General features: G+C 34.0%; 15 protein-coding genes and 1 non-coding gene across 22 annotated transcripts in view; 6 read left to right on the plus strand and 10 right to left on the minus strand.

Annotated features, from left to right (window-relative positions):
• LOC129894100 (RNA-dependent RNA polymerase 2) overlaps positions 1-745 on the plus strand; it is a 6,247-nt gene extending 5,502 nt beyond the window's left edge. Inside the window, exon 4 of the mRNA XM_055969620.1 lies at positions 1-745. This exon is cut by the window's left edge and continues 346 nt beyond it. Within this exon, the coding sequence (XP_055825595.1) occupies positions 1-422 (422 nt within the window). The 3' untranslated portion in view covers positions 423-745.
• Positions 746-12,379: 11,634 nt separating this feature from the next.
• Positions 12,380-13,444, minus strand: LOC129895336 (uncharacterized). The gene has a single exon (XM_055971043.1). The coding sequence runs from the start codon at positions 13,098-13,100 to the stop codon at positions 12,654-12,656; it is 447 nt and encodes a 148-aa protein (XP_055827018.1). The 5' UTR covers positions 13,101-13,444; the 3' UTR covers positions 12,380-12,653.
• Positions 13,445-15,570: 2,126 nt separating this feature from the next.
• Positions 15,571-16,605, minus strand: LOC129894948 (protein NUCLEAR FUSION DEFECTIVE 2). Its single transcript, XM_055970544.1, has 3 exons — positions 16,429-16,605; positions 16,260-16,339; positions 15,571-16,154 (listed from the first exon to the last, which is right to left on the minus strand). The coding sequence occupies exons 1-3, from the start codon at positions 16,492-16,494 to the stop codon at positions 15,746-15,748; spliced, it is 555 nt and encodes a 184-aa protein (XP_055826519.1). The 5' UTR covers positions 16,495-16,605; the 3' UTR covers positions 15,571-15,745.
• A 5,683-nt stretch (positions 16,606-22,288) lies between these two features.
• LOC129896709 (probable cyclic nucleotide-gated ion channel 16) lies at positions 22,289-28,649 on the plus strand. Its single transcript, XM_055972662.1, has 6 exons — positions 22,289-22,883; positions 23,734-23,943; positions 24,842-25,146; positions 26,343-26,454; positions 26,974-27,210; positions 27,644-28,649. The coding sequence occupies exons 1-6, from the start codon at positions 22,362-22,364 to the stop codon at positions 28,388-28,390; spliced, it is 2,133 nt and encodes a 710-aa protein (XP_055828637.1). The 5' UTR covers positions 22,289-22,361; the 3' UTR covers positions 28,391-28,649.
• A 1,311-nt stretch (positions 28,650-29,960) lies between these two features.
• Positions 29,961-30,755, minus strand: LOC129895212 (uncharacterized). Its single transcript, XM_055970894.1, has one exon. It carries the CDS (start codon positions 30,590-30,592, stop codon positions 30,215-30,217), a length of 378 nt encoding a protein of 125 aa, XP_055826869.1. The 5' UTR covers positions 30,593-30,755; the 3' UTR covers positions 29,961-30,214.
• A 1,912-nt stretch (positions 30,756-32,667) lies between these two features.
• LOC129895605 (RING-H2 finger protein ATL46-like) lies at positions 32,668-34,036 on the minus strand. The gene has a single exon (XM_055971333.1). The coding sequence runs from the start codon at positions 33,764-33,766 to the stop codon at positions 32,822-32,824; it is 945 nt and encodes a 314-aa protein (XP_055827308.1). The 5' UTR covers positions 33,767-34,036; the 3' UTR covers positions 32,668-32,821.
• Positions 34,037-43,178: 9,142 nt separating this feature from the next.
• On the minus strand, positions 43,179-45,350 carry LOC129893995 (probable inactive receptor kinase At2g26730). Its single transcript, XM_055969472.1, has 2 exons — positions 44,075-45,350; positions 43,179-43,768 (listed from the first exon to the last, which is right to left on the minus strand). Exons 1-2 carry the CDS (start codon positions 45,348-45,350, stop codon positions 43,179-43,181), a joined length of 1,866 nt encoding a protein of 621 aa, XP_055825447.1.
• Positions 45,351-53,906: 8,556 nt separating this feature from the next.
• On the plus strand, positions 53,907-64,117 carry LOC129896703 (rac-like GTP-binding protein 3). 3 transcript variants are annotated; one of them, XM_055972654.1, is made up of 10 exons: positions 53,907-54,150; positions 54,258-54,389; positions 55,040-55,127; positions 55,284-55,393; positions 55,475-55,538; positions 58,182-58,277; positions 60,081-60,145; positions 60,230-60,295; positions 62,137-62,231; positions 63,848-64,117. In XM_055972654.1, exons 2-10 carry the CDS (start codon positions 54,285-54,287, stop codon positions 63,885-63,887), a joined length of 729 nt encoding a protein of 242 aa, XP_055828629.1. In that variant the 5' UTR covers positions 53,907-54,150; positions 54,258-54,284; the 3' UTR covers positions 63,888-64,117. The 3 variants fall into 3 exon arrangements, with proteins under 3 accessions (XP_055828629.1, XP_055828627.1, XP_055828630.1); XM_055972652.1 differs by having other exon boundaries at positions 53,907-54,139; XM_055972655.1 differs by lacking the exon at positions 58,182-58,277 and having other exon boundaries at positions 53,912-54,150.
• Positions 64,118-65,051: 934 nt separating this feature from the next.
• On the minus strand, positions 65,052-73,674 carry LOC129896702 (uncharacterized). Of its 3 annotated transcripts, XR_008768025.1 has the most exons (6): positions 73,568-73,674; positions 73,004-73,423; positions 71,050-71,421; positions 66,359-70,770; positions 66,204-66,246; positions 65,052-65,627 (listed from the first exon to the last, which is right to left on the minus strand). XR_008768025.1 is itself a non-coding variant. In XM_055972650.1 (5 exons), the coding sequence occupies exons 2-4, from the start codon at positions 73,142-73,144 to the stop codon at positions 66,394-66,396; spliced, it is 4,890 nt and encodes a 1,629-aa protein (XP_055828625.1). In that variant the 5' UTR covers positions 73,145-73,423; positions 73,568-73,674; the 3' UTR covers positions 65,052-65,627; positions 66,359-66,393. The 3 variants fall into 3 exon arrangements, 2 of the variants coding, with proteins under 2 accessions (XP_055828625.1, XP_055828626.1); XM_055972650.1 differs by lacking the exon at positions 66,204-66,246; XM_055972651.1 differs by lacking the exon at positions 65,052-65,627 and having other exon boundaries at positions 65,807-66,246.
• A 4,962-nt stretch (positions 73,675-78,636) lies between these two features.
• On the minus strand, positions 78,637-85,479 carry LOC129896419 (uncharacterized). 2 transcript variants are annotated; one of them, XM_055972315.1, is made up of 4 exons: positions 85,345-85,479; positions 84,976-85,155; positions 80,927-81,084; positions 78,637-79,015 (listed from the first exon to the last, which is right to left on the minus strand). In XM_055972315.1, the coding sequence occupies exons 2-4, from the start codon at positions 85,136-85,138 to the stop codon at positions 78,908-78,910; spliced, it is 429 nt and encodes a 142-aa protein (XP_055828290.1). In that variant the 5' UTR covers positions 85,139-85,155; positions 85,345-85,479; the 3' UTR covers positions 78,637-78,907. The 2 variants fall into 2 exon arrangements, with proteins under 2 accessions (XP_055828290.1, XP_055828291.1); XM_055972316.1 differs by having other exon boundaries at positions 84,976-85,140; positions 85,345-85,473.
• A 2,972-nt stretch (positions 85,480-88,451) lies between these two features.
• LOC129896931 (protein PUTATIVE RECOMBINATION INITIATION DEFECT 1) lies at positions 88,452-95,596 on the plus strand. The gene is made up of 9 exons (XM_055972925.1): positions 88,452-89,018; positions 90,396-90,502; positions 90,583-90,755; positions 91,367-91,675; positions 92,005-92,971; positions 93,064-93,766; positions 93,842-94,122; positions 94,203-94,869; positions 95,052-95,596. The coding sequence occupies exons 1-9, from the start codon at positions 88,572-88,574 to the stop codon at positions 95,280-95,282; spliced, it is 3,885 nt and encodes a 1,294-aa protein (XP_055828900.1). The 5' UTR covers positions 88,452-88,571; the 3' UTR covers positions 95,283-95,596.
• A 12,996-nt stretch (positions 95,597-108,592) lies between these two features.
• LOC129894230 (nucleobase-ascorbate transporter 6) lies at positions 108,593-116,009 on the plus strand. 2 transcript variants are annotated; one of them, XM_055969814.1, is made up of 15 exons: positions 108,593-108,811; positions 109,148-109,310; positions 110,246-110,343; positions 110,455-110,628; positions 111,000-111,100; positions 111,498-111,573; positions 111,670-111,729; positions 111,820-112,004; positions 113,269-113,365; positions 113,719-113,805; positions 114,733-114,791; positions 114,876-114,967; positions 115,086-115,163; positions 115,252-115,412; positions 115,521-116,009. In XM_055969814.1, the coding sequence occupies exons 2-15, from the start codon at positions 109,220-109,222 to the stop codon at positions 115,737-115,739; spliced, it is 1,578 nt and encodes a 525-aa protein (XP_055825789.1). In that variant the 5' UTR covers positions 108,593-108,811; positions 109,148-109,219; the 3' UTR covers positions 115,740-116,009. The 2 variants fall into 2 exon arrangements, with proteins under 2 accessions (XP_055825789.1, XP_055825787.1); XM_055969812.1 differs by lacking the exon at positions 108,593-108,811 and adding an exon at positions 108,897-109,068.
• A 13,516-nt stretch (positions 116,010-129,525) lies between these two features.
• On the plus strand, positions 129,526-130,778 carry LOC129894459 (uncharacterized). Its single transcript, XM_055970165.1, has 3 exons — positions 129,526-129,935; positions 130,039-130,184; positions 130,439-130,778. Exons 1-3 carry the CDS (start codon positions 129,608-129,610, stop codon positions 130,532-130,534), a joined length of 570 nt encoding a protein of 189 aa, XP_055826140.1. The 5' UTR covers positions 129,526-129,607; the 3' UTR covers positions 130,535-130,778.
• A 2,530-nt stretch (positions 130,779-133,308) lies between these two features.
• Positions 133,309-136,371, minus strand: LOC129896950 (pentatricopeptide repeat-containing protein At2g20540-like). The gene is made up of 2 exons (XM_055972951.1): positions 134,038-136,371; positions 133,309-133,950 (listed from the first exon to the last, which is right to left on the minus strand). Exon 1 carries the CDS (start codon positions 136,043-136,045, stop codon positions 134,348-134,350), a length of 1,698 nt encoding a protein of 565 aa, XP_055828926.1. The 5' UTR covers positions 136,046-136,371; the 3' UTR covers positions 133,309-133,950; positions 134,038-134,347.
• Positions 136,149-136,246, minus strand: LOC129898069 (U6 spliceosomal RNA). Its single transcript, XR_008768987.1, has one exon. It is a non-coding gene; the product is annotated as a U6 spliceosomal RNA (small nuclear RNA).
• Positions 136,372-142,835: 6,464 nt separating the features above from the next.
• LOC129896715 (LIM domain-containing protein WLIM1-like) overlaps positions 142,836-143,283 on the minus strand; it is a 2,801-nt gene continuing 2,353 nt past the window's right edge. Inside the window, exon 5 of the mRNA XM_055972668.1 lies at positions 142,836-143,283. This exon is cut by the window's right edge and continues 128 nt beyond it. Within this exon, the coding sequence (XP_055828643.1) occupies positions 143,205-143,283 (79 nt within the window). The 3' untranslated portion in view covers positions 142,836-143,204.

Raw genomic sequence — 143,283 nt, forward strand, 5'->3', positions numbered from 1 at the left:
ATGATCATGACCTTTTGTTCGAAGGTTATGAGGCCTTCATTGAAACTGCTAAAGGTCACAAAGAAATGTACTTGGATAAAATGAACAGCTTACTCTACTACTATGGAGCAGAGAAAGAGGTTGAGATACTGACAGGCAATTTGCGCCAAAAGTCTGTGTATCTGCAGCGGGACAACAGGAGGTACTTTGAACTAAAAGATCGAATCTTGGTTTCTGCCAAAAGCTTACACAAGGAGGTCAAAGGGTGGTTCACTGGTTGCTGCAATGAGGATGAGCATCAGAAATTGGCTTCAGCATGGTATCATGTTACGTATCATCCTAGTTACTGCCACGAAAGTGCTAATTGTCTGGGCTTTCCCTGGATAGTTGGTGACATTTTGCTGAATATAAAGTCGCATAATACCAGAAAAATCACCCCCTAGTGTTCAACCATGAAAGCAACCCATGTTGACTTCATAACCTGTGTGATACTCTGATTAAGAAAAATGTGTAATCCTGTTTTTAATGTAGAGTTGTAGACTCTTAACTCTCTTGTCTGGAGTGCAAAATTGGTCTTAATTTAATTGGATTAGGTCCGAATATGCTTCCGAGCTAGTGTGTGCCCTTTTTCTTCCTAATAACGATAATGTTCGGGCTAGCTTATGCACATTTTAAATAAATTAAGTCCCAGTCCTATGTCATAGCCAAGTGGTCACCACTTATCCAGGTTTTAAAATTATATCTTACCAGGAATTCATTATCTTTACAGGAAGGCAAAGGATTATCTCCACTTTGTGATCTTTGCTTTTGGATAAGGAGGTTTATCTCCACTTTCTAAAATTGACAATTCCAGACGGTGTTCTTTTTCTAATCCATTAATGTTAAAGAACAAATGGACTAATGGATTGTCCACTTGAAATATTTGTTTGGATTCTCCACTTGAAATATTTGTTTAATTTAAGTGGTATTTTACTTCATCTTTTTTTGGCTATAAATAAGCCATCATTTGCAATGTAAGAAATACACAAAAATAGAAGAAAATTTCTACTACTCTCTCTATATTATTACTTTTTCTATATTCTCTTGCTTTTCTTCCTTTATAAAATTGTCAAGTTAGTTAATTTATAACACGTTATCAGCACGAAGCTCTAATTTTTCAGAAAATTAACTTCTATATCAGGTACATCTACTAAATAAATTTAATTTTTAAGTTGTCTTTGTTACTTTCAAATTAATTTTCATCATGTTAAACTTGTCAAAATTGGAATTTGTGACACTTGATATTTCTGGCAAGAATTATTTGTCATGGGTACTTGATGCTGAAATCCACCTTACCGCTAAGGGTCTTGGTGATGCTATAATTGTAGAAAATACAGCATCAAGTCAGGATAAAGCAAAAGCTATGATTTTCCTTCGTCATCATCTAGATGAAAGCCTGAAAATGGAATACTTGACAGTGAAAGATCCACTTGAATTGTGGAAAGACTTAAAAGAGAGGTACGACCACCTCAGGGCAACAGTATTGCCAAGGGCTTGTTATGAGTGGATGCATTTACGGTTTCAAGATTTTAAAACTGTAATTGAGTATAATTTTGCTGTATTTAGAATAATTTCGCAATTAAAATTATGTGGGGAAACTATAAATGATGAGGACATGTTAGAAAAGACACTAACTACTTTTCATGCCTCTAATGTAATATTACAGCAGCAATACCGTGAAAAAGATTTTAAAAAATATTCTGAATTGATCTCATGCCTTCTGGTGGCTGAGCAACATAATTCCCTTTTAATAAAAAATCATGAAGCCCGTCCCACTGGAACTGCTCCGTTATCGGAGACAAATATGGTAAAAGCACATGGCCAGTCTGAAAGAAGACAAAATAAAAATCATGGCCACAATAATGTGCGTGGATGTGGCAATGACAGAAGACGATTTAATAATCGTCGTGGTGGTGGTCAACATAAAAGGGAGAACAATAACAGTTCTCAAAATGGCCCTTCAAGAAGTAACTGTCATCGTTGTGGCATGAAAGACCACTGGAAAAATGAATGTCGGATGCCTGAGCATTTTGTAAGACTTTATCAAAATTCTTTCAAAAAAAAGGCAAATAGAGGTGGTGCCTCTTCTTCTAATGCTCGGATAGAGTCACACTTAGCGTTCAAAAATAATATTGATGCAAGACCTTTGAATAATGATAATATTGAAGCAAATCTGGCTTTAAGGAATGATGATTTTAATGACCTCAATGATATTAGTCATTTGGAGGTTGAATATTTTTTTAAGGATCTTAATTGATGTTTAATTTCATGTTTTTCAATATGTTGTCATTTTTATGTACTTTGAATTATTGTGTTTTTACGTTTATGTATTTGAAAAAAAAAATCAGGGCCACATTTTTATGATAATTGTATATTATTTATTACATTATGCTATTTTACAATGTTGTAATTAATTACTATTAGTGTGTTATTATTTAATCTTAATATCATATTGTTACTTATTTAATGTCATTATACTAATTGTTTATTCTTGTTGATGTTTTAGTCATTAATATTATATAATGATTGTATTATTTTTGCAAATAAATAAATTATCTATACATGATGAACAATATTATATTAATATTTTATAATTTTATTTATTTTATATTTATTTTAATACTTATGTATAATATTTATTTAAGGTTAATAAGTATATCCTGCCATAAACTTTTTGAATTCTAAGTTTATTAAACTAATTCACTAGTAAATTATTAATTTATATAAAATTATGTTTATTATTAACGTGTTACACCTCAGTTTATTAATTCTTATAATTTGGTACGTTAGGTTCATATTATCAATCATTTTTTCTGTGTTACAAATTTATTACAATATAATTTCATAAACTAAATTATTGTAACATTCATCATAATTGAATCCTATAAATTTTTTTTAAAAATTCTAAATTACCATAATTTAACTTTAAAAAAAGGGGGACTTATGTTTTTCTAGCAAAATTGTTACTTATTTTATTTCTTACAATGCATTTTTATTTTATGAAGATAAATAAATTTCTCAGTCTTCAATTGGATTCAAGATGAATAATTGAGATATGTGCCTTTTGGATAGTGCCACAACTCATACGATATTAAAAGAAAAGAAATATTTCTGTCATTTGATTATGAAAAAGGCCTATGTCAATACAATATCCGGTAGTACAAAATTAATTGAAGGCTCTGAAAAAGAGACCTTATTACTACTTGGAGAAACGATATTAGTAATTGATAATGCATTATATTATAGTAAATCTCAAAAAAACTTGTTAAGTTTCAAGGTTATTCGCCAAAATAGCTATCATATTGAGACTGTGAATGAAGGAAAGGTTGAATACCTTTATATTACTACAATAAATATGGAGAAGAAAATTGTGCACGAAAAATTACCTACACTTTCTTCTGGGTTGTACCATACAAATATTGGTACTGTTGAATCACATGCCATTGTAAATAAAAGATTTACTGATTCTAATGATTTTATCATTTGGCATAACCGGTTGGGCCATCCCGATTATAATATAATGTGCAGAATTATTGAGAATTCACATGGACACACTTTGAAGAATTAAAAAATTCTTCAATCTAAGAAATTCTCTTGTGTTGCTTGTTCCCAAGGAAAACTGATTATCAAACCATCAGCAACTAAGGTTGGGATTGAATCCCCTGCATTTCTAGAACGTATACAGGGTGATATATGTGGGTCAATTCACCCTTCATGTGGACCATTTAAATATTATATGGTCTTGATAGATGCATCTACAAGATGGTCACATGTGTGCTTATTATCAACTCGCAACATGACTTTTGCGAGATTGTTAGCTCAAATTATAAGGTTAAGAGCACAATTTCCAGATTATGTAATAAAGACAATTCATCTTGATAATGCTGGTGAATTCACATCTTAATCATTTAATGACTATTGTATGTCGGTTGGAATAAAAGTTGAGCATCCGATCGCTTATGTCCATACTCAAAATAGTCTAGCAGAATCATTGATTAAACGCCTCCAATTGATAGCTAGACCATTGCTAATGAGGACAAAACTTTCTATTTCAGTATGGAGGCATGCTATTTTGCATGCAGCAACACTTGTGCGCATAAGGCCATCAAATTATCATGAATTTCCCTCATTACAGTTGGTATTTGGAAGAGAGCCAAATATATCCCATCTTAGAATATTTGGGTGTGTGGTATATGTACCAATTGCTCTACCGCACCGCACAAAGATGGGTCCCCAAAGAAGATTGGGAATATATGTTGGGTATGAATCTTCTTCTATTATAAAATATCTGGAACCTATGACTAGAGATTTATTTACGGCAAGATTCGCTGATTGTCATTTTGATGGATCAGTATACCCAACATTAGGGGGAGAACATAAGCAGTTGAAAAATGAGATAGATTGAAATTCATTATCACTATCTCATTTAGATCCTCGAACAAATCAATGTGAGCATTTACTAACCTTTCAAGGGTTACTAAATCGCATATTCCAGCTGCTAATGCTCAAGTTTGAGTTGATGTCCCAGTAGAATAACTTGTTCAGGCAAATGAGTCTAGGCCACGCTTAAAACGTGAAAGACCAATTGGTTCCAAAGACAAAAATCCTCAAAAAAGGAAAGAAATAAATGATCAAGATGATTATAATTTGGAGGAAAGTGCTCAAGAAGAGCCCAGAGATACAACAAATAGAGATACCACCAAAGAGGTCCAAGTACCTGAAAATAATAAGAATGAAGAAATCTCAATAAGTTATGTCTCGACAGGAAAATGGTGAAACCGAAATGATATTGTGGTCGATAATATTTTTGCTTATAATATTACCATTGAAATAATGCAACAAGATAAGGATCTTGAACCAAAATCTGTCGATGAATGCAGATAGAGAAATGATTGGCCAAGATGGAAGGATGCAATTCAAGCAGAGTTAACTTCACTTGAAAAACGTGAAGTTTTTGGATTAATAATCCAAACACCTGAAGGTGTCAAGCCAGTAGGGTAAAAATGGGTTTTTGTGCGTAAACGAAATGAAAAGTGTAAAGTCGTAAGATATAAAGCACGACTTGTAGCCCAATGTTTTTTGCAAAGACCTGGCATTGACTATATGAAAACATATTCCCCTGTGGTTGATGCAATTACCTTCAGGTATCTAATGAATTTGGCAGTTCATGAAAAGCTTGAAATGCACTTAATGGACGTGGTTACTGCTTATTTATATGGCTCATTGGACCACAACATTTTTATGAAAATTCCCGAAGGGTTCAAAGTGCCTGAAGCATACAAGGATTCTCGAGAAAATTGCTCAATAAAGCTTTAGAAATCCTTGTACGGGTTGAAACAATTAGGGCGAATGTGGTACAATCGTCTTAGCGAATATTTGCTAAAAAAAGGATATAAAAATAATCCAATTTGCCCTTGTATCTTTATGAAAAGGTCTGGATCTGAATTTATCATAATAGCAGTATATGTTGATAATTTGAATATTATTGGAACTCCGGAAGAACTTTCAAAGGCAGTAAAATGTCTTAAAAAGGAGTTTGAAATGAAAGACCTTGGAAAGACAAAATTTTGTCTTGGTCTACAAATTGAACATTTTACAAATGTGATATTTGTCCATCAGTCAACATATACTGAAAATATTTTAAAAAGATTTTATATGGATAAAGCACACCCATTAAGTACCCCAATGGTTGTGAGATCTCTTGATATTAATACAGATCCGTTTCGATCTTATGAAAATGATGAAGAACTTATTGGTGCTGAAATACCATACCTTATTGCAATTGGTGCATTAATGTATCTTGCCAACAATTCTAGACCAGATATAGCTTTCTCAGTAAACTTGTTAGCAAGATTTAGTTCTTCCCCAACACGAAGACACTGGAATGGAATTAAACATATATTCAGATACCTTCGAGGTACCATTGATATGGGATTGTTTTACTCAAATGATTCCACGTCACAATTGATCGGTTATGCAGATGCAGGATATTTATCTGATCCCCATAAAGATCGGTCGCAAATAGGCTATTTATTTATATGTGGTGATACAACTATATCATGGCGTTCAACAAATCAAACTATGGTTGCCACTTTCTCGAATCTTGCAGAGATAATAGCCATTCAAGAAGCAAGTCGAGAATGTGTTTGGTTAAGATCAATAACTCAACACATTCAAGAAATATGTGGCCTTTCTTGGACAAAAGACACTCCAACAATATTGTTTGAAGACAATGCTGTATGTATAGCTCAACTGAAGGGAGGATACACCAAAGGAGACAGAACAAAACATATTTCACCAAAATTCTTTTTCACTCATGATCTTTAAAAGAAGGGTGAAATAGATGTCCAACAAATTCGTTCAAGTGACAATTTGACAGATATGTTCACCAAAGCATTGCTAACTTCAACCTTTGAGAAAATGAGATACAAAATTGGAATGCATCATTTTCAAGATATTAAGTGATATTTTCATCAGGGGGAGCAAAATACGCATTGTACTCTTTTTCCCTTAGTTTAGATTTTGTCCCACTGGGTTTTTCTGATAAGATTTTTAATGAGGCATCACTCAAGGCGTATTACCAGATATGTGTACTCTTTTTCCTTCACTAGACTTTTTTCCATTCGATTTTTCCTAGTAAGGTTTTAACGAGGCACATTTCACGTGAACATCCAAGGGGGAGTGTTAAAGAATAAATGGACTAATGGATTGTCCACTTGAAATATTTGTGGATTGTCCACTTGAAATATTTGTGTGGATTCTTCACTTGAAATATTTGTTTAATTTAAGTGGTATTTTACTTTATCTTTTTTTGGCTATAAATAAGCCATCATTTACAATGTAAGAAATACACAAAAATAGAAGAAAATTTCTACTACTCTCTCTATATTACTACTTTCTCTATATTCTCTTGCTTTTCTTTCTTTATAAAATTGTCAAGTTAGTTAATTTATAACAATTAAACCTTTATCGAAAAGATACAAATTTGTCTCTGTCTATTCGCAATCACTTTATATTACTTGATTTCATTACACTTTTGTCCATTCATACAACATAAAATTGACAACTCCATGCAATGTACTCTGTTTTCATCCATTAAATCTTTAACTCCAAACAAAAAAGGAATCATAAAGCTAAAAGATCCAAATATGTCGTACTATACAATTTTACTTCGTTATATTTTTAGTCCATTCATTACCCTTAACGTCAACAAATCATCTTGTATTTATTCTTACCATAATGGAGCTTTTATTGAGAATCATGCATTGAGCTCACCACTCAATCGATGTTCATGCGTGGAGAAAAAGCTGAACTCAAGGTTTTATAGAAAGAATAATTTAGATTGAATAAATGAGATGAGAATACAACAACAAACCCAGTATAATCCCACTGTGTGGGGTTTAGGGAGGGTAGAGTGTACGCAAAACTAACCCCCACCTTAAAAGATAGGACAGTTGTTTTCGAAAGACCCTCGGCTCAAGAGAGGAAAACAAGATAGAAGATCAGATAGGGACAAGCATATCGAAAAGAAGATAAAAACAAGGAATAACAAAAGTGAGAAAGTCATGGTAGAAATAGTACGGAAGGAAAGAGGCATTAACTACTATAAATAAATCATATACTCAAAGTACAATGGTCCCACACCTATAAACAGCAATACAATGCAGAAATCCAATGGCAATAAACAATGAGCAGAACTACAACTACTATGGTGTAGGGATAAGTCACCTAGCCTTTTCTCCTAATCTGAGTCCTCCACAAAAGAAATTATAGTACGCTAATGCGCCTGGTACTAGGTAAGAATAACGAGACAATATACTAGCCTTCTACCCTAATGTGGGTTCTCCACACTCTCCTATCTAAGGTCATGTCCTCGGTAAGCTGTAACTGCGTCATGTCCTGTCTAATCACATCTCCCCAATCAATGAGATGAGAATGATCCCTTAATTCCAAAAAGAGTATTACAAGACTATTTATACAATTTGTCACTCTTAACTCACTAACCTCCTCTTTCTTATTAAATTGATAGAACTTCTAACTGACTAACTGCTTCTAACAACTAACTAATTATACATTAGATTTTAGTTACTATTTATCATGTCACAACCTCATTAATACTCCCTTTTAAGCTTGTAGGTGTAATCACATTCAGTACTTCAAGCTTGGATGTCAATTTCTATATGCTTAGTCTTTTTGTGATAAACTGGATTTGCTGATATTTGTAAAACAACTTGGAAAGTTGTGTATGATTTCTGCTTTGTCTCTTTCATCATTTGTGTATCATTGGCAGTGATAAGCATGACATCCACATAGACAAGAATTATCATTATGCTTGAACCTTATCTCTTTTTGAATAGAGAGTAATTAGGCGACTCTGCACAAACCCTTGATGTATGACGGCTTCGGTGAGCTTTAGATTCCATTGCCTGCTAACTTGTTTAAGCCTATAAAGGAACTTTACAAGTATACACATCATACCATGCTTACCCTAGCTTGTAAAGCCCTCAGGGAGATGCATATACACATTATGCAGATTTTTTTGGGAAAAGCATTGGAAACATCCAACTAATGAATGACCAACCAGATGATGCAGTCAGAGAAATATCCGCCATGATGATGATAATCTTCATCATAGGGGAAAAGTTTTCATAAATCTAAACCTTCTCTTTGGTTGTATCCCTTGGCAACTAACCTTGCCTTAAACCTCTTCGTAGAGCCATCAGTTAGATGTTTCACCGTGTATATCCATTTACTACCAATAAGAACCTACCCAGGTGGAAGGGAAACAAGCTCCCTTGTGCTATTGTCCTGGAGAGCTTAGATGTCATTTTATATAGACTCCTATCGGGAAAAAAACACCGACTAATTTTCATTCGTCTTCAAGCAGAAAATAATAATAGAGAAATTAAAGAAAATAAAAAACAACAGAAGATTTAATGTGGAAACCCAATGCGGAAAAAACCATGAACCACCCAAAACAATATTCACTATATAAAATATTATTACAACCATATAATACACAATATTTTTCTCACACACCCAAATAGCGAAAATACTATATCCAAGAAATCTCTAAGAAAACCTTCCCTAAATCTCTCAATGGTAAAAAAAATACTATACCATAAATTTTATATATTTTGGTATTTGGTGTATTCTAAACCAAGGAGCTAAGCTCCTTTTATAAGTACAAAAACAAAAAAATCTTTTTTTCCCCTCCTTTTTCAAACCTACCAACAAATCTCCACCTTTGAAAAAGAAGAAAAAAATATCAATCGTTGGCCCTTCACATTGTCTGCTACCGATAATCATAATTCTAATATCAAGAATTATCATACCCCCATCATAAAGAGTACATCCACTCAGATTGAAAAATCAATCCAAGAATTTCCTCTTGAAATCACTTTCTAATTTCAAGAATTTCAATTTCGGCTCATGTCGAAAAAACCCTGCTAATAACTTATGGTACAACCCTCTTGTTGATTTTCTAAGAGTTCATTAGCCATCGACATTCTTTCCAGCACACACCTTGGCACTACCTAGAATTATACCATCCTCTATCATGACAATCCTTGGAGAATTACAACATGTCATAAGGATTCTTATTCCAGCGTACTGTCGGAGCCCTTGCCGAACCGCTCCTTACAATCCTACCTTATTCGAGTTTTCTAGCTGTTGATCAAAATTTCCAGTCCACAAAAATTCTAAAATTTCACTAGTCAAATCCTTAATTTATTTTTACCATTTGACCAGATTTGAATCTTTGACCACCTCTTTTGATCCCTCCTTGCGTTAACAGAGAAACACAAAAGTCTCAAAGCTACTTCTCCACTACAATCATACATGTCATAAATCACAACCGCCATAGTTCGAGAACCACCATTGAAGCTTCTTCATCTCTTAACTACTGCATACCAGATTTTGACAATATCTGCAGATAATTTTTCATCAGCTTTGACTTTATTTTCTCACGCAATCAGCTTCAAAACTCATTGTCTAACCAAACTTCTCAAATCTTGTCCCCACATGCTTAACAATACTAATAAATGGATAATAGCAATGAAAAAATACCACTAAATTAGTTCCTAGGAAAGAGAGATGGATCACAACGGATACACTTAAATACTAAGTCTTTCCTTAATCAGAACCTCTTTAGATTGTACTTACTTCCACTATTACCAAATATACAAGTACCCCAAAACATCTCCACCAGAATAGCAAGCTCCACCGGAATTAGACTCCATTTGTTACTCCACCAGAACGAAACTTCTGCTTGAAAACAATAATTCTAATTCAACATTTTTTTTTGATGTGGAAGATACAAAGTTGCAATCACGGAGCATACTAGAATTTCAAAAGAATTATTCCACACCTAATGCTCAATAATTCTAATTCAGAAATTTTTCTAATGTGGAAGATCATACAAAGCTACAACCACGGAGCATATTAAAATTTCAAAGGAATTAATCCAAACCTGGCTCTGATACCACTTGTTGGAACAAAAAACCTCAACTAATTTTCATCCTTTTCGGACCGCCTTCAAGCAAAAAATAATAATAGAGAAATTAAAGAGAATAAAAAACAACACAAAATTTAATGTGGAAACTCAATGCGAAAAAAACCATGGACTACTCAAAAAAATATTCACTATATGAAAAATTGTTACAACCGTATAATACACAATATTTTTCTCACACATTCAAATACATAAAATACTATACTCACGAGATCTCCAAGAGAACCTTTTCTAAATCTCTTAATGGTAAAAAAATACTATACCATGTATTTTATACATGTTGGTATTTGATGTATTTCTGATGTATTCTAAACCAAGGAGCTAAGCTCATTTTATAAGTACAAAAAAAAAAAAAATCTTCATCCGATGTGGAAGAAGCCATTTTTGACTTTTCCCCCTATTTTTTCAAACCTACCAACGCCTCCATCCATTAAGAATTTTATAAAGCCTTAACAAATGATTTAGGCTCTAGAACAAGAGAAAAGACTTATAATGAGGGTTGGTATGATGAGGATAATCTGTCATAGCAGATTGAATAAGAGATGAGATTTAGATAAGGTTGGTCACTTTTGTTAGTTAATTCACCCACATAATCTGCCAGCCAACTAGGAGGTCTCCTTCCTTTACTGGATTTTCTCTTAGTTGGACAATATTGAGGAACTGGAGCAGGAACAACATGTGGGATATTTGAAATTTGAGCAGGTAAAGATTTAGGCTTGTCAATCTTAACATCAATAGTAATAAGAATACAATCTAGAGAAAGAAAATCTAGAATATGCAGAGTCTTCATAGCTTCTTTTAACAATTAGTTAGTGGTGTCTTGTTGACTACTAAAAGGGAAGACAATCTCCTTGAAGGACATATCCCTATTGACATAAAAGGAATGAGTAATTGAATCCTAAACCAGATAACATTTGGTGACCTTAGAGTAACCCATGAAGAAACATGAGTAGCCTTTGAATCAAATTTGTCATGAATGTTCATTTTCTTTCCAAAACATAAAAAACCTAATTGTCATTTGCATTTCAGAAAAAGAGGATGACTGTGACCTAATTTTATAGGTACTTTATTATCCACCGTATTTTGTAATTCTTTCGCAAATTCAAAATCTAGATTCCATAATCGAAGATAGAAAAATATAAGACCATATTAATGGTTTTCCAACTCTGCTACCATATTAGAATCATGCATTAAGCTCACCACACAATCGATGTTGCCCTAGTTCACGAGTGGAGAAGAAGCTGAACTCAAGATTTTAGAGAGAGAATAATTGAGAATAAGTCAATGAGATGAGAATGAATCCCTTAATTACAAAAAAGAGTTACAATACTATTTATACAAATCAATCATTCTTAACTCACTAAGCTGATTTACAATGCTAACCTCATTCCTTACTGTTTATACAAATCAGTCACTCTTAACTCGCTAAGCTGATCTACAATGCTAACCTCATTCCTTACTGTTTATACAAATCAGTCACTCTTAACTCACTAAGCTGATCTACAATGCTAACCTCCTTCCTTATTATAGATGTAATAAAACTTCTAACCGACTAATTGCTTCTCATAATTAACTAATTATTCATTAAATATTAGTTTATTACTATTTATTACTTCACAACCTCGTTAATAGCTTGAACGATAAAATGAGTGAACGTCACGTGTCAGGAAAAAAAAATGCAAACCTACCCCTCAATTTTTACTATAATTTAAATTATCTTCAAATTGAAGTTTCATCCGATGTTACGGATCAAGAATAAAAAATAAAGTTATTTCTTGACAACGATAATAATGTTAGACCAAAAGTTTAACCAGGAAGATAGTTTCTCAATCTAAAATAGCGCAGGGATAAATTTAACCATTTTTTCAACAATAAATAATGCCGCAATATAAAGTACTCCCCAAAACTTGCTTGTTCCTCTGATTAATCATCCTTTATCTTTATTTATGCACAAATTGACCAACTCATTAGCCAATTGAAACGTATAAAACTAATACTATTAAAATATACTGTACTAGCATATCAATTGATTATACTATTACGAATAATTGAAAATGACCAGTCATGATGAGCTGTGGGCCCATTCCCCACCACTGAATTCGTTGTCAGTTGACAGGGCCATTCAGACGAAGTTAGGCCCATCCCTGCCCAAATCCAGGGACCCTCTAGCCGACGCCGGAATTGAGGCGTAGCGCGTTGAGAAATCCCGGAGCCCGTACTCATCCTCCTCTCCATTATTACCTTCGTCGAAGTTTAACGCATAACTGAGAGGATCGTACTGGAATTTCCCTTGCGTCCCATTTTTGTTCCGATTGAAACGCCGGATGAAAGTTTTCCATCTCGGCCCCGCCACAATCTCCGACCACTCTCGTAGCTTCATTAAAGCGTTAATCCCTTTAGCCCAAACAGAACCTTGTTTCACCTCCTCAGTCTGTTCCTTACGCCACCATTTCAAGCCGACGCCTCCTGACGACGGAAAGCAAAAACAGCAACGCCTCTTCCGGAATAGCCTCTCCGACATCTCCTCGCTTTGCTCCGCATATGTGTTTGAAAATTCAGGTCCCTCCATAGCCAAATTGCTTCAAATGTAGGAATATTATACAGCGGCACAGAATTCAGGGTTTTATATATAGACAAATCCACGTCCTACAACTTGCGAGACTTGTCCTATCTGTCCTTTGTAAAGCTGTAACTGTTAAGGGGTGACTGACACCGGGAATAACCGGTTTAAAATAATATGGGATTACCGCGATATACCACCGGCTCTCTGGAACCTTTTTTTATTTTTAAAAGGGACTTCACTTGAGTACAGTGCTGGTATATATGTACAGCTACGCTAATTGGCTGTCACCACTTAGCCGTGGCTTGAAATTTCAATCTTTAGAAGTCTTTCATATTATTTAAGCTTCCTCTAGAAAAAAACTATAGATTATTAAAGTACTATAATAATTTTTCATATACATATATGTTCCGCATTAAAAACATCGAATTCGTTATTATGCCAAATGACAGCATCCACCCCTGGCTACGTGTAAGATCACGGTTTGCTTTACGTCTTTTTTGTTTTTTTTTCCTAAAAAGAAAAAGTTGATGGGATACTATTCCATTGTTAAAATATCAATCCTGGCATTTTGTACAAATATCCAGCCTTGTAATCGAAGATGAGTTGAGCGCCACATAATATTCTGCTACACATAATTAGGCAGTATGCACAAGGTATCAAGTGTATTTGTAGAAACTTTTTAGTGGATAATCGTCCTTTTCTAACTGACGGGACCTATATTCTTGCTCATCTTTTTATTTTCTTTTTGTGAATCTTCCTCGCTGAATTTTGATAGCCTTTTAGAATGTTAAAAAAAAAAAGAAGAAAAAAGATGATGACACCACTGACGACCTTATTTTTTGAAAAATATAATCAGGTTCCTGACCAAAATGAAGTCAAGCTTTGCTCAAGTTTGCGATGACAAACAGATAAGATGAAACAACAGAAAGGCCTAAGTTTAAAAGCATAAAGACATGTAGATGATTTTCTGAAATGGCTTTTCATCCTTAGCAAAGACGGAAAAACAAAACATGCAGGCAGAGAAATGTGAAATGGACATGCACCCAAGTATCAGGTGATGTCAAATTCCAATGGCATTAAAAAGCACGGACAAAGATATCAATCTTTTTACTTTACCAACTTGCAAATGAGATTGCAAGCGACGACACTCAAACGCTACTACATTTTCTAATATACCTAATTGCTATAAACAAATGACTTAGATGGCGCCCAATAGCCTATTCATAGTGAGAAAACAAGTCTAGTCACTGCTACCAGAGATAAAAAGGAACATAGAACTACATCTGAAATAAACGCAAGAATACTCCATAAGAATTACTAAAGATCCGACTTTTCTTTTTGTAAAGAAAGCGACCTAAATCTGAATTTTGATTAATCTTTCTCACACAGATAAACATGTTTAAGCTGTCGGTGATTAAGTCCTGAAACAAGACATATATATACTTACTTCCTCAGCTAGCAAAAGCTCCTATCAAGTCTCAGCACCTAGACATACGTTGCCCACCAAAGATGGTAAGTGCTATCAAACTCAAATAAACTAGTAGTAACATGTTACAAGCTGTTCCTATAGGATATTGCAATCAAAAAAATGATTGTCCATTGACTCACCATAAACTACACGATCTGCTTGAACAAAATGGTGCTTTAGCAGAACATCTTTGAGAATGAAATGTGTTTGACAATAATTGTGATTTTTTTCATGTTCTCCTAACCTCAATGGATTTTGTTAATTAGAAGGGAAGGCAACTCCTGTTGACATAGAGTATTAGAGTAGTGCTAGGACATATTGAAAAACATTTATCAAGCGTAAGTGACAACTCATGTATGTATATAGTAGTGCATGTCAACTCTTGCTTATCGCGTTATGCACACAGAGCACAGTCATGTTCAGTGATTTAAATAGTAATAAAAGCCTGATTTATGAAATGATCAAAATAATGAAACATAGGTACAACACACATATTGATTGACCAGATAAGTTGGAAAGAGGCAAAAGTAAATTTGATAAGTTGGAAAATTATTAAGAAATACGGTATTCATTTACTTAGACAAATCTTGTGATCACAGGGGAAAATCCATGTCAAACTACTACTGGTATAACCAAATATGGAATAATGGAATTTGCTTCCAATACATTCTAACTATTAACAAAGAGAAGAATGTATTTTTTTCACTTAAGCATACCTGCTTCAAAAGCTTAATCATAATACCTGCATGATCTCTGTGAGATAAATAACATTTTGTTTGAATAATAGGCTGCTAGACAGTGGGCATGCAATTATCCCAGATGACTCATGTCAATCTGTATACTAGTTTTGCTGCTCAAACGATGTTCCAATTGCAGTGGCCCTCAGAGATTTGGTCTAGTGGTAAGAGCGCAACAGAAAATGTGTTGTTAGGGGCACATCATGGGTATTTTGAACCATGAGCCACTGATCCTCTGCGAATTTCTCGGTTATAAAGAAAAGGATTCCACTTGCAGTGCACACAAATGATTTAGATTACACAACATAGTTTAAGTCTTACCAAGTCAACTAGTTACACAGCTCATACAAAGCTAAAAACAGAGTGGCTACTCTTCAACACATTCTAATAAACAAAGTTCCCTCTGAATAGAAATATATCAACAACCATCAACATCAGTTGAATACTTACATCGCCATAGCTCTCTCCATGCCTTTCCCGTGAATTGTCAAGAACACCTTTCCCGCACTGTCCAAGCTACTCTTGTCAATCGCAATTGCTCCAAACATTGCCCGGAAAGCACCACAAACCACTGCAGGAGCCGAAGAATTGGTCTTCCTTGAAACTCTGATTATCTTCTGCAAACCTAAGCGCCCTCCGTCAGCAGCGCATGATGTTACCACATTGGAAGACAGATCCATAATAACCCGATTGAGATCCTTGGGTGATATATCGATGTCCTTGCTAAGCAATTGCAGAGAAACCGAACCCTCAATTACCTTCTCCCCCAAAACGCTCAAAGCTCTGTTGTTCTCACCTGAGTATGATGCATGCGTCAGGGCACGTCGTAGTAACTCCACATCCTGAAATGTGTACCTAAATGCAAACGTATTATACACAGGAACTCAATTTTCAACCAGGATTTGGTTAATTGAACAGAACAACTAAAAAAATAAATTAAAATCAGCCGGAGAAATTTACTGGATTTGATTTTGAAGAGTTTCGAGAGCAATCGAGAAAGGGGAAGTGGGTCGGGTTGAGAAGGAGGGATCTGCCTGAGCCTGTAAAAGAATGGTATCAAATAAGTTAGGGTTTAACATTACTACAAGAAAAAGCAGACTGTATCGTTCAGCTTTTAAGATGGCTTTACCTGAAGAGAAGAGTAGAGGGTGAAAGCAAGTAAGACGGAGAAAATGACTTGCCGGAGATGGAACATGATTCAGGCGAACTGTACCTCGTCGATGGATTTCACTAGTGGGGTGACATGCGGGGTAAAGATGCAAGGGTAAATCCACTTTAGTAAGGATCCGTTTGGTTATGAAAATTGTGAAATTTGAAAAAATATTAATCCTTTCTTTTAATTTGTTTATCCTTCTTTCTTTTTAATTATACTTCAAAAAGTATGTTTTTTCCATTTTTAGATATATTTTAATTTTAATTTTCTAATGATATGTTTAAAATTAAAAACTTAAAAGATATTTTGATATATTTAATATATTTTAAATTAAAAATCATAAAATTCAAAATGTTCTTTTTAATTACTTTTTCAAAAAAATGTTTCTTTCCATCTTTAGCTATATTTTAATCTCAAATTTTCATCGACATGTTTAATATCACAAACTTAATTGATAGTTTGATATATTTGATATATTTTTAATTAAAGATTATAAAATTCAAAATGATTTTTTTACTTTCTTAAACTACATACAACAACCCAGTGAAATCCCACAACATGAGGTCTGAGGAGGGTAAAATATACGCAGACCTTACTCCTACCAAGGTAGGACGGCTGTTTCTGAAAGACCATCGGCTCAATAAAAGCATAAAAACATAGAAAGAGATTAAATAAGGCATATATGGGGAAACAAATAACGAGAGCGACAGAGATAAAATAGAATAATCAAAGTACAGAAAGTGATAGATAATAACAGAAATCCAAGCATAAGAAATTATAGTGCGCTAATGCGCTTACTAATAGGGAGGAATAACGAGACTATGTACTAGCCTTCTACCCTTATGTGGGTCCTCCACACCCTCCTATCTAAGGGCATGTCCTTGGTAAGTTGTAACTGCGCCATGTCATGTCTAATCATCTCTCCCCAATATTTCTTCGGCCTACTCCTACCTCTCTTGAAACCATCCATAGCCAACCTCTCACACCTCCGCACTGGTGCATCTGTGTCTCTCCTTTTTACATGCCCAAACCATCTCAGGCGCATTTCTCGCATCTTGTCTTCCACCGAGGTCACTCCTACCTTGTCCCGAATAGCCTCGTTTCTAATCCTGTCGCTCTTGGTATGCCCACACATCCATCTCAACATTTATATCAACTTTCATCTTTTGAACGTGAGAGACCTTAACTGGCCAATACTCCGCCCCATATAACATAGATGGTCTAACCACCACTTTGTAGAACTTGCCCTTAAGTTGTGGTGGCACCTTCTTGTCACATAGCACACTGAAAGCGAGCCTCCATTTCATCTACCCTGCCCTAATACGGTGTGTGACATCATCATCAATCTCCCCGCTGCCTTGCTTGATAGACCCAAAGTACTTGAAACTACTTTTCTTTTGGATGGCCTGGTCACCAAGCCTAACTTCCGCGCCAACCTTCTGAGGTGTCTCACTGAACTTGCACTCTAAGTACTCTGTCTTGGTCCTACTGATCTTAAACCCTTTAGACTCCATGGTATGTCTCAAATCCTCCAACTTAGCGTTAACTCCACTACGAGTCTCATCGATCAGGACTATGTTATCCGCGAAAAGCATACACCATGGCACCTCACCTTGAATTTATCGCGTCAATCCATCTATCACCAAGGCAAATAAAAATGGACTGAGAGTTGATCCTTGATGCAATCCCATCCTGATTGAGAAGTGTTCTGAGTCCCCTGCTACTGACCTTATCCTGGTTTTGGCACCCTCATACATGTCCTTGATCACCCTAATGTACGTCATAGGTATACCTTTAGCCTCCAGACATCTCCGTAGTATCTCTCGTGGAACTTTATCGTAAGCCTTTTTCTAGGTCGATGAATATCATATGCAAGTCCATCTTCCTCTCCCTATACTGCTCTACCAGTCTTCTCATAAGATAGATGGCTTCTGTAGTTGAGCGTCCCGGCATAAATCCAAACTGGTTCTCTAAAATAGACATACCTCTCTTGACCCTTATCTCCACCACTCTTTCCCACACTTTCATAGTATGACTGAGAAACTTGATACCTCTATAGTTGTTGCAGCTCTGGATATCCCCCGTGTTTTTGTATAGGGTATCATTACGCTCGACCTCCATTCTTAGGGAATTGTTGCCATCTTAAATATGACATTGAATAACCTAGTCAGCCACTCCAAACCTATCGAGCTCGCGCTCTTCCAAAATTCCCTAGAAATCTCATCAGGTTCGGTCGCTCTTCCCCAAAGCAACCTATGAACAACACCCTTAACCTCCTCGACCGTAATACTCCTGCAACACCCAAAATCATGACGCCTCCCTGTATGTTCCAAATCTCCCAACACAATCTCTCTATTCTTTATCGTAAGCCTTTTTCTAGGTTGATGAATACCATATGCAAGTCCATCTTCCTCTCCCTATACTGCTCTACCAGTCTCCTCATAAGATAGATGGCTTCTGTAGTTGAGCGTCCCGGCATAAATCCGAACTAGTTCTCTGAAATAGACACGCCTCTCCTGACCCTCATCTCCACCACTCTTTCCCACACTTTCATAGTATGACTGAGAAACTTGATACCTCTATAGTTGTTGCAACTTTGGATATCCCCTGTATTTTTGTATATGGGGATCATTACGCTCGACCTCCATTCTTCGGGAATTGTTGCTGTCTTAAATATGACATTGAATAATCTAGTCAGCCACTCCAAACCTACCGAGCTCGCGCTCTTCCAAAATTCCCTAGGAATCTCATCAGGTTCGGTCGCTCTTTCCTAGAGCAACCTATGAACAACACCCTTAACCTCCTCGACCGTAATACTCCTGCAACACCCAAAATCATGACGCCTCCCTGTATGTTCCAAATCTCCCAACACAATCTCTCTATCCCTTTCTTCATTCAAGAGTTTATGGAAGTATGACCACCATCTCTGTTTGATGAGGGTCTCCTCTACCAATACTTTTCCATGCTCGTCCTTAATGCACTTCACTTGACCCACATCACGTGCCCTTCTCTCCCGCGCCCTAGCTAGCTTGAACAATTTTCTATCCCCGCCTTTCTCTTCTAATTCAGCATAGAGGCGTTCAAAAGCTGTCGTTTTTGCCATTAAAACCGCCGACTTTGCCTCCCTCCTCGATATCTTATAAGTTCCCTATTCGTCCACTTCTCCACCTCATCCTTGCTTTCTATCAACTTGGCATACGCCATCTTCTTTGCTTCCAGCTTCTTTTGCACTTCTCCATTCCACCACCAGTTCCCTCGATGCCGACTATGACTACCTATCGAAACTCTCAACACTTCCCTTGCTACAACCCTAATACAACTAGCCGTCCTATCCCACATATTGTTCGCATCTCCACTACTATCCCAGGCCTCATATCCTTCAATTTCTCTCCCATCTTTAGGGCCCTAGCCGTGGTCAAATTCCCTCATCTGATCCTAGGTCGGTCATCCCCGACCTTCTTCTTCCTCGTCACCTTGATCCCTAAATCCATCACCAAGAGCTTATGTCGGATTGTAAGGTTGTCGATCGGAATGACCTTACAGTCTTTGCACAAACCTTTATCATCCTTCCTAAGGAGTAGAAAATCTATTTCCGTCTTAGCTACCGAACTACGGAAGGTTACTAAGTGGTCCTCCTTCTTTGAAAAACTCGAATTGGCTATCACCAACCCAAAAACTCTTGTGAAATCCAAAAGTGAAACTCCTCCTCTATTTCTGTCCCCGAAGTCAAAGCCTCCATGCACATCATCATACCCTTCCAAAATAGACCTGATATGCCCATTGAAATCCCCTCTCACGAAAAACTTCTCAGTAGGAGGTATGCCTCCCACTAACTTGTCCAAATCCTCCCAAAAGCGCCTCTTATCCTCCTCGCCTAAGCCCACTTGCGGTGCATCAGTACTAATAATATTCAACATGGTCCCTTCAACGACCACCTTAATCGACATCATTCTATATGTGACTCTCCTAACCTCCACCACCTGATCTCTTAAATCACTGTCTACTAAAATGCCTACCCCATTCCTATACTTCGATCTACCACAGAATTAAAGCTTATACCTGTCTACCTTCTTAGCTTTAAAACCTACCCATTTTGGGCACAAGATTTGGAGCCTGCCATTGTTTGTTCTTAAGCATTTCCAGTAGTTATCATTTTCGCAGCAGTAGTTGCTGCCGCCGGACACCCATTATTTGCTCTATCATTGGGCTTCTCCATAGAAACTTATGTTTCCACATGCTTATACGTAGCCACATCACTTATTTATTTATGCACTGAAACAACAAAGACCTTTGATTTTGAATGTACCCCATCTGTTCGATAATTGTCTAAGAGGAAAAGAAGCTTGTTGGTAAGCCGACGTGAACAGTATTTTTCGGCGACAACCAGGTTCATTTCAACTGGAGTTGGTACCTCCAGTTCCCATATATATTTTTTGTTCATACACTTGTAGTTACATTTTGCTAAATTTAGACCTTTGAATAATTTATTAGTTCATACGTATTTTCGTGGCTTTGGATAGTGATGGTAGACTAGGGTCATATTCTCGCCCAGGGACGAGGACGAGGGTAAGGAGGGACAAGTGGGTTAAAAGAGCGTCTAGACTGAGAGTAGGTTCGTGGAACATTGGGACGTTAACGGAAAAATCCATAGAGCTAGTTAAGATTCTAAAGAAGAGGAAGATTAATATAGCTTGTGTCCAAGAAACCAAATGGGTACATGTCAAGTCAAAATAGAACAAATAAATTATAACGAAGAAAAGAATATACTTGAAAAGACTCATACTTCCAATCGTCTAGAATATGGAAATATAAAATGAATACTCCTCTCACTCATTTATGCTAAGAGCATTATTTTTTAAAAAAATTGCGCTCCAAATTTGATATGCTATAGAAGAACCAAGTAACACTTGAGCCTCGTCTAATTTAGGCCCTAAGTTAAGAGTGTCAGATCTGCCACGTAGCTAAATTTCAGTGAAATAAAACATGTTACAAGCATAACTCGTCTAGTTTTTGCTCATATCACGAGTCAATTAGCCTAAATAATAGTTCATATGGTCTAATATAAATGAATTGTTTAAAATTCTAAAAATGTAATAATTATTTTGTTAAAGAATTGCTCTTCTTTTTAATGAAGTTTTCAAATATTTTTAAATTTCAAATACTTTTAAGAAACATTGAGAAAGAATTAAAAGACTAATATTGACGAATTATCCTTTAGTTAATATTTTTAAATATCAAATCCCTATTAAAAGACTAATATTGACAAAATATCCATTTCTAAGGCATAACTAAGGCCTAAGTGATAGGACGGATTAAATTGAAATTGGGGATGAGTTATTTTATTTCAAGTCTTTTACGTGTTAATTCGTGAATAAAAGGGTAAATTAATATTTCTTTTGTTCTATTTTAATTGTTATGTTGCGCTTTTTAAAAGTTAATTTGACTAATTTTTAAAGTTAAATTATATTATTTAACTCAATATTATAAAGAAAAGAATTAGATATTTAAAAACTATACGAAAAGTACTATAAGTTATAATTTTTTTCATATCAATATGATAAAATAATATATATTAAAATGTTAGTTAAAGTTCATATAATTTGATTCTCAAAAAAGAAACAATGACAACTAAATTAAAACGGAGAGAGTAACAAATTATAACGAGATGGATACATTTAGACCTAAAATATGACAAATAGTATAATTAAATAAAAAAGACTCAAATATACCATTAAACTTTAAAAAAAATTCATTTATATTCATTAAAAATTTAGCTCATTCATTATATTTTTCGATTTTTAATTGAGCTAATTCGAATAAGAAAAGTGGAGGAAAATAAGCAACGCTGTATATATACGCAGCAGCAGTTGTGATTTGAGCGCGCGAAACGAAGTTGCACATGAAGATGAATGATTCTCCGTTTCCTTCTCCAATCATCAACATACTCAAATCTCCATGGCCATCATTCTTCTGTCGTAGGGTTTCTGTGTTTGTTCCGGGGACCAAAGATGAACTCTCTCTATAACAATCTCCATCGCTACAAGAATTCGTTGATTTACGACCAGCAAAAGCCCTTTTGGAAGCAGATTCATGATCCAAATGGAGAATTCGTTTCCAGATGGAACCACATTTTCCTCTTCACTTCCTTTGTCGGTCTCTTTGTGGATCCTCTGTTTTTGTTGCTTCCTATTATTGTCGATACCTGCACCAGCACCGATAATGTATTGGGATACGCCATAATAATCTTTCGCCTAATGGTTGATTGCTTCGCCTTCTTTCAGATCTATTTGAAGTTCCGTACAGCTTATGTTTCCAAGGAAACAAGGGTTTTTGGCAAGGGTGATCTGGTGATGGATGAACGCTTGATTGCTATGCGTTACTTAAAAACCGACTTTATCATTGATCTTGCTGCTGCCCTCCCACTCCCACAAGTCAGTGCATTATTCATGTTTCTTTGTAATCATAATACATTTGTTTGTAATGTTATGCTTCTGGGTTTTATTTTGGTAAAATATGCTAGTCTATCCATGATTAGCATTTCATAGTTACAAGTTTCTGTTGGGCTAAGCCACCCCCAAAGATACTTTTAGCATAGCTTTTCTCCGAAAGCCCCATATCATGAAGATTATTGCTGCATCTTATATGTGGCTTTCTTTTCTTTAAAAAGTCGCACACCAACAATCTCCCCTTAGAACTAAGTTAATCACAAATCTCCCGAACCAACTTCCACATGTGCATCACCTCATGGACTTTATGTAGAGATTCATTGTGTGCCACCTATATCATCCAAGTATTTATAGCCATCAAAGTCCAGAGGCTAGTTTCTTCTTGTATGTGTGTGTCTCCAAGCTACCTTGGGCAGGTGAAGGTACTAAACCAAGTCTTACGCCATCACTTCACCATCTTCATACTCGTCCTGCTGAACCATTAGCCCTGATACTAGTTGTTGGGCTAAGTTCGGCCAATGGTATTCTTAACATGGTGCGACACTAGTTGCTTTGGGTTAAGCCCACATGGTTTTCTCCTCAAAGGCCTCACACCATTAAGATTATCGCTACACCTTCTAAATAGCTACATTTTCTTTTCAGCGACCAACATGAGACTTTTTGTTTGACACCCAACATTTTCTTTCCGTGAAATATTCTCATTGTGTTGGACCTGTTGGTCTTGAAGGCTCAACTCAATTTTGTTATGATGCCCTTTGTTTTTGTGAACTTCTTATGGGAAAAGAATGTTTATGGGGTATGATGAATAATAACTGTCTTATTTTTGGTTTTGCAGATTGTTATTTGGTTTATAATGCCATTGAATGGTTCATCACCCACTCATGCTAATCATTCCATCTCTTTGATCATCATGGTTCAGTATTTGCCGAGATTGTGTGTCATTTTCCCCTTAAATTCAAAGATTATTAGGAATACAGGTGTTGTGGCAAAGACAGCTTGGTCTGGTGCCGCATACAATCTTCTCTTATATTTGCTAGCAAGTCATGTAAGTTCTGCACCGTGCAAATGGCATCTCCCTTCTTAAACTCAAATCCTTGTTTGATCATCACTACCTCTGAGATGGCAATCCTAAAAGGAACTTTCTTTTTAGAAAGTACAGAATATGAGATGTCAACAAGAGATTAAGCTAAAGTCAGTCGATAAATCATATACTGCTTATCTCAACTGTAGCTAATTTAGGTACCCATAAACAAGACATAACTAATTTAGGACAGGTTAAAGGTGTCACTAGCACACAATAACATGCAGGGGGAGAATCAGCATATTTTAATGTATGAAAGTGAATGAGAGTTGATCGATTAGAAAAAGAGATAAGTTCAGATTGGAGAAAAAGAGGGACACATATTAAAGTGATTTAGTGACTGGCCCTCACCTTTCAGCCTCACCGCCAATGCTGTTGGAATATCTACATGAGTTACGCCTTAAAAAAGGCCGTGTTGCTAATTGAAGGATAATGGCACTAGGGTGTCCATTCATTTACTTTTTCAGTGAATCAGGAAGTCAGTATCTGGGATTGTTTGACGGCTTGAGGAGGTTAGAGTTGCATCTGGTGTAGTAAGTGGGTGTTTGGTGGTTACAGATGTTGCAATACTTTTCGTGGTAGTAGCTATAATTACATTTGCGTTTGCATGAAATTTGACTGTGATGTGGCCTGTTGTAGTTGCTGATTGTGCTTTAGCAAAGAGAGGAAAAAGTGAAGAAACTAATAAGCAGTGTAACTTTCCTATGTTTTGAAGACATCTTTTTCATTGTTATTGATATAATAAACACTGTGATATTGTTATGATCCATGACGTAACTATCACCTTATTGAGACTTGTTTTAGTTCATTGAAGATTAATCAGTTCACAGTGATTAATCTGTTTTTCCAATTGTCAGTGCAGGTTTTAGGAGCTATATGGTATCTGATGTCTATTGAGAGGCACTTTTCATGCTGGAAGGATGAATGTGCAAAGAAGCAGAAGGGTTCTCCAGATTGTTATAAAGATTACCTTGATTGCTCATCACTTAGTAAACCTGGGCGTCAGGAGTGGTCGGAAACCACTGAGGTATTCAAGAATTGCGATGCTACTGGTGATATAACATTTGAATTTGGAATGTTTAGTGATGCAAATACTGAACGAGTTACATCTGCTAGCTTCTTTGACCGATATTTTTACTGTCTATGGTGGGGTTTAAAGAGCCTAAGGTATTCTCTTCGTGGTCTTGCTCTTAATTGTTTCCTATAAGTTATGTAGAAGATAGTCTGCATATCAATTTAAAAACTCTCTATCTAATGGACTTTGTCTGTACCTCCACAAGTTCTTATCAAGCGGTAAAAAGACACTTAGCAAATGACGTGGGCGTAGATTGTAAGTCAGGGCGCAAAAAGTTGTTTGTGCTGCTGTTGATTAGTGAAATAGATAAGTCGCTCAGGAACTAGCCCTCGTGAGTAAGCTGACAACTCTCTCTCCTCAGAAAGATTTATTTCAACTGTTGTCAGTAAATTGTGAAGCAAATTTTTCATCTTCAAAAACTTATTTTAAAAGTTGGAGCAGGACCTAATATCAGAGTTGTGCATTCATTTAAATGAATTTTGCAGAAGAAGAATATTTTTCATACTGCGTACACAATCGTACAATTTTTAACCATTATATAGATAATACCCTGAAGAGAAGCTCGACTTAGACAGCAGATTTGGTCTTCCATATCCGTTCTGATACTGGAGTGTTAAATATTAGTTTTTTCTCTCAATTTTAAGCATCTGAGTTGCAACTTTTACTTTGCTCATGTCATCAGGTTGAAGTGCTGGACCAGAATTTTTACTCCTTATGAGAAAAAATAAAGTAGTCTTCAATGTGGCATGAAACATTTCATCTTTTATATTATACGAACTTGTAAAAGTAGGAAAGTGAAATTTAATTTTCGATATTGATGTTGCTTATGATGAATTTGTGTTCCCTATCAGTCATGTATCTGTCTGTAGAACTTTACAGAAAGGTTGTGAAGCATTTCCTGATTATATAGTGAATGAAAGATGGCGTGACAGAAAAAATGTGGGTGCATTGCACTAACTGTTTTGAGAACGAATAAAAATGAAAGGTTGACGTTATTGCGACACTAAAGCTGTGCAATTTTCTTCCGCGACACCTTTTTCTTTTACTTTCTTTGATAATATGACTTTTGGGAAGGAAAATATGGAGAAAAGTCCATGACCAACTAGTTTAAGCTTAAATGGTGCGTCTGGGGCTAATTAGGTAGTGATCAGGTTGGAAAATCATCGTCCTTTTTTTCCCCTTAAAAGATATATTGGTGACAAGAGCAAGATATTTATTATAAAAGTATTTCCTTTTGCATTTCATTTAGATTTATGCTAAATGGATACTTCAATCTCTTCATTTGCAGTTCATATGCACAAAGTATTACTACAAGCATTAACATTGTCGAGACGCTCCTTTCTAGTCTTATTTGTCTTCTGGGTTTGGTCTTCTTTGCACTGCTGATAGGCAACATGCAGGTAATAACTCATGCAAAAGACTAAATTGAAATGTGTATTTTTATAACCGTCGTGTCCGGGCACCTCTCACCAGCATAGGTACTGGTTAACTCTGTCCACCAAGGTTTTGGATAGATGGAAAGAAATTACATAGTTTTTGAGTTTTGGCTAGGTGGCAGGAACTGAAATGGTAGACAATTACATAGTTTAAATACACGTTTTTCTTCATTATCTTTCGAAACAACTTAATAAAGCTGAAGTTTTCTTGTGGATGACCAATGTAAAGCATTACACTAATCACTTATTTGAGTTGAGGTTGCAACTATGGCTACTGACTTGAATTGGTCAGTTTTAGGAATTCAATGCTAGTGACTTGTGTACTTGTTCATCAAATAAGGATCCAGGTTATGTCCACAGAAAGGCATTTTTTCTTTCTTTTGGTGAGGTGGGGGCTGGGGCAAAGGCAGCACTATTTCATTGGAAATGAATATTTTGTTTAATTTGTAAGTGACACTGCTTCTACTATTGTATTTTGTGAAGAGCTATCTACAATCCATGACAGCAAGACTTGAACAATGGAGAGTTAAAAGAAGGGACACTGAAGAGTGGATGAGGCACCGTCAGCTACCTGAAGATCTGCAGGAACGTGTTCGTCGATTTGTTCAATATAAATGGTTAGCTACAAGAGGTGTAGAGGAGGAAGAAATTTTGCTTTCCTTACCCTTGGATTTAAGGCGTCAGATTCAAAGGCACCTCTGCCTGGCACTTGTTCGTCGCGTAAGTTTTTTGTCTCGTTATTATATTGTACTTTATCAAAGGGGAACACATTGTGATCCATTCAGAGCCGTGCAGTTCGTTAAGGCGCTGTCTTGTTTTGTTGACTAAAATTACTTGTAGTGTAACTTTCTGTAGAGAGGTTCTATTTTTTGGGTAGGTCTCTTGTTCAGCATGAGTTGGCAATTGCTCTTACCAAGCAGTTTATGGATATACAGCTTTGCTCCCTTCATTGCACCCATTTTTGCACCAGGCAATAAAGTAGCACCAAGGTTAACGAAATCTACGTAGCTGGTTATAAGAGGTCAATTTGTGCAAGGGATAGCAAAAATCTTCCTTTCTACTGATTTCAGTTGGATCAACCTTCTGTTTTGAACTTTCAACATTTCCATATGGTTCTTCTATTTGGTAACATCATGCTCACTGAATTTTTCAGGTCCCTTTCTTCTCCCAGATGGATGATCAGCTCTTGGATGCAATATGCGAATGCCTTGTTTCATCATTGAACACAAAAGACACGTTTATTGTTCGGGAAGGAGATCCAGTAAATGAGATGCTTTTCATAATTAGAGGTCAACTTGAGAGTTCAACAACTAATGGAGGAAGGTCAGGGTTCTTCAACTCCATTATGCTAAATCCCGGTGATTTTTGTGGTGAAGAATTGCTAACATGGGCCTTAGTGCCCAACCCAAATCTTAATCTTCCATCTTCAACTCGAACAGTGAAGTGCCTTACAGAAGTTGAAGCATTTGCACTTAGAGCTGAGAAGCTCAAGTTTGTTGCAAACCAGTTCAGACGCCTCCATAGTAAGAAACTACAACATGCATTCCGGTACTACTCACACCAATGGAGGACATGGGGAGCTTGCTACATACAAGCTGCATGGAGACGCCATAGGAGGAAAATATTAGCGGAAGAATTGTCAAGAGAAGAGAGCTTGTACTACAGGGGAGGTATGGACCAAGATGATGATTATGGTGACGAATATCCAGAAGCTGGTGGCAATTCTCCGGATCAGGCAACAGAAAGCAGTGTTAATCATCTTGGAGCTACAATATTGGCATCAAGATTTGCTGCTAATACCAGAAGAGGCAAGGTGGCACGAGTGGACCCTAGTGAATCCAGCTTACGTATGCCTAAGCTTTTTAAGCCTGACGAGCCTGATTTTTCTGATGATCCTTAGCCGTTGAAGCATCAGTTGTTGTTTTTGGGTTGGAGTTGAGAGTTAGTACGTAGGTTGCTTGTTGCCCTGTTTCTTGCTATACAAAAGAAATCATTTATTACATACTAGTGCAGTGATTAACTACTTCACAAATGTAAATTGACTGCTAACTTTAATCACTTTTAGTGACACCCAAATGGTTTCATGTAAATCACTGTTACCAGTGAACAATTAGAATCTGAATATTATTTCGTTGATAAATCAATCCAAGTTGTTTCTAGATGGATTATGAAGCCTAAGCTAGCAGAGCACCAATGTGTATTCCCAGGCCCAGCCCTTCAAAATCTGTTGAAATCGTCACTTTAGTCTATTTTATTTAGTGCTACTTCCATTTTTGGTATGTGGTACCCTAATCCATATAACATTGAGTAATTAATTTGAATATAATCCAAAGAAATCACCTGAAAAATAAATCACCAAAGGAAGAATATAGAACAAATAATAGATTTTCTAAATATTTTCTATATCAACCATTTGTTTCATATTGTTGTAGTCTGATTTAATTTGATTATTCCATCGCCGATTTAACTTTATTACTCCATTGTCATTTTTATGTCCTTTTCTTATTTGTTATAAGTTTTCTCACTTGGAAAACGTTACTCCGTAGTTAAGGTTAAAAAAAAGTTCAAATGGAAAAAAAGAAAAGAAATCACAGTAGTTTTCCTTTTCTTGTTAGGAAAAATGTTAAATTAAAGAAGTAAAAAAAAAACCATACAGCAAATAAAACGAGAATAAAACAAAAAGGATTTGTGGCACCTTGATGATCAGTCATCACTTCAACTAATTATGAATGGGAACATTTAATCTTTAATTCTCTCTCTGTAAACATAAAAGACAGGGATGCAATATTGTAGTTATATGCATTTTAATTCTTGGGGATGATGATTGTTGTTTAGATTTCTTAAATCCCAAACAATGGGTACAGAAACTCTTCGCTATATTTTTTGTTATGTTTCAGCTGAATAGCTTTAGCTTAATGATAAAATACAAGTACTTAGATCAGTTTTCTTTTTTAATAGAATAAGTTGCAAGCTTGTTAAATCTTATATCATTTATTGAATAGATAACGCAACCACTCAACTTATATTTTAGAAATCTATATTCATCTATCTATTTATTACTCCCTTTATATTTTTTGGTATATTTTTATTTTCTAGAAAATAAATTACATTAACAAAATTATATTTATGATTTTACAAAAGATATTGAAAAATATGATTCAAATTATGTCGTTAAATATTTTTCTTAATATGTATATATTGTCGGTACTAATTAGATCAACATATTAGGAAATGTTATGTTTCCGGAAGCATATTACAGGCACCGCTTAATTCATCAAATGTTATGCAGCTTCAAGCACATTACGACTACTCTATAATTCAGCACTGAGTCCCAAAGTTGTGTAACGACAAGAGTCTATTTAGACAAAAAGTTAAAAAAAAAAGGGTATATTTAAATTATTTTTGTACGGCATATTTGACCCTTTTTCGAAAAAATAATTCAAAGGTTTGATCTACAGATCTCACAGAAATTTTTCTGGCAATAGTAATCTACATTCCATAGGCATCATAAGATAGGGATTACATCATACATTGGCTTCCATCATAAGATAATGGTACAAAGACAACAATCCACGCAAAATCCTCGAAATTATCGTCAGATCTTTATTTCAGAAAAAACTAGAAAGAAGAGAATTAAAAACACAATTTTCAAGTCGACAGATTGATTTGGCAGCAAAAAAAAAAGACCAACAAATCCGACCACCTAATTCGCCGGCGAACTTAGTCACCGATCGGAAACATCCGACGCAAGACGAGATGCGATTGCAGAATGGTACATGATATCATGAAAATTAGAGCTCTCCATCGTCTTTCTCCTTAGCTCTTTCGCTTTGTCTTCCGTGAAACATCCAGGCTGGAACTTGGATCTGCAACGACCCGTTTCTGGATCCGATTTTAGACCCGAAACCTCCCTGGGCTGCCCGGTTTTGATACTACTACTAGAACCGGAATCAACGATATAGTCCGGTTCAGAGGACCAGCCAAAGAGTGGGGTCCACCAGGATGACCCCGAAATTGGTTTTTGACGGGTCAAGTCGGGGTTTACCCGATTAACAGATGATTGAAGTGGAGCAGAACAAAAACAAGAAAATGAAGTCGCCATTGTTGATGCTATAGAGAGAGAAATAGAAATGCTTTTGATGATTAAAGTGGATGTGTTTGGTTTGAAGTATGTAAAGACATGTGAAAATAAGGATAAGATTGAATACGTGGCTACAACTTGCCTTTTTCACTTTTTACCCTTTTTGATGATAACGATGTTGCATCACAGATCTAGGAAACAACGACTTTGTAAGCTTTAGATATTAGGTATTCATGTTTGGGAGGTCTTTATTGTTCAAAGCTTAGATATTTTACTCTATTTAAAATGATTTTTAAAAATAATTATGTACGAACTTTCCTTAAAAACCTTTAGTTGTTTTTATAGATAAAGGCCTATGTGTATATATATGATCATTATATTGACGGTCTATTGGGCTTAATAGGAGGGCCTGTTTAATTCCGTCATTGTTTGGTGCAAAAGATACTTTATTATATTTAAGGCAACTTACATAAATCATATTAGTTTAGGAGCTAATTAATCAGACACACTCTAATTTGCAATTTATATATCTTACAAAATTTTGATGCGTCTAGGTACGTTCACATACGTCCAGATACATAGATCTCGGGATACATGAGGTCAAAATTAAGTGTAATTTGTTATAGATACATTGTATCCAAGTGGATTCGTATGTATCTGGATATACAACAAAGCTCACTCACCTCTCTTCCATCTCGCTCTCCACTCTCCTATGTATCTAGTATTCGAGCTACATGTGAATCACACCATATACATGTATCTAAAATACATGACGGATCTTGCTCGCTTCCCTGTCCATCTCACTCGCCTCTTTCCCTATTTAGTGTATCTAATAGCAAAAATGCATGTATCTAAGTGTACATTTTTCAATATATGGTAGGAAATTTTTAATTAGTAGTAAAATATGTAATATTTTGAAATTATAGGTAATAATAGTATATATGGTAGTGAATATGTCTAATTATGTAGTTTTTCCTTATATTTATTATTAGGTCAAACAACAGAAATCTCATTAGTTTAGGAGCAATTTACTTTCCTTTATGTGAGTTTCTAATATTACATATCTTACTAGTATTTGAAATTTGGATATATATATATATAGATATATATATATCTTGGATACGTGAGGTCAAAATTAGGTGCAATTTGTTCCAGATGCATTGTATCCAAGTGGATTCGCATGTAACTGACTCTCTCACTCGCCTCTCTCCCTATGTATCTATATTTCAGAATCTATCTGGTGTACTAGATTTATGTATTTAGTATGATTCACATGTATTTGTGATATATAGACTATCTCACTCGCTTCTCTCTCTATTTTAATGTATCTGATAGCAAAAATACATGTATCTAGGTGTATCTGACTTGAAATCTAGTATGAGATTATTAATTAGTGAGACAATATATAATTTTTTCAAATTATAAGGAGGGTAAATAAATATGATACGAATGTTCGTCTAATTATATAATTTTTCCTATTTATAACATAGTTGGGATACAAAGAGAGAGGCGCTGGAAAGCATTAGCGGGTCAATGTTATTTATAATTTATCCGTTAGTATACGACAATAAAAAGACATTAGTTGTTATATTTTATATTTATATAAGGCGCTGATTATAAATATCATATATATTATTGTGGCTCATTTATTTATTAGTATAGTGTAACAGTACTCTAACTATACATCTAGGCCTAGTGTTCTGAGAGCTTTCTTCTTCTAGTAGTGTGGTGATAAAAGCACGTGATTTTATTAGTATGATGGAGGTTAGTAAGTAAAATTTAGCACTGCTACTTTCCAGAGGTCAATTTCCTCTTTCCTATTTTATGATTTGCTTATGTCTCTCAGTTTGATTTATAGACCAAATGGTGGTAGAAGCATCACCGAATACACGAAAAAACAATTTTATACCATGTCATAGATAATACATTTTTTCAAATAGTATCAATAATAATTTGTGATGTTTTAAATACCCTTTTGAACTTCACATATTTTTTTATAAAAAATTCAAGCAAATCATGTCCAAATGACTCTCATCATATTCTGATATGGTTTTGAACAAACGTCCAACGGGGCATATAGCTTTCCACAAATACTGCGAAAATTAATGCATCGTAAACGTATTATATTGTCGGACAAATCGTAGCTACAATTACAGTTTAAAAGCCCAAAAAAAGAATAGAGAAGAGTATGTGGCCTGTGGGCATTGATATCTATCTCAGAACTATGGTTACAATTTTTGCAATACATGTTTACACAAATTGTGTTCTGTTGGTCATTGGTATATCAATATTAAGAGAAGGTCCACCAATATTTGTTTCTGAAGAAACTGAGAATTTGCCTTTTTTGGACCAAAGCCAAATCTTTGAAACAGAAAAGCTCTCTCCTTTAGTCCTAGCACTAATCTTTTTTCCTTCTGCATTAGCCTCAAAAATAGTGTTCTCACACTTAGCTTTAAGAATCTTTACATTAGGCAAAGCAATTTGCAACTCTGAATCACCAACCACATATTGAAATGAACCCATTGAGAAACATCTTCTTGCATCTAAATTACAGCTACTAATTTCTCCTTGAATACTTTTGTCTTCGTGATTTTCGCTCTCTTCATTTAGACTCTTGAATTTACCTAATCTAACCGAAAAAACTCTCATTTCTCCAACATTGTCCGGATTTTCATCGTTTGCGATTCCATCTTCCAAATGGAAACTCCATGGTTCTCTTGACTCAATAGAGTTAAACCCATATCCGGGATTTCCATGGGAAATCCCGGAAGTAATAATTCCTCTACATAGAGGACAAGTTGAGTTTGACAGAAGCCATGTGTCTATACAATGAATATGAAAAGCATGGCTACAAAAAGGGAGCAATCTGAGCTTGTCATGTTCTGAAAATTCACATAAACAAACAGCACAATCAAATGGCTCCTTTAAGCCTTTAATGTCCTTATAGAGAAACACAGGAAGAGTATCAATGATTGCTTGGTCTAAACCAGAATCATGCTGTCGAAATAGCTGTTGAAGTTGCCTTTGGATAACTTGGGAACCAGATGATTCAGGGAATCTATTAGATTGAGAAATTGAGGAAAAACAAGGCATCTTTAAACAACACCTAATCATAAGATGAAGAAGTCCAAACACAAAGAATACAATAGCACTAATTACAATTGCCCACAGGAGAATTGGACTGATTCTGCTCATGGATAACAACTTGATGGAAAAAAATTGATCTTCTTGAAAAATGGAGAGGAGGCAGAGAGCTTAAAAGGGTGTAAAAACCAATTTTTTTAAGCACTTTCAAAGAGACTTGTTTTATATGAACATTTAAAGAAAATGAAATGAAGACAAACCTTTTAGCTGATTTGAGGTAAAGAGAAGATGAAATAGACAAGAGATGTCCAAGAATTACCCAAAAAAGAAGACAGCATACAGAGAATAACATAACAGAAGGAATAAAAATCAAAAAGTTGCAGGTTACCTACCTCAGAACAGTAAATAGAATTGATTTTATGTATGTTGGATTTGATAAGTGGTGCAGTAGAAGATGTGGACCAAAAAAAGTGATTTGATAAGTCGCTTGCCAACAGTTACTGTGCTTAGATGTGGGCAAAACAGAACAAGAAAAAAAAAATGAAAGGCAAAGAAGACAATGCTTCCCAGATTATGAAGGCAGAGCAGTTTATGACATAAAGTGACTTTTTCAAACATTGCCACATGTGTCTTTGTCATTGCGCCCTTTTTGTGTATTTTGTGGATGCAATTATCTTATTCCCTGGACAACATTGTCCCTTGTGGATTAATTGGAACAGTAGATAATACTTCCTCCGCCCGATATAATTTGATTTAATGTGAAGTTTTAGAAATATATATATATTTTTAAATATATCATTTAAAATAAGTTATATAGATATTTGTGTAATTATAAATCAGAGTAAAATAAATATTTTAAAATTAAATTATTTATAAATATAAATATATATATTATTTTTTTGAAACTGATTAAAAAAAAAGTGAGTCAATAATTAAAAGAGAGGGAATACTTCATTTTGAAGTCAATTTATTTGGTTTGCTAGGAACTAATTAAAGTTTCTACTGCTTTCATTTTAGTATATTTGAAGGTGCATTCATCACGCAACATTGCAACAAAAACTAGCTTTCCGAAATTAATTAACAAATGGGGTAGTCAAAATGGTATTAAATCATTGCAATTAATTATTAAGAAATCTCCCATTCATATTGCTTTTTCCATCTTCAAGTTTGACAAATATAAGTCAAGCCCCACATAGAATACATGGCATGATTAAATTGGTCTACCACTTTCCGTATAGGTGTACACGTATTATTTTAGGACAAGTTATACATCTCGCAACTCGATCATTCACTAGTCAAGTAAAATGAAAAATATACATTATTTTGTTTCAAAAATGTATATTATACATTAATATTCAAAAAATGTGTTGCCTTTTGTTTTGGTAGCTGTCTATTTGTGTCAATTTGTCATTATTTTATGCACATCATTTTCTTCTGTATTGCCTCTTTGTCAAGCCAGTTTTCTACTCATCTTGGTAGGTTACTTACCATATTATTAAACTTTGTCCTTAATTATGCGTTGTTGTATCCCTTCTCAATGATGGTCCCGTAATTGAGGGATCAAAACAAAAAAAAAGGACAAAAAAGTTTCAGTTGATATTTAATAAGATTTCTTCATTTTAGACTCGATTTCTTTTCTTTCCAATAGATCACTGTAATTCTTTTTTAACCATTCGGAATTTAAACTTATTTGAATTCGCGTTTAGTGATTTTGTGTAATCATCCTTAACCTGAATTGACTCTTAGGAACTGTATATGATGACAAAGAAGCGCATGGTATATTTTGTTAAGTAACAGAATCATTGAAGATGTTGATTTTAACTAATCTATGTGGAGCAACTGGTACTTAATCTATGTGATGTCCATTAAAGCCCGACCGACAAATCAAAGTTGTTGGAAAACTTTGTCTGCTTTTCATGTTTGTTCTACTTGCCCAATAGAAAATATGGTGATGTTTCTTGCTCAAGATTGATGATAGTTCAAGAACCATTGTAAGGTATAGTTAGGTATAATTAAGTTGGAATAAAAAAAAAGTATAATTAAGTTGGCGCTTGGCCATAAGATTTGGGGTCACAATTTGAAGTTTTTATTTGAAATCAGTGTTTGTTTATAAAATTTGCACGAAATTTTAATTTCAATTTCAAATCCTACAAAAAAACAAATTTCAAATTTCTGAGTTGTAATTTCAACTTTTTTAAAAATATAAAAAGAAGTTTATATTTTTGATAAAAAGACTCATCATTTTAATTTTTTTAAAAAAAAATCAATGTTGGACGTGAAGAGATTGATCGTACCACATGGAAAAATTATATTAAAAAATAACTAATTATTACTATTATTGACTAGTGAATCTTCATAAAATTATGTATATTAGAAATTTTGTAATAACATATAATAAAAGAAATATTTAGATTGTGTTGGTGAAATTACAAGATTACAAATTACAATTGAAAATAAAATGAAGAAAATAAATTCTCTTCTTGACTGAGGCGCAGATATCTCGCTCTCTTTAAGGAGATTCAAGCTCACTGCAGCAAATTTTTTCACCAGTCCAACAGTAGTCCTCTTGACTTGTCCCCTCCAGGATACAACAGCCTTATCACAAAATGTAACTCAATAAGCTCTGGACAAGAGTTGAGTTTAAAGCTTCACAAAAAAGAACACCTCCGTTCAACTAATAAGAACTCTCTTTTTTTGACAAACTTAATCCACTCAATGTTTTCTTTCATTTCAAAACAAAAAAAGAGAATTTATTTTCAGTTAAATACACTCCTCTCATTTCATACACAAAAATGTGTCATTCACTCGCTATACGTGAATTTTTTTAACTAATGTGACATTTATATATATATAAAATTAAAAAAAGTGAGAAGTACTAAAAATACCCTCAAACTTGGTGTGAATTATTGATAGGCTTAAAAACACCCTCAACTTAACGAACTAAGCTTAAATACACCCCGCCCATTTCAAACACAAAATGTGTCATTCATGCGCTACACGTGGATTTTTTTAACTGATGTGGAAATATATATATATATATATATATATATATATAAAATTAAAAAATAAAAATAAAGGAATTTTGTTATTTTCAAATTAAAAAGATAAATTAACATAAAGAAATAAAAGAAAGGGTTTGTTATTCTAAAGTTCAGCAACGAGTCTTTCAGTTTCCACCTCTCTTACCAACCAAAGCTTTTCTCCAAAGTCACAACATAACCCTTAAATTTTCATGGAAATCAAAGGGTTTTAACTTAGAAAACGTTTGCTAAATTACGAATAAGTATATGCTTTTTTTTTACTGATTAAATTTCAATTTAAATTTTTTAGGGCTTTGTTTGCTTCCATATTTTACTCATCTTTTTAAGCATCGTCTTCGAGGTTAATATCTTCTTCGATATGGGTTTGAAACAAGCTCGAGCATTTAACTGTAAGAAATTGAATGACGGAACATTAGTGATCAAGTTTAATACATAAAATAAATCTGACAAAAAGAAACTAATTCATACGTTATAGTTTTTACAGTCCTAAAATCTTCTTCCGGGATTGTCATCTGATCAGGAAATTCTTAATGTTTTTGGAAGTTCACATCGACAAAAAAGGTCATGAACACAATAGGAGGAGAAAGAATATTATAGCTATGAAATTAAGCAATTAAAAAAATGATGAAAAAAAATTGGATCTTGTTTGGAGGTCTGTGCTAATCGAGGAGAAGTTAAATAAGTAGAAGAAAGGTAGTAGCCGTTGGTAATTAAAAATTAAAGGAAAAAATAAAAAAATAAAAAGGTTGATATGACTTTTTTTTACCCTTTCACGCGCTTAAATAAATTGTAGGCATTTGCTGCAAAAAAAGAAAGTCAAAAAAAGGAAGGAAGTGCAGAAAAAGAAAAATCGAAAAGAAAAAAAGTCAAAAATGGACAAAAGGTAGGTAGGCATAGCATCTTTTTTTATGCCAGCAACCTTCCTTCTTTACACGTTTTGAAAACGCGTATACGCATTTTCTTTCTCCTATAAATAGAGGGTCTCTTGCCCTCATTTAGATCATCCTAGAAAGAGAGAGTAAGAATACAAAAAGAGTTATACATTAAGATAAATATTTTAGTCTTGAGTGTCCTCTTTAGTAGTTGTTCCTTTACAAGAGAGAAGTGTTAATTGTTGTTTTCTCCTTGTATTTGAGAGCAGTGTACTCCATATTTTAATAATGAGATTCTTCTACCCCTTGGTTTTTTCTCTCTATCTGTTTGAGGGGTTTCCACGTAAAATTCTCGTCTTCAATTTATGTTCATTTCAAACTTTAGTTGTGGTGCTTTCTCCCCCCAACAATGGTATCAGAGCCCTCGATTATTCTGCCTATTTTATACGAAGGTACTATTTGTGAATAGTAACTTTTTGTAAATAGTAAAATTCGGTGAAAAGTACTATTCATGTGAATAGTAAATTTCGGTGACCGTATATTTTGTCACGATTGTTGACAAAAATATTCAAAAACGATCTAGAAAGATGTGAAGCAAATAACAATGTTGAGTACAACAAAGTTTGACGTTGAAAAATTCAATGAAACTAATTTCTCATTGTGGAAAATGAAAATAAAAGCGACATTAAGAAAGAACAATTACTTAGCTGCAATTGAAGGAAGACCCACAGACTTTACTGATGTCAGCAAGTGGAATGACATAGATAGCAACGTAGTTGCTGATCTACACTTGGCACTAGCTGATCAAGTATTGTCTGGTGTGGCTGAAAAGCGGATGACCAAGAAAATATGGGATACTCTTACGGGATTGTATGTGGCCAAGTCTTTGCATAATAAAATCTTCTTAAAAAAATTGTATACTCTTCGAATGGCAGAGTCCATGTCAGTAACTAAGCACATCAATACTTTGAATACTCTATTTTCGCAACTTACAATAATAGGTTACAAAATAGAGGGGACTGAACATGCGAAGCTTCTACTTCAAAATCTGTCTGACTCGTATAATTAACTCATCATCAACCTGACGAACAATACAGACAGTCTAGTTTTTGATGAAATTGCAGCCGCTGTCTTAGAAGAAGAAAATTAGTGCAAAAATAAGGAAGACAGACAAGCAAGTTCGCAGCAAGCTGAAGCTTTGATGATGGTGAGAGGAAGACCAACGGAACGTGGCCTCAGTGGGAGTCACAATAATGGTAGATCTCAATCAAGAAGTAAGAAGAATATCAAGTGCTACAACTGTGGCAAGAAATGACACTTCAAAAAAGATTGTCGGTTCAAAAAGAAGAGTGAACATACGAGCCATCAAATGCTTAAGGGAATATTGCATGTAACTCGGATGATGACGATATTTTATGTAGTGAAGTAATATCAAATAGTGAAGGCAGAAAATATTTCTTTGATGTCTGGATCATGGACACAGGAGCAACATGGCACATGACTTCTCGGAGAGACTGATTCCATCAATATAATCCTATCTCAGGAGGGTCTTTAGTCATGGGAGATGATCATACTTTGGATGGTATTGATATTAGGTCCATCAAAATAAAAATGTATGATGGCACGATACGCACCATCTAGGAGGTACGACATGTAAAAGAATTGAGGAAGAATCTATTGTCTTTGGGACAATTAGATGATAATGGATGTTCATATAAGACTCGTGGTAGAGTCATGAAAATATCCAAAGGAGCGCTTGTAGTGATGAAAGCAGGAAAACTTGCTGCAAATCTATATGTACTTAAAGATGAAACACAACAAGAAGGAGAAATATCAACCGCGTCAGCAAGTTTATTTGAAGAATCAACGATGATATGGCATCGTAAACTTGATCATATGTCGGAATGAGGTTTGAAGATTCTTACTGAGCAAAAACTTCTTCCAGGACTCAAAAAGGTTTCACTACCCTTTTGTGAGCATTGTGTTACCAGTAAGCAAAATAGACTGAAGTTTAGCAGTTTCTTTGCTAAAAGCAAGGAAATATTAGATCTGGTCTACTCTGATGTTTGACAAGCACCGGTGGAGTCCCTAGACGGAGTGAAATATTTTGTGTCATTTATTGACAATTACTCCAAGAGAAGTTGGGTGTATCCAATCAAGAGGAAGGCATATATTTTTTCAGCTTTCAAACAGTTCAAAGCGCGGGTGGAACTTGAATCTGAGAAAAAGATCAAGTGTTGGAGGATAGATAATGGAGGAGAATACATTGGTGATGAATTTAATAACGTTTGTAAATAAAAAGGTATTAAACGGCAGTTCACGATGGCATATACTCCATAATAAAATGGAGTAGTAGAGCGGATGAACAAAACCTTTTGGAACGAACAAGAGCTATGTTGACAACTGCAGGGTTGGAAAAATAATTCTGGGCAGAAGCAGTCAAAACCGCCTATTATGTGATCAATCGATCATCATCAACTGCAATTGATCTAAAAACGTCAATGGAGATGTGGACAGGAAACCCAGCTGATTATTCTCTGTTACATATATTCGTAAGTCTTGCTTATATTATGTACAACACCCAAGAAAAATCAAAGTTGGATCCGAAATCCAGAGAATGCATTTTCTTAGGGTATGCTAATGGAGTCAAGGGGTATTGCTTGTGGATTCCACAGCCCGTAAGGTGGTAATCAGCAGGGATGTTGTATTTATTGAAAACAAAATACAAGCAAAAGAAGGTAGCACTTCAAAATAAAACCAGAGACTAATATAGTTGAAGTTGAAGAAATAGAAGTTTCAGTTTCTTCTGAAGCAGCACCAGAGCACGAAGAACAAGAGCAAGTTGTGATCAAAACTCCAGAAGTTCGACGGTCAACTAGGGAGAGAATAGAACCAGCTTGGCACTCAGATTATTCTATGGAGAGTAATATTGCATATTGTCTACTAACAGAAGATGGAGAGCCTTCAACTTTTTACGAGGCTATGAAAGGCCAAGAATCATCTTTATGGGTGGCAGCAATGCAAGAAGAAATTAAAGTTCTTCATAAAAATAAAATATGGGATCTTGTTCAATTACCACAAGGAAGGAAGACCATTGGAAACAAATGGGTCTACAAGATCAAACGCAATGGTAATGATCAAGTGGAGAAGTATCGTGCAAGATTGGTGGTAAAAGGATTCGCTCAGAAAGAAGGTATAGACTTCAATGAGATATTTTCTCCGGTGGTTCGACTCACAACAATTCGAGTGATCCTGGCGATGTGTGCTACATTTGACTTGTACTTGGAGCAGTTAGACGTCAAAACTGCATTTCTTCATGGAGAGCTTGAAGAAGAAATTTACATGCTCCAACCAGAAGGTTTTGAAGAACAGGGAAAAGAGAACTTAGTTTGCAGGTTGAACAAATCTCTATATGGTCTCAAACAATTTGATTCCTTCATTATAAGCCTTGGATACAACAGACATAGTTCATATCCTTGTGTTTATTACAAGAGATTTGGTGATGACAATTTTGTTATTTTGTTGTTGTATGTTGATGACATGTTGGTAGCAGGCCCCAACAGAGATCGTCTCACAAATTTAAAGGCACGGTTGGCTAGGGAGTTTGAAATGAAGGACTTGGGACCAGCAAACAAGCTTCTAGGGATGCAAATTCACCGAGACAGAAATAATAGAAAGACTTGGCTTTCTTTAAAGAACTACTTGAAGAAAATCTTAAGACGCTTCAAGATGCAAGATTGTAAGTCCATTTCTACCCCACCTCTATTAATTTCAAGTTATCTTCAAGTATGAGTCCTAGCAATGAAGCAAAGAGGATGGAGATGTCTCGAGTACCATATGCATCAGCAATGGGAAGTTTAATATTCGTCATGGTATGTACAAGACCTGACATTGCACAAGCAGTGGGAGTGGTTAGTCGATACATGGCTAATCCTGATAGAGAGCATTGGAATACTGTTAAGAGGATCCTGAGATACATCAAGGGTACCTCAGATGTTACAATGTGTTATGGAGGATCAGACTTTACTGTTAAATGTTATGTTGATTTAGATTATGCAGGTGATCTTGATAAAAGCAAGTCCACCACAGGTTATGTGTTTACTCTTGTTGGAGGAGCTGTAAGCTGGGTTTCAAAATTGTAATCTACTGTGGCTACATCTACGACGGAAGTAGAATATGTCGCAGCTACACAAGCTAGCAAAGAGGCAATATGGATGCAGATGTTAATGGAGGAACTGGGCACAAACAAGAGAAGGTTGCTCTATTTTGTGACAGTCAGAGCGATTTGCATCCTGCAAAAAATCTGACATTTCATTCAAGGACAAAGCACATACGAATTCAGTATCACTTTGTTCGTAAGAAGGTTGAAGAAGGCAGTGTGGATATTCAGAAAATTCACACTAATGACAACTTAGCAGATATGTTTACGAAGGCGATCAACAGTAACAAGTTTATATGGTGTTGATCTTCTATTGGCCTAGCAGAAATATAACATTACAGTAGTTGGGTAGAAAGGATGATGTGAAGACTTAATTGATTCTCAATTAAATCTTCAAGTGGGAGAATGCAGAAAAAGAAAGTCAAAAAAGGGAGGAAGTGCAGAAAAAGAAAAATCGAAAAGAAAGAAAGTCAAAAATGGACAAAAGGTAGGTAGGCATAACATCTTTTTTTATGCCAGCAACCTTCCTTCTTTACACGTTTTGAAAACGCGTATACGCATTTTCTTTCTCCTATAAATAGAGGGTCTGTTGCCCTCATTTAGATCATCCCAGAAAGAGAGAGTAAGAATACAAAGAGAGTTATACACCAAGATAAATATTTTAGTCTTGAGTGTTCTCTTTAGTAGTTGTTACTTTTACAAGAGAGAAGTGTTAATTGTTGTTTTTTCCTTGTATTTGAGAGCAGTGTACTCCATATTTTAATAGTGAGATCCTTCTACCCCGTGGTTTTTTCCCTCTATCTGTTTAAGGGATTTCCACGTAAAATTTTCATGTTCAATTTATTTTCATATTTATTGTCATATTAAACTTTAGTTGTGGTGCTTCCTCCCCCAACATTTGCTATGCCATGTGGCATGGGAGGGGTATATTTAAGCTTAGTTCGTCAAGTTAAGGGGTGTTCTTAAGACTGTCAATAGTTTAGGGACGAAACCAATAATCCGCGCCAAGTTTGGAATTGTTTTTGATACTTCTCTCAATGTGTAATTGTAGTGGACACCTGTTAAACTTAATGTAAATAACTAGTGTTAAAATATATTACTGATGTGCTATTGGAAGCCAAAAATCTTTCAAGTTTTGAAAGGATGTAGACTCCATGAATTGAGCTTCTTCTACAACTTTGATAAAATCCTAATTGAAAAAGCATTTTATAACAAATGATGAGAGTTTTCAAAGCTAAGGATCTCTATATTGAACTCATTGACCTCATCATTTATCAGGTCAATCGAATCGTCTCATGTCATCCTGAATAAACACAAGAAAGCAAAAGAACCTTTCTTCTTAACAATTCACCAGAGTCCAAATCATATGATAGAGAATTTCTCCAAACAAGAAAAGTATAAATAAGGAATTTAGTATCCAGGCCTTTGGGTTGGAGCCTGTGTTTGATTTGTTAAACCTCACTGCTGAGTACGGACACGGATTTCTCTTCATCTTCCTTAATGGAATTGATGATGAAAGCAACTTCCTTTATGTTGGGCCTTGCATCTGGTGATGTATTTATGCATTTGAGGGCTACATGTAACAGACTGATCATTCTTTCTTCATTTGCACCATTTGTAATAAGGGACTTATCGAAAACTTCACCTGTCCATTCCTCTCTAACCACTGAATTTACCCACCTAGCCAAATCATATCCACTAGCCTGAACAGGCTTCCCTGTGAGCAATTCAAGAAGAATCACTCCAAAACTATAAACATCCATCTTGAAGGCGTTGCGTGCAGTAATTGCAACCGAATCATCTTCTCTGATGCTATGATCACTTTGAGCAACAAATGACTGGTCTTGATTGTTGGGCATTTGACCATACTCACTGATACAGGCCTCCATGTCTTCGTTCAGCAGAATATTGGTAGATTTCATGTTTCCATGAGGAATATCGTCATGATGAAGGCCTTCATGCATAAAAGCTAAGGCTTCTGCAACACTGACTGCAATAGCTAATCTGTTCGCCCACTCGATAACTTGGCTGCCCTGAGATGCTGAAATGAACAGTTATGCATTAACTTTACCTTTCCATATTCATCTTCAAGTATAATATACAAACTTGTTACTACTTGATTGTTTTTAAGAGTTCAAGTTCTATTTACTAACGGCGTAAAACGGTAAAAGATACTGATCCAATCAGATCACTTATATGGTAGTTAATTATAGGTAATTGACTTGCGCTAATAGGTTAAACTATAGTAATCAGATTACTCTTGTATCATTCTATGGCTTGGAATTCAAGTGAGAATTGATTTATTAGAAGGGAGGATAATTAAGTTTGCGCGAATAATAAAACTTACAATGGAGATGCTTGAATAGACTGCCATTCTGCTGGTACTTGTAAACTGTTAGCTTCTCTTGTTTGGAACTATAGAAGGCAACAAGGGGCAACACATGAGGATGCTTCATTCTATTTATTCTCTGCATCCTCTTCTTGAAATCGTCTTTCGAAATATTCCAACCACTGATCCGCTTTACTACCAATGTTACTCCATCAACATTGACCTTGTAAACACTTCCATGTTTTCCTTTCCCAATCAATTCAGCTGGAGCTCGAAGCAAATCCTCAAATCTCAATTTATTAGCCAGAGGACTTGAAAGGATTTCAAATGAAGCTGAAACCATGGAGTTTTCGGAAGATGTTATTGAATATTCTGACCTGTTTTTAGGAGTCTTTGATTCACCAGCAGAGCTAATAGCCTTGTTCTGATCCTTTGGAGTACTATTGCTCTTTTTCTTCCTTATGCACTTAAATAGCTTCCATACAAGTAGAAGTATGATAATCACCCCAAGAATAACATAGCCAAGATAGATAAAGAATGTGACTTTTTTCTTCTTAGCAACTGTATGAGGAGGTGGCGATGGCAAGGGTGGACATGTTCTTGACAATATCAGTCCACATAATCCGGGATTACCCGAAAAACTGCTGGAACTAAAGTGGCCCTTGACATCAGGAACTGGACCAGTTAAATTATTGTAGGAGACATTGAATTCTACAAGATTGGAAAACTCAAATTCAGGTATCTGCCCTGTTAGCTGATTTCTTTCAGCCAAAAAAGTTAACAACCCTGAGATTCTTGACATATCCGGTATCTGTCCCGAGAAGGCATTATCTGAAATAACAAACCTTTTCAAATTGCTCAACCGTGAAAGAGAGCTTGGTAAATTGCTTGATAATTTGTTGCCACGCAGATATAAATGTGTGAGACGCCTGCAGTTTGATATTTCTTGTGGTAAACTTCCAATAATTTCGTTCTCATTCAAGCTCAGTACAGAAAGGGAAGTAGCCTCACAGACAAAAGCAGCATCAAGAATTCCAGTGAGATTCTTCTGATCAAGAACGATTTTTTTCACGTGTTGCTTTCTTGAATCACAAGTTATGCCTTCCCATTTGTTGGTACATGGATCAGATGATAAATTCCATCCAAAGTTCACTTCTTTTGAGATGTTCCCAAGTGAAATCTTGTTTATAAACATGACTAATGCTTGCCTCACTTCCAGAGTCTCTGAACCTGCAAGTACTAGCAACATTTGAAAGATTATACTCAAGATTACCCATCTTGTAATCGGAATCATTGCTGGCGTGAAGAAGTTGAAATCTCTTTAACGGTCTGCTTCTTCACCGCATAAATTCATAAAGTTATTGATAATTGGCTATATGCAACAAGCAGAACAGATGCTAACAAAGTAGTGTGATTTATGAATAAAGTATAGCTAAAGCTAAAACGGCCAATCGGCTCATTATTGCTAAGGCAAGGTCAATGTAATGCAGAACAAAAAACACAGATGATTTAACAAAAAATGGTGACTGAAGGAGAAAAAGTGATTAAAATATTGAAGGACGGCAAAACTGTCAAACATTTGCATGATTTCTCCTTCTAAGTTAGTTTCTGATTGGATATACTGGTAGAGAGATATTAAGAATATTCCAAATGGTCCTTTTTTATACATCACTCTAAAATTCCAAAGCTACATTATCCTATGATTTTCAGAAGAACAATGTATATAAAATGCTATGTTGCCTACAACATTAAAAAAAAAAAAGGGAAAAGGGTTAAATATATCCCTGTATTATTGAAAATAGTTTAAATATACCCTTCATTATACTTTCGAGCTAAATATGCCCCTCCTGTTATATTTTCGATTCAAATATACCCTCTCATTATACTTTGGTATAAATTTGCCCTTAATTTTAACGGAAATAACACTTGAAAAGCTCAAAATTAAATAGTTCATTCCCAATTTCAAATATCTGAATTTTTTAGGAATAAATAAAATTTTCAAGTACTAATTTAAGTTTTTTTTCGTAGATATGACAATACAAAATGCATTGCATAATTTTAAGTACTAATACATGAAATTTCTAAATAACTAATACATGAAATTTCTAAATACTAATATGAGTCTTTTTTTCTTATAAAATGATAAGTCAGAAAATGCTACAAAATATCATTTTGTAAGAAAAAAGAACTCAAATTAGTACTTAGAAATTTCATGTATTAGTATTGTATTGTCATTTCTAAGAAAAAAACTCAAATTAATACATGAAAATTTTATTTATTCCTAAAAAAATTAAATATTTAAAATTAGGAATGAGTTATTTAATTTTGAGTTTTTCAAGTGTTCTTCCGTTAAAATTAAGGGCGGATTTGTACCAAAGTATAATGAGAGGGGTATATTTGAATCGAAGGTATAACAGGAAGGATATATTTAATCCGAAAGTATAACGAATAGTATATTTAAACTATTTTCAATAATAATTTGACCCTTTTTAAAAAAAAAATGGGATAAGCTACACTAATAAGATAGAAGACAAATATATACTAATACTAATGAAAAGCCAGTATTTTTGCCCTTTTTTTGGTTACAAGGAAAAATGTCATCCCCTCAGCTAAAGCAGCTCCAGGCTTTTACATCATCTATATCTACGGTTCAATAATCTAGATTCTACTGTTCAAAACTTCTTGTTGATTTAGACACTCATATGCGAGGGCGGTTTCAACGTTAAATATACAAATACAGTAGATGTTTGACTCTCGTACTCCAAATTAAGCCCAAACAAATTGAAAGGACGTAGCATTTTAAAGTATTCAATCACGGCTAATAGAACTACGAATCCATATTTTGGGTTGATTGATAATCCCAAATTGTGAAACAGGGTATACTACCGGTATATATAAGAAAAAACAGAGAATTTTTGAATCATAACATTCAAACATCCATTTACAGAGAAGTTTTTTTTTTTTTTTTTTTTGTAATCATAATATTCAAACATCCATTGTATATGAAGAAGAAGAAGAAGAAAATAACAAGTAGATCTTCAGTAAAGCTAGTTTTGAATTACAACATAAAAGTGATTAATGCATGTCCTAAGAGTACAAAAAAGAATGATCATAATTAATAAGAAAAGAAACTCCAACTAACCCTCAAAAGCAAAATTAATAGGCTATATTCTAAGATTTTCGGTTCAGCAATACTTTATCCCCTATGGAAGTTACATCTGCCTATCCCAAAAACCCAAAAAAGGGATAAAAGGTTCAATCAAGAGGAGAAATTAAATAATTTTAAAATTGGCTTTATGATGGTGTGTTGATGGAAAGAACAAGAGCTTGCAAGGCATGAATTTGCAGTCTTAAATGCATGATGTATTTTGCAGTTTGGAGGAGCAATTGATGAGAAGGCAATTGGCTAGCGCCTGGGACTAGCCTCTGCAGCTTCACCACTTTGTCTTGTTGGTGTTGAAGATCAATATTATTATCATTGAAAACATAGCCCATTCTTGATCTCCTCTTCTTCCCCCTTGTGGTTTGTGTTGTTTTCATGACTACCTTTTCTTGACCACCTAATCTTTTTTTGGAACCCATCTTGATGTGGAGCAATTGCTTTTAATTGGTTCATGCAAACTCAAAGAAACAGCTATATATAGACACAAAAAGTGCTTTAGTGAAGCAGAGAAGCTGGCACAACATGTCTAAATTCATGGTGCATGTAATAAACTCTTGCATGTGATGGCTTTGGTGTGACACTTAGGTCGACTCATGTCATATGTCTGGCCTATACTTTAACAGCAACATCTTTTCATTTGTTTTGTACTCTAAATAAATAAATCTTCTTTTATATCATCAAACAAGTTAAGTTAATCTATAACATAAAACTCTATTAAGAATGTGGTGTAGTGAATCAGATTGTTTTTCCTTAATCACAACTATTGGATTTGAGTTGTGTATGAAATTCTTTTTGATAGGGAGCCCTTCCCTCCAACTAGGGCCTACGCATCGCTAATCTGAATTAATCGAACTCCAATACAGATACTGCACCGAATAGAGAACCAAAAAAAATCTATGACAAATAACTCTTAATTACAACAAACATAAAAAAAATCTATGACAAATAACTCTTAATTACAACAAACATGATATCATGATAATATGATAATACCATTACCATTTAATTGAATTACAATTTTACGTTATCAGTATGGTAGTGTTTAAATAAAAGATGAGTGGTGGTTTGAACTTTATGGACAATTATTTGTGTACTCCTGTGTCCAACTAAGGCTTTTATCAATCTCTATCTTCAAGTTGAAGTAGTAGATAATGAATACCCCATATCTGTAGATAGGAGAATGTGTGATGTCATGTGAGGAACAGATAATGTGGGGAAGCAATTAAAGATTGGGGCTTGTGGAGATCAAGTGGCATTTCTGCGCTGCGGGATTTTGCTGGCGGTGACGCGTCACATGCCTTGACAGCTCTCTCAAGCTGAGCAACTCATGCCCACCACCACATTAATTTTGATTTATTCTCACCATCCATAAACTACAATTAACTGAAAGAAAAAAAATTATTCACTTTGACAGCTTAAGTTTCTAATAAACCGCGGTTTACACAACATTTGAAATTAAAATTTGAAAAGAAGTTGTGTGGAAGCTGAACTTATGTTACAATAGTTGTATGTTGTTTCTTTAGAACAAATGTGAAAAATGAGAATTGTTTTAGTTTGCCAAGAAAAAAAATGAATGAAATGAGATGTTATGATCCTAATGTCAAAAAGTCCCACATCGATTAAATAGAGTGCTAAATGGGAAGCTGATGTGGGCTTATATAATCATAGCTAGCTTTTAGGGTGTGGTTCTCCGTGAATTTTATCATGAGAATTTCTTAATTTGTTTAATATATATCTTGTTTGTTCTTGCAAGAATTTTATGGAGTACCAACCTACGTACGAGAAAAAATATTTCTTTTTATGACGACTAAAATTACTTATTTTGATTTTCCCCACTTTGAGTGTAGTTTGAACGATTGATTTTATAGCCGTAAGTCTTAACTGGTGATTGTTTTCCTCTGGATTATGAAGCTTGGTTCTAATAATAACTGTCAATCGAACAGGCCTAAACTTCAATTGGGCTGGGCTTTATTTTAATTTTGAATTGTTGTTGTTATTTCATGAAAAAAATACTTGATTGGGTGCTTTTTAAAAATTAATTATCAATTTTAGCGATATTTTTTATTTATTACTATTTATAGCAATATATAACAATACTATGATAAATCTACACTTGTATTAAAAGTGAATTATACATACAATATAAATGTATTATAAGTGTTTTAAAATATATATTATGTTTGTGTAGTAAGAAACTAACATAATATATTATAAATCTATTAAAATATGTGATAAATGTATTATCCATCTATAAAACTTGTATTATATATGTTTTATAAATAGTTCTCTGCAATATGTATTAAAATTGTATTATAAGTGTTTTAAAATATATATTATGTTTGTGTAGTAAGAAACTAACACAATATATTATAAATCTATTAAAATATGTGATAAATGTATTATCCATCTATAAAACTTGTATTATATATGTTTTATAAATAGTTCTCTGCAATATGTATTAAAATTGTATTATAAATATATTATAAGTGTTGACTGAAAAAAAATATTTATTGCTATAAATAATAAATATTTTCTTAATATTATATATTTTTGTAAGTTTCCTTTATTTCATCGGGTTGGTCTTGGAAAATGATCCTATCAGATTATTAGGCCGGAAAGATCCAATAAGTATGATTGCATGTCATCTTACAAAAAGTATGCAGGGGCTATGCCGTCTCTTCGGTATTCACTTTTCCATTCGACTAATTTGGATCGGATCGAATTATTTTATAAAAAAGTTATCTAAATACATAATTTATTTTATTATATTTTTTAAAAATTTTCTATTATTTGAAAAATTATAAAAAATTCTACTATTTCTTATTCTCTGATACATTACTGTACGCGATATATCGGACGATTACATTATTTACTTTATTTATCAGGATATCGAATATGTCACTTTACGCGATGTATCAGAATGTACGTAATGTATTCGGATTCCACCAAAAGAAGAGATTTCGATAATTTTTTAAAGAGTGAGTATAGAGTGTAATTGGAAAAAATCACTATGTGATTTAAGTAAAATTTACTATTTTTATTTTGAGTGTAAATAATTTCATGCCAAAAACGACTTTATTGACCCAAGGCTTGAATCCGAAGTTTCAAATTAAAAATTGAGGATTACTTATTAAATCCTTTAGTTTATGATTGTCAGATTCTTCATTTCCCCTAAACAATATTTGATAAAATAAAATATTAAACAATGTGATAAAGTTTAAATTTAAAAGTTGTCTAACGATTTAAGCTAATTCATGGAATGTTTATCTTTACAATATAGTCACAAATTGGTTAGTTGATTTACAAGCTAAGCATCTTGTCAAAATAATAATAATCTAGAAGCTAAGTATAATAACAGATCATTATTTGATTTACATGTTTCATTTACGGAATGTGGCCTAACTTATATTACATAAAGTTAACATCACTTTTAGTCTTTTAGCACCTTTTTTCATATTTGAGCATCATTAATGAAGCCTACTTTTATCATTTTGCTTAATCTTTACTTATGGCACCTCTCACCAACTTAAAAGCGCTCAATAATTTTCCTTTGCCAAGAGATTACCTTTTTCTTAACCAAAGTAGAGGACCAAGCAATAATAACTAGCGCAATACTAATTAGTTGGCGGGATTAAGGAAAATTAGCCCTCAAATCAATGTAAATAGACACTCGACCACTCTAAAACAACAATCATGTAGTTTGGTTAATTATTTGATAGCTTTAATTTGTTCTTTCGCCTTCACAAAAAAGAGAGATTTCACTTATTTTTAAAGATTGATTAATTGTATAAAACTTAAACATTGACAATATCAAACAAACTTTATTATAAGCTAGGCAAGAATTCATGTATTATCTTATACAGAAAATAAAATGTATCATATTTTTAGTAAGGAATAACAGTATTTAAAGATAAAATTTTTCTAGAAGAAAATAATTCTTAGGTAATATTTTGTGTATCAATATTCATCAGATAACAATTCATACATGACTTTTGACAGCATAACAATTTCTTAATTATTATTTATTGAATAAAATAATGACCCCTTAATTTTTAAAAAAGAACACCAATTTAAACAAACATTTCGCTAGCCTTCCACTCATCTTGTCCCAATACAAACTTACATTAGTAAACTTAATAATTAACGATTTTTTTATGCAAAATATTCTTACTTATTTTCAAATTAATCTTTCAAAGATATCTCAAGATTTTATGGGGGAAAGTGGTCCTAAATGGATGAGCCAATTTCTCCAAAACTGTAAATAGCAGTAATAGTTATAGTGGTCCCACCAGCAAACGCATTCACTAGAAACTTGTGACACTTCACCGCAATATGCATGTGCTCGTCTTTGTTTTTGTGCAAATATGTACTAAACCATTTTCTGTTTTTAGTACAATTAGTGCATCAAAATATAATTTATTCAAATTTGAATGGGTTATTAAGTTACTTATTTGGTAGCTTCGTGCATTTCCAGCCAGCCTATTAAAAGTTGAGTTGTTACATAGTCTAAATTAACTCATGAGAAATCTTGTTAAATATTTTTAATTTAAAATTATATAAAAACAAATAAAATGATTGAAACTCGGTACTTTTGGACGAATTAATAACCTGTTTATTTATTAACACAATCTATTTTGAGCTAACTAGATTTAGAGCAATCCCGCACATTAAAATTTAGGTTGGTATGTAGCCCAAATTAACTCATGAGAAATCTTGTCAAATACTTTTGATTTTTAATTTTTTTTAATGTATTATATATAAAAATAATAAATAAAATAATAATTTTTTAAATGGATCAATAACTCATTTGTTTATTAACTTAATTTATTTGACTACCTCAAATTCAATTTTTATTGGACACCTCTATATTTAGAGTACCTTCATTCACGTGTTCTTTGTTTCTTGCTTTCTCTTATGTCTCTTTCTAGCTTTTCATCTTTCTTTTTTCTTTTTGGGTCATGAATTGTTCCTTCAAACACAAGGATATAGTGGGATTGTACGTCTTATCACTAATTTCCACATTTGCCCTTAGAAGGGATTGAAAATGGAGAATATAATATCTTAGGGAGAAATTACGCGAAATGACAAATATTTAATGATTGATATGTACTTAGGTTATAATTTTGATTAATTATTAAATGCGGCAACAATTTAATCATTTTTGTTGTATAATTTGTATAATTCGATTCCTAATTATATAAATTCAGAATTTATATATGCTTTTCTTAACTATTTGTATACGATTTGTTGATACATTTGATTTGTATAAGTTATGAAAAAGTCATAATTGTATAAATTCAGAATTTATTTATAATTATCATGTTTGTATATGATTTGTTGATACATTTGATCTATATAAGTTTTGAAAAATTCTTAAATGTATAAATATAAAATTTGCATATACTTACATTGTCTATATATTGGCAAGCGAAATATACAAATGGAAGCCTGAAAAATTCCTAAATATATAAATACATAATTTGTATATATTTACTCTGTTTATATATTAACAAACGAAATATATAAACGAAAATACTCATAGCAAATGAAATTATAGTTATGGAGCGTATTAGTCAAACTATAGCTAAAAAATATAATTAAAACACTTGTAATAACTGGTGAAATTTCCTCAAATTGAAAACAATTACATAAATAGAAAATAGAATTGTCAGTCTCATTACTGCTATACATTTAATCTCAACTACTGGAATGATTGCCTATAAATTTAGGGCAATAAAAAAGCAAAGTGTGATGATCCGCTACTTGATCTTGAAGAAGAATTCGTGAGTAATTTGTCAAGTGCCACACGAAGGTCTTAATTAAAGTCTAAATTCGTAAAATAAGGGAGTCTAACTACCATAAACGCAATAAAACAAAGTCTAACAACCTAACTCGATGCTCTTTAAATCACCCATTGAACTCAAAAGCATTATTTTTTTATTTTTTTTAAAAAACTTTGGTTGTTGCATGGAAGCTACCACCATCTTAAGAGATATAGAAAGAAAAAACATAAAAGTTGAATGCGAGACATCGTGAATTCACTTTCTTAACCACTGGCTACATTCTTGGCTGCAATTTTAAAATATACTACAAATTATGCAATAAATCAATAAAGCTATGCATATAAGTAAATAATATTATTTAACTAATATACGTTGATGATATACTGCTTAAATAGTCTTTTTAAACTTGCATACACATTATTTTTTTCAAACTTATTTATAGAACTACACTGAATAATAAGTATATTAATGTTGTACTTTATTAATATAATTTTTTTTACCAGTTTCAACATGTCATTTGTCATTTTCTTAGGTTACCAACACATACTTGCTATAAAACCTATGTGTAATTGACATTTAAATGTAATAAATGATGGGATTGTCTCCACCTTTAATCATAAGTTTTGAGTTTGAATTCTGAATATGAAGAAAATTTTGTTAGGAGCGTGATTTGAGTTTAATCGTGACTTCAACGCGAGCTTCGAATACCAAATGTAAAATATAAAAAAATAATTTTGTCAATAATAATTTTTTAAGAATAAAAAAGAATAGGAAAATGATTCAATCCTAAAGCAGCAAATATGGTTTGTGAATGGCATATCAACAAAACTAAAGACCCACATCTCATCTGTCACAGGACCCATTTTTAACTAATCCACTTAGGAGGGGGGGGGGGGGTCTTTCCTCTTATTGTGGGAAAAACTATTAATTGCAAACTACTACTCCTCTCGAACAAGAAAATTAATAAATGTAACAAACGTACCGCTAAGACCCACAAAAATTCAATATCCGCAGATTTTTGGTATTCAATTTTAGTAATAATACCAAAAATCAAAGTTCCAGTTTTTATATTTTCCCACAAGATTGAAAAAAAAAAAGAGACAGCTTTGCTACAGACTTACAGAGCCAGTTAATTGAGTAGGAATCATGTGATTTTTGCTCTCTCCTTTCACTAGGCATTAGCCTTTCTTACTAGTCTTTTTTCTTGGAGTAATATTCTTTCTTGGTATTTTTTTGTTCCATTTGGGGTTTGCAGCTTTTTCTTGAGGTTTTTTCATGTTCGATGGCCTCAAGTGCTTCAAGATTCATCAAGTGTGTTACGGTTGGTGATGGCGCTGTTGGCAAGACTTGTATGCTTATTTGCTATACCAGTAACAAGTTTCCTACTGTAAGTAAGGGAGTACTTTTTATTTACTTTCTCTTTTCCCCAAAAGATCCATGTGGGTTTCTTGATATGTGTCCCATTGCTTGTGTTTGATGCCTAGATAAGCAGGATTTTGGTTTTTATATGTGGGTTTAGCAGCTTTTTCCTTTTTTTTTTTTTTTTTTTTCTGTTGTTGGTGTTTCTTCTGATTTCTACTTTAGAATATGTTCTCTTTTTGCCTCAGAGTGTTTTTTTGTTGCTTTATCTAACCTATTCTTGAATGGCCTTCTTGGGTTGTGTTCTCTTGGTATGCTCCATTCTTGCTGCCACCCAGGTCACAAAAGTAGGGTGGGGTTGGGGGGGTGGGGGGGGGGACGGAGGGGAAATCACCCTAAGAAAAATGTAAGGGTGACGTAATCGACTTTGGGGAAATATCACTAGCTCAGTTGGTTGAGTAATTGAACTTATCACATTGATGGTGAATTGTTGGTGAGGGTTCGGTTGCCCACAATGGGATCCCCTCTCCATTTCCCCTTCAAAAAAAACAGACCTAATCAACAAGAAAGAACAGAATGATAAGGCTAACTTGTGTGATTCAGGAGTATTTGTTGAGTTTATTTCAATTGAGCTTGAACTACTTAAGTTATCTGAGCGTTTGTATATGTTCAAACCAGGACTATGTTCCAACGGTATTTGACAACTTCAGTGCTAATGTGGTTGTTGAAGGGACCACGGTAAATTTAGGTCTTTGGGATACTGCAGGTAAAAAATATTCTCTAATTACAGCTGATTAGTTCCAAGATGATTTCTTATTTTGCCTCCTCAAAATCAAGCAATAACATCCTGTAATAATCATTTACTAATCCTTTTAGGAGGCAAAGGAATTCTGATTTCTCTGTCCTCTGATAATTTTTATAGGACAAGAAGATTACAACAGACTACGACCACTGAGCTACCGAGGAGCAGATGTTTTTGTCCTAGCGTTCTCCTTGGTTAGTCGTGCAAGCTATGAGAACATACTTAAAAAGGTAATTTCTGTTGAAAATTGTGAACTTTTGTGAGTTTGTGTCAAATGTCTTTAGGATTGCTGAAAGCCCATTTTTGTTCAGTGGATTCCTGAACTTCAGCATTATGCTCCTGGAATTCCGGTGGTATTAGCCGGCACCAAACTTGGTAAGTACTTTACATATTCCCTGAATTAGCAATTATAACACATGCTGATTCTTGAATGTAACTGCTTCACGGTTTAATGTCACTTTGTTCTATGATGTGCTTGCTAAAATGCTATTGTGTTTACTTATAAAAAATAGAAATAAAATGTTAATGTGTTGATTGTAGCTGCCCTTTGTAGTTATCAGAGTTTATAGTCTCTAATACTGTATTCAAAAGCATAAATAACTTAAGGGCATTGCAAGATGGAGGTGAAAAGATGTGAATGTTGTATACCTTAAGGGGATTGCATGATCAGAGTGAAGTCTAGAAATGGAACTGAGGGAGTATTGATATAGAAGCCATGCTCTGTGCATCAAAGTGGTCTCTATAACTTAGTACTACCAAAAAATGCAGCTTCATAACTTTTCTTCCTCAAATATTCTCAGGTACAACAGTAAAGTGGCAACTAGGAGGAAAGTTGCCTGATTAATAATTTTGACATTTTTGCATTTATATGATAAAACTTCTTCAAGGTGCACACACTACATATTTCGCAAGATTGTACTTGCTACTCCAGATGGGGCACCATATGCTCCGGTATATTCAATTTCAAATCCAAAAGCAAAATCCTATGACAAGGATAGAGTTTGTTTTAGTACGTAAGGAATAAGGAGGAGTAGATGGCTGCCCAAGCTTCTCAAAATTGAAGAATGTCCCAAGCTACCTAAAAGGGGAACTAGTGGAGGTCCCTAGGGATTTAGTAATAAGAGTTAGTGTGTAATGTGTGGGTTTAGACGCATGAGATTGGTTCGAATTCTAATGCGAACGAAAGCCTAGTAGTTAAGAGGAGAAGGGTGGACAGGCAATCCCATCATCCTCTGAGTCTCTAACTGTGCGCCATAAAATTAGCCTTTGGGGATTTCTTGCTTTTCAAGAATATCTATGCACCGGAGACTTTAGGTTCGCATTCATTTAATTTTTACAGTAAAGCTTAATAATTAAGATGTCTACTTCTTTTCAGGGGCCAAACATTTAAGCGCAAGTGCTAAGGTTGCCCTTAGCTTTTTGAAGGGGAGCCTTGGCATAACTGGTAAAGTTGTTGTCATGTGACCAGGAGGTCAGAGGTTCGAGCCGTCGAACCAGCCTCTTGGTAAGGCTGCGTATAATAGACCCTTGTGGTTCAGCCCTTCCCCGGACCCTGCACATAGCGGGAGCTTAGTGCACCGGGCTGCCTTTTATTTTATTTTATTAGATACTGTAATAGATAGCATTTTGGAATCCATGAGTACACCTTGATTTTCCTATGTTTATTCCTTGAAGCTTTTGGTTACTCTCTGTTTTTTTTTTAACTGCTCTTTACCCAACTTGATTGTCCTGCCTGAGCCATTAACCATCTCACCCCGCTAAGCTAGAGATGTATTTTGAAGCCACAGATGATTATTGTCTGTGTCATAATTAACTTGCCTTATAGAACATGTGTTTCAGATATCCGTATGAAATCTCTGGACTTGCAATGTGTGTAAAACTATTTCTCATTTAACGTGCATACTGCAGTTTGTGAAACTAAAATTTCTTCAGAAAGCTGTCTTTGGATTCTTCTTTTTTTTTTCCCCTTCCTTTTCCCCCATTCTGGTTCATAACAAAATCTTACCAAATCAAAACATATCGCTCCCAAGCTATACTTTCCTTTTCCTGTTGTTACTTGTACCCTTTATCTCTTAGTGCTGTTATTGGAGGTTTCGAACAAGTCTTAAAATGCCAGATTACATAGCCTTTGTGATTGTTGTCCTAAGACACATTTTGCTCTGAAAACCGAATTTACTCAGCAATTTCTCCTTCTCTTGCTTCCAAGTTCCTTGCAAATATTATATTTTCTACTATGTTGTAAGAGCCTTGAGTAGCACTCCTACAGGTACCATCAAGTACCTCTCCACTACATCACTATTTTCTTATAAAAAATAAATAGACAAACTATTACTCATTAAAGGACCAAGATTTAAGGTCCATAGGTAAAGGTCATGTGCATAGAGGGTTAGGATGAATGCAACTCCGTGATTGTGAAAATGTTGCTTTTGTACCTGGTGATGGATGCTGTTCAATCATAGCTTATAAAAATTGCAATATAAATGTTAATCTTACTTCTGTTAGACTAATGAGTGAAGTGTTAATATTTACTCCGTACTAATTTCAAATAAACAATAAAAGCAAAGGTAAAGGAGCAGCAGATTTAGATATCACACACGAGAAGGAATTTTATGACGGAGAACCATGGCTTAATAGTTAGAGTTGTCATCGTATGAGTAGGAGGTCACGAGTTTAATCCATGGAATCAGCCCCTTGCAGAAATGAAAGATAAAGTTGTCAACAATAAACCAAATGTAGTCCGACCCTTCCCTGAACCCCACCCATAACGAGACCTTATTATACCAGGCTGCCCCACAGGAGTAGGAATTTTATTGGCCAAAGAAAAGGTCATGGAGTCGTTTTTTCAGTATATTCTTGTAGTGGCAGGCTGATAATCTTAGTTCAATGAGGAATAATACAAATGTATCTCATGCCCAAGAATTTGTGGTGGTGAAATTTTAAATACATGCTTGGCTGGTAGGTTTAGCAGATTGCAGCTCCTGTGATAATCTCTAATATTTACTATATTTTTTATTTCAGTTGACAGACTTTATTTTGCTTCCTTTACACTTATTCAACGTGGAATCTCATTCTATGGAGAAAGAAAAGTGAATATTAGTGTATCTAAAAATCATGGTAATTTTAAAGTATTTTCCATGTTGTTTGATGGAATGAGTTGTTTCCTTGTATGATTTTTAGCAATCCTAAGCTCATGAGCTAACTTTTAGGGTAAAGTTAGCCCCAATTTCCATTTTATTCACATGGTATTAGAGTGGAACACATTCCTTTGGTTACTCAATATTGAACTCTCATATTATGTTGTCCACTCTCATAATGTCCTACCCTGAACGTGCATTGGGGGGTGGGGGTTTAAGCTCCCATATTAGTTGATGGAATGGTTATTGTCCTTTTATATGGTCTTGCATAATTCTCGACACTTGAGCTTTTGGGAGTTGAGTTAGAACTGATTTTCATTTCACAGATATCAATTTAAAGGAAAAGAGCCGAATTAGGAAAAAAATTTAGTGTGGTTGGAATGGACTATACCTTTTTTGTTTGAGATGGTAAGTTGTATTAAAATCAAAAAGGCTGCGAAACCATAATAAATACAAAGAGTGAGCAAAAACTAAACTAGGCAAAAGTTTCTATTGCTCTATGGAGACTCTAAAAGTTGCATTAGAGCCTCAATGTCTTCTATGTACTCCTGTTTACACCAAAAATGAAAAAGAAAAGTACAACTAAGCTTTATCTTCTGGATTGGGTTACTCTTTCTTTCAAAACATCTGAGATTCCTTTTCCTTCGGATAGTCCACCATAGGCAGCCTGGGATCATACAACATCTTCTTTTTTGATCTTAGTGTCTCCCCGTCTGTTCCACTTGGAAAACATGTCTAGTGTAGTCATTGACACTGACCAACTCAAACCTATCATAGCAAAGAAGATGTCCCAAGTTGTGTAGTCACTCTGCAGTGCAAAAAAGGTGACTACCTATTTTTGCATTCTTTCCACATAAGTGGCAAATAGCAAATTGTATTCCCCTTATCTGTAGCGTGTCCTGTGTCAAGCATGCTTGCTTGACTACCAACTAAACGAAACAAGCCACCTTGTATGGGATCTTAGTTCTAAATGTGCTTCCAAGGCCATATCAAGGTCAGATTGTTTTCATGGTTCAAACTGTTATAAGCTATTTTGACTGGAAAAGTGCCTGAGTTGTATCTTATCCACCCCAATCTGCTTGTGCGTGAGAGGTTCCAGTGAACTGATTAAGGGTGTTTAAGAATTCATCAAATTTGTCCATCTCCCAGTCATTCAAGGATCCCCTGTAAGTTAAATTCTAACCTTGAGTACCTGGAAGGGAATTTTAGGACTTGGTTGGAAAAGGCATTCTCTGTGAATAGTCATTCTCATTTTATTACTAAGCCCAGCAAAGGGAAGGTGAAATATAGTAAGAATGAGGTTCTTATTCAAAGCCATTCCACAAACCAAAATCTGGATGAAAAGCAGTCTACTATTGGGACAGGCTAGGGCCCTATATGTCAGTCCTAATCATATTCATATTTAGCTGAAACATCATCTTTATATTGAGGATGATCTTGAAGGTGGAGGCTATGAGTACTTAGTTGAAAGTATTTTTAGTGGTCAAGTCCCTGTAACGTTTGAGCTTGTGTCCCCTTGGTGGAGCAGAATTTAAGACTACATAGTAGAATGAATTTAGTTTCTTGTGTAGCTATTGTTGTTTGTTTTCATTGAGCATCTTTATGGAACTAATAATCCTGGACGAGCAGTTTGCTGTCAGTAAGTCATTAGATGACTTTGCTATAGTCACGAGTGTCTTATTTGCTGTCTACTTGTGAAATTGGCAAGCTCTCCTCATGATGTGTAGTGTTACTTGATTCTTAGTTATGCATTAAATATTTTTTCGTCTGGATAATGCTACAGATCTTCGCGAGGATAAGCACTTCTTGGCTGATCATCCTGGATTAGTTCCTGTCACCACTGCGCAGGTCTGGCTCCAATCTATCAGTTGTATCTTGCTCCTTTGCATAGTTTTGAATAAATGGAGGGGATACTGATCTTCACATGTTCAGGGAGAGGAGCTGCGGAAACAAATTGGTGCTGCCTATTATATCGAATGTAGCTCTAAGACACAGCAGGTGGGTCAAATTAGTATCTTTTCCTAAGAGATTGTTATGCAGTTAAATTGGTGCTTAAACGGTTCCATGAATTAAAGATTGTCGTTTGTTTTAAAAAGGTAAAAAAATTTGAAGAATATTTAATAAATTTCAAAAGAAAAAAAACATTTTTCAGAAACAAATGCCACCATGCTACAAATATTAATTGCTTCATTTCAAATGTCCAAGAATGGGAGGATCTTTTAGTTCTTTGGGTGAGCTGGGAGGGTGTGCTGGCCTTGTGTTAATTGTGTTTGCTGCTTCGTGGGTGTCAATTTTGTATCAATATGTCACTCAAATGCCTATTAGTCAACTACCTATTTTAACATAGGATGAGGATCGATTATCTCTGTCTTGTTCATCCTTACATCCATCAAGAATATGGGGTAGATAATCTTTAAAGGATAGTATTTCCTTCTAGTTTTTGTACTTAAAGGCCCTCAACTTTTAACTGTCAGAGAAGAAATTTTATCGATGCTGTATCAAATCTATCCTTTATTGGGATAGTTGGAAACATTTCTTTTTTGAACTATTGCAACAATCTTGTCATTTTCTTTAAGTATGTGACTGACTATTGTAGGTGTATGTACAATATATTGCAGAAGATATTTGTCCAACCTCTACTATTTTTGGTATCATTTTTAATCAACTGACTAGAAATGTTAGGATGTGCTTTCCCTATCAAAAGTTCTTTTGGCCACTTTCAGCCTATCTTACATGGGTTGGCAGATTATCATTTTGAGGTTGCAAATTTAAGTTTTTTTGATGTCTATCTGCTATGAACCTTTTGGAGTTTAAAATAGTGGTATAGCATTTTGCATCCAAGAGTGTAGCGTAGTGGTTAATGAGGTGGGTTGAGAACCATGAGGTCTTAGGTTCAAATGCCAGCAGAGGAAAAAATACTTGGTGATTCTTCCCATGTGTCCAAGCCTTAGTGGACAAAGTTGCGCAACAGCTGTGTTGGTGAGCGATAGTAAGTTCCCCATGGAATTAGTTGAGGTGCGCTCAAACTAGCCCGGACACCGCGGCTGTCAAAAAAAGGGGGGTGTCTACATTGCGAACCTCTGGATGCTGATTAAATGAAAAGTTACTTTTACCTAAAAAAAGTAGTTGTAGAGTAGACAATGCTGTAGTTAGTGGCAATCTGAAATAACCATTTACTTATGTACAAGCATTTTGCTATCCCTATTTATCAACTTATACAGTGAAACTTCATTCAGCTACTGTTTTTCATTTCCTGGAGGTATCTGGTTTATTCACTTGAGTCGGTTGTTCAAATATTATTCAGGTTTGTGTTATAACATCCTTCGATTGAATATCAACCTGATATTAAATTCAAGTGAAGAAAATAATGATTAGGCTGGATAATGAATCTTTAACCCGCAGAGCACAGGTCATACATTTTCTGACTTCCACTTACCTTTTTTCTTGCTCTGCTGGTTTTGCATGTGTGCAGGGTTGCTGTTTGAGAGTTTCTTGATACAGTAACTTCATCAATGAAGCTATTCATTGAAAAGACGGGGCACGTTGCCTTCCCTTATTTTGAAAACTAGGTCAAGACCTTTAAGTTTCCCATTCAAATTTATACCAATTAGGACCAATTTAAGTATTTGACGTCCCAGATACTTCCGACCTGTATTCTTAACTTGTCTATGTCTAAGTATATCCTTGCTTCCACCTGATTCGTACTTTTTTTCCTCTCACATTTTCTTTACTGAAGATACAAAGGCACTTCTGTTTGTTGCCTGATGGTTGGCTACTTTTACTTTTAATACTACTCTATTTGTAACTGACCACCTTACTTTTGCCTATTTGATCTAAAGAATGTGAAAGCTGTATTTGATGCTGCAATCAAGGTCGTCATCAAGCCACCACAAAAGCAAAAGGAGAAGAAAAAACAACGTCGAGGATGTCTTATGTAAGTAACTCTCTTAACCTTCTCTTAAAATCAGTTTCTTAGCTTTGGTACCACATAGGAAGGTGCTACATGCCATTTGTTGCACTGATGATCCACAGTTCTCCATTGACATTTTAAGTTGGCATACGGAAACAATAGTTGTGCTACTAAATATGGAAACAATACTTTGTTCAAACCTCTATGCTTTACCAATTTGTCTCCCAGTGACTAAATAGTTCCTTTTTGAACAAAAAAAGGGCATAATTGCTCTTATGTGTGCACAACTTTTTGTTCGACTAAGAAATTTAGAACATGTAAGTCCAATATACTGATATATATCTAGGGGTACTCTGACTTTAAGCCATATAGAATGTATGAAGACCTCATGAGAGACTCACCATTTGTTTTATTTATCCATATCATGCAAGAATATACATGTTCATCATCCTCTTGACATTGACAAACTGTGGCTATGGAATGGTTAGCAATATATGTCCCTGTTGCTATCATATAACATGAATTGAACCAGAAATTTGATAGTATGGGGGCAATGTTTCCTATTCTAGAGATAGTTGTAACTGCTGAATTGACAGACTGCTGTATATTATGGTATTAAAAATTAATGCTATTTTCACTTCAAAAAATAACACTATTTTCAATACTCTCTTATAAAAAGCTTGCGACGATGAAAATAACAGTTGCCTTTTCACGTGAACATTACTTTATTCAAAGAAGGTATTACTAGAAGATCTGGGTTTTTTTTTCCTTTTGTTCTCTCTCCACTTTTTAGAAGGAATTACTAGAGGAATTTAGCAGATAAATTCAATAAGTGGTTATTTGCTCACTATGTGCTAGGGGCCTAAATGTTGTGTAGTGAAATGATCTGTGGGGATTCATAGAGAATTAATGTGAACTCATGCATTTGGAGCGTACTTTTTCGGGTAAGGGAGTTGCGTGGATTGAATTTTTTTTTAGGTAAGATAGCATGCTTCCTTGTCACAGATTGATCAATTCAATTTTATCATTACAGTTATTGCTGTTGAAGTGTCGGCAGTAGCAACAATCTTCGGTTTATATTGTGATTCTGTTAACTATTTAGGCCGAGCTACAAAAGCTTTATGTTGCCCTAACTTAAAAAGCATGGATCCAGTCTCACAAAAAAGGTTAAAATTTCTGCTTCTGGTGGAGTAACAGACACAATGAACTAGAGAGAACACCAGGCCCCATCTAAAGTTTCTGGGTATCCAATCTAAGCCCCTTATATGACAAAAGATTCATTGGACTGTGAGGGCATGTCTGTTTGACTGTTAGCAGATTATAACTCTGACAAACTTCTAGAGTTGAGAGTTCTGGCCTGGTTTTGAGGGATGATGGCCAGTTTAGGCTACTTGGCTCTGCTAAATGGTGATATATCTGGCTGGTTACAACAAAATACAAAAGAGAGAACATTTTGCTTCCCATTTGTGGTTTCAATTTGTGATGCTTATAACGTGTTAATGTAATTTGAACTCATTGTGCGACATTGCCATTTCCTTTTCAATTTTGTGTTAGTTTTGACAGTGCTTTTGAGACCCTCTCGAGTTTTTGCAGCATTGTGCGCTGTCTGTAATGCTAACTTCTCTCACCTGGTACTGCAGGAATGTGATGTGTGGAAGGAAGCTCATCTGTTTGAAGTGACAACTCAATGTATATACTTCCATCAATTCGGTCTCTAGCATGATCATATCAGTGGCTTGAGCGCACTGCTTACAAAACTTAGATTTCAATGAGAACTTTTACGATGAGACTAATGTATTTGTTTATCTGCAGTCCAACTTGTTGCTGGACGGACTAGATTTGTCTTTGTAAAAAATTACATGAGTACTAGGTTTATTGCAAGGAGATGCGATTAATTCTGTTATACCTAAGCAGCTGTTTGCCAAAAACTACACCACATACAGCATCCAAGTAGACTAGAGCGTGAATGAACAGTATTGTTTTTCATATTGCAATAGTACTGTAGTTGCACAAAATTAACTACGTCGACATTACTGTGGACTACATTTTTGGGTAGTGGTAAGGTTTCATGCCACTTACCATTATACATTTAAAGGACAGCACTAAAGCAACCTACAATATTGCGATTTGCTGCGCAGGCTTGCAGTAATTGGTCATATTCTAAATTTTGGCACCTTTGTGAACTCAGCAGAGTGGGTTTTGGCTTGCCCCTTTCTATCTCCTTTTCCATTCATTAGCGAATTGTCAAAGAAGCATGCTTAACACAGTCTTTTCCATTCATTAGCGAATTGTCAAAGAAGCATGCTTAACACAGCCTATAGCATAAAGGCATTCGAACTGCGTCTAACTAAATGTTGGGCAAGGGCCGTACTCGAATAGATTCGACGGTATGCCACAAGGACACCTACGCCCGCATCTATGGAACGCATATGCTCATCACGGCAATCATAAATCTTGGTACTTGAAACAAAGCAAATGAAAGTGACTCTCCTGGGCATATGATCAAGGAAACAGATAAAAAGGAATGCGATTTCTGTGATTAATTATACCTGCATAAAAGCACATATCAACTCTACACCAAACCAAACTGCAATATGTACATTAAATTACTCAGCCATTCACTTGATAATTTACAAAGCATCGCTTATGAGAGGGCCATCACAAGAAGCTAATACAACTGATCATCTATTATAGGAACAACAATCATCAAAATGTGAAAAAGATTATCCTTAAACCTCTGCCCAAAGCTCCACCAGTTTAATTTCAAGTGGGGGAAAATTGTCTTTTACTTGTTTTCAAGAACAGTTGGTTCGGAATAATAGCTTGAAAGTAAACAAGAACATCTCACCACCACCAATGAAAATATCATCTTTAACAAGAGTTCTATCATCTGTGAATGAGACTACAGCTAAAGTTAGAATGATTCAATTTATGGTACAATGGCAGCCACAACAACTAAAACTTGCCTGATGAAAGCATTAGTACCAAAATTTGGTGCCAACCCCTGTATACATATGTAATGGGCAAAAGGAGGACACAGAAATGCCAAGAACACGGGGATCAAAGAAAGATAATTAACAGCAAAGCACAAAGAAAGCTTTCCATTTGATTCAGTCTGGAACTCGACCTCCAATGTCAATAATTTGGACAAGGATAACATTGATTTATCCCCCCCGTCCCTGGGCATCAAAGATTTCAAGCTTTCCAACAGTTAAATATCTACAGAGGGAAAACTCATCTGCATCCACCCACAGAATATAGCTGACCAAAGTGCTTGCAAACCATGGGAATCCCTACTACACTGATACACTGAAGAGGTGGAGGTCGGAGACTCTGAACACATCACTTACCACCCACCCCTGCATGGGCATACCAGAAGCTGAGAGTCTGAGGAGTTGGCCAAAGTCCATCCACCACTAGCTGTGTAGAAAGGAAAATAAATAATGAAATGGGGTGTTAAAATGCAGCCACACCAAAATACACGCAAACATCTCCAAACTCAAAAAATAAACTGAAACTTTTTGATCCCCAAGAAAAGGAATGTAAGGGGCAACCAGTTTCCAAGGACAGGAAATAGCTCGGAGATGCAGGGAAAAAAGTTTTGAGCTATTAAAGGAGCTGCTTTCTTTTTCTCAGAGCAATTTCCTTTCACACTGGAAGGAGAGGAATTCAACGACCTACTGGAAATCAATTTTCAGGAGGGAGAGGAAATTAACAGTAATATGTCTTGATAATTAGAACAGAAGAACCAAACATTTCTAACTTCTAAGATATCTTTGTTCTTTCAAAATTAAATCAAACTAGAAAAAGGGATGCATGCTCCAGCAGAAAACCTTTAAAATGACCGTGCACAAAGGTGGAAGCAAGGAGTGACTTTTATTTTTATTTTATTTTTTCTGGGGTGGATGGGAGGTGACATATCCTTTTCATCGGGTTGTGTATCATAGTTTCTGCACAGGAATAGCAGCTCAAATGTATAAAAATCCACAAGCTTACAGTTTGAGGTACGCAATTTAATGCATGATGTCCTGGCGCTTCCCTACATAGAAATTGCACTCAAATGCTTAAACAATGTAGGAGGCACAGGTCACACACTCAAACCGTAAAGAGCTAAAAAGAATCTGCTGATTTAAAAATAAAAGATGTCTCACCTTTCAAAATCACCAGATTGCAGCTTTTCCTGATCTTAATGCCACGACTGCTTGAACCTGAAGCTCTCACTGTCCCATCCTCCCTCGGGCTCCTTCCTCTTCAGAACACCACCAGGTACAGCATACATCCTACCATGCTCCTCTGCTAATGCTTGAGAACCGGCAACAGAGAGTTGCCTTGACGTCAAAGAAACCGATTCTTCTCTCCCTTTCATGTCAACCACTCCAGGACCTGCATTAAGATCCAGGCCCTGCCTGCCCCATTTTCTATTGTGGTCCATGGTACCATTGCTGTTACTGTCGGAAAGGCCGACGACATATGGCCTTGGATATTGGGATGACACAGTGCCAACAGGACCCAGTAACTGTGAATTTACAGATGGCGTATAAATCCTTCCACCAGAGGAAGAATCAACGAAAGAGGTTGATCCAACTGAGAATGATGCAGAAGGAAGTGCAAAATTTGTTTCAAAAGGAAATACAGGATACTGGAAAGGGGAGGATTGGAAGGGCACAGCAGGAGATGATGACAATACCGAGCTCCGGTAAACATCTTGGGTGAAAGGAGAACCAGCAGGAGGACCCAAGATTCGCTGTGCACCAGTTGTGACCATTGGGAATGGCGGCTGCTCCACACGATCAGGTAAAATTGATGGAAGTGTCACAGTTGAATAAGTACTCCCAGGGGTAAACCAAGAAGAAAGGTTCCCCATTTCTGGATTGTTCAGTCTGAAGTTAGAAGCAGGTAGTTGGGAACGCATGTTTCCCTGGTGATTATCATGGAATAGAGACTGTTCTGCATTGGACTCATCAACACCAGGCCCATTATTTAAATCAAAGTCCCTTCTCACATCCCCAGTTGGCAAACCAATCGTTGATGCTTTGTAAGGAAAAGCAGCACTGTCCAATCTACAACTGCTACTCACAGAGCACTGTCCTGCATCACCAGGTTCATCAAGTCTATTTAAATCAAGATCAAGTCCTCCAGAACAACGAACAGCAGGAGAATCTATCACTTCGTTCTTCAATGAAGCACGATTAGTAATATGGTCCAAAGGAGATATCAACTCTAGAGCAGAATCTTGAAGATTTATGTCGTCGAAGGTTCTTTCATCTGGTACATTCAGGTCAATATCTAATTGAGGGCGACTGTGCTTGCTGGTAGAAGCTTCAGTATGAGATATGGTTGCAGAACTTAATGGCATATCAAGTGATTTTCTGGGCTCAGCTGGGCGAAATGCACTTGTGGCGGCAGAGCCTTTCCATCCGAACTCACCTTTGACCCTCAATAGCTCCTCAGGTGGAACAAACGGACCTTTGGCGGCGGCAACTACAGTAATGGAGGCAGGCAAACTACAGGAAACTGAGGATACAGCAAAAGGCAATGGGTTCATAATATGGACATTTGATAAACATCCAGGGCCTGTAAGGTTGATTGGATCCCCGTATTTCCCCTCATCAGAAATAAAACCTTCATTTAAGTCAAACTTCACCTTTGAAGTTGACTCTGGAGCAGCAGTAGAGACAAAAGAAGTCTCTACATTGGCAGATCCACAGTCCTTTGTTTTATCTGCTTCAACAGCAGAGAAGTTCAATTCTCTACATTCCCCATGCTTCTGTACTTCTGCATTTGAAAATCCAAGTCTATCTTTCTGATTAAGTAACAAGCCAGAGTTCTGCATAGCAACATCCTTCCTTTCAACACTATCTTCACCCTTCTGATTTCTTGTAGTTAAGTCGGTTTGAACACGGGCTTTATCCTCAACTGAAGCTTCAACATTTCCTTGATCGGATTTTGCCTTTGCAGACGGATTAGCAAGATCTACACTAGCTTCATCAGACCGTCCACCTCTGACTGTGGTGGGATCTCCACTTGAACCAGTCGGTAGGCGCTCTTCCTTGTCACTTCCCTCCATCTTTTCAGAATTTACCACAACAGAAGATGGTTTCATCTCAGTACTAGCAATGTTCAACACCCTGTTCACACCATTTTTATTCTCACTTTCAAATTCTGCTGGTTTCTGGTCTTCCAAGCTTGCAACTTTATTAGTGACCTTGTCTCCTAATACTGAAGTACCATCTCCACCTAATTTAGCATCTAGAGCACCAACTTTGACCTCACGGGACACCACCATTTCCTCATGGATTTGTTGGCTTAATTCACCATCAATTGCCTTCTCAGATACACTATGAGGTGAAGAAGCATACTTTTCCACCTTACCTGACTTCTCAGTGCTCTCCAACGTTTCTCCAGCTGTCTGTGAATCAGAGCAGGGAGAGTTGAACTGTTTATTGCATCCACCTGTCATTGTCTCTTGAGAGGGTGAAATGGAGACCTTTCTATCTCCAGGTAACTCCATTGCAGCACCCGTGGATGAAAGCAGTTTATCCTCGGACCATGAAGCACGAGCAGTAACGAGTTCCTCTCTATTACCATCATCATCATTTTTACGGTCACCAGCAGAGATATCACCAGCAGGTGACTTCGACTTAACATCATCAGCTGTGCAATCCTCTTCAGCAGCGGGGGTATTTCTTTGTGGAGAAACAAAAGGTGAAACCATGTTAGACTTGGACATTTCTTCAGCAGCCACACTGGCAAGGAGATTCATTCCAATAGCATCGCCCAGCAACATAGGCACGTTTGATTCTGAATATTTTACACAGCTCTCAATCAAAGCATTCATGGGGCTAAAAGAAGCTTCATGCAGCTTTCCAGACTTCGGTTCAATCCCTGATGTACAAGCAGCTCTAACTTCCGCTGATTTCCTGCTGTCATCAACAATCTTGCTTCGCTCCTCCTCTGGAACAGCAGCTGGTGATCCATTGCCATCGTCAGAACCGGTTAGTATATCTTTGAAATCATTGCTCTGCCATGATTCAGCATTTGCATCAAAATTTGATTGATATGCATCAGTCTTTTCCTTTAATGTTCGGTCAAATTGATCACTCTTTTCAGAAAGCGCAGGAGAAGAAGCACGGCTGCTCATGTTCGTAGGGTCCTCATATGATCCTCCACTGGCACTCTGTGCAGGACTGCGTCCCCTGTTAGATATCTTAACTATCAGTTTGTGACCAGTCCCCTCGAGAACTGGCACATCAATAGCTTTCTCACCACCCAATGCAGACTGCGGCAACTTTTCTGAAGTAGAATTCCTATGCGAACTTCTGCCTGCAGGACTCTCCTTTTGGCTTCCAGATACTGATGATCCAGGATACCCATTAACTGACTTCCGGTGACGAGAACCAGCAGTAGAGATCTTGATGCTGTTCATTGACACTGCAGTTGAACTCCTTCCATCCTCTTTCCCCGAGATCGTCTGACTGTGGTTGTGAGACTGGCTAGAACTGCTGCTCTTGTCTTCCCTAGCTAAAGGAACATCACAAGACCCACCGACCGAGACTCTGGGCTGACCCTCTTTTCCAAATGCGAGTGATGTTGCTGGTTTTGTTGAGCCTGGGGACAAGGACGCAGACTTTATAGTAGTCTCCCCTTGTGAAGTCTTTATCGAGGCCATTCTAGATGCAGAAAGCTGTGCAACTGCACTCTTTGTCACATCATTTGAACCACCAGGATTTTTGGCAATATTATGAGAAGCCTCAGGCAACCTTGATTTAGAAGGCCACGTGACAGCCTGATTTGAACCGGACTTGGCATCAATGATGTTCATCTCAGCTTCAACTCGTTTCTTCCACGTGTCAACTAGACTCCGTGCTTTCCTCTGTATTTCTGTGTTTTTATGCTGCCGCAAGTGATTGACAGACCTGCCAATATGGCACATCTGCAGTGCTTGAAGGTTCACGGGAAGCTTATCAAGAGCACGAAGCAAAACAAATAGAAATTCTTCAACCGATTTGTCACCATCTTTTGTATTACTAGATTCACCAATCCGCCCCTTATGAACATCTTGAAGCCACTCATCTAACACTGGTAGACCCCTTAACTGTACAAACCTAGTAAGACAGTCAAAATTTTCAGTTGCAGCTACAACACTTGCAAGCATTGAACGACTGATCAAATCCATTTTCTTCTCATTTCTATCTGGCTGCATGAGGTGAACTAGCTTCTCAACCCCTTCAGAGTTTATAAGCCCTCCTTTCTCCGTAATCTTAGAAATTTCAGATTTTAATATGCTTTCGGCTTTGATTTGACCAGAATCTATATCATCTGTTTTGATTGAACGTTCACGTTTAATTGACTCGGGCCCCTGATCTCCCCGCTCCCTTTTCTTTCCCTTAACGTGTGAAGGAAAAGAAGATACACTGCTTTGTACATTATCTGAACCTGGTTTCAATTGTGATGCTGACATGGAACCATTCATTGGTTTAGGAGAACGACCACCAGGTTGCACTGTTGTATGCATCTCTACTCGCGTCTTGTTTAATAGTTGACCTAGTTCTTCTTGTAGCTCCTGCAGAGGAGAAGTAGTGTTGTATGAGTGAAACGTGACCAAGACAATCAAGAAAATAAAAGCATGAAAAGTGTGCAATTTCTCCTTTCTCCTAGCATCTTAGACATCACCCAAAAGCCTTCTATGTTTGTTTATGAAAACAGATCCACTAATGATATAAAAAAAAGGATATCTCTTTCTGTTCAACCTTCAACCCCTAACTCTCTTCTTTGCTTGAGATAAATAATCTTCAACAGTTTAGCATAGGGAAACCAGAACTATCAAGCAATAATAACCTACTTTGATGTAATCTTGATCAGTTAACCACCATAAACACTCGTTTGAAATATCATAAACACGCCGGCAGATAAATGAGGATATCCCTGTTGGAAGTTCAGCACCTTTAGAAAGGAATGCAACTTTACACGGATGCAGTAGTGATGCAGCAGGTGTCTCATCCCTATGAAAGGAATAAAAGATCTCGTTGGGTGCGGCTTCCGGAAGGATGCCCTTGCCAAGCTTAAGCTCAGCAGGTCGATAAAGCCAATTAACACCTAACTGCAGGTTATTGTCTTCACTCAACTTTAACCTTCGGATTATTCCAATGAAAGGAGGGGAATCGTGAGGTGGTTTGAACAAAGCACAATCACCCACACTAACTTTGCGACCATCCTGCAAAGAAGGAACAAAATTTTCATTTTCACCAAGTAAAGATGATTAAATTAATAATGAAACAAAGCAATAAATTCACATAAGTAGAAGCAGCTAATAAATGAACTCGTACGCAATAGAGAAAGACAATAGCGAGAGCTCCCAGCAAATCAGGGGGACTAGAGAGGAATGGGGAAAGTTGTCATCCACATCTTCCCCATTTTATATGACAACTTGCAGTTACGTACCGACGTAAGTTATTTTTGGCAATTTTATTTTATTTTTTAAAACTTGTAATACTGTATTTTGGCAATTTCTTTTTGATATGGTAACAATATTTTGGCAATTTTATTTCAAAATACTTCATTAAGTACAACCGATAGTATCAACAATCGGTGCAAAATATGGTAAATAGACGAGTTTGAAGTGACTTTACAATTTACTGCTTGCCTCATTTAAACATCCAAAAACACTCAGATAAAGTGAATCCAAGAACGACATACAATCATGTAGCTAATCTAAAATGATAAAAAAATTGTCCCCTACTTAGTAATCCGCTATCTGTGTTGCTTCCCAATGAGCTATCTCTAACAACAAAAATTTCTCCACACAATATACACATGCTTTGACACGGTAACTTTGGTTGCTTCAAATTTTTTATCTGGTGAGCTCCTCGTCTCAATCACTTTCTTTCCTTGTGAAAACAACGGAAATGGCAGACTATTTATTGCCAAATCTTCACTTGGATACAATCTACTCTGTGACCGCACCCATCGCTGTTGCAAGACGTGATGTGAGAGAGAGTATATTGGACATCTTTTATCATTTCCAATAATTTGCATCAACAAGAATAGCAATAAGTAGGAGACTTCATGTTGGGCCCCAAAGTCCTCAGGCGCATTGATAAAAATCTTTGGAAGAGCTATTTGCTAGAAAAAGGAAAGAAGAATTTCTGAAACTCTCCTGTGGACCCGAACGCAGAACTTGAACAAGCAACAAAAACTTTACCTTGCTGTAAATGTCAAATTTAAATAAATGCAGAAGATACAACATTATCATTCAACATGAGAAAGTAAGAAGCAAATCAAGTCCCACATAATCATGTCCTATTTCCACATACGAAGTACCACATTATGGACCTCACCAAAACCAGAACAAGCTACTCATGAATTTCGAATGCAAATGATGGATTATATGATAATATCCAACCATGCAACGCCAGAACAATCTTAGCTGGTAGAATAATGAGATCTAAACAATTTCCAGCCCAAGATACAAAGACAACCAATTCCCAGAAAACTTGAGATGGAAAAATATACAAGAAAACTCCCGGCAAAGGAGAGCCAAGGACATATACTTGATCAGTACTGCTGGAGATCAGCCTGCAACCTGAACCGGGCTTGGACAATACTATAGATAAAGGTAACAAAAGCAAAGTGCCAATATAAAGAGAAGAAATGGAAGTAATTATCTTTGTGAGAGAAGGAGAAACATAAGAAATTAATAAGAATACACAGTGCAGGCGCAATCAAAACAAACGGAAAAGAAATCAGGCAGTAGGAGAAATTAAAGAAAAAATCGGAAAAACCCACCAAGGCAATACCTTGCAGAACGAATCAGCGGTAATAGTGGAAACAACAGAAGAATCACCGACGGCTACAGTCGTCGTGGTCGTAACCGGCATGTGCTGACCACAAGTCGAGCGTCGACAAAGTTCACCTTCCCTTTGTCCCTTCCCATGCATAATACAAATCGACTGGCATCTTCCCCAATTATTTCAGCACCTTTTCTAGCCAGTCCAGCCTCAAACATCAATTATTCAATCCAATTCAATCCCCAGACAATTGACAACAATATCAATCTATTCCACCAAAACCCTAGAAAAATCCCCAATTTTTCTCCAAGCCCCAAACAACCCTAGAAATCCCAAATTCACAAAACGCAAAGTCCTCGATCGCGCTAATATCGTCAGATACCTAACCTCCTTAACTCAATTCCAAGGGCACCGGGTCAATTCTCCGATCTGCAAGCCATCAAATTAAAGCTCAAAAATTCTAGATCCAATTAATTCAATACATACACGCAGAAATACAAATGAATATATACACATAAACATAGAGAAAGAACAACATACACATATCGCGAGAGAGAGAAAACAAGAACAAACCTTCGTAAATTTTACGACCTAGACGAGTGAGAGAAATGTGGTTTTTTTAGAGAGAGAAAAAACTGTGGCCGAAGAGGAAAAGATTATAATGTATAAATATAATTTATTTAGTGTAAATAAATAAAGCAATGTGTGTGTTTTTCTACGTGCGTGTGTATGAGAGAGAGAAAGAAAAAAGAAAATTAAACAAACAACAAAATTAATAAAAGTAAAGAAAATCAAAAAAGAGAAAATGATGTCCCAGACGGCAAAGGGAAAGTTGTACTTTGTTGGGGATTATAGAGAGAGAAAGAAAAGAACGGGCAGAACGGGCAGGACATTGATAACATCACCCACATAACATTTTAGGTACAAATTTTAGTGAAAACAAAAAATATTAGGCAATTTTTTTTATTTATTTTGATTTTAATAAATAAAGTTATTTAATATATGTTATTATTGAAAGATGATAAATTAATTAAGATATGTTAAAGTTGACTCATTCATCACGATCATAATTTTTTTTTAAAAAAAGGTGAGATGTTGAATGTGACTGTGACTAAACTAAGGTTTTAAGGGTCGGATTTTGACCGATTTAAGGATGTAAGTAACGTAAATCATTTGACTTTGTTTTTCCTATAAATCATTTTTCTCTCTCTCTGTGTCTCTTTTTCTGTGGGAATTTTTAATGGTATTGGGTTCATAACATACCCACTTATTTGTTCTGTTCTCATACGCATGTGGTTGGTTGATTCACTGGGTCAGTTTCCCCCATGGTTCAGTAGGGGCCAATGTGAGAGTTTATTGTTTGATTGAGGGTTGATTTGGAGTTTTCAAGAAACTAAAGGGTCCTTTTTGTTTTAAAGTGATATGCAAGTAAAGGGTAAAAGGGCATATATAGCATTAAGGTTGTCTTCTGATGTACCAACACTTCATATGAAGTATGTTTTCTGAGCCATTCCTAGTATTTCCTTCCCACTCTGCTGCCCAAAATTTGGCGCAGAAAATTTTGCAAGAAAATTAATAAATGTAGTTGTTACATTCAATGAGGCTGGACTTTGTTGTTACTATGGAATTACATTAATGGTGTAAAAAAATTATATAGTCGTTATATAATTTAAACTGCGATATCTTATTTATAATTATTTTTAAAATAATTTAATTATGTTGGCGATCTTTAATCGATGAGTACATGTTTCATCATTTGTGATATTTATAATCCTTAGAAATGAAGTTCAATAGCAATGGGGATGTGTAGTTCATCACGTGCAATCATCAATGTTTCAAACTTGGTGTCCAATCAATCATTTTAGATATATGTTCTTCAATAATGTTAGAACTTGCAAGCTATAAGGATTGTGAAAAGAATTAAGAGAAATTTCATGTTTTTTCCTCTAGTCAAATTTTAATACGCTTCTCTTTTGGGGGTATTTTATTTTTTACACTATCGATATATAGTAATTATAAAGTATAATTGTACTAATTCTTCACAATTTCATTTCTTTTATCTTTTCCCCTTGTTTTCTGGTCTTCTTGTGCCTTCATATTGTAGTATCTATTCTATAGCGGCACTTCACAAATTTATAGTTTTGATAAATTCAATATTTTGATAGTTTCTCCTATATATGTCATGAATATTTTTTAGACAGACATTTTAAGAATTATTATATTTAATAGACATCAAAGGATTGTTTACTAATGAATGCATAATATACTATTTCAAAGTAACAGATATCATCATAGACGCTATCCAAGTACAGTAAATTTCATTTTGTTTATATATATTATGTTATCCATTGCACCCAAAAAATCCATTATTAAGGCATTGTGTAATCATCCATTGACTCATCCACCCAACAATATAGTCCCACAACGTTAAATTGCCATATTTTGTTGTACATTTGATAAATTTCCATTATGCTTCCTCCCTTTTAATTTTTTTTTTGTCACACATCCCATCATCAAATTTTTTATGTTGCTATCATGTCACGTGTGTGGGTATTATCATTGACATTAGGTGAAAAGGAAAAAAGAATTAATTGTTTTAAATGAGATTAATCTTCGATTGTACTTGTTTGCAACAGATTTTAAAGTGATAGAAAATTAATCAATCATATATAAAATTTAAAGAAACATAATTTAATTATTAAAGGTGCGGGTACAAATCTGTTTATTCCTTGATTCTTTTATTCATGATTCGAGGGTCGTTAGTGGCGTATTTCATTTCTCGAACTACGTGAATACCAAAGAAATTATGGGATATTCGAGATGTGTTTTCAAGGGAATATAATACCCTTTATATAGACATGAATTAGGATTTAGGGTAGAGTAGCCTTCAAGAAGCCCTGAAATAGAACTCGTCTGGTAGAGCCTTACAAAATTTCAATTTCCACAATATTTTCTAAATGTATTATATATTTATAAAATATGAAATCCACAGACATACAATTTCATCCCATGAGTGTAATGACATTTGCCACTTCTTTTAATTATAATTACTTTACTGTTAGTTAGAGAACAAGTGTTTTACCCCCCCCCCCCCCACCCCCACCCCCCTAATATGACGATGTTATAACAAAATAAGATATAAATCAAACGTAAGATTATGTTCGGATAGTTATTACACTTTCTATTTTTTCTAGAGATTTAATTAAAATGAAGATGAACATAACATGACAAACATGTAATACACACTCACAATTATTAGTATTAGAAACTACAACGTATACGAACTAAAATCATATGAGACGTGTCTACCATAAAATAATTCTTTTAAAGTTAGAGAGCAAATTAATAATTGTGCTTTCAAGGTTCAAATTTAAGCATTGGATCCATATTCTCCCTCAAAAAATACTACTATTAATGCAAATTCTCGAGGCATATGTTAAAAAAGAATGGTAGTGTGAAGTTTCACTACTATTTATCCAGCATTTCAAATATTAACTAATCTAAAGTTCGGTTAATTAAAATAAAGTTTAGCACTATATATTGCATGAATCTCATAAACCCACGATATTACTATAATCAAGAGAACCTTTAAGTTTACGTTCTTGTTAAGTATGTCTTAGGCTAATTAATGAACTTGTAACAGGCACAGTATACACTTTTTCCTCATTCTTAAAATGTGTTCAAATTATGGACATTTGGACAAACATAAAGAAAGTCACCCACTATTCTCTTTCAGATTTAAGATAACATAAATATTCATAAATTTTGCTTTAGTAAAAAAAAAAAAAAGTGAAATGGTAAATGGTGAATATTAATATGAGGAAGGACTAAGTTCATTGCAAAAGACTCACACAAAGTTGGCAGCTTTACCTATCCTTCAACATACTCCTTAAATTCACCGTCTCATGCATTAATCATTAATAAGTGCTATAGCTGGTAGATTGAATTACTCAGCTAATCTCAGTATATAAATATAGATGGTGGTGCATGAGATAGACCCAAGCTAGGATAGATTAAGAGGTCCCAAGATCCTAATGTACTACTATAGTATAGAACTTAGGTGATTAAGCACTATAATGACACCTTAAAAGACTTGCCAAATTTGAACTCTGAGGTTGACATGTTTATATTATCTAAAAACAGTGAAAATTTAGATTTAAATTAAGGAAAAGGGCTAGTAGTAGTATACCCCTCAACTTTACTATTTTGAGTTAATATACCCGCGTTATAAAAGTGGCTCATATATATCCCTACTATTACACAAATGACTCACATATACCCTTAGCTCATAACGGAAGTGTTTTAAATTAATTTTTTTAAAAGAATAATCCATATGGGGGCATATCTGATCCTTTTCACCCATATTGTTTTTTGACTTTTTTTGTGAACGATTAATTTGAATTTATTATTTTGATTGTCAAATTTATTTATGTTTCACTAAATTTTTAAATTTTTTTATTATATGTGCCCCATTTTTTTTATAGATATAAAAACTAAATTAAAATACTGCTGTAAAAAATAGTTTAAATTTACAATATAGTCGCAAAAAATAGTTTAAAATTACAATATGCCTGCAAGAAAATTAGTTTTAGATTTTTTTTCTTACTTTTTCTCTTTTGGATTCACATTTCTTTCTTTTTATTACTCTTATTTTTTTAAAAGAATGAAAGAAAAATAAGAATAAGAAACTCAAATAATGATAATCAAAGAAGTCAAAAAATAATTTGTGTAAAAAAAATTAAATATACCCCAAAACTTTTCTAGTAGAATCATGTATACCTCTGCATGGATTTCTCTTTTTTTTTCACTTTCGTTATATGTGAGCTACTTTTGTAACGCTGGGGGTATATGTGATCCACTTTTATAATAGTAAAGGTATATATGAATCATTTTTATAACGAGTGGTATATCAACTCTAAAACAAATTTGAGAAGTATATCAAATCCTTTTCCTTAAAATTAAGAGTAATTCTAGCACGAAACAAGTTTTCGGCACTACCAACCAAATCCTAATTAATATTTTTTTGTCAAAGAGTGCATTTGACAATACAACATGTTTCAAAATTCAAATCAGGCATATCAAATTAGTACGCTAATCAGCTGACTAATATATGTTGATTTGCTTATTTTATTCATAATAATTTCATGCGTATACGTCGATATCTATTCAAAATCAGCAGATTACGGAACATGAAGGCAACTTATCATTGGTAAATATAGAACGAATATAAAGGCCCAAAATAGAAGGTAGAGAAATCACTTTCTTTTGTTTTTCTTCATCCTTTTCCCTTCACACATTACATTTGTAGGTGCTTACAATGAAAGCGACGGTAGAGGAGGATGCCAGGAGTTGGAGGGACTGTACTGCATATATTTCATACAGATTATTGGCAATAAATGAATACACCAAAGAGAGCTGTGGAGCTGCTGAATGAGTAAATGCAAAAAATTCACTGCAAGCAACATAGGATGTAGTATTGAATGAAGTAAATCTCAGCCAGAGTGGCTCCACAAGCGTGTGTTGCACTGCACATCCTTTAATTACAGCAATAACTTTTTCACTAGTAACTACCAAATTAAATAAGGTGCCGCTGTTTACTAGAGCGGCAGCATTTCACAAGCATGTATCAATTGACCAACACATGAGCACAAACACACAGAGTTTGGTTTTTATTTTCAGCATGAGCAAATCTTTTAAACAGAATTGCCGTCTCCATTACATCCTAGTAAACTAGTTAATAGAGTTTGCCATCATGGATGTCAGGAAAGTTGTGTAGATAGATAAAATTTGTCAATTCATGACCACAACACAAAATAAAAAGAAAGTTTCCTACATGTGGAGCTAAAAGGAGGAGGTGGTAAATCCAAATACTCATTATAAGGGCATATAAACACGTCTACTGATGAGTGGAAATTATAGAGCATTTATCATCCTCTTCATCTCAGTTGACCTCCTTGGATCTGCTTCATCAATAGCTCTCTCAGTAAGAACATGCTTGATTCGGCACATCGACTTCCTTACCTAAATATCGATCATTTGTCAGGAAGATGCTAATGCAAGAGAATCCATGCATCAGCAGAATTTAATGGCTTAGTGCCTCAAGGGTACACATATCACATGCAGAGATTTCAATAGTCTCGTGATGAAATATACATCAACACAACAAAACTTAGACCAAATTTTGTTTACTAGCACTAAACAACATATACATATAACTAGTAAATAGGAGAGAAAATCGAATTTAATTCTTCGCTTTTACAAAAACTTTACAAAAAAAGGCGTAGCACGTTCTTTTTTGGGACACATAGAAGTCTGATTTGAAAATCTCTCTACCTTCACAAAACTTCTCGCGCGGTCTTTCCGTCCAGAGCAGAGTCCAACAATGATGGTTGGCGACCGAACGGCCGCCCCCTAATTACAGTCTAAATAAAAAATGGGTTGACTGCCTCTACGACGATGCCTCAAATGATTTTGATTGCTTATCAAATATCGTGAGAAAATATACTGCTTTGATAAATGAATATGACTAGCTGTACTTAGTAGACTTCCCTTTTTTCTACTTTTGAGTAATTCTAAGATGGGGATGTGTTTAACTATTCTATTAATTCATGCATCTTTACCATTTTTTTCTTCATAAACTAAAGAGTGATAATAGTTGTTGCTACATAGTGTTTCTTTTGGTTGAATCAGGAGATCCAGAATGCAAGGGTTCGAGGCTCAAGTATTGTGAAGATGACCGTAGCTTCATCTGCAACTGTCTTTTGTTAACAACATTACTCTTTTTGCTAAAGTTTGAAGTTGAACGTGTAAATAGGTCCCCCAGTCCCAAGGCTTCAAGTTGCTAAATTTCTATATTCTAATTCAAGCCTCGCCTAAATTTATTGCATGGTCTGGTTGGATTTTTCATGGTTAATACAACTGAAGTCTGAAATGTAAAATATCTAATGTTACGGAAATTCCAAACTGTTAAAAGATCTAGACAATGCTTCAGTACTTCATTAAAAGGTAAATTTGTTTTATCTTGAACAACCATATTTTTCTGTAGTTTCTCTGCGGAGATAGAGGTTTGTTGTTTCCTACTCCCTTCGGTCCATTTTATTTGTCATTTTGAAAAATCAATTATCTGTTTCTACTTTCACCCTTATATTCTATTAAATATGGAGAGCGATTAACGTATTGAAAGTAATAGTAGTATTAAATTGAGATCAAAGAATAAAATAAGGATAATACAGTCAAATTATCCTTTGAGTTAATGTTTTCTGAAAAGTGATTCTCTGATATGTTTAGGGTGGTCGTAGGTCTAGGCGTGCCTGTATAGTTGTGTTGTTATTGCCTTTGATTATCACATTGCTTTGCTATCGTTATTGTTCTTGTCTTGTCAAATTTGCATCGCTTTTCCTTTTTTTGTCATTATGCTATATATATTGTTCTTCTCTATTACTTGGGACTGTGACTTTTGAGGCAAGTATCTTTCGGAAACAGCCTCTCTATCTCCATGAGGTAGTGGTAACGTCTGCGTACATCTTACCCTCCCCAGACCCCACTTGTGGGATTTCACTGGGTATGTTGTTGTTTACACTGGATACTTTCTGTAGCTAGAGGAATACATATGTTTATCGAGGATAGTGGATTAAAGAAATGTGCTACCTAGAATTGCCCCCAAAAGTGCAGAAGACAAACAACTGTGGGCACTAGGCACATGTTATGTTTTGGAAATCAAGAAAAACCTTCAATATATGCTGCATAACACATTCTACTTCTACTTGGCAATTAGAGTATAATCTTAACAAGCAATCCAATTTACGATAAACTAATATTTTTAGGTTGGCTTGGAGATTTACTTCAGATCCAGGAGGAGAATCTAATTGAAACATGTCCAAATAGTGGTAAATAAATGCTTGATTAGGAGCTTACTAAAGAAACTGACTTTACCTTGGAAATACGCTCTGGATTAGGAAAACGCAGGTTCTGAGCATTAAGCATCTGTCGTTGAGTCATCAACATGTTCTTCTCCTTCAGAAGAACATACCATAACTTCTGAAGATCATCCCAAGACTTCAGACGCAGTTCAGAAGCCTTCCAACCTCGACCTGGTTATGTTTTTAAAACATCAGAGTTCATCCCATTAGAGAGATATAGATCGATGGTACGACATACTAAATAACCAGCCTGCCACTCAGGATAGAGAACTTCAATCTCTAGCATGTGTTTAACTAGAAGGCCTTTTAAGTATTTGAGCCACGGAGGGCACCGAAACCATAAAGAAGTCAGAGCTTCAACCTCTCATCTACAGTGAGGCTATCTATTTGGCTAATAGACCTGTTTTTTAATCAGAGCAATTTGACTAATAAGTTCCTAACATAGAGCACAAACTATATAATAAGCAGCACACAAATTTATAACAACCAACTACTCTGATGATGAACAGCCTTCCGCAGTAAATTTTAATAATACAAATGGCAGAAATGATTAACGCAATGAAACATCCCCAATCTGGACAGAGAATTGAGCTATTAAAGGTCCATGTACAATTTTTCCCAAAAAAACCCAAATGAGAAACAAGAGGTAGGAGGAAAGAAAAGAAAAAGGAACTAGTCATACGATCAGAAAAAAATGTGTCAGGATTCCCAATATTGTTTGTTTACACGGTATTCATTGGATACTTCCATGTATACTTTAACCAAATAATTCACCTTCATTCGATCGTAACATCCTCAATTTCTCACTATTTACACTTTTAAAGTAGAAGAATCAGTTTCATACTAATGTAGTAGTACAGTAGTTTATAAACTACTCTGATTCCTGAGAAGTTACAAATTAGAACTCGAGAAATTTTATTGAATCCCTGTAGAAATTACAAAAGAGAAGAAAATTGAATAATTATATAGAGAAAAAAGCAAATATTGTGTACAGAATGAGTATCCATCAGTAGATTCAAATTAATAATCAGTATGAGTCCCAATAAAAGTTTCCTAGCTGAAGTCTCCCTTTGAAGGAATGGGAGGGGCGGGGCTCCTACCACTTCGATTGTTGCAAACGTGGTTTGGGAGGGTTTCAAAAGACATTCTTAAAAAAATAAAAGATCCCCAATTAGACTAAGAGCCCGTTTGGATGGGCTTAAAAAAAGTAACTTTTATGTATGAAGTGCTTTTAGAACTTTGAAGTGCTGAAAGTTATTTTTATAAATAAGCAGTTGGGTGTTTGGATAAAAGTGCTTAAATGAGAAAAATGATGTAAATTTTAGGGTTAAAAGAATAAAAAGGATAATTTGGGAATTTAGTTAAAATATAAGGAATATAAAAGTAATTTTCATGGTAAAAAAAAATGACTTTAAGCACTTAGAAAAAAAAAGTTAGGAATCCTAACTTTTTATTTTTGACTGACTGTAAGAACTTTATGGCTTAAAGTTAGCATTAGGCAAACACGTCCAAAAGATAAAAAGGGGCTTTAAGTTGGTTTTGACCAAGTTAAAGCCCATCCAAACGAGCTCTAAACCAATGCTCAAGGGCAACTAGAAGTCTGTAATGCCATGAGAAGGGAGCTTCCCTATGTGGTCCAAAGCAAATCCAATTATATCCATCTTTGAGGAAAAGATCAAATTAATATTTGACAGTTCGACTCTGCATAATAATGGTGCATGCAAACACCAATGCACCAAGATGCTCTCATGAGCTTGCCCAGTTTGAAAATTTTCCAATTTCAAAAATTTGACAGCGGTAATTTATTTTTTAAATTTCATTTGTAACAAAGGGGAAGGTAGTTGTCATCAAGAACTCCAAAAAAAAGAAAAAGGAATTTGAAATTCTAATGGTATTTTAATCATGGTCTACATAAAAAAAAAGTACTCTCTGAACCGTGCAATAAGGTCACTCATAACACAGCTCTCCCACTTGAGTTATCGTAGCCCCAAGCGATGCTATTCAGTAATATTGGAAAAATGGCAGAGTAAGGTAACAACTGGTATGAAAAGCTTATTACCTTTGGAAGCCTTTGTAGTTAACCAAAGTGCATCATTCCCACAACCAATTTGGTACATAAAAAATTATGCAATACAACACTCCCTGTGTTCTATTTTACATGAAGGTGTTTCGACAAGTACGAAGTTTAAGAAATTAAAGCAGATTTTTAACATGTAACCCAAATAGATACAAAGTACCAAAATTGTCCTTTTAATGGTGAGAGGCCCACATGTTTTTGTTTTTATCTTCTATCTCCCACTAAAGGAATGAACTTTTACATCAAGTAGGTCCAACAACTCATGTCATTAAAGTTAAATGGGAATGCTAGATTAAGAAATTCAAAAAGAGAGAAGAGTCTTTCTTTTGGGACAAACTAAAAAAGAAAGTGTTACATAACATGAGAAAGGGGGAGTAGTGTTTTCCTGCTCCCAAATCATTTTTATATCCTAGTTTTTGGTCCTTGTATTGCTTAAAATAGCACATTTGACCTTCAACTAACTCAAATACGTAATAGCTTCTGAGCTGCCAGAAGCTCAACAGGCTTGAACTTCACCTAAGGGGTATTTTCCCTGATAAAAATTGGCGTCCATACCAACTTGTACGCACCTTGAATCCGTGGATACTTGTATCGTTCCACCAGGAAGAAGGTGACCCAGCCCAAATCAAACCTTGGTCTAACATAGCCTTGATTCTAACTTCATTGACCACTAGGGGATACCTATGGGTAACACAATAGTAATTTTAGTGTTTTACTATCCAACATGAACCAAATACACCAAAGAATTTATAGAACCGAAGAGGCAATACCAGAAAGCCAACTGATACACTTGAAATAGAAGCCCTAACTAGAAGTTGAGAATGAGGAAGAAATTATTGAGGCAATAGTAGAGGAATTTGAGGAGCTTGCTACAAAAAATGTAAAGCCATGCGACAATATAATGGAAACTTTTTCAAGGCCCTTTGAAGGTAGAGTGTTTTACATGTTTGGTGGTCCAAGGAGCATGCTTAACCCAAGAAAACTTTCAGAAGGAGTAGTAAATATTTGCAGTAGCTATTCACTGTCTGAGAGGCAAAATGAGGATGTGACTACCTCTTTATACATTGCACTTTCAACAAAAAGATCTCAGACTTTATTTTGATTATAATGGGGATTAACTGGACGATGCCAAGGATAACTAAAGAATTAATGCAATGTTGGTACATGAACGGGCTACGGGAGGTAAAGATGAAGACATGGAACTCACTTCCTACAGCCGCCTGGTGGATCCTTTTAGAAGGGAAAAAATGCAAACTTTTTTTAAAATGTAAAACAGAATCTGTAACTAACATCAAATAGAAATGTATTTTTTACTGTTTTTTGGCGTAACATGGAATTGAAATGATACAGCAGTCATGAAAGAGAGCTCATTACACAACTTACATCACCGAGCGAGAACCTTTTATTTAGAGTTGAAACGAAACTTCCAATAGGCTATGATCTTAAATATTTGCACCCAGGTTTTCAATTTCTGGTCTGGATTGCACAATTGAACATCTAAAAGTGGTCTTCATTATACTTGGTTTCGATTCACATAAAATAGTCAATCTGAAGATGTCATTTTCGTGGATTTTAACCAAGAAGTTTGTATTTTGGATATTATCTATCAGTGATAGAGAACCAAACATAGCAGAGAATCTTCCAGTACATTGCATCAGTTTTAGCTTTTAGAACTTGTTGAACAATTACTATATTCATTATTTATTTTTGCAGCTGCTTTCCCTTGTCAAAGAACTACCTGAACACATGTCACTGATACATGATAATGGAGATAAAAATAAGACAGAACTAGCTAGGCCGGACAGGCGGGTAGCCAGTAATTTGCTAAGCTAATCTTATCTCACTCCTCGTGGTTGCATACCAAGAAATGTACTTTGGTCATACATGTTACAGAAACACAAGTAATAGAGATCATTTTAAAAGAAGTATATTCAATTATGCCAACAACAAAACAGTTTCAGCTGAGAAAATAGAAGGGATTTTACCATAGACAACAGGTTTATCGTCCTCTGGAGTTCTATCTACTTCAAAGAACTGCTCAAGTGGATTAAGGGTTTTAGCAGCAGCAGAGGAAGAAGCAGCAGCGGCTGAACTCTCTGATTTTGCAGCCGCCAAAAATGTCCTCCCGAAAAGTCTAGCAGCCAGCATGACTGAGAATAGATTTGCTAAAAAGATATGTGCATCATTGTCATTATATATATAAATATAAATCTTTTAAAAAAAAAGTGAAGCGATCTCCTCCATAACAAAGATGATGCAGTTTCGTTATAAAGGAAAAAAACGATGGAGATCGTGATGGATGTATACAATTGCCGACTGTTTAACCGTGGAGCATAAGAACAGGAAAGACTTACATGCTGAGAAAATCAGGGAGGTCGATAAACTTGGTGAACAAAGCAGATTTCAGTTCAGTACTAAAATGTGAAGCGAGCAACTCCTATTTTGCCTCTCTTTTTCTTCTCCTTCTCTAACCCTACTTTTAACTATTTTGTTTATTAAAAACTTTTTACTTTTTCTCATTGCTTTTATTTACGGAAAAGGCATAAATTCATTTTCAATTTGTATCGAAAAATCAGTTACATGCTTAAATTATTATAGCGATTTATTATATATCTAATTTTTTAAAAAGTAATATTAATACCACCGTAAAACCACGTGAAAATAAAATTGAATATAAAAAAAATAAGCGTGTTTGAGTCAAAAATAAAATCAAAATATATTTTAAACTCCCCCCACCACCTCCACCCCCTATATTTCTTCTTCTTCTTCTTATTATTATTATTATTATTATTATTATTATTATTATTATTATTATCCTCTTATTGTCCTTCACACTTCTTCTCCCTCATTTTTTTCTTATCACAATTCTACAATCTCTTACTCAATTTCATCATAACCTGAGAATTTTTTCACTGATTTTGCAGAATTTACATGTTGTTTCAATGGCTTCAATTGGGTTAACAAAGAAGATTAAATTGGTATAAAGTTATTGATTGACTTTGCTAATTTATATATCAATAATGGTGGAAGTTGTGGGTGTTTTTCTTGAAAACAAAAATGAAGTTATTAAGGTGAAGAAGATGGGAGAAAATAAAGGAAAAAATGGAGTTCTTCATGTGAGGAAGAAGAGAGAAGATGGAGGCAACAATGGTTGAGAAAAAAAGTGAAAATAAAATAAAATAACACGTGTAGGCTTGTACAGATGTGGCAAGCGCGTGCATACCACGCTATATTGTGTGATTGGTTTTCTTCGTTTGAAGGGGGTATTATATCACTTTGAAAAATATTATGTATGTAGTAGGTCACTACGATAGTTTAAGCGTGTAACTGATTTTTCGGTATAAATTTAGAGAGAAATTTATGCCTTTTCTTTTTTATTTATTTAGGCAAGGATGACTGTTATGAAGAAAGACATCCTTGATGGGGTGTGGTATCTTCAAATAGGGCATATTTGGCGTGAATTTAGATTAATCAAACTTTAATGTGGATATCAAATATCGAGTGGAAAATAAAAAAAAACGAGTCTCACACTGAATGAATGTATTAATCGTAATCATTTGGATCTCAATAATTAAATTTGTTTATGTTAAGGTTTGAATCTTAATCATTAAATGCATTTTTTTCTAATTTACAACTACTTAATGTGTTTGAATAGGTTTGAATGATTAAGATCTATAACAAGGACGCAATATCATTAAGATGTTAATTTTTACAAAGACGAAAGTTCACCACTGTGCTGTTTACTTTTACCCACCACTCATAACCACCATTTCAATCACAACTACGACCACCTTCAATCACTACCATCTACCATCCACGATCACCATTCTCAACCCAACCACAACCACCAGCATCGTCAATCACCAAAATCAATCGTCATCACCATTAGTCATCATTTGTAATTATCACCTGTAATCACTATTACATCCATTAATTACTATTGATAATTATCACCATTAGTCAATATTATGTGTCACTAATCGCTATCATCATTCACCACCACAATTAGTTATCAGTATCATTCCATACTAATTATCAACAACAATAACTGTTAATTACCAGTATCAACCACTATACCATAAAGACATTACCCACAACCATCATCATCAGGCAATATCATCCCAAATCGACACACATAATTAATATTGTTAGTCATCACCACAATTTGCCATATATTTTTTTTTGGATATAATATTAGATCAATTTAGCATTTTGTTTGAATTTTATATTTATTTATTTTTAAATAAAGACAAATGTTATACGCTTCAGATGTTGAGAAAACAAACAGTTTTAACTATTTAGGATTCAAATTTTAATGCAACATTTTCATATTCAAATTCAAATTTTAATGCAATATCTTAATATTCAAATTCAAAACTCTAAATCTTAATGCACATATTAATATTCAGATGTGCATTAAAATTCATACATCTCAATCTTAATGAAAACAAATGAGGGTTACTCATACCTAACACCACAATGCAAGTATATTTATTATTATATTTTTAACATTTTAATTTAGAGTTGAGATAATTTAATAAATATATATTTTAACGTCGCAACACATGATTTTGCTCAAAAAATTTCACACAATTAAAAATATTTAATACCTTATAAATAGTTTTTTCTTTCTTTTATATTTTTCACGTGAGACTTTTTTCTCATCCCGCTCAATAAATGTCGATGTATTTCAACTTTGTACCTTTTTACAGTGAAATCAACTGATTTGCTGTTAAGATATTGATTTTGGGAGGAGTATATCTATTAAGATAGTAAGTGAGAAGATCATTTTTATCATACCAAACCACTGAATTTTAACCTTTATAACAATATCGTGACAAAACATATTTCATAAAAGTAACTTTTATTGTTACAGCGAGTAAGTTTGGTAATTTTACCCATATGACAGGTAAATAGATAAAATTCTCCCTCCATTTATTTTTACTTGTCCAATATATTATTTTAGAATGTCCAACAATATTTGTACTGTTTGGAAAATCAAGAGAATTTTTCATTTTATGTCTATTTACCCTTGCCATTAAATACTATTCATTTTTCAATATTTAAATAACTTATAATTAATAGAGGTGATATAGTAAAATTATTTTTCTATTTATTATAGGTGTGACAAGTCAAATATGTACAAGTAAAGATGGACAAAAAGAGTACCGGTCATTTAGTGTGACAAAAAATATCAGTTATTTTAGTTTAACAAAAAAATACTAATAATTATGTGAGTAAAGCTTAGTTATTTTTTATATGGCAGACTGGCAGTAAATAGTTTTGGTCTCTTTTGCAAATTAGTGAATGAATTGAGGCTTCTTCTAGGCAATTACTACGTATTATTTTTATCTCTTTTCTTCTTTTTGCATAAATTACATGAAGTATGACCGATAAGATTAAAGTCAAGGGACCTCTTGGTTCTCAATCGTGTGTGTATATATATATATATATCGAATTCGAAAGCGAAAAGGCACACCAAAAGAATTTGGTTTTCTCCCGCCCTGCAGTTCAAAATCTTAACCTTCTCCCATCGCATTCGCCAGTCTCTTCACTCACGCACACAGTACATCAACAAAATATGTATTTCGTCACCTCTCACCGCCACCACTTACCACCGTCGCCACCACCGGAACCACAGTTAACATGCGCCAAAGGCCATAGTTCGACTTTGATTATTCAAACCGAGGAAGGCGGATCAATTTGTCTGCTCTGCTTGTCCAATCTCATTTCCAATCCGAGATCACCGACCGTTCACGTTTCCTACGCTCTCTCCCAGTTATCTGTCGCGCTTTTCCAACCGAGTTTTTGCCAAACCTTCTTCACATTCCACTCTCATTTCCTAATTTCGCCTCTCGTCGGTGTTCTATCTTCCTTCGATGATGAGCCCATCGCCAAGCAAACTATGGATTTGATTATGCAGTTGTGTGAAGCTCCAGACTGCGATGTGCATGCAGAGTTTGTGGCTCGGCTCGCAGATCGTCTTTCCAGTGGCTCTTTGGCTTGGAGTCAGAGGCAACTCCACACGGTAAACTTTCCCCCTGTCCTAATTTTAAAATTTCGATTTAAGGAAGTGTAATTGAGAATGGAGCTGTAGAAAGGTGTAGCTACAGAGATGCAGCCATACATGATGCTGTTAGGATCGAAATAATCAAGTATCATACGGAATCTAGCAAAACAAATCTCGAAATACCATAAGTAAGAACACAAATGAGAAACATAACAAAAGAGACCCAAACACTTAATGTGGTTTGGTCAATCAACCTACATCTATAAGAGGAAATGATCAATCCACTGTATAATAGAGAGTACACACTATCGAGAGAAATAAAATCACAATTCACTCAGAATAAAAAAAGAGATGTTCACACAAGTGATAATGTATTACTTGTGTCTCACAAATTCTTTCCCCTAAACAAAACTCTCAAAAGCTCATAGTACTATGTTGTGAATGCTACCAAGTTAGAAAGAATGCGCCTCTATTTATAGAATCATAAATCTTTTCCTACAAGTGAAAGCACTAGCCATATATGGAGACTTTGTGATTTCCTTTTAGAAAAAGGAAAAATAAAGTGGAGTTGAGTAAGTACTGGTTTTCCTAATTTCCTCAGTGCGCTTCAGCATTGTGCTACTTTGTGTGGTGTGCGGACAACCGACTGTGATCACTAAAGCTTTCGGTAATGAAAATAGTTTTGAAGATCCTGTTAAGATTTCTACTAACACCAGGTTTTGGAAGTATAGCTTTTATACAATTAGCTCACTATTCAATCCCTAAGATCAAATATAGCTTTTATCTAGGAGTAGCTTTTCCACAGTGAGTTGGCAACTGCTTTCAATTTCAGTGAGTCAATGACATTGACTACTAGTAGAAGTTTAAGCACAACCACTATTGCAGATTTGATTGGAAAATCAGAGTCAGAATGTTTCCAGAGAATATTAGTTTTGGCCAGAGCAGCGAGTAGAAAGCTAAAACGTGCTCAGGTAGTTATTTCAAGGCTCAATGTCAGTGTTCAGGTCCATAAAAAGTCTGTTGTGGAAGAAAATACATTTAAGATGTCACGGAAAAAACTGAGTTGCATTTAAAATGACACCAATTATATGTTTCCTCATGATAATTCACAACTTCTTCTGAGTAGCTTCACACTCTATTCCGTGCCTGCCTGCTGCTGACCTCTATATGCAAATTGCTCATTTTAGCGACGGTACTCTTTGTATGTGATTGATTTCCTCATTGAGAAGCTAGAATCAAGAAAGAGGAAGAAGTTACACTTGGATATCTGTCCAATACAAATTGGATTTTAGTGAGATAACTCAGCCTTCAATTTGAACAGCGAATTTGTAGTTTCTATATTTGCACATACATGTTTTCCTCTAATATGTGTAATCTGACCTTTTTTTTAAATAGCTTCACTGCTTAGGTCTTCTCTTGGAATATCAAAAAAACCATTCCTATTGTCTTGAAGAAACGGATGCCCTCATTTTCAATCTCATCAGCGGCCTTCAATTGTCCAGGTGACTCTTGAAACTGAGACAATGGCTATCTCATTTTGCCTTAAACAAAGCCCTGAGGGTCAATTCCTTCTTGAATACAGTGAAGATATTCAAGGGGAAATCCTGTTCGTTCTATACAAATTATTCCTACTCAATGTGTCTCAAGACGGTGACGATCCTCCCAGTTTATTTGGACATTTCTCGAAGCTCCCACACTTGGCACTGGCAGTTCTCATGAAAGCTCAAAGTGATGATGTTCGCTTGAACTGTATAGGTAGGCTTCTTTAACATTACCCGTTTCTGCTGCTTGAACTTTAGCATCTCTGAAATTGGTTTTCCAGTGAATATCTTGACAGTTAACAATTTTGTTATTGGATTATAGCAAAGTAAAAGGGGTATATGGTAATAATAGCTGACTTATTCTTTATTATATCTGACAAGTGAACTAGTGAAGTATGGTTGATAATAAGCAAGAATGCATTATAGGAATAGACATACCTCTCCGGGAGAGATCATTTGAAGCTAGAGATTTTGTGGCTCGTGAGCCTAATGTTGTGGTAAACAGGCTCCATAAACAATTAATTGTTGGTTGTTAATTCTGTTCAAACCTTGAATGTACTCTGACTGATAAAAAGTTCCGCGTGTATTTTTGCTGCTTACTTGACTAGCAAATTTCTATGCACTCTTCACCAGAGCTCTGATAATGTCTCTCTTCTGGCTTCTAACCCTTCCTTCTCCCCTCCCTTCCCCCACCATTCCCATAAGGAAAAGGAAAAAGAGGAAAAAGAAACACAACAAAACAACTAGCTGCTGATGTTAAGAGTTTCTGCAAGATAATCTCCTCTCTCACATTTGTCAAATCAGTGATACTCTGTGTCTATGCAGCATTCTTAACAGTAATAATGCAAAGAGGATTCTTTCAAACTACTTCTATAATTGGCACAAGGAGCAGGAGTTCTTATGATGTTGACCACTTGATGGAAACAAATGAGCAGATATCAGATGGGCCTCTAGCTATCTTGTTTGCAGAGGCAGTCAAAGGCCCTCTGCTTTCTTCTGATAATCAAGTTCAAATAGCAGCGCTAGATTTACTTTACCTTTATCTGTCGGGGAAAGATGTCTTAGAAAATGAAATCCAAGTATTTGTTGAAGAGAACATTGCAGACTATGCGTTTGAAGTGCTGAGATTGTCAGGTAAGAATATCAGCAATACACAGTGCTTGAGCAGTTAGATTTATATGTTTTTGAAGAAATGAAAGATGAAAGAGGGCATTGCCGCACTCTATTTTCATTTGTATTTTTCTTTACAAAGAAACTAACTTGAAATCGACCAATTCTCTGGCGATTAAGCGTTTTCCTACAATTAACAAATTACCACGGCTTCAATGTTTGTTGTCCATATGGTTCGACAAGATCTAAGTTCTCTAACAATATTGAGCTAGAGAACATTCTAATTATTTTAGGTCAGATTATGCAATTAGTGTTGTCTGTGATGACTAATGGAGTAATTTATTAATTTGTAGGATGCAAAGATACAACAATCAAATCTTGTATTCAGCTTCTTGATGTTTTAGCAACTGCTGAGCAAGCATTTAGACAGAGACTTGCAATTGGGTTCATGGCCCTGATTCCAGTTCTGCATCATGTTGCTGAAATTCCTTTCCACCCTGTGCAGACTGAGACACTCAAGCTTATTTTGAACTCTGTTGAGAACTGCCCAGGGGTGGTATCCAAGACTCAGATAGAAGAAATAAGCTTTTCTTTGACGGGGATGGTCAAGAAAAATCTTGACGGAGAAATAGGCATGCTTCCAGAGACATTAGCTCTGGTCTGTTCAATATTTGTTGCACTTATGAAATGTTCATCTACCTGTGGGATTTCAAGTTTCTTACTATCAATTCAGGATGCATCAAGAAATTGCATCTTAACTTGTTTAATTAATTATGACAAATACCCGGGTCAACTTTTGAACTCTCTTTACCTACTGAAAGAGGCATATTCATATAGTTGTGGAATAAATCCCTCAAGCTCAATCAACACAGAACTTAGAAGAAGCATTATAGATGTATGCAAAATACATCTATTACCTTGGTTTATGAAATCCCTACATGAGATGGAAGATGAGGATATTCCAGAAGCAATACTCGAAAATTTCTATTCCATATTGCTACAAGACTCAGATACTGAAACCAAAGTATTTGCAAATGTTCTTTTCACGTCTTCCTGGTTCAGTTTTGCATATGGATGTTTAGGATTTTTCCCTTCTGAAAAGATTAAAAGGAAGGTTTATCTTATCTTTAGTGTGATGGCAGATATCATTCTTGGGGTTGATTCTGCACAATGCATTAGCAATGCTGCTCCACATCTTCCATCTGATCCAATAGATTTGCTTTTCCTTCTGGGCCATAAAAGCTCCCAAAATGTTGAATTATCTTTTCGCCAACTGGCAGTTCTGGTGTTATTGTACATCAGCTCGCTGTATGACGATCGGTAAATAGTTTCTGGAGTTTCAATCTTGCTCTTTCTGCATTTTCCCTGCTTATGTTATCAGTCCTCAGTTGATCATCTCAACTCTTTTCCAGGTTTGCAGACGATAAGCTTGTGTTAGCTTCACTGGAGCAATATATTCTACTTAACAGCAGCGAAAACATGCACGTACCTTCTGTATTGGGAATAGTTATAAATCTTTATGCACTCTACAGAGGTTTAGCCAAGGTGAGCTACCAAATCCCCTATAGCCCAGAGGCTGAAAGGATTGTGTTCCACCTACTTGCTGAAAAGGACTGGGATTTGCTATCTACAAGAATCCACGTAACATCTCTGAAATGGTTGTTCCAACAAGAGAAAATCTGCCACATTTTGTCTGCCCAGATTTTGAAATTTTGCAGATGCAATTGCTCCAATGTAAACCAGATAAATATCCATGGTGAAGCCAATCAGAAGATAGATGTGTATGTTATGGCAGAACTTGTAGCTTTGGGGGATAACTCTTTAGGTATGCTCATGGTGTTCCTATTGGGAGAGGCTGGAGAACAATATTCCAAGTATGACATTGTTTCAATGGTGAATACCATAAAACATATAATAGAAATCTCACCAAGTGCTTCAGATCAGTTTTGCATGCACGGGATAGCTGGTGCAATTAAGAACCTGTACTATAAGTTTGGTCGTTCTTCATCCCCGGAGACTTTCATGGCCACCTCCGAACTAGTATCCTGCATTCTTCAAGCAGTACACTCTGAATCCCTCTCCGATGATGAACCTTGGGTTGCAGTTGTGGTGAAAGTAAAGTACTTACTCTTCCAAATACTGTGTACTTCCAGTTCCTCTGTAGTTAATAGAATTTTCCCTTAATTGCAGATTATCGACTACCTAATCCCCTCAGTAGCTGCAGATGGATGGACACCAGGAACTCTTATATCAATTGGCATTCTGTCAATGGTTTTGCACCACTCAGTAAATCAAGTGATGGTTGAAGCTTCAAAAACCATAATCCTTAATACTCCTTTGCTATCATTGGTTAATACTACTATCACCAATGCCTGTTCCAAAGGACCTTCTCTAGTTGAACAAGACGAAGGAACAAGATCTGGAGAAGCTCTTGTTTTTGTGCTTTCACTGCTTTTCTTCTCTTTGAGAAGGTAAATCCATTCTTTTAATGCAGTTTCTATGCTCTCCTTAAGTTTGGTTTAATTTAGAAACTAACAGCTTATTTTGCTAGCGTGCATGCCATTTTACCGGGGATTATGGACTGCCAATATCTGCTGGATCCTACCAACATCCCAAAACCCTGTCCCTATATTAGTATACAGTGCCACGATTTGTGCAAGTTATTGCATTTTGGATCTATTCCTATAAAGTTACTTAGCTCGCAGTACCTGCTGGAGTTATTCAGCGGAATAGAAGATGAGAGAAGTAGAAAATCAGACGCATTAGAATTCAGAACTGATTATTTGTTGTCTATAATGGCTGTTTTAGAAGGCCAAATATTCTCAAGTGACATGTCCATAGCCATGAACTGTTCCCTCTGTTTGTCTATGTTCATTGGGTGGCAAGATGTGGAAACGGAAGTATCAGCTATACAAAGGAACAACTGGTGTCGGTTCATAGTAGAAGAATTAGTGATGTCCTTGGCAGCACCATCTTTGGCTTCAAAATCTTTCATGATCCATCACAAGCCTGCAATTTATATTGCAGTTGAACTGCTGAGAAGAAAGAAAGTTCCTCAATGGATGACTTCAATCTTGGATGAATCTTGCATATTTGCAATTACTAGAAACATTACAAACTCTAATTTGAGTGCTGAGCTGGTGTTCCTCTTAAGGAAGTTGCTTAATTATGGTTTTCTGAGTGATGAACAAATAACTGCTCTAAATCAAGTATTCCAGGTAATAGATACATTTTCTTTGAAAGTTCATTGGTTCCTATTGTGATCTGGCCTCACGAAGCTTGCTTTTTTATAAAAGAAAAAATTGTAAAGAAAGAAAAAACGAAAAGAGAACATTGCCAATTCCTTACAAGGATCATGATCAAAGAAATAATGGAATTCCATTATAATGTTTGCCTGCAGGAATGCAGAAATTGTATCTACACAGACAAAATTCAACATGCTGGGGCACAGGAGAAGACATTGAACGTAGCAGCTGCTTCAGATTATGTAGGTAAAGTTTGTCAGTTTCTCATTAGCCTCATAACGACTCCACCATCTAGTGGTATGGAGTCTACAAATTTTCAAACTGGAAGAACGGAACTGTTGGAAGAAATAGACTTATTTTCAAAATGTTTAATGAGGGATGATTGAGACTAAAATTCTTAAAAGATAGCAATACTTTTTGGATAGAAGGACAAATATGTTTTTTTGCAGAATGACAGTCAATTAAAAGGGCAATGGCATCTGCTAGTATAATTCTATACCTGTCACCAAAATAAAATTAAAAGTCTTCCGTGTATCATTGGCCGCATGCAAAGCACTGCCTCAGCAATTCTACTTTTTGTACATCACCAAGTTCTACAGATTTTCTTTACTCTGTGTTTTATTATTCCAAAAGAGGGACAAAGAAAATGGGGAAAAAAGCTAACAGTTGACCTCTCCAAATTGAATGGTGGCAGAGGCCCTTTCTTCCTTACTTGAGAAACATTTGGGCCGAGCAGGCTCATTGGGTCAATTATAAGCCCAAGACCGTCGGCCCACACAATCGTCCAAGGCTCGACTGGTGCTAGCATTAAGCAAACAAAATAAGTCCTTGATAAATGATGGTTGTTTTCTAGAAGTGAACATAGGAAAAACTAAATAGTTGATGGGACCATATTACTTTCTAGTTTCTCCCACAGACGTAATAGTTCCTCTCGTCTCAGAACTAAAACTCCCTTGCATGAAAAAGGTATAATTTAATACACCTTTTACTATACTTCTTATCCTAATTTGTACATATACTAAGGCTAGAGAAAATGATCAAAGAGATGGAGAGATGGGATGGAGGACCCCCACTCAGTCGTCCTCAAACTTGGGGACCCTTCCCATACTTCTTGTATAACGAATTTATCAGAGTTTCTCGAGGATAGCGATAAATGCAATTTTCCAGCAATAGGAGTGCTAGGACATTGTCTTCTACTTAGAATTATATGTTATATACAAATGAATAATTATAAGTACAGTGATAATCTACATTCATAAAACCAAGGGGCACATAGCATATGAAGTTCCGTCCCTCATAAATCATGTATGAAATGAGAACATGATAAAAAGGCAGAGGATTTGCAAGAGGGATGTGGTCCCTGTGAGAGGGAAGTTTCTCTTGTTAAATCATGTAAAGCAACACGCACGTCCCTGTGTCCCCTTTACTCATTTTATTCTCACCCTGCTTCTTACTGTACAAATAGATTTTAGGTACAGTTTTGACTCCAAATATTTTTTTAAAAAAAATTTGAAAGCTATTGTTTGGCTATATAACTTTTAATTATTTGACAAATATATTTGACAAACATCTCAAGTTTTTAAGTTAAAACTAGTATTTGGGCCAAGTTCTAATAGTTGGAAATTTTTAAAAATTTAAAAATTACCACTAACTTTTATATTTTATAAAAACATCTCTCATTTATTAATTCTAACTAATATTTAAATACCAACTTACTTAAGTAACATGGCCAATCAACAACATTAAAAACATCTCTATCTATTATAAAAGAATAGTTTGTTATTACCTCCTCCGAAAAAGACTAGTTTGAGTGACAAAATTGGGAAAAAAGAACAACTTGTTATTAATGTATTGCTCTTACCTATATTATTATTTTGTTGTTGTTGATTGTTATCAATTATGTTATAGGTTTTTTTTAACGGAACATGTTCATTATAAAATGATAATACAAATTTATGGGTATTTTAAATAATTTTTCGAACTTATGGATATGAAATAATATTTTTTTGAAATAGTCAAATATTTTTTAAAAATTTATGGTCAAACACATAGTGAAACTTCACTCAAAAATAACTTGTTAAGAATATTTAAGAATTTGGGCTCAAACGCTAGCTTTAACTTTTATCTATAAAGAAGTCAGAACTCCTGATAAATCATTACCTTATATAGGTATTAAAATAAGCTCATGATTTCAGTTTTTTGGGGGGATGAATCAATTCTTTTATTCCTCGTTAAGGCTGATTAATAAATTACTTTATCAATTCTATCCTTATTATAGGAGTATATTACTCAATCAAGATTCTCCATCTATTTTCAATTTTCCACTCTTCATTTCCTCCAATATTTTAAAAAACTTTTTATCGTCAATTTTGCAACAAAAAGACACTGCTACAAAAAGAGAAATAACAGAAAGTGAGAAACTATATATCGATGCTGCAACTTGTGCTTCTGGGGATATATGGATGAACTTCATACTTAAACATATGGTCCATATTTTTCCTTCTTTTGCGTACTATATATCTATTTCGTTACTAGAAAGTGGATCATTGACCCCTTCAAATGATATGATCCACACGTGATATGCTTATAATTTATAAACACATAATTTTGGAGAAACGAAAAACTATTTACTATGACTGATCACCGAGCAAGAAAGACACTTTACACAGCATTTTAGATAGGAAAACTCTATAAGCCTGTCATCAAGTTAGTGTCAATACTTCATTAGTATTCTATTTCTTGTTATATGATATAGTTCACCAATGAGATTTTGCTGTGGGGTGCCATATATTATCATGACTAATAGGATTTGTTTCTTTTAGGTAGCAACTTTTTGCGCTCCCAGAATGATACATGATTTTGACATATCATAAAAGGTGGAGAAAAAGTTTCAAAAAGAAACCTTTATTAGGAGGACAAAATATAAATAGCCCCATAATGAGTTTGGTTGAAGATTCATAAAGGTGCTTACAGCCAATCTAGAAATTATAATTTCTAACTAATTACTCATGTTAGGGACCATTGAAACAGTATTTCTTAGCAATTTTAAAAATGAGCTATAAGGGAGGAATTATTTGGTACTATATCTTTCAAGAGATTTTGGTGCTTTCTGAAATAGTCTTAGTCGTTTTTCAGTGGAAAATTGGCTGTCATACTTTTGCTACGTTGATTATTAGTGTTATATAGTCAGCAAATACATTGACGGTGACCCTTGGACCTTATTAGGACATCACATGCGTCTCAATAATTTTTAGGTGAGTAAATAACGAAAAAAGTAATGCTGGAGCAAGCCATAAAACAATTAGGGGTTGTTTATAATGGGCAAACATTTACTCCACGAATAAAATTTACTATTGCCTTATCCCATGTTTGGTTACTAATTTTGTAATAAGTTATATCAAGATTAATAATTATTAAAAGAATTTTAGTAGCTTAATTGATTGACTATCCTAACTTTCATTGTATTGGCCATGAGGGTTCAATTTTCCACCTTGTAATCTCTTACCCCAATTTTTTTTAAAGGATGAAATTATGTTAATACAATAATCAATTTATAAAACTTTTATCTGGATAACTAATTTCATCATTACTTGTATTCAAACCAAATGACTCCTAGAGTTCGTTTTCAAGCTTATCGTGAAATTTTGACGTAGCTAGAAGGTTAAATATTACCCGTTGACTTGAGATATATAATACTCATTTATTTATTTCATAGAAGGCATTAGACTGAAACTTCCACAACAACTAAGAATTATCTCAAATTTTTCGTTAGTGAGCTCCGAAAAAAAGATAGAATTACATGTCAACAATTATGAGTTTGTACATAAGATTATATAGTGAAAAAACTAATAAAGATTGAACCAATTATTGTACCATATTTTGGTTCGTCAGTCAATTTGGTTATATTCAAGACAAGTACTGGTCGTTGTTGGGCAATTATCACCTTGTTGTTTGTATAATTGCAGCACTAAATAAAGCTTATAGGTAGGAGCTTGGGGGTTGAGATTACCCTTAATACAAAGGGATTTATTCTTCTATTAGGTTCAATTATATTATCTTGCACACGCTATATGATATTACGTAGTCATCCAAAAGAGAAAACTACAAGTCACTAGGGGTTGTTTGTTGGGTAGAGTGTATCAACAAAAATAATACATGGATTAACTTTATTATCAGTAATATCTTGTTTGATACACTTTTTTATGTCAAGCATTAGTTATACACTCTATTGTGTATTAAGGTGTGTATTACTAATACCATGAATTTGTATGTATTAGTAATGCAAGGGGATATAATGCATGCATTAGCATAGTTAAAAACCCAATTACCCCTCAAAATTCTTTTTACATCTTTTTCACCATAATTGTGGAGGATATTTTTGTAAATAAATATTTTTATGCAATGCATACTATTTAATAAACCAAATCAAACAATGCATAAAGATCTATGTATAATTAATGCAAGCATTACTAATACATTCTCTTCAATATTATTTTTATACACCCTATCAAACGACCCCGAATTGGCCTTGTACTAATTTATATAAGTGGTGAATATTTAGGAATTTCATGAAGTTATACTAACCGTTTCAAAATAAGTTGACTTTTTTTTTAATCTCGAAAACAATGCACTTGCCAAATTATTATTTAGCTCAAATGAAAAACATTGAACTAAGCTAAATTTTAACCTTTTATATTAGGAGGTTTGCGGATAAATGTATTAAAAATAATATGATAATAGAAATACAAATACCAAGCCTATGACACAAAAAGAAATCCAACATACCAATGAGGTCCTATTGATTAGTATTACACAGAGAAAATTAATTATAGACACTAATACAATTAAATTTGCTCTTCATAAACAAATTTGAAATTTGGATTCCCAGGTAAGATCTGTTCAAAATCATGAAATCCTTTTCTATCAGATAGAAATGGCAGTAGCACATAAAATGTATTTTTATTTTGTAAAAAAAAAGGGAAGTGAATGTGAGACAGCAGTACAATCATTCATAACTTTTGAAATTAACATCTTTGCTTATTTACCCAAACGACACATTCGAAAAAGTAACAAGAAAAAGCTCCTTTTAATTTTATTGTTTCCCTAATTAATTATTCTCAATTACGCCGAAAGATTCACCTTCTTCTTTTGACCTTTTTTCACAAATTCACTTTCGACCAATTGAAGACAAAAATTAATATACAAAGTTAATTATAAAAAAAAGGAAAAAATATAAAATAAGATACTAGTTACGAAAATCCCGGGGCCAATATTTATTCACAGTTTATTTTTTAAGTAGTATTAATTAAACTATATTAACTCATCTCATTAAATGTAAAATAAATATTTAATAAATATTATCAATATTGATAAATTTTAAGTGGTATTGATCAAATGATTTTAAATTTTTACTCTGAAATTAATTATATAATATATTTATGAGGTAGTAAATCATCTCATTTCTTACGCGCAAATTTAATGTGAAGAGATCCATTGATATGTCCATAATTAAAGTACTTTTCGTTATGATCGTTGATTTTTTACTTAAAGTAATTATAAAATATACACAAATATTACCGACATTCAATATAATAAAGTAATAACTAAAAAATATGAATTTTAAAGTAAATGTCAAAGCTAAAGCGGGTCAAAAAATTTTGAAAAAATTATATACTAATTAAATTAAAGTAGAACAAAATAACTACTATTTTTTTTTTTTTTTCAAAATATCCTTGTTGAAGCAAGCATCTCAACGAAGACGTGCTTGCTTTATCTTCAAAATCTCTCTTATATAATAAAAGAACTCCGTTTTTGTTTTTATTTTTATGTGTTACTATTTATGAAGTAAAACAATTTTTTCTTTACGTTTTCTCAATTCTTAAAAAGATTGTGAATCATTAAATATATATGTTGGCTTATAATAATTTCATACAACTTTTAAATATGCAAATCTTACTTGTAATTTTTTTTAAAATTACATATACCGATATACGCATCGAGATCAAGTAGGTGGTTTAATATTCACCTTTTCGAATCTCTTCATATAAATTGAGATGACGAAAGTAGTCAAATAGCACACAAAAAAATATTTTAAATAGTAACCCAAAAAATGCTATCATATATACCTATTTAGGGAAAAGTATTTATAAAACACTCAGCAAATATTTATTTATTTGTATACTTTCGAATATTATGGTGGATAATTACTGAATTACTGTGTATAAGCTATAAATAACAATACATCTACCAACATTAGAATTTTCTGAAGCTTTTGTAGATTCCATGTCACCTGATTATAATCTATGCACATAGTTGTCTTTGCACCTTCTTGTTTTGACTTTTGAGGAGCTAAAACTACTTTTTTTTGGTTAAAAGTATTCTTTCTGTTACTCATAATTAATGACAATAATAATGAATAACAACTGCACCTAAGGCCCTAATAATAAATTATCCTACCAAAACCCTAACGTTAAATACTGCGCATTATTATTTATTAAATGGAAAGGATTAAAATTATTCTTGAATTATCCGAAATGGAGCAAAAACATTCTTCGTTTCTGACTCAAAATTACCCTTGAGCTTGTTTTTTGGCTCACAAAATACTCCTCCTACTAGTCCAAACAGAGCACACCATTCTTAGACCTTGAGATTGATCTTTCACAATTTTAAAGGAAATACAACAATAACACTAAAGACATGAATTGACAATACAAAAAATTCAGGGGGCACACTTGATTGATTGGGGCGGGCTGATGGATATTAAAAATTTGATGATTTTTCATGGTGGATGCTGATGTGGACTGGCTACGTGGTAATTTTTTTATTTTTCTTTAATAGTCGAAGATAAAGTCAGGTTCTGAAGAAAACGGATGGCACTCCGTTAAACTGAGAGGTATTTGTTAGCCAAAAAAGCAAACAAACGGAGGAATAGTTTTGAGAAAAAAACAAACGGAGAGTACTTTTGCTGCATTTCAAATAATTTAGAGATAGTTTTGATCCTTTTTCATTTATTAAAATCTATATATAATTAAAAAGAAGAAAGTCTAGCCTAGAATCATGCCAAGTGGCATCATAGGATCAAGCCATGTGGTATTTGTAGGACAAGTTAGTTAATTATTAGTTAAGTTAGGTAATAATTAACAAACTTTTAAACTTTTACAACTTTTTTTATAAATTTAAATTTGGAAAAAATATTTTATTTTTGAAAAACGTTATTATAGTTATTTTAATTTTTTACAGTATCTATCATATTGTGACAATTTTGTAGTCGTAGTAATGATTTTTTAATTTGATTTAATTTTAAAATATTATCACTATATTTTTAAGAAGAAAAAAAGGAAACCTATCTTGTTTGCATTTAAACCCCTGAAACAAGGATTTATTTTTATTATTAATACAAAAAAATTGAAAAAAAAGGAAAGAAGAAAAATTACCAAAAAGAGAAGAGTTTAGTAAGAGGAAACTATCCCATTTTTTTATTTTCCTTACCATTTTCATTTCAATTTTTCACGTTTACAGCATAGCACTCACTTTCAAACACGTACATTATGAATAACTGCTAAAATTTAAATTCATGTACATGTAAAAAATTATAAATTCTACTTTTAAATTTATGCAATTGATTAAGAATACTACTTCTTCTTCATAATAATAATAATCTTCTTCTATCTATATTTAATAGGAGAGGCAAAAAATATCACATGACATGGCAGCACTACAAAATATAATTTATTTTATATTTTAAAAATAAATTGCAAAGGTGTATTTTCAAAAAAATGCCACATGGCAGTCTTAGACACCAAAACACACTTTATTATTACTATTATGTTATTTAATCGATAACTTTTTTTTTATATAGATTTTTCAAATTTTCAAATTTTGATATTATTTTATTTGTTTACAGTTTTTTAGTTGTTTTTTTTACAGTTTTAAAAATTTAAATTCTTATAATTTTTTTTATCACAATGACAAACTACCCATATCTATACCACGTCATGATTCACCACGTCAGTTATCTACATAAATTATTTGATAGTTACATCAAAAACGAAAGATTCCAACTCATTCATATCTTTGCAGGAACTAATTAATAATTAGTGTAGTGATGTAGAGTTTTTGGATAATTCAAAGAAAAATATATGTATAAAAATTATGTGTGATATATTAGAGATTTTTGTTTTCACTCTTTTTCATCATTTTTATTACATGGTAATATATTTTTTAGTCTATATCTATTCATAAATTATTTTCTCTTTATTTACGATGTATCATTTCTCTTCCGTAGAATGTGGCTTCAGATCAATTGATACAAATTCATCATATCAACTTTAGATATTTTATTATTTGTTGATCTATTTGATTTTGACTTTTTTTTCAGTAATAAACTCTCAATATGATTTGTGTATGCCTTATGTATATGGCAACTTTTTATTGATAAAATACTAGATTTTGAATCCATGAAAGTTATCATGCTCTTTAATTGTCAAAACAAATATGCCTATTAAAACAGGAGTCATTAACTTTAGTCTAGATAGTTATCTTGATGGATAAGACAATATATATAGGTCAGACTTTTTTCTTTTTTCTCTTCTTCATTCAATTTTATTTATTTACTTTTTGCAAATTTTAAGCTTAATAAAAACATTGAGGGCATAGATAATCAATAGTGAATTTTTGGTGCACAGAAATGATGGAAAAAAGGCTTAAAAGAAGAGAATCTTGGAAACAAAGGCCAAGTGCTTGATGATTTGATTGAGAGAAAAAAAAATATAGAAAGATGACTTGAAATTTACACATGCAAGATATGCGTCCAAATAAAATGTGATTACAAAAAACACATTTTAAATAATTTTTTTCTAATTTTTTAGTTTTTACTTTGCAGGAAGAAGTATTGTTGATATATCATAATTCTTGGGGCTAAAACCATCGGTGGCCCCTTAAAGTTGGCACCAACTTTCACTTAGACACTTTAACTGGACGATATTCATTTTAGACACCTCATATAGGGTCCTGCTGCGTCATTTTGACACTTTTTTGACAATAAGCAAAAATCTGAATGAGAGTGTAATACACTCGTTGATGACGTGGCAAACAACCAATTAAATGATTACATGTGTTATTTTAAGTTGAAAATTATTTTAAAATTCACTTAGTAAATAAAATAAAAATATTATTCTAAAAAAATCAATTGCAACCCCCCCTCGCCCCTCCCCGCCCCAATAGTAGTTGTCTTCTCCACTACACCCAACAATTTTCTTTATTTTTTCTTAATCTGCTTTTTAAAGTTGTTTCAGAGCTTTTTTTTTCTTTCTATTTTGATGTTGTTTAGAGAGAAAAAGAGAGGGGGGGGGGGGAGGGAGGGAGAGAAAGAAAAAAAAAATATAAAATATGAGTATTGATATTCATTTTTTCTGGCGAAAAAGGTGGAGAGCAGTGATGGTACCTTACCCTCCTTTTCCATCGGAAATCATCTGTTTTTATTACACTCAAAAATCTCTTTTGTGCTTTTTTAAAAATTTCTTCTTTTCTTTTACTTTTCATAGCTATTCCTTTTCTTTCTTTTAGTGTTATTTTGTGGGAAGAAAAGAGTGAGGGAAAGAAATAAAGAGAGAAGAAATATGAAATATGGGTGTTGGTATCCATTTTTTTCGGCGAAAAGGTGGATGGAGGTGATGGTAGATTTAGAAAAGCAATACAATGAAGAAAAAAAAAATGGCTTGAAAACGGATTTGAATAAAAAATTCGACCTCCATTGAGGGAGTTTAAGCTTGAAAAAATGGTGGAAGGTGGTGCCTTGAGAAATGGAGAAGAAGAAGAGAAAATAAAATAAAAAATGGCTAAAAAAAGCCTTTCACGCGTTATTGTTGAGTGTATCACACTCACTTTGCTATGTCAGCAAAAATTGTCAAAATGACACAGCGGGCCCCTACATGAGGTGTCTAAAGTGAACATCCCCCGGTTGAAGTGTCTAAGTGAAAATTGGTGCCAACTTTAAGGGGTCACCGATGAATTTGACCTAATTCTTAGTGATGGCTCCTTCAACATGTGAAATTGTACGAGCATCATTCTTTTGATCGGAGTATATACAAGTCTAATTTAAGTATTTTGTTAAATCTATAATTTTAATTCTATTTCGTCTATTTTTTCTTAGGAAGGTTTCTATGTATCATATATCTATCGATATTTTCTTTATTGTTTTTATATTTTCTTAAATCTTTACAATAATAGTTGTCTATTAAGAATTTAAGATGCTTATCTTTGTTCTTAATAACAGAATATATTACCTCAAAAATTTTATTATATAAAATTACGAAATTTGTTTCAGATAATAATAATGAGGACATCAATATGTATTTAGTATAAGTTAACTTAAACTTTGTTTAAATGTATAATGTTTTTGTAGATTTAATTTCAAATGTATTATTGTTTTAGTCTATATCTTTAATAATATTTTTTGTGTATTTTTTATGAGATTTTATTTTATCATAGCTATTTATATGTTTATTTTATCTTCTTGTTTTTCTTACTATGCATGAAAATTGTTATAAAAGTACAACCATTTTCATGATACATGTACTAGTATAAATCAAATATGAATCGTGAGATGTATTAAGTATTAGTTTAAATTTTCTGCATTGAATTTAAAAGAGCGATATCTTTTTCATCATTTAAATAATATTTACTTTTCATATATACTTTTGGTTATACTGATCATAATGAGTTGGAAGAATATTCACATGAGCACTATGCAAAGGAAAAATATTTATAATTTTTTTTAATTATGATCTGATAATGCATGTCCAAATTAAATTTTCATCCCATCAATTTTTCTTATTTAATTTTTTCATAATTTTTTTATTGATGGTTATATTAATGCTTAAAGAAGCACAAAAACATTTGTGTAGATTCTCTGCTAAAGAGAGAAATGAAATGCAGATTTAAAATTGAATTGTTATTGTTTATATTTTCCGATTAGATAGAAATGAAATACAGATTTGAAACTGAATTTAGTTTCAAATCAACTCTTTATGATTAGTACTTGAAAAATGTATTATTATTTGAATGCATGTGTGCTTCTTTTTTAGTTGTCATTCATAAAGATATCTTATGAATTATTTATTGAGCGATATTTAAATAAATTGTAGAATTTTTTAAAATAAAATTTCACTCACAAAGATATAGCTATTACATTTTTTCTTTACTATTTTTATTTAAAATATAATAAATTATTGGAAATGTGACCAAAAATTACATAGAGAAATCTAAATTATATTTATTATTTTTTATTTAAAGTTTCAAAGAATACTGTAATATTCGCTTAGCTAACTTTAAATAATATTAAAAGGTATAAATTCAAATACATGTGAATAAGTTCAGTTAACAATTAGCTAACCTTAAAAAACAGAAACTATTTTATATATGTTGTTATACATTATAACTTTTGTTCTATTATAAATTCAACAAATATTTATTTTTTTAAAGTAAAGATAAAAAGAATCACATTAAATAAAAATTTTGCATTCGTATTTTAAAAAGAACAATAAGCAGGGATATTAAATTAAGCAGCAATCAAAAATAAATTGCATGTTAATCTTCTTATAATATTAATAGGCAATGTAACAAGGTTTATTATAGATTTAGAGTTCGCTTAATATAAATAAAGAAAAAAAAGAAGAATTTAAATCTAAATCTAAATTTTAACGTAAAAATATAAATAGATAAGTTCAATTTAAATTGAGTCGAGAACTTATATATGAATTTCATATGCTTAAATTTTAAAAGTAGCTTAATGTCAATTTAGTACTCACTTAATTTACACAACAAAAAAAGGAAAAGAAAAAAAATATTTTAAATTATTAGCATAAAAATATAGATAGATAACTCCTGTTTAAATATGAGATGATAAAATATATTATAATCATATGAAAAAATGCAAACGAAGTCGCATAATTTAGTTTTAAATATAAAGCCAAAAAATCTCAAAAATTGCTTCAACATTTATAATATTTTATAATTGAATTACTGATACATGTGGCGCACAATCATAAATAGAAACATAATCGAAGGTTAATCATGACGCAATTTATATATGTATATTTTTATTTTATAATAATTTATCATTTAATTTTTGTACTTAAATAAAAAAAATGATTTGCCCTAATAAAATCTCAATAATTTTTTTTAAATAAAATTAATATTGTTGATGATCATAGCTAATTAACTACAAACTAATATTTTGATATTAAAACAAAGAAAAAAAATTAATTTTTCTTAATACTAACCACGCATCGCACGAGTACTCATACTAGTATTACTTAAAACAGTAGTACTTGAACTGGCAGAAATATGTTGACTATAAAAATCAGAATGTAAATTTGGTAATTGTTAGACTACTTTTGGATGGTTGCTAGTTACTATTCCTAGTTACAAAACAAGAAATAATAGTAGCATATATAGATATATACTTATTCTTTTTATTTTAGAAGGAAGAAAAATAAAAAAAATGAAGGAGGTATTACGGTGGAGAAGTATCAATAAAATTCGAATAGATGATGTAAAGTTGGAACGAAAAAATAGGGAGAATATGTCGGTGTACTTTGTTTGCCTTTCTATTTTGTCTCTTCTTTTTGTAAACCTAATATTCTTCCAACTTTTTTTTTTTATATATAAAAAAAACTACAAGTTCCTCAATCATATTAATCAAAAACTCACTTATTTTTCAATAATTCAGTTTGTTGAGCCTAAGCCAGCAGTATATTCAAGGACAATTCCATCATTTTCTCTTATTACATAAGAGAGTGGATGCTGAAACAAAACAGGCATCAATCTGTCGATAAATCTATTTGAGCAAGGATATTTTTGTAAGAGTAAAGAAAATTATTTCTTTATTTTAATTTAATTTAAATAGCGTACAACTTTTTTGAAATTATGAGATCCATTTTAACTACCTCCGTTAATTTTAAATTTATATTCTTTAGTTATAACTTTATTATAGCTATATGTATAAATTTTGTAACTATTTTGAATAAAAAATTAATCATCTAAAATATTTAAATCACGGACATGAATCCCTTCACATTAAATTTTTCAAAAAAAAAAAGATTCATTATTACACAATAATCGTCTCTTTTTTCATCCAAACGAAACAAAATAAAACAAAATTAGTAGTAAAATTTTGCTGACAGAAGAGCAACCGACAGAGAGGGGGGACAGTGGTAAAACAATAATGCTAATTTAAAAAAATTGAAATTGGTAAACAAAAATTCCTTTGCCATAAATTCACATATACTCTGTATATAATTTTATTATTTTACTCCTGTAATTCTTATTTGAGGTGTCAGTCCCTGGGAGCGCATGTTTGTTGACCAATCAACAAGAAAATTAAACAAATACACTATCTGTTAATTTTTACATATTTATTTACTATTTTAAAAATATTTTTATTATTTTTACTTATCACTTTTTTTCTTCATATTTATTCTTAACATTAATTTCTAATAAAGATGGTATGATAAAATAAATGTGTTAATTTATGTTAAATTTAAATATGACTAAGTAAAAATCGTGGGAGTATTAAACAACATTAATAAATGTGTTCTGAGTGAGAGATTCTTCGAATATTTTTTTTTTCTTACTTTCAGAAACAGAAAGGTAAAGGGGAAAACAGAAGCGGTATTCAAAGTTGGAGGCCAATTTTATCATCTTTACATTTTTGATCACACATTCCTATGTAGTGTGTTTTTTCTGGACTTCCCTTTTCTTCCTTTTTCGGACAATTGACAAAAGCAACAAATATAATCTTCTTAAAGTTGGGTCCTTTTCTTCTTCTTTGAAAATGATTAATTGAAGTGGGGTCTGTGATTAATCAAACCTTAATGCACCATACCTACTTCAGGTTGCTTCAAGAACTTGTAAGGTAGTTTTTTTTTCCTACCATTTCTGTTCACACTTTTTATATTTTCTTGTTCTTCTTACACTGTCAAAACATTCTGTTACAGTTTCATTTCCTTTGCATTTTTCTTCTTTTTAAAAATAAAATAAAAATAAGTTTGGTACATTTATACATGTGGGTGTTGTTCCAATCTTGTCACTGTTGTGTGGGTTCAATATATCAGTGATTGAGCTTTATGGGTATTCGAAAAGTTTAGTCTTTTATGCAATCTTGCTTTCTAGGTACTCAAAAAGCTTCAGTCCTTTTCATTTTGCTAACCTTTTTTATTGTTTTGTGAGAGATTTATGTGTCATTGTGCAGATTTGGGATTTTGCAGTTTGCACCGCTAATTTAGTGAGTAGTGAACGGTGTTCAACTAAGAGAGAGAAAGTTATGGCAGCAAAGTCCGATGAACCAGCGCCACATCCACCAAAAGATCAGCTTCCTAATGTTTCTTACTGCATTACTAGTCCTCCTCCATGGCGTAAGTTCTCAAGTCTCTCTTTTTTTTTTCTTTCAAAAATTGGGGTAGGGGAAATAGGGGAGGGGATTACAAGGTGGGAATCGAACACTCGAGTAGCCAACCAACTGAGCTACTGAGATTCCTCTTGAATTCTATTAGATTGCTTTGTTCCATCTCTTTTTTGGCATTGTAGCATAATCTTATCTCTTTTTGCTTGGAGCATATGGGGTCTGATTTTCCTGAACTCTGTATTTTTGTGCCACGGGTTTTACCATTTCTCAGTTGATTGCTTCACAATGTAATGTGTGTTGTTGTCCCACAGGCTTTACTATTTCTCACTGAATTGCTTCTATGTGTTGATGTATTGATCATAAAACATTAATTGCTTTTGTTGCAAGTTTTGAATTTTCTCTTTGAATATTTTCTTTTTTTTGCTGACAAATTCACGGCCCAATTATGTTATCGTGTCGAATTTGTGGGGTTTAGATGTTATGCTGGCAAATTGGGATCTAGAAGCTGGTTACATAAAAAGCAGCTTCTGCACACGTCTTCTTTAATTCTAGTTGTTAAAAGTATATGATTATTTTTCCCATTTAGCCTCAATACTACATTTAACTATAATTTATGGCATTTCTTTTATATTCCTTATGTATGAAAGTTCTTCCATTTTTTTTTTTGTGTGATTAGTATTTTTTATGCTATCCATTTCTGGTCACATGTGAAATATCAAGCAGACTTGGTGAAATTATTGGGTCTGGTGGGCTGATTGTGGAAACTATTGTCTCGGTGACTGATATTGGAATAATATCCACTTTGTAAAATAATTGCTTCCTTTTATGCTGCTGATCTTGAACAAATGTCATGAAATACTTCTCTATATCTTTTTGTATGATGTTGATTATTTTCCGAAATGTGGATTGCGGACTACGCTGATTTTGTCTAATTTTTGAATGAAGCTGAGGCGATCCTTCTTGGATTTCAGCATTATCTGGTTATGCTTGGTACCGCAGTTATCATTACTACAGCTCTGGTTCCCCAGATGGGAGGAGGAAATGTGGGGCCTACTGACACTGCAAAGCTGTTAAACTGCCTATTATGATTTTTTTATTTTTTACTTAAAAGTAATGTGACAATATTAAACAAAAGATTGTCTTCCCCTTCGCAGGAGGAGAAAGCCAAAGTTATTCAAACAGTGCTATTTGTTGCTGGGCTTAACACCTTGTTGCAATCTTACTTTGGAACTAGACTACCAGCTGTGATCGGAGCGTCTTATACCTTTGTTGCACCTACAATTTCGATTATCCTTTCAGGACGATGGAGTGACCCGGACCCTGTGTCGGTTAGTGTCTTCAGATACTGATTTTTCCTTTTGTTGTTTTGAATAATGTATTATAATCAATTGAATGTTAAAGAGAAATAATAGGAATTTTGGTTGTGTGATGCAGTTCTCTCGCAAGTATAACAGTCAAATCATGGAACGGCAGTTTAGCTGCTTTTATTCTCTTTAAGCTAACATCTCAACTACTAAGAATACTGATGCATAAAATCCATACCAGCTCTAGAAACTAGTTGTTCTCAAAATAATTCATATTTGTGTATACTCATTTAATATCTGTAGAAGATGTTTAGGCATAACTTAGACTCATCCACTGCATTTTGATGATATTCTATCCGTCCAAATATTATGTTACATTTTCTATTTTCCATCAGAGATTCAAGAAGATAATGCGGGCCACCCAAGGTGCACTTATTATTGCTTCAACAATTCAGATTGTCCTAGGCTTCAGTGGTCTCTGGCGCAATGTTGTAAGGTTTGTTAGTATGATAAGATTTATATTCTGCTATTTAGTGTCAATGTATTTCTCAGGCACCACTTGTGGGATTTCATTGGGTATGTTGTTGATGTTAGTATCGACGTATGACTGGTTGATGTTATTCCCTATGTCTAGAATTCTGATCTACTTCCTATTATGTCAATGTGTCCGGGAGATGTTATTCCCTATACTAGACTTCCGATCTAGTTCCTACAGCTTAGTAAAGCACTCTTTTCTACACCTGTTGTGTTTCTTTTTTTGGAATTGAAGATCAAGTATTTGCTCAAAAGGTTTGTTTTGGTGCTTCACTGCATCATGTCGATTGTGTCATCATTTTGTGTTATTACAGTGAAAACTAGCTCTCATTGGCATTATATTTCCTTTGATTATTTAGGTTTCTGAGCCCACTTTCAGCTGTTCCTTTAGTTACTCTTGTCGGCTTCGGGCTCTATGAGTTTGGTTTTCCTGGGGTAAGTATTGATGTAGATGCGCCTCTTTTCATTTTAAGGGTCTACTTGTTTGCTACTATATAATGCCGGCATGCTGACTATATCTTCTATATTTAGGTTGCCAAATGTGTTGAAATTGGGTTGCCAGAGCTGGTCCTTTTGGTCATTTTCTCTCAAGTGAGATGCTTTATCAAGAAATATATCCCTATCACTTAATGTTGCTTTGAATTGTAGCATATACAAATTTGATTTTGGTTGTCATTGCAGTATTTGGCCCATCTGATACGCCCAGGGAAGAATATATTTGATCGTTTTGCTGTTCTTTTCACCGTAGCAATTGTATGGATTTACGCTCACTTACTTACAGTGGGTGGGGCTTATAATGGGACCCCACCAAAGACCCAAGCAAGCTGCAGAACTGATCGTGCTGGACTCATTGAGGGTGCCCCATGGTTAGTGCTTTTCTCTTCCTCACCCCTCGTCACTTGCTGCTGCATTAGGCCCTTGTCATACCTTTGGAAACTGTCATATTTCCTTTTGTGGGTCCAAAAGTAGGATTTAAAAAATGGAACTTTTTGTTGAAGTTGAACTTTCAGGTAGTAGGTGGGTCTCATGCCACTAATTTGCTTACATAATTTGATAAGTATTTTGTAGTATGGAAATAAGAAAGTATCTGTACTAGGGTGGTGGTGCAAGCAGGGTAGTATAAAAAGTTGGTAGAATAATTAAATTTAGACATGTCAACGATCCAATCTAAGCCGAGAAGTGGGTGGTCAAACTCGCTTAATGATTTCCTGATCTCAAGATTATTTTGATTGTCATACGAGCTTACGACTTTGATCAAACAACTCGAGAAATAGCTCAAAACTTGAGTTCGAATGAAAAAACCAAACCCTCCAAATTCAAAACCTTGGACCATCACATTTTTGAACTTTTTTTATCAGTCGCAGCCTGAATGCACATATATAGACCAGGTAGGATGAAAGTTTAGTCACCTTGTAGGATAATTACCGTCATAAATAAGCTTTCAGCAACCAGATTTAAAATTCTTATTCATCATACCAAACGACCCCTAAAAAGATAAAATATGACTGGTACATTCCATGATGTGCAGAGTGACATCCTTTGTCGTCTTCGCCATATTAGTCACAATTGGAAAGTGCTTATGGCCTATTTATTGCCATTAATTTTTACTTTGAGCATAATTGGAAGATACAATTGGAATTGCAATTTAGGAAACTGTGCAGTTATTAAGTACCCCTGTAGCTTGTGATTAAGTCCTAGTTGTTTTATGTGCAAGTTAATAAAGAAGGATGGGTGTTTGAAATTCACCGACCTGATTTTCATGTTTAGGAGTAGATACATCGTCTTTTGAAATCAGCTGCTAGTTTTTCATTGTTGCACTACCAAAAGCACAAATATTTTGTCGTTTGCTGTTAGTTTTTCATTGTTGCACTACCTAAAACACAAATAGTTTACTGTTTTCTCTACCTGCACTTCTTCAATGGTGGTATTGCTCTTATAACACATGAGGTGCTGTTTTTCTGCTCCAAGCTTTCAATTTACTTATTTACATTTTATTCCAAGTGCTTCTGTAGTTCATAATGTACTTGTTTATTCCATTTGGTGCATTCAAGTGTCACTTAACACCAAGCAACTTATTATGTGTAACTATTGATGATATTATCCTCTCATTTCTCTGGTTTTTGTTCGCAGGATTAAAATTCCATACCCCTTCCAATGGGGAGCACCTTCATTTGATGCTGGTGAAGCATTTGCTATGATGATGGCTGCATTTGTTGCTCTTGTTGAGGTTCTATTTTTTTTACCTGCCTGGCGTAGAAATTTGTGAAAATTGTGAATGCTTTACAATATCTTATTGGATGTTTTGCTTGTTAGACAATGTTGCTGACTGCATAGAATAGGCTCAATAAATACTATGAACCCCTTATTTTTGGGGCAGATATCTCAGAGTTGCTTCTCGACATTCATCTGTTCTTTTCTTTTATGGCACCCTTGCTCTGGTTTCGCCTGTTTTGCTTCCTTTGTAGTTCTGTTATTTCTTTGCGCACTTCTTTTGATTGCTAATTCTTATGAAGAAACAGATAATTGGGTTAGATAAGCCTGGAAGCAACTCCCTTCTGATGGTTGCTTTTGTTTTTTCAGTCCACTGGTGCCTTTATTGCAATTACGAGATACGCAAGTGCTACTCCCATGCCACCATCCGTACTCAGCAGAGGTGTAGGTTGGCAGGTAAAAAGGCGTTCTCCTAGAATCATCCCTCACCATTCTTTAGGATAACACGGAACAGGAATCATGAATAATCTCATCTTGCTGACGTTGATGTTTACTTGCAATCAAATTCTTAGGATCTTTTGGAATGATTTCTACTTTTTCCATTTTGGCATTTTTACTGGCTTAATTCAACTTTCTATTAAAAACTTCCCTTCAGGTTATCCACCAATATTGTGATGCATCTATCTCACATCACAGAAGTGAAATTTATTTCCCCTCAAATCCAGGTCAATAGAACAATTATTTTCTAACCAAATTTAGTCCAATTGGTTACTGACCCGCAGATTTCGATCCACTTTGGGCGTGACTATAAACAACAGATGGCATATGTAGCAGATCTCAGTTTTTTTTTGCCAAGGATTGGAACACTTGAATATTCTTGCATACAATAGAGCAACCTTACTGTTTTGCCACAGCTCCCTTCACTCTCTATACTATCTAATATTTTTTTCCACTGCCTTCTGTTTACCGTGGAGCATTCTTTAATATTCTCAGAAAAAGACTTGGGACTTGGGTATTACAAGCCATTATCCAGTTCCAATAATTTATTTCTTGTGCTTTCTCATTTTGCTTGCAAGCTATTCTTTTACAGTCATGTCGTGAACCTACATAATACTCTGGATGTGCTAGTTAACCCATTAGGTAAATTGGGAAAAGCAAGGGCTAGAGTGAGAAAGAGGATTGTTGATTAACTGGGTCTGGATAAATCAATGTTGGCTCTACATCTTTTCCTATCTATAGTCAGGGACTGCTCATAACTACTAGCTATTCATCTTCTTTTTGTGAGAGCACGATGAGTTTCAAGCGGACAAACTGTTTGATTGTCGTCTCTACTGTGCTCTTTAATATTTTCAAATTACAAGTCTACTTTTGTTTGTATCTCAGGGAATTGGCATTTTACTGTCTGGGTTGTTTGGCACTGGGAACGGATCTTCTGTATCTGTGTATGTCCAGAAAAATTCTTCTGTTGAGTGATAAACTATTGTTACAATAGTTGATTGAGATGAACTTTCATTCCTAACATGCAGTGAAAATGCGGGTCTTTTAGCACTGACACGTGTTGGTAGCAGAAGAGTTGTTCAGATAGCTGCGGGATTTATGATTTTCTTTTCAATTCTTGGTAAATCACATGCTTAAACATTCCCTTTGAGAAGGACATACTGATAAAGTTGATAATCCGCTACTCCTTCCCTTCTTTTTCTTTCCTGTGATTGTCTTGACAACACGATTATCTTCAGGAAAATTTGGAGCAGTCTTTGCTTCAATACCAACATCCATTGTAGGTGCTTTGTACTGCATTTTATTCGCTTATGTGGGTAAGTTTATTGATCCAAGGTCATCCAACAATCTCTGATCCATGTTGTTGATGAATTAGTCAGTTCTTACATTGTTCGTCCTTTGCAGGCGTAGGAGGTTTAAGCTTCCTTCAGTTTTGCAATCTGAACAGTTTCCGTACCAAGTTTATATTAGGTTTCTCCATCTTTCTTGGTTTGTCAATTCCACAGTACTTCAACGAGCACACAGTTATTGATGGTTATGGGCCTGTTCACACGGGTGGACGATGGGTATGGCAAATTGACATTAGCTACTGAATATAACAATCATCTCACTTGTTTTCTAGTCATGTATAAGAGCTTGCTGAGAAAAGTTACTTGTGCTTTGTTATTCTTCAGTTCAATGATATGGTTAACGTGCCATTCTCATCGGAAGCTTTTGTTGCGGGTATCCTGGCTTATTTCTTGGACAACACAATGCACAAAAGGGATGGTCATATAAGGAAAGACCGAGGCAAGCCATGGTGGGACAAGTTCAGGTCTTTCAAGACGGACACGAGAAGCGAGGAATTCTATTCTCTCCCATTCAATCTCAACAAGTATTTCCCATCTGTGTGATCATCCCGTATCATGAAGATAGAAGGGTCAAATACTTATACGCGATATCATCACAAGTCTGGGTTCCTCCCACACCCTTCAAAGCTGTATTGGAGCGCATTAATTCTGCGTCACCAATTTTCTTTTATACGCATCTGCTACTTTCCAAAGGTATAAATAGTCTGACCGCTTGTGGAACATGCTTAGAACATTTGTTAATTGTTTTCTTTGTTGTAAATCCAAGGTTATATGTACTATGAATAGTAATAGAATAAGCTTGCTGCTTTCAAATTGTAGCGATTAGCCTGTTGGATATGGGGTAGTATTAATTATAGTATTAATGTTGCGGAAGATTCTGGTTTAACTAGCAGGAAATCACACACAACACAAAGCAAATGCCAAATAGAGAAGAAAAATGTTCACAAAATTCCAAGTGACGAGCAACAATTATAATTTCATGCTCTGTCAAATGTGAAGGAAAGATTTACTTACATATGACCATATAATTGATTAAATTAGTCATCTGTACCGTGCAATAGTAGTTTTCAATAGAAAAAGGAAAATAAATATTTGAAATATAGTTGAGCTTTGCTGGTATGATCAAGAATGAAGCCGAGGCAAGGAAAGACAATTTAACAGTTTTATGACATTCTAAGCCAATTGTTGTGTTGATTCTGCCAATTTGCACACTTGAAGGTCATAGTAACACCAGGAATTCACACGAATCGACCTTGGAAATTGGTAGTCTTCAAGTTTTGACCTTTTAAGATCAAATGACAAACTGGTCAAAAGTTCAAGACCACTCACCTTCGTCCACCAACGTTAATTGATTGCTGTTAGGTGACGAGAATTAATTTCAAAAGGACAATACATTATACATGTAGCATATTCTTTGTTAAGATAGGTTCTGTAATTCATGTTGGTGTAATTTTGGAGTTCAAACCCAACCTACTCGAAATAATGGGAGTTTGTAATTTTATGGACAAAATGTCAAGGTTGGGCCATGTAAGCCATAGTGCATGACTGAACTTAGGATAAAAGTCCAAGCACTACACTTTTCATAGTCCAAAATATAAAATCCAATCTCCTTATATATGTACCACGGGGCAGAGCCATGTGGGAGTAAGGGGGTCGTAGTAAAATTACACTGTATATATAAAGTTAAAATTATTTTTTATGTGTATATAAATAGCAGACGTTGAATCTCTTTAACTTCTTCGTGTGTTTAGTTTTTCATACATTGGACCTCCATGGTATAAATTCTGGCTCCACCAACCTCTTGGAACAAATTGCTTTAATTAATTTTAGCAAATCCCTTAAATTTGGGGAAGGAATAGATTCAGCAAACGTAGGGATGTTGAATGTTGACAATTTACCACTAACTTAATAACAATGACTAACTGGATTTAAGAAACTGATTAACTTTCTAATCAATTAATAATGACAAATCAGAATCAATTAGAAAGACACAAACATAACTGGCAAAGGCCTAAGAACAATTTATCAAATTTACTGGAGCTATTGTAGTGCTTAAAGCTGTTTGATGGGAACGCAGAATTGGTCCTGCCTAGAATGTCAAAATGCAAAGGTACTAATAATGGGGCCATAAAATTAGTGCTCTTACCCACTACTAGTAGTTGAAAAAGAAATCAAAATATTTGTCATCCACTAGTTTTTCCTTTGCATTTACTATTTTTGTTTCAATTTATGTGATGATATTGTGTATAAAATTTAAGAGTGAAAGAAAGAATATTTTAAATTTATGGTCTAAAATAAGTTATAAATATATGTATGGCTATAAATTATGTCATCAAGGTAAAATGAAAATAAACAATTGTTATTATATAAACGTTGAACTGACTAAAAAAGAAAAAAGGTATTACAGTTCAATTTTTGCTATAAAAAGGGCTCATTCTAAAAGAAAACTATATATAGTAAACTTAATTAGGCTCCTTATCTATAGTTTACATATTTACGGACTGTAGCGATAGTTTAAGTTGTCTTATTTGTATAATTCGAGGGTTTGTATAATTTGCGAATAATTGAGCTATTTTTGTATAAACTCAAAATAATGAATTTATACAAACACAAATATCTAAACTTTAAACAGTTATACAAAATATATTATACAAAATTATATTATACAAAAGTTATACAAATTATATTATACAAACGTGCGAATTATACTAACTCGAATCGTAATTAACGCTAAATGTTAATGACGAATTGTAAATTATCTAAACTATAACTATGTTAACTAACTAATTAGTATATGCTTGCTTATTTGCGTAATTTTCAAAATATACTCCCTCCGTCTCATTTTAGTTGTCATGGTTTTCTTTTTGATAGTCAAACTATATAAACTTTGACTAATATTTTAAGATATATTTTTTTATCATATTGATATGAAAAAAATTGTAACTTATACTACTTTTCAGTTTTTAAATATCTAATTTTTTATTTTATAATATTGAGTTAAAGTCATATAATTTAACTTTAAAAATTAGTCAAATTAATTTTTGAAAGCGCAACATGACAATTAAAATAGGACGGAGGGAATATTATTTAGTGACTTCTGTGTACTTAATTAGGCAAAATCGAACGACTTTGTCGTTACAGAATATTTAAGTGACTTTTTATGATACTTAAGAAAAGTTCGGTAACATTTTCGTTATAAAAGATTGTGTAAAATAACTTTGTTGTAATAAAGCAGGTCATTATCAAATTTTATACTATTCGATGTGATTTTTTGTAAAATCATATATTATTCGGCCCACAAGATGTTAATTGGGTCAGAAGCAACCTTACGTGAATTATACTTATTTTCAGGTCAGAATTTTCAACATTTAGATTAATTATGCATTTATTGTTGCAGAGAAAATAAAACTTCTTCAAGAGTCAAATATTGAATATTGCTACATCTTGGAAGATGGCTGTTGCCGTCACAATTAAAGTTTGGAAGGACATTCTCTGTGCTTCAATTAGAGTGTCACACATCAAAATAATAGTCTTGTTTCTTCTGAACTTGTCCATACATAATTCTATTATTTTAAATTTAGCGAAATTTATATATATAACTTTTTAATGTGAATTTAAATTAATTAAATATTTAAATAAAAATTGGACTGTAGGTGAAAATAAATAAATTTAACAAGTATAAATATTTGATGGTTGGGTATACAAACTCAATGCTTGAAGTAGGCCAGGCCCACTTGTATCAGCTCCAATCATGGCTTGGTCCAAGTCAAGTCAAATCAAGTCAAACCAGATTTTAATACAGACGCTTCTATTTTGAGAGCTTTAAAGTTGCTATATAATATATATCTAACTTTTTTATTTGCATAAAACCTATAATAATTGGGGCTTTTAATATGTTTGGTTATTCGGCCAAAACTGATTAAAGCTGCTAGCTATACATATATTATTATGTACAAAATATATGTCATGTGTATGATATATTAATATTAAAAAAATATATGATTAGTATTATTTTGATGGACATCTACACCTAACAAAAAATTAATAAGGCCTTTTCTTTTATCATTTGGGAAGATAAATTAAAAAGGAAAGAAGGAGACCTAAGAATAAAGAAAAAAAATAGAAATAAGAGGATTAATTAGGGTGTGTTTGTTATGGTGGAACAAATTTTTCAAATTTCTCATATTTTAATTTATTGGTAACAATATTTTTAAAAATATAGCTCTTAGGAAAATAAGTTCATTCAAATTCAGAAAAATATTTTTTTTTAGAAAAGAATAAGAAAAATAAATTTCATAAGTGATATTCCGCACAATTATCTACCCTCCATGTGCACTTATTTTCGTGTCGTGCAATATCTTGATCGATGCTAGAATGCGTATACACTGCCACCCTTGTCGTACAGGCAGCCTTTTCACGAAGAGAATAGCTATATTCTACAAGGTTAATATGCAGACAAATGCTACCTACTTCAAATTTTGTTACTTTCTAGGTACCATTTCAATTTTTTTTAAAAAAAATACATCCGGAAATTAAAGGTCTCTTTTTTTTTTTGCTTTATTTCTGCACTAGAAAACATCAAAAGTGAAAAGTCGAAGAAACGTAACATTAATTAGGAGAATTTTTGTGATTGAATTATCTGGAGAATAATAATACTATATATGACACAAAATCAAGATGTAGTTATAAAATCTTGTCTAAGTATATAATATGAGATAGTGTGATCAAATCATGATAGTGCTACTGGAGGAAGAAACAAAGGGAAAAAGGAGCACCATGAATTGTCATTCGTCGGATGTGAAGACACAAAAACCATAGAGAGGATTTGGCTCAGGCACTTTGATATTCTTTGTTCTCCCTTTCTTGGGTTATCGACACTTCATATGTACCTTCTTGTTTCTTTCCAATTTCCAACCACCAATCATATATATTCTTTTACTTTATCTTCATGAGAAATAGAGGGGGTTTGTTGTTAGGTTGGTAAAACACGATTTGACTCCATTATTTTTTACACTTAATTCCCGTTATCATTCGAAAATACAACAACAACATATATCCACCGTAATTAGTTTGGAGAGTGTGGAATATATGCAGATCTTATTCTTGCGTTTTCGTAAAAAATTCAGCTCAGATAACACATATCAAATAACATACAAAAGAAAAGAGATAAAATGAGTATTAGAGGAAGCATCACATAACATACATGAGAAAGAAGTACCTAGCCTGTTCGTATAAAGAAAAAAACATGTACGGAGTGCCAAACTATCACCAAGCCTAACCTGGCAGGAAGTGAGATAACAATCAACTGTCTACGTAACCTTCTATCCAAATCCTCCTATGCTCCTCGGTGGGTTGAAGATGTATCATATCCTATAATCAACTGTTTTTCCCAGTACTTTTTTAGTCTACCTCTACCCCTTTTCGAACCCAACATTGTCAACCGCTTACACCTCCTCGGGCATCCCTATATTTTTATGTATGTCAATAGGAACTTCGATGGATTGATTTGTTGGTGCCCACCCTGAGTCGACTATTGATTTGTCGCCCAAACCCATTTTTCTTTTGTAAATGTAGTCCATCACTACATTCCCTTCTTTCTTCACCTCTTTCCTCTTCTCCGAGAGAGAGCTGACCTCTCAGACAATATATGTGTTTAAAAAAATTAGATATATAAAAAGCAAAATTCACCGACTAAAAATTCTAAATTCTCTACACGTATTACATGGTCGACTAATTGATTGATTTTATGTTTTGAGTAGGACATTCACTAGTACGATCAATATGTGGGTGGATTACAACCATGCATGCATGAAACCTCAAAACTAGTTATCATCGTTTTTGTCAATAGTCAAAAGAAAGTCTATTTTATCATTAATGTGGAACGAGTAATGAATTAAACTTATTGAATCACAGGCATGAAGAAAACTAGTGCATGAGTGATGATTACAAATTAAAGAAGCCCATGTATTACTGTTTCAAGTACTTAGATATTCATTTTTATCAAAAAGAAAGTTACTCACTATCATTTAAACAATTGATTGATTAAACTTTCACAAGCACTTCATATTTGATAGGCTAAAATCTAGCTTTATTTGGATGTTATTGACTAAAACATGATAGAATTGGTTGACCATTTTGTCACATTTGTAACTATTTTGGTCAAACGTAACCTTTAAGGTAAATGGATCAGGCCAATGAATTCCCATTTCAGCATGCTTTCTTAATTCTCACATTTCCACAAGACTTGGGATTCAGTTTTTCTTGAATTCTGACGAGTTTTTACGATGACAACTAAGAATATGAAAAATAATAATAATAATTATATGATTAAAAAGCTATTCAGAAATTGTCTCCATCGACATCAATTGATGAAATTTGTATATGATGGAACCAAGTTGAAGCGACATGATTATCTCAATATTTTAAGATGATCTTTGCTGTTACAATATATAATTAACGTGTAAAATTCTATTTGTTGGTGAAATAAGAGTGCACGTTACCCTAATCAATAAAATATATATTCTTTTTTCTAGAAGAACAAAATGTTGTTTCTTAACTCATAAGTGATTGTCTTGGGTTCTAGGTATATAATATCAATTTTACACATTTTTAGATAGTGAAATTGATAGAAAATGAATTTGACTTATTGAGAAACCTTACCTTTTTTTCAAAAAACAAAACAAAAAGAAAGATGATATGGGCAATAATAATAATAATAATAATAATAATAATAATAATAATAATAATAATAATAATAATAATAATAATAATAATAATAATATATTCAACATTATTAAAACAAGTAACGGAAGTGATGCAAGATAGTTAGTATATGTTAGTGAAGCTGTTAGAATGAATCTGTTAGTACAGTGTAAAGGTCCAGCCAGCTGTAGTTAGTTATGCACAGTTGGCAAGTTAATTACAAAGCACATGTATTGAGGGTGTGTAAAATGTGAACTCTATAAATAGAGTCATACGTGTATATTCTGTGACTATCAATAAAATTTATCTCTGCTTCCTCTTCTATACTCTCCATCTTCTTTCTCACATAGAAGCTTTTGTATTCGAGTGTTAATGGAGTTCAGCTCCACTAGTTCTTAGAAATCTAATATGGTATCAGAGCATTCGAGACTAGGACAAGCTTTCCGCAAAGTTGTAATGATCCTCTTTTCAATTGAATTTTAGCCATGGTAGAATCAACTGTGACAGAGCCAACAGTAACAACACTTGAGCACAATCATCCGCTGTACTTACAACCTTCACATACACCTGGTGTAGCACTAATCACAACCAAACTCACTGGACCTGAAAACTATAGGCTTTGGAGTAGATCTATGAGGCTAGCATTGTTGATGAAAAACAAAGTAGGTTTTGTAAATGGAACTTGCTTGAAGAGCTCGTATAAAGGTGAATTGACAACTCAATAGGAGAGGTGTAATGCAGTAGTTCTCTCATGGATAAGTAGCATAGTAGCAAGTAATTTGATAACTACAATAGTATATGAATCCGATTCCAAGCGAGTATGGGTGACTTCAAAGAGAGATTTGATAAATCAAATCTTATCAGAATTTATCAACTTTGGACAGAGGTAGCTACTCTGAAACAAGGTACATATTCTGTAACAAACTACTACTCTAAATTGAGGAATTTATGGGATGAGATTGATGTATTGGTGCCCTCTCCTTTATATGGGTGTACTGAAGCTAGGCCTTATATTGAACATCTACATCAACAAAGGTTGATGATGTTCTTAATGGGATTAAATAAGTCCTAGAGTCATTAAGAAGTGATATACTGCTTAAGGCTGAGGTGCCAAATATGAACCAAGCCTATACAACTATGATTCAAAAAGAAAGCCAAAGAGTATTAGGTGTAGTAGACATAAATAAGGAACCACTCATTATGATGGCAGGAAGAAGACAAGAATTTAAAGGAAAAAATCAATCCCAAACAATACAGTATGTGAGATATGTGTTATAAGAATCACGTAACAGAGAAGTGTTACATGTTAATTGGATATCCTCTTGGTTTTAAGAGTAAGAAAAAGCAGCAGTGATCAGCAAGTGGATATGGATCTTATCTGAACAACAATGAAGGTTTCAAATCAGGATCTTACAATTAGACTAAAAATTTCGAATCTTAAGTCAATAATGTTTCAGCTGAAAAACACAAGCAGGAATATGAACTCAGAGAAGAGAAGCATAATCGAGTAAAAAACCTATTACACAATAAGAAATCAGCTGATTGCAAAGCAAACTTGGCTAGTAATGTTTCCTTAATGACTGAATCTTCTGCATATAAATGGATAATAGACTCAGGAGCAACTCATCATGTAACTTCTTATGAAGAGTTATTAAATAAGATAAAGTATGTAAGGAGTAAACAATCTAATTCAGTCCAACTACCTACACAAAGTAAGACATATGTAAAAGATACAGGAAACTCAGTTATTCTTGAGGACTTGACAGTCAAGAATGTCCTCCATGTACCTGATTTTAAGTTTAATCTACTATCAATAGCCAAACTCACTAAGGATTTATCCTGAAATGTGAGTTTCTTTCCTCATTTCTGTGTGTTGCAGGCATTCTACAGTGGTAAGGTGATTGGGATTGGTAGACTGAGCAATGGACTATACATATTGAAGACTGAGATTATTGCTGTAGCTTATTCCACTTCACAAAAAGACACATGTTTGACTGAGTTGTGACATCTCAGACTTGATCATCCATTTAGCAAAGCAATGGAACACATTTCTTTTCTCAGGGAACACCTAGGTACCAACGCACATCATAATTGTCAAATATGTGCACTAGCTAAGCAGAGTAGACTGACCTTTCCTGATAGTGTAACTAAGTCCAGTCATATTTTTTAGCTCATACATGTTGATGTTTGGGGACCATACAAAGTACCTACCTATGATAGGAAATAAGATTTTGTGATAATTATTGATGATTACAGTAGGTTTACCTGGTTATGTTTGATTCAGAATAAGATCGATGTGCACATTGTATTGAAATATTTCTTACTCCTTGTTAATATACAGTTTGGTATTATAGTACAAGTTGTAAGAACAAATAATGGCACAAGGTTTTTTAACTCTAAATGCAACACATTATTTACTTTCCTTGAAATCATTCATCAAAATTCTTGTGCATTTACCCCTCAATAGAATGGCACTATTGAAAGAAAATACAGACATATATTGAATACAACAAGAGACTTAAGATTTCAAAATTGGATGCCTGTTAAATTTTAGGGGAATCGTGTTAAAACAACAACTTATTTGATTAATAGGATCCCTACTATAGTTCTACAAGGCAAAACACCTTATGAGATGCTCCATGGGAAAGAACCAAATATAGAACACATGAGAGTCTTTGGTTGTTTATGTTTTGCATCAGTCTTACCAAGAACAGATAAATTTGCTCCTAGGGTCAAGAGGTCTCTGTTCATGAGATACTCAAAAACTTAAAAAGGATACAGACTCATGAATTTAGAGACTCAGTATTTTTCTGTTAGTAGGGATGTCACTTTTATAAGGCACATATTTCCCTTCAAAGAGGTAGCAGTCAGCTCTATAGATCTGTCAGCACAAAGTTGTGATCCTACTATGCAACTGGACATGTTTTCTCCACAACCTTATAGGCTTTATGATGATCAGGTGAAATTTACTACTCTTAATCAAGAATAATTGCCAGATGACCAGGATCATGCTGTTGCTCTTGAAGATCATGGAGATCTAATACAGCCACAAGTTGATCCTCCTACTCATGATGAAAATGCTAAAGTTGTACCATCAGAGAATGTCATTCCTACTGAAGTTGCTGCAGTTCCTATTCTATCTAGAAGAACTGATAGAGTCTCTAAACCTCTACTTTGTCATAAGGACTACTTAGTCCCAAACAAGACTAATATGTCCTGCTTATATCCTATTGCCCACTGTTTATCATATGATCATCTAACTATTTCGTGTCAGACTTACATTAAAACTTTCTCAGTTGTTGTGGAACCTTCAAGCTTTAAGAAAGCATCTAAGCATAAACAATGGATAGATGCCATGCAATCTAAAGTGGATGCATTAGAACAGAATAATTCATGGACTATAGTTGACTTACCTCTTGGTAAGAAACCTATTAGTTCTAAGTAGGTATATAAGGTAAAACACAAAGATAATGGGGAAATAGAAAGGTACAAAGCTAAGTTGATAGCCAAGGGTTACAATAAATAAGAAAGACTTGATTACCATAAAACTTTTTCTCCTGTAGCTAAAATGATTACTGTGAGTACTATGATTGGTGTAACAGCTTCTTATCATTGGCCTTTGTACCAGATGGATGTCCATAATGCCTTCTTTCAAGGTCATCTTTCTGAAGAAGTCTATATGGAATTGCCTCAAGATTTTCATAGGCAGGGAGAGAATAAGGTCTGTAGACTTTTGAAGTCACTATATGGCCTGAAGCAGGCCTCTAGACAATGGAACCTCAAATTGACTGATGCTTTGAATGCAACTGGATACTCTCAAAGCCCATATGATCACTCATTTTTTACCAAGAAGGTTGGTAGTGCTAGTGCTATTGTGTTGATTTATGTAGATGATCTACTCATAACAGGCAGTAGCAACACATTAATTCAAGTTTTAAAAGCCACATTACACAACAACTTCAAAATGCAAGATTTTGGTGATTTAAAATATTTCCTTGGAATTGAGGTATTGAGATTCAAAAGTGGTATTATTCTCAACCAAAGAAAATATACACTAGAATTGATCTTTGATTGTGGTCTTGGAGGTTCAAAAACAGCAACTACACCTTTAGAAGCACATATCAAACTGACTACTATTGACTATAATGAAGCTATAGGAAAGACAGGTGATCCTTTATTCATTGATGTCACTGCATATCAAAGGCTTATAGGTAGGCTACTATATTTGACAACTACTAGACCAGACATAAGCTTTACAGTGCAAGTATTATCTCAGACACACAGTAAGTAGAAGCTCAGCTGAAGCTGAGTATAGAAGTATGGCTGCAGCAGTATCAGAAATCATTTGGATTCTTGGAGTATTGAAAGAGTTGAAGGTGAATGTAACTACTCCTGTAAGAATACATTGTGACAGCAAAGTTGCTATTCAAATTGGTGTTAATTCAATCTTTCATGAGAGGACTAAGCACATTGAAATTGATTGCCACTTTGTGAGGAAAATGATCAAGAGTGGACTGATACAAACGGAATATGTCAATATAAAGGAGCAACTAGCAGACCTTCTTACAAAAGGCCTGGGGACTTCACAACATCATTTGTTATTGAACAAGCTTGGAGTTTTTAATATTTACACAACCTCCAGCTTGAGGGGGAGTATTAAAACAAGTAACGAAAGTGATGCAAGATAGTTAGTATATGTTAGTGAATCTGTTAGAATGAATCTATTAGTACAGTGTAAAGGTCCGGCCAATTATAGTTAGTTATGCACAACTGACAAGTTAGTTACAAAGCACATGTATTGAGGGTGTAGTTATGCACAGCTGATAAGTTAGTTACAAAGCACATGTATTGAGGGTGTGTAAAATGTGAACTCTATAAATAGAGTCATACATGTATATTCTATGACTATCAATAAAAATTCTCTCTGCTCTGCTCTATCTTCTATACTCTCCATCTTTTTCATGTAAAAGCTTTTGTATTCGAGTGTTAATGGAGTTCAGCTCCACTAGGTCTTAGAAATCTAATAAACATAATCACACAAGTGTATTCTGAAGAGGATGATATATATCCTCAATTTTATTTTAATTTATAAAAATAAAGAGATTGCTTTTTATATAGTAAAGAAGATATGGGCAATAGGCAAAAATAAATAAATTATATTGATGTATGCTCCTTTTAAGGGATGCAAAAATGGTAGGAGTATTGAGGTCAGAAAAATAACAGAGGCTGCTGAGTGAAAGAAAAAAAGAAAAAAAAATGATTACGACAAAAAAACAGTGTCTCATATTGCACGAGCAAAGATATATAAAAAGAGAAAGACGAAATTGTTTTTCAATTCACTTTTCCCTCACTACTAAAAAAAGTGTTTTTTTTTTCTTTTTCTTTGTATAGGATTCACACGCGACAAGCACTTATGAGGGTTGTTTGGGTGTGGTGCATGCTTCTTGTGTGGATAGTTTTAGAAGACCCCACAATCATTTTATTATTTCCCTACGAAATTTCACGTTTTTAGTTTTTGTTTTATTTGGTGAGACATGCCAAACATCCCCTATTGTATCCATCAATTTTCTCACTCTACCCACCTTTGTTTGAGAAGTTCAATCGTCAGAGTCTAACCTCTTTTTTATTGTGGCTAAAAATACATATCGAAAAGTTTGGGGGAAATAAAAGATCATTATTTAAAAGTTTATATAGGAATATACTAAAAGCATACTCCCTCTTGTCCATATATCAAATAAATTATTGGAATATGATATATTAAGAATATAAATTAAAGATTACTTTTTACTATTATTTTTTTAATTATTATTATTAAATGAATTTAAGAAAATATAAAGTAGTTTAAAATCTAATTAAATGAATGATAAACATGAAAAAAGTCTCAATAATTTTTTTGAAATTTTGAATAATTTATTTATTTTAAATTATAAAATAAATTTCAAAAAATTACTTAATATGGATTAGAGGTGTATTTTCTAATATGATTGTTTTTCTTTAAAGATTGTTGTTTTACATTTCCTGAGATTCAATTATGTTAACTTTTTAATTAAATCCTAGTAACCTGTTTTGGATTGGAAGAAATTCTTTCTCGACTTTTCATGTACTTTAGTCTTTACATTCATCGTCAGATATTATATGAAGGCATTATATAGCATAAATACATTAAAAAGATAAAATATATTAAAATTTATAATTATACGTTAACTATAATTTCAAAATAAGTGGATTGTTAGGGGTAATGGAATCTTAAGACATTAATTAAATATTGTTTTTTATTTTTATCCTTTTTAATTACTCCTTCAAAGCAATTAAAGTTTTTTGAACTCATCACATAGAAAATCCAATTGAAGGGTAAAACTGGAAGAAAAATCTAAAATTATTCTTAAATAATGAATAATTAAGTTAATTTGACTTATAAAAAATTCGTCATCAATTTAATTATTTTAAAATGAGGGAGTAATATTTATGTAATGATGGATTCATATCAATAAAATATTCCTTACAATTTTATAAATGGATATGAGGAAGATCTTGTATAGACAAATTTTATTATATCTTTTATGAAATAAAAACACTAATTTGGATAAGAATTTTATCATATGACTAGAAATCAGGTCATTAAAAATAAAATTAAAATAAAAAAAGTGTCACGTGAAGCGAAGTGCTTGGAAGGAAGCAGGTAGAAGTTGGCGAGTCAGCATAGTGGTAAAAAGCCTTGGCAGTAGAATGACGTAAAGCATTGTGTTTACGTGCGATAATAGCAAACACCTAACGACACTGGTGTGAGGTAAAAATAAAATAGAAATTCAAATTTAATCGAATTCAAATTAAATAATAAACATTAAAAAGGACACCAAAAGAGCAACACTTTCTCATTATTCACATCACTTCCTACTCTATTGCAGAACAGCTGGTACTTAAAATCTTCGTAAAACGTATCTCTCATTATTAAATTAAGCAGTTCAAAATTAATCGTGATGGATAGTTTAGGAATTGATCAATTCAAATCTTACAACAATTCAACGAAATTTAATGAAGAAACATATTTCAAATATGTGCTCACCGTTTAAAAAGTTGGGCCACAAAATACATTCACAGTCACTCTTTAGTAAACATGATTTTCATTCGTTTTTAGATTTTCATTACTTCCGCTGATGACACTTATTATATACGTTTTAATCAGTTACAGAATCAGAAATTTTAATTTAAAAATTAAAAAATATATAAAAAAGTTATGAATAAGTTGAGAGAATTCATTATTTACACACTAAAAGAAGTTTCAAGATGAACCCTCTTCCATCCACTTGGCTCCGCCGCTGATTCAAGCTACTTCAGCCAAAAAAAATCAAACTCGACACTCATCAATCGCCCAAACGTGGTCGTATATTAATTCCTAAGATATATATTTAATTAATATTTTAAGACATACTTTTTTATATACATATTGATACGAAAAAAATTATAAATTATAATATTTTTTATTTAGTTTAAAAAATAAAATTAATTTAAATTTATTTAACTTTTAAAGATTAGGCAAATTCAGTCTATTCTGAAACGGAGGGCTTGATTTTTATTACAAGAATATACGTTAGTGGGTGAGTGTGGCTATAAAGTTCGTTATCTCCCTTCACTTTAACACTGCTACTTCTTCTCCACAAAACAGTTTTTAGAGAGAGAAGGAAAAAAACGCTTTTAGTAAATTGAGAGAGATGGGCAACTGCCAAGCCATTGATAATGCAACTTTGCTTATACAACACCCAAGCGGTAGAGTTGACAAACTCTATTGGCCTGTTACTGCTAACGAAATCATGAAGATGAATCCGGGTCATTATGTTGCTCTTCTTCTTACCACCACCACCTTGTGTCCGCCCACTAATCCTTCCTCCGCCACCGCTTCCACCGCCAAAAAAGTTAACACTGTGACGACTAATACTAGTGGTACTAATAATATTCCAGTTCGTATAACACGTATTAAGCTTCTCAAACCGACGGATACTCTTGTTGTGGGTCATGTTTACAGACTAATTACTACTCAAGGTTAGTTCTATCTTCTAATTTCTTTGATTTTTTGGTTAATTAACGAGTAGTGGACTAAAATTAGTGTTCTTAATTACTGAGTTTTGTGTTGCTAATTATACAGAGGTGATGAAAGGATTATGGGCTAAGAAGTATTCGAAGATGAAGCAGCAGCAAATAGAATCCGGTGACAAGAATAGTGAAAAATCAACGAATTCACACTCTAAGAATGGTGTTGTTAGAAGATCTGATTTGGACAACTCCAAACAGGTGATTTTTTATTTACAAGTAGTAAGACGAAGAAAAGGAACGATTATGTGCAGAATTTTCTCAATCATACAGAATAGAAATGAAGAAGATAAGATAAAAAGTGATAAATTTTATTTGTTTTTCTTTTTCGACTTTCAAAAATATATACGCCACTTGTTTGTGTTTAATCTTTTGAAAGGACAAAAAAAAAATATGAACATCAATTAACAACAGTTTATGATAAAGTATTAACACGAAATTATTCATTATTTCAGGTGAAACAAGAAAAGCATCGGAACTCAACAGGTGCAAAACCCAGAACATGGCATCCCAAACTCCATAGCATATCTGAGGCTACAATCCGAGATTAATTCGATGCTTCTATTTTGATTTGTGTATGAGATTCTGCAGTAATTGAAGGACAAAATCACTTCCACCAGGAAAACAAACAACAGATCCATGACTTGAGATGGGTAGTTTTCCGTCATCACATTAGAGTTAATTAATGACATGTACAGCAAATATGAGGAAAAAGAAACTCACATCATGGCTCAACTTTTGTAATCATTTGGAAGGCCTTCTTTAAATTGAAAATCATTGTGGGCTTTGTTTGGATCGGAGCACCAAATTTTGTTTACTTATTTGGATTCTAAAAGTCTTACAATGTTGAGCAATTTCTAGACCCTAGTGGGTGGGTGCCCTACTAAGAATGGCTCTTATAAGTCTTCATGGGATAAATCATCCAACAGCTTTGATAATGAACCTAGGATTGGATTCTTGTTAAAGAAATGATCACTCAAGATCTGGACATTAGATGGGTGGACAATTCGGGATGAGTCTTTCTCCTATGCCCATGTTACAAAAAATGAATTTTGAGTGTAACTCTAACTTAAAAGATACCTCGAAAAGTGAGAATTGCCCAACTCATCCCTTTCCTATTATTACTCTATTAGTTTTTCTTTCTTTTTTTCTATTTCTTTTCTTTGGTAGATTTGTGGGGACTGGGGTAGCTCCATAATGTGGCCTTTAATTGCTAGAGTGAATCAGATCTTTCAATGACCAGGCAAAAAAAAAATATCATGCTTGTAATATTTTAAATTATCAACTACATCAGAGTTGGGTTAATAATATCAATAACTTCGTCTAAACTTCCAAACATTTACACTAGTAGGGACTAGGAAATTTAAACCAACTATTTACTTTTTATTATGTGTGTCATATATTGGAGTGAAAAACATTACCTATACAACTAGTTGTGCAACTTTTTTATATTATCAAGTCACTTGATAGGTACTAGTTACTTAAACAATAGGTAAGACTAATAACATTCTAAGAAAGTCAAAATTGCACCGATAATTTAAATTTTACTAGAAATACTGAAGGTTATGCAAATTAGGAACTTCAGTTGTTCTTTGGAAGAGAGATGGCGCACACAATTTTGGGATATTCCCAAAAAATAAATCAACTTCCCCTGTTACTACTTTAATGCTTTCATAATGGTATAAAAAACAACAATTATAACCGTCTAAAAGACGCGAAGGAATTATTTTGATTCTGCAGAAATCTTTTAGATATTATGATACTTTCGCGTATTATATGGCACATTATACAAAACGATAAGGGCAACCTATTTTCCCATGATGACGCTCTGTTCCACAAACTTAATATACTAATCACTATCTTAACAAATAATAGCAACAATAATTTGAAAAAAAAACAAATGCTTTTACTTAACATATTCTACAGGCAGGGCATCACTAAGATTATTTTAGGTTCCACTAAGTAAAGAAACCCCATTAGGTAGCATAAAACCATAATGAAATTCTAAAAATGGATCATCTTGCCACCTTTGATATGGTTGGTATAAGTCAGCTCAAAAATATTCTTAACACGATATGATATTTTCTATTTTGAGTCCAATTTGAACGATTTTCTAAAAGACTTCACACCATTAAGAATATTTGTACACCCTATTATAAGTAACTTTTTATTTTTCAAGCTATTAGTATGAATGTTTGTTTGCACACCGAAGAAATATGATGTAATGGTCCAACAATGTCACTATTTATATGGGAGGAGCTACAAAACCCCACTCTGCAAAGAAAACTATTCTCAGATGCCAATTCAAGTGGGGAAAGTAATTTGCTTAATCATTATATGGCTTACGGCCTGCGGGGTATCTATAAAGTATATAATAGTAGTAAAGTAGCTAGCATTCTTTGTGATAGGTATAATGAATGGGACAACAACTGATGAGCAAAAGTTTAAGAATATTTTCTAGTGATAATGCTTTGTTCATTTTTGACTAAAAGCAATCATTTCAGTCTTCTTTTGTTGCACTAGAACAAGCCTGCATGTGCATAATGCCTTTCTTCTAGTTTCCCCACAAAACCATTTAGATCCTTCTTTTCTTTAACATTTCCCAGCTACAAGCCTACTCCCTACACTACTAGTTGGAGAAAACAAAAGATAGCTTTTCAAAATTGGCTCTTGTAAAATGGTAGTACAAAAATATTATCGGTTGATTCAATATCGAGTGCTACCATTTGGAGAGAAATTTAGCCAACTCAAATGAAGACTAACACAAAAATGTGGAGATCATATCTATTTGTAGGACCTTCATTTGATTTGGATTTCCTAATCTAAGATGTGAAGGGAACTCATAATTACTAACCAGCAAGTGCAACCATGGTGCATCTCCTACGTCTCTAACTTCTCCACCGATAATTTAGTGGCACCAGAGAATGATGGTAATGTTATGAAAAGTGAAGCTCAATTAATTTTGGTAAGCCAGTGCAAGTCACTAACACGTATCTACAGTTTTGGTCCAATTTTCCTCTTGAAAACAAAGGGTTAGGTTCCAAACGCTGGGACTAGACAACCACATATCATTGACCCCCTAGATACTTTATAGGAAATTATTTATTGAAATCCTAGAGACCACAAAAGAAAAAGCTTGAAGGATGTGGCCTCGGTATAAACACAGACATTCTAATTTAAAACATCACTCTGCAATTTTCAGTATGGCAAATCATGCCTGAAAATTTGGGATGAGTACACCTTGAGAACATCTGATCAATGACAAGACACATCGGAAAATTTATGGTTGGCTTTTGAGATAGTCTAGAATGGGCCAAGTAATGCAGAAGAAATAAGGTCATGTGAGATGGATGCAAAAATCAATAAACATAATTCAAGAACTTATGCTGTAACTGATTAAAGAGTGATACAAAAGAGGAAACGAGTCAGCAAGCAAAATTAAGAGAGAGAGAGAGAGCATAGGAGAAATAAAAGTGCACACATTTTCATTGATTACTTACAAGGAGAATGAACCCAGTATCCAGTGTGAATTCCTAGAAAGAAGCCAAAGTTTATCTGGACAGGAATGCAGAAAATTACACAGAAAACATGTGTTATAGCTCAAGGGAAAAAAAAGCAAAACAGAGATTCAAGAAGATAGAGATTAAGGGGAACTCATAAAGCAGTCGGACTGTGACCATTGTCACTCGTTAAGCTTCCCAATATAATTGATTTATAGGAGATCCAGCCCTCTCTACTTCTACTGTTGTCTAGTTCTGTGCATAACTTAAATACCAGAACATCCTTCCATCCCTCGTTCAATCTGTTATACTGGGAAACTCATACAATTGAAAAATATATCATATCTAAAGAGGTTGACTTTCTGCTGCACCTTATGCATGAGACCTCATATCAAAAGCAAGCCCTTCCGTTGGCTGGTATAGTAGATTCCAAATCATTAAAAGATGAAAACGATAGGAACCTGACACTTGAGATAAACAAGATAGGAACCTCAGACTTCAATTCAGTTCTGTAAAGTTAAAATCTAAAAAATATAAAATCAGAATAGCCTTACAGATTACGCTCAGCTACGACCATTTTGTTCAGCATTCTTTACAGATATAAGTGATCTTTCCCGGAACTGACTACTATGAGTAGTCATCATCGAAAAATTCTTCTTCTAAAAGTATAAAAATCAGAAACAGACTATAAAAAACGGATCTCTCGGTCGCAACAAGTTCTTAACTTCATACTATGCCAATTTAAGTTTCTGAAATCAGATTCATGGAACCAAATGCCAAAGTCTAGCTTTTCACCAAGACAAGCTGCTGCTTCCTCATTCTCTCACTCAATGAATGTATGCATGGTGTTAGCAATAATGCCTTCTAGGAAAGCACTATCCAAACTTCGTTTAATTTGTTCAGAACTTCCAAAATCTGTGGGTGTAGCTTATCAGCAACACGAAACTCGTGAACAACACCATTCACCTCAATCCAACTACATCCAATGTCCGATTGGGTCTTTCTATGACCCATTGCTTTCCTCACTTCGGAAACTTTCTCCCAGTCGCCTAGAGATGCATACAAATTAGAGAGCAGTACCTCACTTCCACTGGGTCCATCAGAGTTAAGCTGCTTTATAAAATCTATAATGCTGTTACCCAGGAAAATATTACGATGGATTCTACAAGCACTGAGCAAAGCCCTCCATATGACTATATCAGGTTTTATGTGCATACTCTTTACAACTTCAACTGCCTTTTCCAAGTATCCAGCACGTCCAAGTAAATCAACATAACAGCCATAGTGCTCAATCTGAGGTTTAAGTCCCCATAAGTTCTCTATGTTATAGAAGATTGACGAACCGTCTTCTACCAGACCTGAATGGCTACACGCATTTAGTACCCCTATAATAGTCACTTCATTTAGATTAACATTTTCATTTAACATCCTATTAAACACGGTTAAGGCATGCTCACCAAGCCCATGATATGATAAACCTGATATCATACTAGTGAAATTGTGTACATCAGGTCTTGGAATTCTATTGAAAATCAATCGTGCAATATCTATTCTACCACATTTTGCATACATGTCAATAAGAGCAGTAGATATATTTGAACTGTCACGAATTTCATTCCTCGTAATATAAGCATGAATCCAATTTCCCTGTTCTAAGGCCCCAAGATTAGCACAAGCAGACAGAGCACAAACAAGAACAGCCTCATTAGGCCTTACCTTATCCTCAAGGGAGCATACCATTTCATTCAAATATAGAAGTACCTCCATATACCTTCCGTTTCCAGCAAAACCCGATATGATAACAGCCCAAGAAACATCATTTCGCACTGGCATTTCATAAAAGATTTCACACGCTTGATACATCTCACCATTATTTGCATACCCACATATCAAACTAGTCCAAGAGAACACATCTCTTTCAGTCATTCTGTCAAACACTTTGTATGCATCATCTGTAATCTTGAAAACCGAATACATACTAATCAATGAATTCCCCACATATAAGTTTGATTCCAACCCATATCTCACTACCAGACCATGAACCATTTTTCCGTGTACAATTGATCTTTGGTGGGCACATGACGTAACAATAAAAGTGAACGTATACTCGTCCGGAAGAACTCGAACCCAAATGGGGTGGTCTAAATTCAAGAGTTGGCGGAAAAGACTGAAACTTTCTGAAGAATTTTGAAGTTTGCAATAGGCTCTGATCATCAGATTCCATATCAGAATGGGTGGTGAAGATAGAGGATAGTGAAGAAGCAGAAAATTTGCTGAGGTAATTTCCTTGATATGCAGATAACAGTGAATCAGAGAATTAACTAAAGAAGCAGTTGATGAGAGGGCTTTGGTGAGTATTTGGGCATGTATTTGCTTCAGTTGAGATTTAGGTGGGCGTTGGTGTAGCAATTTAGACAATTCTTTCCGCGTTATGTGAAAATTCTGGCTGGAAACTTTGTCTTGAAAGACGGCGGGAAAAGTGGCTGTTGAAGAATAATAGATTCGACATTTGAGTTTAATAACAGTGAAGTGTTTGGCTTTACGCCATGAAAGAAAGCGCATTTGCAGTTTCACAAAGAAGAACAGAAGCTGGAAATCAATTGGGATTCTCAGCTATAATAATCGAATATTCAGTGCTCTGCTAAATCACTTGCCTACATTTTTTTTTTTTTTGGATTATTTCTTGATTGTGCGTGTCATTCTTGCGCGGCCTTATTAATCTTCTCGATATCGTTCCAATTTTATTGGATGTTCCGAAGAGACTGACTTGCCTGCATCATTTCACAGAAATGAGTTTAAGATTTGTCTGCCCAAAGTTCGATTCGATCATAATGGATTGCATCAAAACACGAAAGTTGATATATATATTCTTCTTAAACTATAAACTTAGTGTTATAAAATAATAAAATTATAAGAAAAGTAAACAAAGGACCAAAGGGAAAAACAAAGCAGAGAGAGTTTGAGAGAATCGTGTACATTTTCATTGTCAAATTTGATAATTTATAGGCAAAGATTAGTTGACACAATTGACAAAAGAAAAAGGGGCAGGGGAAAAGTAAACGAAAGAAAATGACATCCATTAATTCCTAACACTCCTCCTTGGATGTCCATAAAAAAATAAATTCTAGTAAAAAAATAAATATATACAGCCATCCTAAACGCCCATATATGTTGTGCCTCATTAAAATCTTACTAGGAAAAACCCAGTGGGAAAAAGCCTAACGAAGAAACAAGAGTACACACATTTGATAATACGTCTTGAGTGTTGTCTCATTAAAAACCTTGTTAAGAAAACCCAGTGAGACAAAACCCAGTGAGACTAAGGAAAAAAGAGTGCAGCGGGTATTATACTCCCCTTGATGAAGACATCAGTTAATATCTCGAAAATGACGCATTCCAATCTTGTATCTCAATTTCTCAAAGGTGGAAGTTGGCAAGACATTGGTGAACATATCTGCTAAATTATCACTTGAACGAACTTGTTGAACATCTATTTCACCTTTCTTTTGAAGATAATGGGTAAAGAAGAATTTTGGTGAAATATATTTTCTTCTGTCTCCTTTGATATATCCTCCATTTAATTGAGCTATACATACAACATTGTCTTCATACAATATTGTTGGAGTGTCTCTTATCAAAGAAAGGCCACATGTTTCTTGAATGTGTTGAGTTATTAATCTTAACCAAACGCATTTTGTTTCATGAATGGCTATTATTTCTGCATGATTTGAAGAAGTGGCAACCATGGTTTACTTTGTTAAACGCCATGATATAGTTGTACCCCCACATGTAAATAAGTAGTCCATCTGCGATCAACTTTTATGGGGATCAGACAAATATCTTGCATCTGCATAACCAATTAATTCTGACGTGGATTTATTTGAGTAAAACAATCCCATATTTGTGGTCCCTCGGAGATATCTGAATATATACTTAATTCCATTTCAGTGTCTACGCGTTGGGAAAGAACTAAATCTTGCTAACAAGTTTACTGAAAAAGCTATATCTGATCTAGAATTGTTGGTAAGATACATTAATGCACCAATTGCACTAAGATATGATATTTCAGTACCAACAAGCTCTTCATCATTTTCATGAGGTCAAAATGAATCTTTATTAATATTAAGAGATCTCACAACCATTGGGGTACTCAGTGGATGTGCTTTATCCATGTAAAATCTCCTTAAAATATTTTTTGTATATGTTGATTGATGGACAAATATCCATTTATAAAATATTCAATTTGTAGACCAAGACAAAATTGTCTTTCCGAAGTCTTTCATTTTGAATTTCTTTTTTAGATATTTTACTGCCTTTGAAAGTTCTTCAGGAGTTCCGATGATATTTAAATCATCAACATATACAGCTATTATGACAAATTCAGATCCAGTCCTTTTCATAAAGACACAGGGGTAAATTGGATAATTTCTATATCCTTTTTAGCAAATATTTGTTAAGACGATTGTACCACATTCGCCCTGATTGTTTCAGCCCATATAAAATTTTTTGAAGTTTAATTGAACAAGTTTCCCGGAAATCTTTATATGTTTCAGGAATTTTAAATCTTTTAGGAATTTTCATAAAAATATCGTTATCAAAAAACCATATAAATAGACTGTAACGACATCCATTAGATGCATGCCGAGTTTTTCATGAACTACCAGATTTATATGATACCTGAAAGTGATTGCATCCACCACAGGAGAATATGTTTTCATATAATTAATGTCGGATCTTTGCGAAAATCCTTGCGCCACAAGTCGTGCTTTATATCTTACGACTTCATTTTTCTCATTTATTTTTTGCACACAGATCCATTTGTACCCCACTGATTTTATATCTTCACGTGTTTGGACTATCGATCTGAAAACTTTGCATTTTTCAAGCGAAGATAATTCAACTTGAATTGCATCTTTCCATTTTGGCCAATCATTCCTTTGTCTACATTCATCTATAAATTTTGGTTCAAGATCCCCATTTTGTTGCATTATTTCAATAGAAACATTATAAACAAAACTATTGTCGACAATTACATTATTTTGGTTCCATATTTTTTCTAATGAGACATAATTTATTGAAATTTCTTTATCATTTTCAGGCGCCTTAACCTCTTCCAAGGTCTTATCAATTGTAATGTCTCTTCGCTCTTCTTGAGCAGGTTTTTTCATATCATTATCATCTTGATTGTTTGTTCTTTTTCTTTTTGAGGATTTTTATCTTTGTAACCGATCGGTCTACCACGTTTTAAATGTGGTTTAGACTCATTTGCATTAATTAATTATCCTACTAGGATATCAACTCGAATTGGAGCATTAGCAGCTGAAATATGAGATTTAGTAACTCTTGATAGGTCAGTAAATGCATCTGGCAGTTGATTTACAATATTTTGCAAATGAATTATCTTTTGAACTTTTGGTTCACATTTATTTATACGAGGATCTAAATGAGATAGTGATGATGCATTCCAATCTATTTTCTTTTTCAGCTGCTTATTTTCTCTCCCTAATGCTGGGTATATTGATTCATCAAAATGAAAATCAACAAATCTTGCGGTAAATAAATCTCCAGTCATAGGTTTCAAATATTTTATGATAGAATTCATACCCAACATATATCCCCAATCTTCTTGGGATCCCATTTTTGTGCGTTGTGTGGAGCAATTGGAACATATACTACACATCCAAATATTCTAAGATGGGAAATGTTCGGCTCCTGACTAAAACTCAATTGTAATGGAGAGACTTTATGATACCTCGCGGTCTAATCCGCACAACACTTGTTGCATGCAAAATAGCATGATCCCATAATAAAATAAAAAGTTTTGTTCTCGTAAGCATTGGTCTAACAATTAATTAGAGACGTTTAATCAATGATTTCGCCAGACCATTTTGAATATGAACATGAGCAATCGGATGCTCGACTGTTATTTTAGTAGACAAACAATAATCATTAAATGTTTGAGATGTAAACTCGTCAGCATTATTAGGACGAATTGTCCTTATTGCATAATCTAAAAAATTTGCTCTTAACTTGATTATTTGAGCAAGTAATCTCGCAAATGTCATATTACGAGATGGGTGAATGGACCCATATATATCACCCTGTATACGTTTCAAAAATACTGGAGATTTATTTTCCACTTTAATTACTAATGTTCTAGTAATCAATTTGCCTTGAGAACATGCAACACAAGAGAATTCTTTAAATTAAAGAATCTTTTGGTTCTTCAAAGAATGTCCATGTGAACTCTCAATTATTTTACGCAACATATTAGAACCGGAATGACCAAATTAGTCATGCCAAATAATAAAATCATTTGAGTTAGTAGGTTTACTATGGCATGTGTTTCAACCATGCTAATACTTGTGAAGTATAAGCCGGATGAAAGAGCGGGTAACTTTTCAAGTATAAACTTTTTACCCGACGTCATTGTAGTAATGTAAAGATATTCATTCTTTTCATCATTTGTAGTCTCAATATGATAACCATTTTGACGAATGTCTTTGAAACTTAATAAGTTTCTTTGAGACTTACTACAATATAATGCTTCATTAATTGTTAAATTTATTTCTCCAACAATTACAATTTTAGCTTTTCCGGATCCTTCAATTAATCTTGTACTACCAGATATTGTATTAACATTAGCCTCTTTCATAATCAAATAAGAGAAATATTTCTTATCTTTTAAAATAGTGTGTGTTGTGATACTATCAATAAGACATATATCATCATAATTGTTTTTGGATCCAACTGATGACTGGAGAACTTCCATATTCTTCATAAACAAAAGATACATTATAAGAACGTGAAAAACTAATAACATAAAAAACTTTAAGAAACTGTACTGCTTTAAGAAACATTTTACGAAGGACAACATAATATCAAACATAATTAAAAATAATAACTATTTTTATCCTCAGTTAGATGATCAATTCTTCAGTCAACATTCATAAAATCTTCAGCTTTCAAATGATTAATATTTGGTAGATCTTCGAAAGAATCATCTTTATAAGCAAGATTCACCTAAATATCTTTATATTTATTTAAGGGAGTTGCTTCATTATCATCATTTCAAAAATTTAAGTGTGCCTTTATATTATTATCTCTTCTTTTGAGAAAGGCTTGACAAAGTTTCACAAAATGATCGGGCGTACGACATTCATGTGCCCAATGACCCTTCATACCACACCGGTGGCAAATATTGGATTTACCTCTGGGAGAATTATTTTGAGAAACTTTATTGTTCTCATGTTTATTTCCATCATGATGAAGATAATTGTTTCGTCCTTTTTCACGTCCTCGCTCACGTCCACAACCATAGCCACGACCGCGATAATTATTTTGTCTTGATTCAGAATGATTATATGCTGCTGCAATATTCACTTCAGGGAATGGAGCAGACTAGTGGGACGGGATTCATGATTTTTTATCAATAAAATATTATTTTTCTCAGCCACAAGTAGGCATGTAATTAATTCAGAATACTTCTTAAACTTTTTTTTACAATATTGTTGTTGTAGCAACATATTTGAAACATGAAAAGTGGAAATAGTTTTTTCAAATAAGTAATCATCAGTGATAGTATCTCCACATAATTTTAACATGAAACTTACCTTGTGGATAGCAGAATTATACTCTGTCACAATTTTAAAATCTTGAAATCGAAGGTGTATCCAGTTATATCGGGCTTTTAGTAACACCGTAAGTTTTAGGTGGTGATATCGATCCTTCAAATTAGTCCATAATTCAAGGGGGTCTTTCACAGTTAAATATTCAGTTTTTAATCCTTCATGAATATGATGACGGAAAAAAATTATGGTCTTTGCTTTATATTGGCTTGATGCTTTATTTCTCTTGTTTAATAGTATCACCAAGACCTTTAGCGTCAAGGTGAATTTCAGCATCAAAGATTCACGATAAATAATTTTTTTCGAAAATGTCAAGTGCCATAAACTCAAGTTTTGATAAATTTGAAATGATGGCAACTGATTTAGAAATTAATTTAGAAATAACAAAGACAACTAAAATAAAATTTCTTCAGTAGATATACCTGATATAGAAGTTAATTTGTCTGAAGAAAATTAGAATTTCGTGTTGATAACGTGTTATAAAATAATAAAATTATAAGAAAAGTAAACAAAAGACTAAAGAGAAAAACAAAGCGGGGAGAGTGTGAGAGAATTGTGTACATTTTCATTGTCAAATCTGACAATTTATAGGCAAAGATTAGTTGCCACAATTGACAAAAGAAAAAGGGGGCAGAAAAAAAGTAAAGGAAAGAAAATGGCATCCATTAATTTCTAACACTTGGTTGTTTTTTTAAAATTTGCAAAATTTCCAATGTCCAAGATTAGTTTTGTATGTATAAGTTTGGGTTACATTTTGTCCTAACCGGGTTGCAATATCATGACCCAATAGTTTGATAGGTGTCATTTCGGGTTTAAAGTTTGGGTAAGTCCATACTAATACAAACCTTTAAAATTTGAGCAGGTTGAGCGAGTTATTAAAAACTAGATTGATTTTACCCCCTTTATGCTTACATAGCTTCGTTCTGATTTTAAACTTTTCAAGTCTCCACCAATGGCACAATACTTTTAGGACAATGACTAGTTTGCCATGACCCTAAAGTACAGAGAAGGGTAATAGAGAGTTCAATGGCTAAGCCTTTTTTCGAGCATAATGTGGATTAGCAACTGAGCAGAAGTGATCAAAAGAAACTTGGGCCCGTTTGCCCCAAGTTCTCAAATATTCTTAGCAAGTTATTTTTGGGAGAAATTTTGCTGAAATGCATTTTCCCCCAAGTTTTTTCAAATTTTGGTCAAATTTCAAAAAATATTATTTTGTGCTTGTAAGTTTTAAAAATTATTAAAAATACCCATAAGTTGTGTTATCATTTTATAATGAACATGTTCCATTAAAAAAAAAATTATAACATAATTAATAACAATCAACAACAACAAAATTACATTATATACAATACATTAATCATTTCATTTAATATATACTTAATGATCAAGAATTAAGAGGGTCGGTGGATATTTTTATAAATAAATTTATTTAAGAGGGATTGATAGTATTGGTTGATCATATTAATGGAGTAAATTGGTAGTTAAATATTTAGTTGGAATTAATAAATGATTGATGTTTTTATAAAATATAAAAGTTTGGGATTATTTTTAAATTTTTAAAATTTCTCAAGTTCCCAAGTTCTGCTTTTTTTTTAAACTTGGGAACTTGGGGATTTTGCCAAAAATATTTGCCAAGTAATGACAAATTGTATGGACAAACACAAGTTCTCAAATATTTTTGAAGTTTTTCAGGAAAAGTAGTTGGGCCAAACGCTGCCTTGCAATAAAGGAAACTGAAAAAATTGAATTCACTTAGTTTATGAGACAAGTACACCTTTCGTTAGTTTCTGAGCCAAGGAAAGTACACCTTCCCTGATAAAAAGCCACTCCAATTTCCAGACAACCACAAGAGTACATACTTTAGGCAAAACTATTTGATTTATCAAGTAAAACACACACCAAGATAAAAAGAAAAATGAAGTGAAATTCTGTTTGACTCTCTCACGAAAATATCACATATAGGCATTGTAAATAACCCCTCTTGTATATATATATATATGTTAACCTCTGCACCTGATTCAGGCCAGAAAGCCGACTCTCGATGTTGTTGTATTGCAAAATCACACGAACATGAAAGCTTTCATGGAAGGACCTCATGCTTTTCCATTTTCAGTCACCCCTTTAATCTTCTCATGATCTTCCATGTGGCTGAAGTTACCTCTTTGCTTGAAG

The sequence above is a fragment of the Solanum dulcamara genome, chromosome 7, assembly GCF_947179165.1.
Source record: "Solanum dulcamara chromosome 7, daSolDulc1.2, whole genome shotgun sequence".
NCBI lineage: Eukaryota > Viridiplantae > Streptophyta > Magnoliopsida > Solanales > Solanaceae > Solanum > Solanum dulcamara.

Bases quoted from the DNA above. Each gene is read 5' to 3' on its own strand.
- LOC129896419 (XM_055972315.1), bottom strand. From the start codon at position 85,138: ATGCTGGCTGCTAGACTTTTCGGGAGGACATTTTTGGCGGCTGCAAAA. The intron at 81,085-84,975 runs GTAAAATCCCTT...AAACATAACCAG, and splicing joins CGATAAACCTGTTGTCTATG to GTCGAGGTTGGAAGGCTTCT. The intron at 79,016-80,926 runs GTAAAGTCAGTT...ATCGATATTTAG, and splicing joins ATCCAGAGCGTATTTCCAAG to GTAAGGAAGTCGATGTGCCG.
- LOC129895212 (XM_055970894.1), bottom strand. From the start codon at position 30,592: ATGGCGACTTCATTTTCTTGTTTTTGTTCTGCTCCACTTCAATCATCT.
- LOC129896703 (XM_055972654.1), top strand. From the start codon at position 54,285: ATGGCCTCAAGTGCTTCAAGATTCATCAAGTGTGTTACGGTTGGTGAT. The intron at 55,394-55,474 runs GTAATTTCTGTT...ATTTTTGTTCAG, and splicing joins ATGAGAACATACTTAAAAAG to TGGATTCCTGAACTTCAGCA. The intron at 62,232-63,847 runs GTAAGTAACTCT...CTGGTACTGCAG, and splicing joins CAACGTCGAGGATGTCTTAT to GAATGTGATGTGTGGAAGGA.
- LOC129896709 (XM_055972662.1), top strand. From the start codon at position 22,362: ATGATTCTCCGTTTCCTTCTCCAATCATCAACATACTCAAATCTCCAT. The intron at 23,944-24,841 runs GTAAGTTCTGCA...TTGTCAGTGCAG, and splicing joins TATATTTGCTAGCAAGTCAT to GTTTTAGGAGCTATATGGTA. The intron at 25,147-26,342 runs GTATTCTCTTCG...CTTCATTTGCAG, and splicing joins TGGGGTTTAAAGAGCCTAAG to TTCATATGCACAAAGTATTA.
- LOC129894948 (XM_055970544.1), bottom strand. From the start codon at position 16,494: ATGTTCCATCTCCGGCAAGTCATTTTCTCCGTCTTACTTGCTTTCACC. The intron at 16,340-16,428 runs GTAAAGCCATCT...ATTCTTTTACAG, and splicing joins CCCTCTACTCTTCTCTTCAG to GCTCAGGCAGATCCCTCCTT. The intron at 16,155-16,259 runs GTAAATTTCTCC...GTTTGCATTTAG, and splicing joins ACTCTTCAAAATCAAATCCA to GTACACATTTCAGGATGTGG.
- LOC129894230 (XM_055969814.1), top strand. From the start codon at position 109,220: ATGGCAGCAAAGTCCGATGAACCAGCGCCACATCCACCAAAAGATCAG. The intron at 110,629-110,999 runs GTTAGTGTCTTC...ATTTTCCATCAG, and splicing joins GTGACCCGGACCCTGTGTCG to AGATTCAAGAAGATAATGCG. The intron at 114,792-114,875 runs GTATGTCCAGAA...CCTAACATGCAG, and splicing joins AACGGATCTTCTGTATCTGT to TGAAAATGCGGGTCTTTTAG.
- LOC129893995 (XM_055969472.1), bottom strand. From the start codon at position 45,350: ATGATTCCGATTACAAGATGGGTAATCTTGAGTATAATCTTTCAAATG. The intron at 43,769-44,074 runs GTAAGTTTTATT...TGTTCATTTCAG, and splicing joins TCTATTCAAGCATCTCCATT to CATCTCAGGGCAGCCAAGTT.
- LOC129896950 (XM_055972951.1), bottom strand. From the start codon at position 136,045: ATGCGCTTTCTTTCATGGCGTAAAGCCAAACACTTCACTGTTATTAAA.
- LOC129895605 (XM_055971333.1), bottom strand. From the start codon at position 33,766: ATGAGCAGAATCAGTCCAATTCTCCTGTGGGCAATTGTAATTAGTGCT.
- LOC129895336 (XM_055971043.1), bottom strand. From the start codon at position 13,100: ATGGAGGGACCTGAATTTTCAAACACATATGCGGAGCAAAGCGAGGAG.
- LOC129896702 (XM_055972650.1), bottom strand. From the start codon at position 73,144: ATGCATGGGAAGGGACAAAGGGAAGGTGAACTTTGTCGACGCTCGACT. The intron at 71,422-73,003 runs GTATTGCCTTGG...CCTTCTTTGCAG, and splicing joins CCGCTGATTCGTTCTGCAAG to GATGGTCGCAAAGTTAGTGT. The intron at 70,771-71,049 runs GTAGGTTATTAT...TCTCCTCTGCAG, and splicing joins CTGATCAAGATTACATCAAA to GAGCTACAAGAAGAACTAGG.
- LOC129896931 (XM_055972925.1), top strand. From the start codon at position 88,572: ATGTATTTCGTCACCTCTCACCGCCACCACTTACCACCGTCGCCACCA. The intron at 90,756-91,366 runs GTAGGCTTCTTT...GTGTCTATGCAG, and splicing joins TGTTCGCTTGAACTGTATAG to CATTCTTAACAGTAATAATG. The intron at 94,123-94,202 runs GTAAATCCATTC...TTATTTTGCTAG, and splicing joins CTTTTCTTCTCTTTGAGAAG to CGTGCATGCCATTTTACCGG.
- LOC129894459 (XM_055970165.1), top strand. From the start codon at position 129,608: ATGGGCAACTGCCAAGCCATTGATAATGCAACTTTGCTTATACAACAC. The intron at 129,936-130,038 runs GTTAGTTCTATC...CTAATTATACAG, and splicing joins CAGACTAATTACTACTCAAG to AGGTGATGAAAGGATTATGG. The intron at 130,185-130,438 runs GTGATTTTTTAT...TCATTATTTCAG, and splicing joins ATTTGGACAACTCCAAACAG to GTGAAACAAGAAAAGCATCG.